The sequence below is a fragment of the Panthera leo genome, chromosome A2 (assembly GCF_018350215.1).
Source record: "Panthera leo isolate Ple1 chromosome A2, P.leo_Ple1_pat1.1, whole genome shotgun sequence".
In the NCBI taxonomy this organism is placed as follows: Eukaryota; Metazoa; Chordata; class Mammalia; order Carnivora; family Felidae; genus Panthera; species Panthera leo.
Window position 1 is genome coordinate 83396951 of NC_056680.1, and position 144179 is coordinate 83541129.

At 37.3% G+C, this 144179-nt stretch overlaps 2 protein-coding genes and 1 non-coding gene across 4 annotated transcripts; 2 read left to right on the plus strand and 1 right to left on the minus strand.

The window, feature by feature from the left end:
- Positions 1–17320: 17320 nt before the first annotated feature.
- Positions 17321–17405, plus strand: TRNAR-UCG. Its single transcript has one exon. It is a non-coding gene; the product is annotated as a tRNA-Arg (tRNA).
- A 744-nt stretch (positions 17406–18149) lies between these two features.
- On the minus strand, positions 18150–19371 carry LOC122213156 (uncharacterized protein DKFZp434B061-like). The gene is made up of 3 exons (XM_042927333.1): positions 19306–19371; positions 18398–19258; positions 18150–18190 (listed from the first exon to the last, which is right to left on the minus strand). Exons 1-2 carry the CDS (start codon positions 19369–19371, stop codon positions 18548–18550), a joined length of 777 nt encoding a protein of 258 aa, XP_042783267.1. The 3' UTR covers positions 18150–18190; positions 18398–18547.
- GNAI1 (G protein subunit alpha i1) lies at positions 19183–104304 on the plus strand. Of its 2 annotated transcripts, XM_042916476.1 has the most exons (9): positions 59014–59041; positions 60151–60217; positions 74714–74756; positions 74857–74998; positions 84165–84322; positions 88110–88238; positions 94621–94750; positions 96162–96315; positions 102241–104304. In XM_042916476.1, the coding sequence occupies exons 2-9, from the start codon at positions 60205–60207 to the stop codon at positions 102429–102431; spliced, it is 960 nt and encodes a 319-aa protein (XP_042772410.1). In that variant the 5' UTR covers positions 59014–59041; positions 60151–60204; the 3' UTR covers positions 102432–104304. The 2 variants fall into 2 exon arrangements, with proteins under 2 accessions (XP_042772403.1, XP_042772410.1); XM_042916469.1 differs by lacking the exons at positions 59014–59041; positions 60151–60217 and adding an exon at positions 19183–19630.
- Positions 104305–144179: the final 39875 nt, after the last annotated feature.

Here is a 144179-nt window from a genome sequence, read left to right on the forward strand (position 1 = left end):
ACTGTTAAATCTATCCATAGGCCACCGGCCTAGGTAAGCCAAGGGGTGGGGAAGTAGACTCTAATCAGAATGACAAGGCTATGCATAGAAAAAATCAATCTGCAAACCCGTTTGGAAGCAATGAGCTCAAAAAGAGATATATTTGAAATTGGTTGTGGTCACAGGTAATTAAGTGAATAAAAGTGCAATGCCCTATAGGCAAAATAGAGGATGCAGATGTCAAATTTCATGCCTTTTAAAGTATGTTCACAGAGTAAACTACAAAATTTGGGAAATAAAGCTGATGTTAAACACATGTAAACATATTTCAGCCTTGAAGGATGTGTGTGTGTGTGTGTGTGTGTGTGTGGTGCTTATCAGCAGTACGATTTTAAGAAATTTTTGATACTTGAAAGAGAATTTGTAAAACAGCTTGAAAGACCTGCAGTGGAATTAAAGTTCCATAAAAACAAGTACATTTTTAAATGTGCTTGTATTTTGTTCAAAATTAAAGTTGAAGATATTTAATGCCAACGTAACAATAAAGAGCTTCAGCTTTTCAAGGTTACATAAAAATAAAATTGAAAACTGTTAAAATCAGGAAGGCATGAAAATGTATTTGTACAAAAGCAAGAGAGAGATTGAATAAGTTAAGGATGAGAGCTCAGACAGGGTCATGATTTATTTTTTTAATTCTACAGTTGCACTTTGGACTACCTCAATTTGTGGGATGAATATTTTGATAAAAGTTTTCATTTTAATGGATAAATTTATAATTTCTATCAAAATTGAATGAAAGTCCTACAATTTCAAAGATGGTGAAATAACCAAAAAATAAATAAATAAATAAATAAATAAATAAAAATAAGAAGAAGAAAGAGATAACTTATCTGACAAGTTTTTTCATATAAAATACACATCAAAGAAAGTTTTTTCTAATTGGAGACAAAAAATCAAACCTGTCCAAATATTTAGGTTAAACATTTGCACATTTCAATTGTAAAAATACAAAAAGAATTAACAGTATCCTCCATGTAGCAAAAGATGCTCAAGTCTTACCAAGGAGCTTAACATCTATAAAGAGATTATTTGTTTAATTAAAAATATGTTCTACAGAGAAATAGTAATCTAAATTATTGACAATTTCAAATTTAGTAACTACAAAATACAACATTGAAGAACATTGCAGATAATTATAGGAAAACTGAAAATAATTAAGATATTCTTAAGAAAAAAATGCTGAAAAATACATTCCTAAGAAAAACATCAATGGCATTATATAACAAGCTGATTAAAGAACATGAGTATATTCCAAGAATAATGATTCTGATATTTGTAATATTTGCATAATCAATATAAATAAATGTTAAAATTTTTGCTTTAATGAATGCAGATAGAGGCTACTTTTATTTTTAGAAACCATTGTATGGTTTCAGCATTACAATAAAATAATTTGGGGGGCAGAGAGATAAGCAGTTCAAGAAACTCTGTAATTATTTTGGTACCCTCTTTCATTCTCAAAAGTATCCCAGACTGAGATCTAAAAGAAATGGTCAAACCTCTATTTCAGAGATAGGGACATGACACGATAGTCATCTGAACTAGGTAGATAGATGGTAATTGTCAGAGAGAAATACGGAACTTAATTACATTTAAGAACAGTCAATAGGAGGTGAAATAGATATTTCTAGTTTTCATATTTTGATTAATGGAACTAGTTGATTCGTGGAACTCCTCAGTTAATAGATGGTGTCGGCTTTCATGGGATTTACAAAACAGAAAAGGCAAAAAGGCATACCATTTGGCAGGAGATCAGTTTTCAAGTGAGAGCATCAAAGACATTGAGGTTCTTGAGAATGGTCTGAAGCCTCAGAGATGAAGTTTTTTTATTTTTTTTAATTTTTTTAAATGTTTATTTTTGAGAGAGAGTGCATGTGCATGAGAAGGGAAGGGGTAGAAAGACAGGGAGGGAGAGAATCCCAAGCAGGGTCCACACTGAGATGAGGTTTTGATACAGACTGATGGAACAACTTCTTCCTTAAATGACCATCTCAAAGGCATCTCTCCTTTCAAATGCACAGAGGTTTGCTCATTTGAAACCTCTGAATGTACTTATTTTAGGTGTTTTGAAATAAGACAAGGAAAAAGAGAACATTTTCTGTGTTTATGTTGGTATGACAGATTAGTTACAAGGTAATAAAAAAGAAAACACATACTCTTCTACATACTAATCTTCTGTGAGACCTAGGCCAATCAATTAAGAATCCAGTGAGATAACATAAAGATAATTTTATAATTCCATTTACCCAGTAAACATAATGCATAATTCAACTAAGTAATACATCCATTGGAATTCAGTGCACTAAGGAAATTAAAAATTAATATATTTGCACTCTATTGATTTATTTTTTTACTCATGAAAAAAAACTTTGTCATGTACAAACATTCGTGCACATACATATACTGAAATCACAGCCGGCATAATATCCCAGTTGAAAATGCACAGCTACAACCTGTAAAGCTGAGTCCAATCTGGCATTTTAGATGTATTTTTAAAAGGGTTTTACATTTTAACCTGGTTAACTTTATTTATTTAGTATATTTAGTAAGACGGTAGAAATTGCTTTAGCACACATTAGGCTTTTTATGTAATCTCATTTTGATTTTCTAAAATCCATATTTTTGTGAGTTATATCCTTTAAGATCTTAAATTACAGTTTATTTTATTCATTTATTTGGATTTTTTGAAAAGACATTTTCATGCGTATGCCTAAGTGTACATTTTGGAAAAGCCTTGTGGAAAATATGATGCAGACCCTTCAGTAACATAATGCCTGAATTTACAGGACAGTAAGTGATAGTTCTCAGACTTCTCATTATATCTGAGGAATCCTATTTAAATATCACTCTTCACTGAAGATATTTAGACATTGAGTCTAACCATGTGTCAGTATGTATACATAATCAAGGGCTTCCCAGAGTACTAAAGATGGAACAGAAAATAAGTGAGCTAAGCGGAAACAGAATCAGATTCTAACAATTATGAGAAAGCTAATTCTAAAATTAACACTGGGGTTTATTTTTCTGAACCCTTAGAAATATGTCATTCGTATGACTTGATGCACTCCTGTTTCGTGTCTGGAAAAGTAACTTATTCATAATGACATTAAAATATAACAGAACTTTCCTTTCCAGGGCCTGGTGAGAATATCCCCTCCTCCACCCGAGGTCATTACTTATTTCATACTTGCCTCCCCTCTCCCACAGGCGTTAATTCTTAGCTGATGCACTTCTCACCTCATGGTTCACTGAGAAAAGTTACTATAGGGCAACTCCCTCACATTCCCAGCAGCAAATCTATTCATTCTCTCTGCACTTTTCTATTGATACAGAGGAAATGTCCTTTCTAATCTATTCTTATATGTGCTGGATTCCAACTCTTGCCTTTTCAAGGACTTCACTGCCTCAGTCATGCCTCCTCTTTTCTACCTCCTCAATCTCTTCATCTTTTTATCACCCATCCCTTCCTCTCTACTGGAGTAATTTCATCAGCCCGTAGATATTCCATACTATTTCTATTTTCAAATCTCTACCCTAACCCCTCATTTCCCTTAGTTACAGTCTATTTCCCTGCTTCTCTTCCTCGCAAACATTCTCTCTTTAGTTTAGCCTTATCCTCTCCAACGTTTTATTTCTCCAATTCATCCATCAGACTACACATATTTGACTTGTTTCCCCTTTCCACTGACTCTGTTCTTTTCAAGGTCACCAACTACCTCCAGAGTTGCCGATTCCAATAGTAATTTCTCTGTGTTTAACCCACTTGACCTCTTGACAGCATTCAACACATTCGTTAGCAATGTTGTCCTGGAAACCCTCCCTCCTGAATTCCCTGACCTAACAGTTCTGGGCTTTTCCTCTTACTTCACTATTACCTCAAAGTCAGTCTCTCATTTATGTCCTTTCTTTTCCTTCTGACCCAAGATTCAGTTTGCCTCCTCCTCTTTATTATCCACATCTTCCTAGGTTATTTTTTTTCTTTCTCATAGCTCTAGATAGCATTTCTGGGCTTCCACATCCCAAATTTATTTGTCAGGTCCGACCTATCCCCCAGGTCTGAATTCTAGATCACGCATTCTAGATGCATGTGTTCAACTGCCTATCTGACATCTTCAATCAGGTTCAAAAGGTAGATGAATAATTCTTGTCACTGACCCACATCACTTCCTATTTTCCCACCTTATGCAAGGACTCTGCCACATAATGAAGGGAAAAAATCTAAAAATTATGCTTGATTTCTGTCTGTTCCACACCATCAGCCGTTGTTTACCAGGTCCTGTTAATCTAACTCTAAAATATGTCTTGAATTTATCTAAAAGTTGTCAGTTGTAATTCTGAACTGCACCTGCCCTGTTCTAAGTTATCTTCCTGTGTTTGCTAAGATGATGCAAAAGCTTTCTAATTCTTCTCCTTGCTGTTTTTGACAATTCTCCCATTCTCCAAAATGTGGCAACCACGATCTTTGAAAAGAAATAAGGTCACATCACCTCTCTGTTTTCTTCTAATTGTTCCCTCGTTTGTCTTTCCATGATCCAGCTCCTATTTCCTTCTGCAAACAGAACCTGTCAGCCACTTAGCCTCCCTACTGCTCTTGCACTGCCCATGTTCCTGTTCTCTGCTTGACATGGTCTTCCTCCCACCCTTACCCTTCACCTGGATCCCCCTCATCCATCATATTTCAGCTTAAAGTTCTCATTTTTGAAGAATCCTGCCCTCCCCCATACCATTTAAAGCAGCCTCTGCCTACCACTCTTTATCTTCTCTGTTTCTTTTGTCCTACACTTATCACTACCTAAAAACATTCTATTTGGTTTCTTGGTCACTATCTATCTATTTGAATGTCCATGTAAATGGGAGCTAACAGAGAACAGGGACACGATTTCATTATTTCTCTGGATCAGTGTTCTACTTTTTAGGCCCAGGCCAGTGTCTGCCCTGTACAGCACTTGATAGATAATTATTGAATAAATGTGTGACTAAATGAATAGATAATTTATAAAGCATGTTTGCTATATGATAAAAGGCCAAGGAATGTGAAACTGAATGGCATCCCAGTCTAACTCAAACTAAGTGGCCCAATACCCTCACTTGTCTAGAAAATTCAGAAAAGAAAAATAATCCAAGAAGACATGGAACAACAGCAGAGCTGAGAAAAATAAAAATAAAACAAATGGGGCACCTGGGTGGCTCTGTCAGCTAAGCATTTGACTCTTGATTTGGCTCAGGCCATGATCTTACAGTTGTGAGATTGAGGCCCAGCATGGGGCTCTACACTGAGTGTAGAGCCTGCTTGGGATTCATTCATTCAATCTCTCTCTCTCTCTCTCTCTCTCTCTCTCTCTCTCTCTCCCCCCCACTCACTTGCACTCTTTCTCTCTCGAAATAAATTAATAAACTTCAAAAGATTCTATTTCAGACAGTTCCAGTTGAGAAAATATGTTATATGATGAGTTCACCTGAGAGCACTTTTAGTATAATTTTAGATAAATACTGCTATTTTGAAAAACAGAATATGAGTTCATGGATTTAAGGGGCTAAAGGCTCTGGCCTATACCTATCATTGTTGCCTGTCTCTAAGAAGATGCCCTGGGTACAATTTCAGAAGATAAAGAGCCTGGTACCCTGGTCCTGCCCTCCTGAGAAAGTATGTATTATCTCTATTCTGATGTTTAGCCTCCTATCTAGGATAGTCCTAGGGGTTTGTGGAGGGATGGGGAATGGAATTGTTCTCAGACCATTTCAGGGAGGACTTTACTCTCTGTGTTCCATTCTATTATATCAACTCCAGATAGCCAGAATAATAGTGGTACCTCCAGAGAACTTACAGTGCACTCCACATTAGCCGAAATAAACAGAGTAGGACTATCCGGATTTTCCAAGTATTTTTAGTACACTCTGTGCTTAGTGTTTCTGTATTGTGCGAATTATATAACCCCAGTGTTCCAAGGCCATTCTTTGGTTCCTAGACAGCAAAAGATTCAAGTTTAATACAGAGAAAATTATAGATGCAGGAGAGGAAATATTGTATGGTATTACATAAATTACATATGGTATTACATAAATACTGCAGTTAACATTGCTAGGAAAAAGCCTTTTAAAACTTGAACGAGTTATGCTACATGCGTATAAATGAAATCATGTGATTTTTTTGGATAGGAGCAGTACAGTAGTCTTTTTCATTTGTCTCATCAATAAGGGTTTTGCCTTCTATGTCCTACACTGGAATTTTACTACAGTTTCCTTCAATTTAATGTGTAGTAAGTGGGATTTAAGAATTGTTAGATTTCTAACAGTTACAACTTTTATATCAATGTATTATAAATTCAGTTAAAAGCCACTCCTCCCTGCATCATCTCTGGGATGTCATAGAAGTACTCAGAAGCCCTATCCTCTCTTTCTGGCTTGGCTAATTACTATTTTCTTAAGGGTATGCCACTTGATCTCTCTGAAAGTCAATTTCCTCATTTATAATCTGGGACATTAAATCTTATGCTGCCTACATCACAGGGTTGTCATGAGAATCAAATGAGGTAAAACATATAAATACATTTAGAAATCAAGAAGATACTATTCCTGGAAGCTTAGAAAAAAATTAATAGTAATTACAAGTTCTCATTTTGTAAATATTTCTTTTATTAGGAATCGTACCATTGCAGGCAACAGAAATCAACTCAAAGTTGCTTAAGGGGAGCAAAAGATAAACAAAGAGTTGTATTATAAGGATACAAAAGCATCTCCTGGTATCTGAAACCAGGAGCATATCAAGGTCTCAGGAAAGAACTGGAAACAGCGACCTCTCCTTCTCTCTTCTACTTGTACTGTTGCTTTGAAGCATTAAAACAAAACAAAACAAAACAAAAAAAAAACACCTAAAGATTTCTTCTTCTCCTTGAATGAAAATGTGGCTACCCACACAGCCAGAACATATATTTTATAGATATAGCCACCTAAAGATGTTGATCTCCCATTTCCAACTATAAATTGACAGGGAATCTCCTTATGTTGGGATTATGTGCCAACCCATAATCCTAAATTGTGATAAACGATGAGAGCAAGTTAGAATGCCTGATGAGAACTGCTATTCTCCAATAGATTGGAAATATAGACCCTTATTTCCTCCCAAGAAAATGGATTGTCAAACATAAAATCCCTAAAGTATCCATTACTATCCTAAACTTCCAAAGCACTTTTTCATGTGAATGAAATGAAAAAAAAAGTATTAATGGATAGAAACAATTTCTCTATGGGATAGAACTATTTTTGTTGGGGGAAAATAGCTTGGCAAGCTATTTGAAAGAGACATGAGATCCTGAGGGTGTGGGTGCCAGCTGAGTTCTAAGAACAAAAGAGTGCTTGAGGGTCCTCTGCTTCACAAAATGAAAGGTGTTAGATTTTTCTCCTAGGAGGATTGGAGAGGAAAAAGAGAGGAGAAGGCAGAGGAACCAAGATACGCTGGAAAACAAAGCTGCATGGAATAAAGAACTTGTAAAAATCTCCCTTATGGTGGAATACTCCAGCATTCCCATCCCGCCCCCCAAAAAATACTTTTAAGAAAAGAAATAACCAATATGTGATTTTTAGTGGTTCCTGAGTAAGCTGGGCTATATGTCTGCTCTGTGGACATTATAGGAATGAGGTGTGTGTGTGTGTGTGTGTGTGCGCGCGTGTGTGTGTAAGTTAAGCATGTCTGGACCCAAACAGTAGGAAACAGAGGAAACATGTACAAAAGCAGAAGCAGAGACAGAGCATACACCACCCAGGATTTCAAGGGCAGAGAAGCAGCAGCTGACTCAGGGTTATAAATGTATTATTTCCTATGATCCACCCAACAACTTGTCAAGTAATTACAACAGATATCATTACCTCTTGACAGATGAGGAAATTGAAGATAAACATTTTACCTAATTGCTTAGAGCAAATTAGTTTCAGAGCAGAACTAAAGCCTACATGTCTCCTCACTCCTGGGCTCATGTTACTGCACTGGACTTATTTTGCTTCCTTCAAATGTTAGGACAACAAAACAGTGGGAGCATACTTTATTGGCAAGAAAAGAAGATATTTCTTTTAATAAGATGCCTTTAATGCTTTCAGTGAAACCACTAAGATTACCTCTTACCCAGTCATCCATTCATCTAATAGATCTTTGCTGAATTCCTGCTCTGTGACCAGCACCATGATATGTGATAATTCTTATGAGTAAAAAATCGTTTGACCATTGTGAAAGAAAATGACCAAACAGTAATAGAGGATCACGCAATTCATGTTTCAGGTATTCAAACAAATACTTGCACATGAAGGTACTTATCATCCCATTTTGCAATAGTCCCAAAGTGGAAATAACCCAAATATTCACCAACTGATGAATGATAAAACAAAAGGTGGCATATCTAGACAACAGAATAATATTATTTAGCAATTAAAAAGAAATGGAGTGGGGCACCTGGGCGGCTGAGTCGGTTAAGCATCTGACTTCGGCTCAGGTCATGATCTGGTGGTTCACGGGTTCAAGCCCTGCATCAGGCTCTGCGCTGACCGCTCAGAGCCTGGAGACTGCTTCTGATTCTGTGTCTCTCTCTCTCTCTCGGCCCCTCCCCTGCTCTCTCTCTCTCTCTCTCTCTCTCACACACACACACACACACAATCTCTCAAAAATAAATACACTTTAAAAAATTTAAAGAAAAATGGAGTACTGATACATGCAACATCATGGATAAGACTCGAACTGTTATGCTAAGTGAAAGAGGCCAGATACAAAATACACATTGTATGATTCCATTTATATGAAATGTCGACAATAGGCAAATCCATAAAGACAGAATGCAAATTAATGGTTGCCAAGAGCTGGAGTGAGTAGGGGATTGGGAATAACTGCTAAAGGGTACAGGGTTTCCTTTCTGGATTGATGAAAATGTCTTGGAATTAGGGGTAATGATTGCATAATCCTGTGAATATATTAAAAACCACTGAATTTTCTACTTTAACATGCTGAATTCCATACATGGATTATATCTCAATTAAGAAAAGCTAATCACATCACATGCCTTTATGTGTACAAACTCAAGACAATAAAATTACTATCAAAATGAACACTAAACCACACTGCAATCACAAGTACTTCTGCTACATTTTTCTTTCCACTGTTTTCCTGTGCTATCCAAAATGCCCTTCAGTGAGTTGCTTCCTGCTAAAGAAAAGTCTCAATTTTATGGAAGGTGGACTTCTAAAAGGAGCTGATTGCCTTTCTTTACCTTTCTCCATATTCCGGCTCTGTCTCAGAATAAACTTTTTGTTGTTGAAAAACCAATTTTTAGTGGCTCAACATAGTATAGGTCAGTTGTCCATTTCTGCCTTGAGAAACTGCTGGAGACTAGGGTAAAGCTTTGAAATTATTTTAAATTTTACTTTCTAGGCGCAAGAAATTCTTGAAAGTGCCTTGCTGGTATAAACTCTCTTCCTCATCTAGGAGTTCCCAAAGAGCTGTTTTCAAAAGGAATTAGAGTACTTTGTGAATCAAAATCCCACACTGTCAGTAGCTGTGCAACCCTGGATATCCCAAGTAGAGCTTTGTAAGAGGATAGGGGACTGAAGTTTGAGGGCTGAGCAGTACCTCTCAGGCAACACATATTAAAAATTCTTGGGCTGATATGCTCAGGCTTCCTTGTGAAAAAACAGTGTACTCTGGGCAGGCCTTGAGCCAGTACGTGTATTTTACTCCCATCTTTTCACAGGACATTTAGAATTTGATCTTCAGTGTCTGACTATTTAACTCTCCATTTTGCATGCTGCTATAATTGGATACATGGAAAAATCTGGAGAGTTCATGCCTTAAGTACCTCATGTGTGATTTGTCCCCCCCATTCAGTGACCCTGAACTCTCACAAAGAGCTCATTTCTTAATAAAATAAAACTTGTTTTGTCCCATTTAGTCCCTAATCCATACATAACCTCATAAGGTGCTGATATTGAACAAATTTGTGCACAACTATTTACTACCATTATTTGGAATAATATTGCCAGATAACCGTAATTAGGACAAAAAAGGCAGTCAGTGCTTCCCTGAATCCCATTGGCCTGGCTCCTACTCCTAGTCCCTATCAACCCTTCTGTTGCATTTCCTGCTGAGCTGAACAAGAGACACACATGTCAGTTTCACAGCTTAAACAGAGCTAGAGTGAAAGGGAAACAGCTGAGCCAGCAGGAAGCATAAACTGAGGGGGAAGTGTCAATATAGCTCTTTTTTAATCCAATGTAGTAAATAAACACTTAGACTTTAATAAAGCCAGGTAGGTCTCTCCTTGAGACGCTAGCCTTCGCTTCAAGCTTGGCCCAAGGCCTGGTTGATTCTTTATTAGAACAGCATTTTAGGAATTTTGTAAAGTCAAATAAACATGGGAGAAAGAAAAAGCCACTCTTAGGCTTATTCTCAAAAGGAAGAGTAGGAAGCTTGATAACCATGAAAATACAAGGCAGATAGGAATCACAAAACTAGATTATCCAAAATGTAGCATTTTCCATCAAGATACAAATGTGTCATGAATTTGACTATGACCTAATCTCTCCTCTTTGGATTTTATGCAAATCCCGGTGTTTTGGCCCTCAAAGACCTGGATTGTCTTCTCTACCTTAATCTCCTCTCTTTCCTATTCTGCTAAAGAGTGAAATAGTTAAACTCTTGGATCTGACAAAGCAGAAAGAAAAGTACTGTAACTCTGAGCGCATGATGTGCCAGGAATTATGTTATACATTATGTTATTTAATCATCACAGCACTTCTGCTTATATATTCAGTTTTGAAGAAAAATTTTGAAGCTTACAAATTCTAATTTAGAATAAAATTAAAATAAATTCTGTCCTCCTTTGAATGGTCTACTCAGCTCTATAGGATCTGGCCCCTGCCTGCCTCAGCTCTATTGGATCCCGCCCCTGCCTACCTTGTAGCCCTATCTGTCTCATCTCCTACCCCCTTATCTTCACTTTTACATTTCAGTTAAACTGCTTTTTGAGTTCCTTGCGTGGGCCAACCTCAGTCTACCCCAGGGATTTTGCACTTGCACTTTGCCATTGAGAGAGCTTAGAATCCCCTTTCTTCAATCTGGTTTCTTCTTATCATCCACTTCTTAGCTCAAAGGTGTCACCTCCTAAGAATGATCTCTCTAAACAGTTGATTGAAAGTACCTACCTCTTCTCTCAGAGTAACTTCCTGTTGTGGCCATGGAATTGTATCACTCAGATAACCCTTTAGGGGAGTGCCTCCAAGTGCCCCACCTTGAGACCCACCGGAGTGTTCACAGGTATGTCTGAGGCTTTACTCTTTTTGAGGGTAAAGTCACTCCATGACTAAGCAAGGTCAGGGTACGAGACCCAGGCCATTTCTGCCCAAGGCAGGCCTCCTCCCGCGAGCAATATTTCCTAGGGGGTGGGAGAAGGTATCCCCACTGGCCTGCTCAAGATTTTCTCAGAGTTGCACCATAGTCTGAGGCTATTCCTACCCAGTCCTTCCTCTTTTCTTTGCTCCATCTCCAAGTGTCAGAGCTGCATCCCACTTGAAGGAGCATTTCCTGTTCCCCTCTCTCCTTTATTCTCCTCCTACACTTCCCCCCGCCCCATAAATCTCTTGCATATTTAATTCAGTCTTGGTGCCTTCTTCTCAAAAGACCCAAACTAGTGTGCTCTCTCGTAAAACACTTGGTTCCATTATCTTTGTAGCACTTACAACTACTTTTGATTGCATCCAGTTTAATTGATTAGCTTACCTATGTATTTAACATCTCTCTGTGACCACTGTCCCCATTCACAACCCGGTATAATATATTTTATGCACCACCTTATTCCCAGTGCTAAGAACACTGTCTGGCTCATGATGGGCCTGCAATGAATTTTGTTGAATGAATTACTGAATAGCTTAGAAGACTAGATTTATGCTCTAAATCCAGCTTCTCCCCTTTATTCACTTACTATGGGTATTTACTGTTCTAGCTATTGGAGATGAAACAGTAAACAAAAGAGGACAAAGTCTCTGCTTTTTTGAATTTATATTCAAGTGAGGGAAGACAGGCAATAAACAAATAATCACGAAAATAGGTGTGTCGTGTGCAAAGTGGTAGTGCATAGTAAGGGAAAAGGAGAGTGACAGGTGGGCAGTGAGGGATTCTATTTCCCTGATAAGGTGACATTTGAACAGAGATTTGAAGAAAGAAGGGAGTGAGACAAGCAGAAATCTAGCAGAAGTGTGTTCCATTCAGGGAGAACATTAAGTGCAAAGGCCTAATGATGAAGTGTGTTTGGCAAGTTCAAGGAATAGCCTAGAGGTAATGAGGCTGAACCACAGAAAGCAAGAAGGAATGTGGCAGGAAATAATATCAGGGTGAAAGAGCTGAACTTGATAAATCAGGTGAGTCCTATGTCATCATAAGAATTTTAGATGGGATTTTCCTCTAAGTAAGATGGAAAGTGAATGGATGGTTCTCAGTACAGGAGTGGCAATATCTGATTGACATTTTTAAAGGATGGTTCTGGTTGCCAGCTAAAGAATAGCAGGAGATAGTGGTGGACACAGAGGAAGTAGGAGAGGGCTATTGCAATACTCCATAGATAATTTGAACTAGGGTGTATCAGTTGACGTTGATATTTGGCCATGTCCTGGATTCACTTGGAAGCAGAGTGATATAGGATTTCCTGATAGGCTGGGTATGTTGTGGTTGGAGGAAAGGGAGGAATCAATGTTGACTTCTGATTTTTGGCATGAACAAATGGATGGTTGGAGTTGCTGACTACAGCCTTTTCCTCCAGTCAAGCCCAGTTGTACACATATAGGCAAAGACCTGATTTAACAAAATTTGAGGTTTTCTTCATTGAACACAATGTTCAAGGTGTTTTGAAGGTATGTGGCAAAAGACTGATGATCCTGGTGGAGGATGGAATATAAGTCGCGTAATGAGAGAACTTAGCACATGACGAGTCATGAGGGACAGGGGAAAGGTAAATAGTCTGTGGATGGGAGGCCTCTATGGCATTAAAGAATTGGTGGCACTAAGGTATCACAGGTAATGAGATGGAAAAATCAGAGGCTGAGGTCAACAAGTGGACCAGCTATGTTCTTTCCTTTGCACCATAACCGTTTCCTTTCCCACACCTGCATAACGCTTGAGAAGAGGAGTCATGGCCAAAATGAAACAATACATCTCAAACCTACTTCTCCATCCACCATCTCATGTGTCTACCATTCTTCATGATTAAGATTCTTAAAGGTTTCCTCACTAAGGTCTGCATTGTCAGCATTTATTTAACCCTTAATTTTACACACTATGGATTCCACTCATAACAGTACATCAGAGTGTTTTGTATCTTTGGCAACCAGCTTCTGTTGAAATGATAGACTCATAGGTCCTCAGGATTATTGGGACCTTGCAGATGATCTAATTCAACAAACTCACTTTTATAGATAGGGATACTGCAGTTTACAAAGCTTAAGGGACTGCCAAATGTGCGAAAACAGAGCTCTGAACTGCTCTAAAGTTATCTGATCACCTGCCTAGAGCTTCTTCTACCATACCACTATTGCCAATTCTTTTCTTTTTTTTTTTAATTTTTTTTTTTAACGTTTATTTATTTTTGAGACAGAGAGAGACAGAGAATGAATGGGGGAGGGTCAGAGAGAGAGGGAGACACAGAATTGAAACAGGCTCCGGGCTCTGAGCTGTCAGCACAGGGGCCCGATGCGGGGCTCGAACTCACGGACCGCGAGATCGTGACCTGAGCCGAAGTCGGCGCTCAACCGACTGAGCCACCCAGGCGCCCCGCCAATTCTTTTCTTTACACTCGTCCCTGGGGATTTTTTCTGATGTATTTGAAATCACATTTTACCCTTTTTCCTGAACCTCTCCCTCCTTCACTTATGTCCTATTACATTCCTCAATGTCCCTTGGCCTCATCAAAAATAACTTCAAGACTTACCTGCTTTAGCAGGAAATCAAGCCTCCTAAAAATGTTCCCCAAATATTTCGCTCTGCTCCTCCCCCACTCACACTGTCTCTCTCTCAAAAATAAATAAGCAGTAAAAAAATATTGGGGTCACCTGGGTGGCTCAGTTGGTTGGGTGTCTGACTTCGGTTCAGGTCATGATCTCACAGTTCATGGGTTCGAGCTCTGCATTGGGCTCTGTGCTGACAGCTCAGAGTCTGGAGCCTGCTTTGGATTCTGTGTCTCCCTCTAGCCCTGGTCCTCCCCCACTCATGCTCTGTCTCTCTCTCAAAAATAAATAGGGGCGCCTGGGTGGCTTGGTCGGTTGAGCGGCCGACTTCGGCTCAGGTCATGATCTCACAGTCTGTGAGTTCAAGCCCCGCGTCGGGCTCTGTGCTGACAGCTCAGAGCCTGGAGCCTGTTTCAGATTCTGTGTCTCCCTCTCTCTCTGCCCCTCCCCTGTTCATGCTCTGTCTCTCTCTGTCTCAAAAATAAATAAATGTTAAAAAAATTAAAATAAATAAATAAGTAAATAAACATAAAAAAAATTTAGAAATGGTTTTGGTTTGGGCCTTTATAACTCTGGCTAAAGAGGGCTACAGATGCCATGCTAGCCCTTCTGTTTTTCTAAATTTTTTTAGCCTCTCCCCAAACCAAACTCTTTCCTTCTCACATAGAAGGCAAAAATCTCAATGTAGGCAATGGAAAAGTGTCTATGTGTCATGTCTGTTCTCAGTGAGCCAAAGATACACACTGCCCTTCTGATCTCCTTCTCTCTCCCTTTGTGTGTGTGTGTGTGTGTGTGTGTGTACACATGTCAGGTTGTCCTGACTCTTCTTTGGTTCCTCCTTACCCCTACACTAATCCATCAATGTACCAAGCAAACACATCTCAGATACACTCCCTTTCCCTACTTTTACACATCTCCCATATAGCAGGATAAGTAGGGAAAAGGTTGGAGGCCAGAAGGAATTTCTGAATTTTAATCTCATTTCTGACACTAATCCCATCTGACTTCTGAATAATATAAAATCTCAAAGTTGGAAGGGATCCTAAGAGTTTATCTATTTCTAGATCTTTCCCAATATGCAGTCACCCAGTCTAGATGTTTCTATCTTCATCAAGAATGAATATGTTTCAGGGAACCTGGATGGCTCAGTCCATTCTCAGTCCAACTCTTGATTTGGCTCAGGTCAGGACCCCAGGATGGTAGCATTGAGCCCTGGGATGGGCTCTGTGCTGAGCATCAAACCATCAAACCTGCTTGGGATTCTCTCTCTCTCTCTCTCTCTCTCTCTCCCTCTCAAAAAAAGTGAATGAATGAATATGTTTCTAAGGTTGCCTATTCTCTTTGTGGGGGATTGTGCATCATTTTTCCTCACATCAAATTCTTCCAATACTTTCTTCCAATACTTCTAAATGTACCACCTTATAGCCAGACAGTTTTGAGTTATAACACAGTTTTGAGACACTTTAAGACCTAAATACTCTCAGCTGAATGTGTCCCAGTTGGTCTTAATAGGTCTCTTTTTAAATTTAATTCTAATATAGGTAACATACAATGTTATATTAGTTTCAGGTGTATAATTAACTCTCTTAACATATGATGCTTATTAGTACTCAGCAGTAAACAGAAATGTAGTCCTGATACATGCTACAACATGGACGAACCTTGAAAACCTTATGCTAAATGAAAAGAAGCCAGTTGCAAGAGACCATATACTATATAGCTTCTTTTATATAAAATGTCCAGAATGGGCAAATCTATAGAGAAAGAAAATATATTAGTGGTTGCCTAGGACTTGGGGTCAGGGATAGAAAAATTGGGGATAATGGCTATGGTTTATGGGATTTATTTGGGGGGTAATTAAAATATAATTGATTGCCATAATGGTTGTGCAACTCTGTTTATATGCTAAAAGCCCTTCGATTGTATACTTTAAATGGATAAATTATATGTACATGAATTATATCTCAATATAGTTGTTTAAAAATATGACGTCCAGAAGGGAAAACAGTATTCTGAAGTAGATTGCTTTAACCTATGTATTTCAATTTCATTCTATAAAATAGATGAGTTAATAATATCTGCTCCACCTCCTTGACAAGGTTATTGAATCACACTTTGCAACCTCATAATTATGTAAGTTATTAGTCTGAGTGACTCTCACCACTTCATATCTGGATTACTAACACTATCCACTTACTGGAAACTCGTGTGTTTTGTAGGGTAAGAGATTATTTTTCTTTTAAACACGTGTTACCCAACTCAGGAGAATGTAAGGAACATTTAGTACCCATTGCATAAAGTCTAACACTTCACCTTAATATTTAAAGGTTTCTTCCAACTTTGTCCCACACTTCCTATCATTCTTCACAGCCAAACTACATTTCAATTATAAAACAATTGGCCTTCTCCAACATGTATTTTACCTATTAACCCTTTTAGCTGGTTATTCATGGCAAACAAAATACATTGTTTTATAGATTGTCTTCCCTTCCCCCTTTCCTCCAAATTCATTTGTTGAAGCCCTGACTCCAATATGATGGTATTTGGAGATGGGCCTTTGGGAGGTGATTAGATTTGGAAGAGGTAATAAGGGTAAGACCTTATGGGATTAGTATCCTTATAAGAAGAGAAAGGAGAGACTACAGCTCTACATGGAGGGCACCCATGTGGAAGAAGGTGACCACCTGCAAGCCAGGAAGAGAGTCCTCTTGGGAGACCTAAATTGGCTGGTGCTTTGATCTTGGACTTCTCAGCCTCCATAATGGTGAGAAATAAAGTCCTGTTGTTTAAGCCACTCATTTGTCCTATTCTGTTATGGCAGCCTGAGGTGACCAATACTTACCCCTTGAACCCTTCACTAATTCCAGAAATGGTCTCCTTCAATTTTTTTTTTTTTTTTTTTTTTTTTTTGCAGCTTTGTTTTCTTGGACTTTCCCTCCTTACTGATCACTCTGAATCCTCTAGGAAGTTTAGCTTCATATAAAGCTAATTTTCAATTCTTATTCGCCTGTGTATTTTAACTCATCATCTACTTGACAAGATTGTCAAATGAGAGAAGGAATGTATATAATTCTGTTGCACCCTCTATTCTCTAAAATATGAGATTTATAGTCATTATCCCCACCATGGTTGCTTCCTCTTTTCCTGCAGTTGTTGGCCCTTCACTTGATATGGCCTGAAGCTTATAGAAAAGACCTAATAACCAATAATCCAAGATGGCTAATACACAAATACTATGTTGAAAGTTCATTCTGTCAAGTTTAGTTCCAGAGTTTCTGATGAACATCACCATTTAAAGTGCCAAGAAAGGGGCGCCTGGGTGGCTCAGTCGGTTAAGCGTCTGACTTCGGCTCAGGTCACGATCTCGCGGTCCGCGGGTTCGAGCCCCGCGTCAGGCTCTGGGCTGATGGCTCAGAGCCTGGAGCCTGCTTCCGATTCTGTGTTTCCCTCTCTCTCTGCCCCTCCCCCGTTCATGCTGTGTCTCTCTCTGTCTGAAAAATAAAAATAAATAAACGTTAAAAAAAAAAATAAAAAAAAAAATAAAGTTCCAAGAAAGGGGCACCTGGGTGGCTGAGTTAGTTAAGGGTCCAACTGTTGGTTCCATGCTCAGGCATGATCTCACAGTTCGTGGGTTCAAGCCCTGCTTCTGGCTCTGCGCTGACAGTGCAAAGACTGCTTGGGATTCTGTCTCCCTCCCTTTCTCTCAAAATAAATAAGACTTAAAAAGATAAATTACCGAGAAAAACAAAGGGCATACAAGGTGATTAAGTACAATTTAAAGCTTGCTCCCTTTTGTTATGTTGCGAAACATCATAGGAAAAGTTGAGGCAGTTCTTGAAATTGCATCTCTTGAGCAGAGCAAGTTTGACTATTGTAGAACAGGAGAGGATATGTCCAATAAGAAGGAGACTGATGATCTCTGCCAGCCAACAAGCCTGGCTTCAGTGACCCACTCTACAGCTGTTCTGCCTACAGCATCCGCTCAGCCTTACCTTCATGGAAAACTAAAGCCAGTTTGTTTGTTTATTTGTTTGTCTAGTTTATTTTTTACAAATACTTTTTAGAAAGGAAGACTTCCAGATGGAAAACAAAGAGCAATTTTCTAATTTTTACTACATCAAAGAAGATATTTTACTTTTTGCTACCAGCCCATCTTCTAATCAACCAACATTTCCGGCGATGTCTGTAAGGGAAAAGTGTAGTGTAACTGACATAAGCCCAGACCTTAAACCTGTGCTCACTCACTCCTGGACGAAATAAATCCCCCGGAGAACCCGAGAGTAGTTAGCACTAGAAGCATGGAGTCATAATATGGATCAATTTCAACTCATTTTGGGGGCAAGTAAGGCCTTTAAAAAAGGAATGATATGCTTAGTGGCTTAATACTTACTAAATTGGTCAAAATTTGGCGTGGAAGCTTACATGCTGCCCCAGAGGAGGTAAGTTATGGTGCAGAGCAGATGTATCTGTGTAGGTGTGTTTTATTGCTCTTGTCATTTTAAAATATACTCTGAATATTGTCTCACATTTCCTCAATCCATTAAAATGTTCCGTGAAAAGAAACGAAAGAATGGATGGGAGGGAAGAGAAGGAAGGAAAGAAAAACCGGAAGGAAGAAAGTTAATCTCTTCACCCCCTCCCAGTCTTGTTCCCCCACTGTCTCCATCTCTGCTTTCGCTGTGGCTCCGTTCCCTTCCCAGCTCCCTCTATTTCCCACAACCCTGAAGGCCAGCCGACAGGGGTTTACATTTTGAACACCCGTGCGTGGCTGCCGGAGCTGGGCATGCTCAAACGCCCAGGACTGGCTTTTTTCAGCTTCCAACTTTGGCAGCTCTCCCACCCGCACCCCGAAGGGGCAGGTCCGCACAGATCCCTTGGTGTGAGTAAGCGGGAAGAAATTATCCCACTCTCGCGGAGGAAGCGAGGTAGGGGAGCCAGCTGGGCAGCTCAACGTTCCGGGGGCGCTTCCAAGGGCCGCGCGCGAGGGCGCCGGGCCCTGGGGGCTGCGCAGAGCCGGGGTCCGCGGATGCGCGGGCGCGCGCGCCCGTCCGAGGGGGCGCTGTCCGAGGGCACGTGCGCGGGAGCGCGCCCGGGGAGTGGTCGCGGAGTGGCTGGCTGGCTGGCTGGCTGGCTGGCGGGCGGGGCTGGTAGGGGCGGGGCCGCGGCGGCGCGCGGACGCCGAGCTCCGCCGGGCTTCTTGAGGCTGCGGCGCGGCCACCAGCTGGAGGGCGGCGGACGTTGTACCCAGAGCCTGAAAACCTGGGACTTGGGGGGCGCTGAGGGACGCAGGAGTGGAACCTGGCCGCGAGGAAGATCCGCGCGGTGCAGCTCGCTGCTTAGCAGACGGCGCTTTCCTCGCTCCATTTAGGAAGCGGGTGGGGGTGGTTCGTGGCCAGCGTCGGGAGGTATTCGAACGCCCGCGTCCGGAAAGAAAGAATTCACCTGTGTTTGAAGGCAGCGCGCCGGACGTGGAGGGAGCAGCGGCGAGCTCTCGCTTCTGGCACAATGGGCTGTACGCTGAGCGCCGAGGACAAGGCGGCGGTGGAGCGGAGTAAGATGATCGACCGGAACCTCCGCGAGGATGGCGAGAAGGCGGCGCGCGAGGTCAAGCTGCTGCTGCTCGGTGAGGGCGGCCGGGCGCGTCCCGGGGGGCCCTAGGGTCGGGCGGGTTGCTGGGCGCGGCGCCCCGCGGTGGCCGCTGCGGGCCCCTTGCGTTTGGAAACCCAGAGGGGACGTGTCTGAGCGGCCAAGAACGCGACTTGGAGCGGTGGGGATGGTTTCCGGGCGAGAGCGGGGCTGGTGCGGTGCAGAGCCGAGGCGGGTGCTCCTTTCCCTGGTCTCCTGCTTCCCTCCTCCCTTCTCCCTCTTCCCTGTCCAGTGAGAACCCGCCGGCCCTGGGCTGGCGCTTTACCTCACTCACAGGCGTTGGTGTGGACCCCGCGAGGAGCCGAGGAACGGGTCGCGAGTAAATGCTGTTTCTTTGAAGTTAGCTCAGCCTTCTGAAGATGAAGGGGTATTCGCGGCGCACACACACACACACACCGCCACCTCCACCCCTCCCCCCCCCGCCGAAAACCCTTCCTATGGGATGTCGTATCGCGGTTGTGGTTTTCCCGTGTCAAGCGTGTCACGTTTTGTGATATTAGTGCATCTTTTGTGGGGTTCCGTGGGATTGAAATGTGTCTTTCCTGTTAACTTCCTGTGGCGACACAGTAAGTGTTAAAGGAGCGCAGATTATATTTACCTTGCCTAAGGAAGTAGGCTATGTTGGATGCTTGATTTTTTTTTATTACTGTGGAGACATGGAAACCATCAAAGTTGGGTAACGTTTGCTCTGGTAGTAGGTAAGACAGATACTCGAGCGGAGAAAACCTATGTGAAAGGTGCGAGAGGGTCACGCGGAAAACAGTTCTCTCCCAGCTGCCACGGTTTCTGATGAATGAGCTTTGCCAGGTACACGCCAGGCTTTTATTTGTTCTTAGTATTGTTCTCATGGTGAAACGCTTTGTGGAAGTCTTTTCCAGGTTTTTGAAAGGAGAGACCAAAAAAGGAGTAAGCCAGGGTTTTGACTGAAGGATACCTTATGAAAATACTAACAGCATAAGACTTGTACATCTATGAGTTAAGATTTTCTTTTGTTTGCTGCCCCCCCCCCCCCCCCCCCCCGCGTCCACCACACATACACACACTATAGCTATTTATTAGGTAGGTGAAAGATTTCTTAGAATCTTCATCTGCAATTCCAACGATTGCTTTTGTTTTATAACAGTTATAATAAAAGAGAAATATTGCACAGACCTGTTTTCAGTAAGCTTCTGTTTCATTGGTTTAATGACTGCAGGAAAAATGGTGGGTTTTTTTTCTCCATTACTAGTAGGCTTAGAAGCAGCAAACTTGGCATGACTAAAAGTAATAATGATCTGAGTCATTTTGCTAACAAACTGTGAAATAACTTTGCATTTTAAAGACCTGGGTGGCTTTCTTCACCCTTGCCACCAACACAAATCTTTCTCAGTTAATACTCTCCCTAAGTTTTTACGTTAATAAGAAATAATGTATTTTGCCTAGGTCAGTGTATTTTTAGCGTATTGAGCATAGAAGAGATGCACCTTGATGTGGAAACATGTAGATACTCCTCTTAGGAAGTGGATGTGTTTGAGACAAACATGAAACAAAAGGAAGATTACAAAGTTCTTGGAGTTTCTGTACTCCTGCTCTGATGTATTCTTTTAGTGTAATTTCGGTGTGACTCTAGTTTGAGCCAGCCATCCACCATGTTTAAAGCAGCTGAAAAAAATGAGTCCTCTGGTGGTGTTTTAGGCTTTAATTAGATGTCTATTAGAGAGCGATGGACTAGGATAAAAGGTCAGAGGAGTTGGTTTTTGCTTATTTTGAGAAGACATCAGTGTTTCTTAACTTTAGCACCATTGGCATTTGAGGCAGGATAATTCTTTGTTGTGCAGGCTGTCTTCTTCATCGTAGGATGTTTAGCATTGTAGGGTGTTCTTTGGCCTTTACCCATTAGATGCCAGTAACAGCTCCCTCAGCCTTTGATCCTTGAAAAATGTCTCCAGATAGTCCCCAAAGTCCCCAACCTCCAATGAGAGCCTAGATTAACAGAGTTGAATGTATAATATAAAAGTCAAAGTTGTATCTCTACAACCAGCTATAGTGAGAGTTATGAGAAAAGTGTAGCAGAGTCATGATTTTTGGAAGAAACTGAGATTTTTGTTTTTCTATACCAGTAACATTAGAAAGATTTCAAAATGATTTTTTAAAAATCTTTAGGTAACTGAGTTCCTTCAGCTGTCTTTTCTAGCTTTGGTGTTTTGCTTTTCCCTACATCTCTCTCTGTAGAAATCCTTTAGCACCCCTGCCTTATTGGCCCAGCTGTCCCTCCCCTTCCTCCTTAGGTCTTACTCCTACTCTACCCTTTTGCCGCAGGGTCCCGGCACTCTAGTTCCTATAAACAAAATGCTGGCTTATTTCATAAATGTTATTCTTGGAATGTTTCAAAACATTTTTCTTTCCCAATTTGCCTTTAGCAGTGAAGTTCTGACCTTTGGTTCGTTTTTGAATGTTTAAAGTCATATGTGTAAACAGCTCGATGAAATAATTCCATATAAAACAACTGAATCAACTAGAAATAGAAAATGATTTCTAGGTAATCTGTAACCACTGTCACTCCATTTATAAAAGGTCATCTTCTTCAATTATTTTGTTTTTTTTCATCAAATGAATTTTTTCCATTTAAGACAAAAGCCTCCAAAGATAAATAGTTCATTATATTGCATTTTTTCTTAAGGCATTTATGCATTGTCTTTTAGACATCTGGGTTGAGAGATTCAGGTATGAGATGAACATCATTAGTAAAAAAAATTTGGTACTGTTACAATTAAAACAATTTTTTTTTTTTTAATCAGACATATTTCACTGTCCTTAGTAGGAGCAGTGATCAGGCTTTAAAAAGAGAGGACCTAATCTAATCATTGACCTAAAGAAAATTAGGACAGGGTTTGGGTGATTCAGGTCTTTAGGTTAGTTTTCAGGCATTGGTATTAGAATAATAATACTAAATAGTGGAACTTGTTTTTATAATCAAAGTTTTCTTTCCATCATAGATGGCTCATTGTCTCAGGGGAAACATTTTTTTGTTGTCAAACCTTTGAGGAGGTTGCAATTTATCATTTTTTAAATGGCAGCATGATTAGGCTTTGCTGTTTTTTCAGTGAGACTATATTGTACATATGAGCATTTACTGAATATTATTTTATTATAATTTTCAAAGATGTAAAGGGTTAGATTATATGAAAGTAAAATTTTCATTTACATAAGTTAGTCTAAAGGTGAGTTTTAATTCTTTACTCTGCCTCATTATCCTCTCCACTCATCCTCACAGACAAAAATCCACACCCTCTTTCTTTCGCTTGTTTTAAATATTATAGGTTGAGTGAAAATGAGGCGAGGGAATAAGATCTCTACTACTTAGTGAGTTTTTTCCATTGCTACCAGCAAGCAGCTATTTGAGAAGCTACATCATTAATCTTTTTTGTTCCCTGTGAACTTGCTGTGTGACTTCCTTAGTTGAGAAATTCTGGCGTTGCAGGATTTTGGATTTTGCATTGCTTTCACTATTTCTTTAGCATTGGCTCAGGATCCTAAGTGTCAGAAAACCCATTTCCTTGAATAAATGGACCTGATATTTCAACATGGGTTATGTGCTTCTCTCTCCCTCAGCTGCCTTAAGAACAGTTACTTTGATAGACACTGCAGATGACATTAACGAGTGTTTTGAAAAGACTGATTTTTCTGTATCTTACGTTTTTCATTCTTAAAATTTATAGTTCAAGTTCTCTGATGCCTCTGGCAGCTTAATTCCAGAAGGCTTCTGATCTTTTGTTTCTAGGCTGCTCTTCTATCATGCAAATTACTGGCTCTGAAACTTTGTTGATTTCTCCATTGCCTGCGCAATAAAAACTTTCTTCTGGACCTTGCTTCCCTCTATCCTTGTGCTCTTTTCCTCAGGGCACCCTCCTCCTCCAGACAGAACAGTGGGCATATGGCGAAGCATATTGCACTCTGGTTTCTAGTGTTGTTTAGGCTTGTGCCCTGTTTTGCTACTAGTGTGAGCACTTCAGGGGCAGAATCATTGTAAGTTGTACTTGTATCCATCCCTAACAACCTTTAACTTTTTCATGTGCTTAATTAGTTCCTAATTATGTTAATATCTTGTGTAGAATTAGGACTTCCCTAGAATACAAGCCACATACTTTGCCATTCTCAGTGTTAATGGGAATAAATGACTACCTAGCCAAACAGAGTCAACAAAAAAGGAATAATAACAGTATATGATGACCAAAATAAGCACATGGTATCTAAAAGCAGATTGTTTGGTTTAAGAATACTTTTCCATTTTTGTGAGAACTTTTCACAGTCCTTATATTATTTGGTAAAATAGAGAAAATGACAGCAAATATTCATTGGAGGAAGGTCTGCTATGTTGCAGTTGTAGTGTTCTTAATTTTTTTTTCTTTTTTCAAGATCTCATTTTCTAATCTTTATTACTGGCCTATTTTAACCATAAATAAAGACCATGAGTCTTGTTAGATTTGTCAATGATAGGAAATACAATGCCTGTGTTAGAGAATTTAATAGAAGATATTAGGAAATATAATGCCTATCTTACAGAGTTTAGTGGGAGATGCTATTGAAACCTGAGAAAGATTCCTATAATTTTTTAAACAAAAAGTGAACATCCAACCATAATCTTAATGTTTTTGTTATGCATGTGTTGGCCTTGGAAAGTTCAAGCTACCACACATTCACATGGGAGGACCTGAATGTATTTGTTGCACTTCTAGGTCACATATTTCTTGGTCACATGTTTTGGCATGCAGTTACCCAATGTGTGACTTCCCGTAGTGTGACATTGGTGAAGCTCAGATCCCAGATGGCATTTGAGCTGTATGAACTAAGGTCAACAGCACCTAATCTTGTAGTGCTGAGGCTGCCTCTGTCATGACTTGTTAAATACTAATTAAAAGCGTTAGCAGAAATAGCGCAAAATAATTTTAAAGTGAACGTTCATTGCCATAAACTTAGTGGTTTAAAACAATGTAAAATTATTAACTTTACATTCCTGGGGGTCAGAAATTCAGAATGGGTTTCACCAGGCTAGAATCAGGAGGTCAGCAGGGCTAATTTTCCTTTAGAGTTTCCAGTGGAGAATCCATTTATTTGTCTTTTCCAGCTTCCATCTAGAGGCTACCTGCTTTCATTGGCTCATGGGACCTTTTTTCATCTTCACAACCCCAGTGGCTGGTAGTCTTTCCATGTAGCATTGCTCTCGGAAGCCTCCTTTCACTTAAAGGACCCTGTGATTACATTGGCCCCACCTGGATAATTCAGGGAACAGCCTCATCTCAAGATCCTTGTCTTAACCACATCTACACAGTTTCTCTTGCCATGTAGGATGGCGTGTTCACAGGTGCCAGGGATTGGGACGTGGGCATCTTTGGGAGCTATTATTCCACCTCCCATAGTCTTCCCTTTGGCTGCTGAAGATGCACGTGCATCTTACCTGCAAAATGCATTTACCAAATTCCACCATCTGCCAAAGTCTCAACCCATTGCCCTATCAACACAATGTCCAAAATCTCACCCACATCTCATAATCTAACTCAGGTATGGGTGAGATTCTCTGTGTAAGTCATCCTGGGACAAAATTCCTCTCTACCTGTGATCCTGTACAACTTGGAAACATGTCATGTGCTCCTCTAATACGGCAGTGGAGCAAGCACAGGGTATCAGTTATAGACAAACCTGTTCGAAAAGAAAGTGGAATGAAAAAAGGAGTCATCGGTCCCTTGAGCTTCTCAAACTACATTAGGTTTCAGAGCCTGGGAGTAATCCTCTGTGATCCTGTTCCACCTTCTGGGAGCCGGACTCCGCCCTTCCTTTTTAATGAAAGGTAACACAGGTCTGCCGCTGAGTCATTTTATCAGCCCGTTTCTTGCCTGTGGAATTATTGTGACCTGACAGCATTCTTCCATTTCGGACTCCCTTAATTTATCTTTCTTCTTTCCCATTTTACTGTAACCACAAGAAAGAAAACAGCTTGCACCTTGAACAAAACCAGTTTACTTAGAAATCTCCTTATCTAAATATTCAAGTTTATGGCTTGTAAGTTCTGTTTTCCACATAACCACAGGACATAATTCGCTTAAGCTTTCTGCTGTGAGGTGACAGGGATCCCCTTTCTGCTCGTTTATAATAACATGTTCCTCCTTTCCATCCAAGTCCTCGCCAGCAGCACATTTAATGTCCATATGTCTATTAGCAGACTGTTCATGACAGTGAAAATATTTTCTGAGATCACGTATGTTTCCTCCAACATATACTCACGTAGGTGTTAAATTTTGTATTTCTACTGTGTCAGGCAATTTAGGCTTTTTCTGTCTTATTCCTCAGAATTTTAGCCTCTGCCCATTGCCTGATTCCAAAGCCATTTCTACAGTTTTAGTATTTTTTTGCAGCAGCACCCCACTTCTAGATATCCTTAACATCTCATGTATAACTTTAGGGCATACAGAATGATTGTAATTTTATTTTCTCAGTCCTTTGCAATTTATGTGACTATTATCATAACAGCAAAATCACCAGTTTCTAGTGCTCCATATGAACCCATGGTTAGTATTTCACTGCAGTAAGTTAAAGAATAAGACTTTTTTTTTTTTTTTTTTTGGTATGCCTCCTCATCAGTGAAGTTTTTCTTGACCATCTAGTCTAAATTTATCTTCCTTTTCCTCCCTGCCTAATTACACCATTTTGAAATCATCTTGTGCATTTACTTTTTTTTATTGTCTGTTGTGCCTCTCTGTGGGATTGGTTTCCTCTGAGCATGAATCCCGTCTGACTTGTTTATCAGCTAATAGCGCAGAGTAGTCCTTCCATAAATGTTGATTAAATGAATGACTGGTTACATTATTGAACATTAATTTTGACTAGTAATCTTTTAAAGTGAAAAAGTTGATATATTTTCTTGTGCATTGGGCAATTTTTTTTAAGTTTTTTTTTTTTTTTTTTTTTTTATTTTTGAGAGAGAGAGTACAAGTGGGGGAAGGGCAGAGAGTGAGGGAGAGAAAGAATCTGAAGCAGGGTCTAGGCTCCTAGCTGTCAGCACAGAGCCTGATGTGGGGCTCGAACTCACAGACTGCGAGATTATGACCTGAGCTGAAGTCAGACGCTTAACCAGCTGAACCACCTAGGTGCCCCTGCATTGGGCAATTTTGGTGAGTTTGGGCCCAATGTATGCTCTTTTATTTTTTTAATATCTTGCTGGTTAGAGTAACTAAAACCTACTGTATTATTACTCACTTCTAAAACCTGGAATTAATTTGAGGTACCTAATTCTTGTTGCAGGATCAGGAAAATATTATAACTCTTGGTAAATTAGGTGTAGAGTGAAATGTGATTTTTATATTTGTGTATTTTGGACAGTATTTTCAGCAGGATTGTTGCATTGCTGTTTCACATGTTATTCAAATACTTTCTTAAAATGCATGCAGTCATTCAACAAGGCATCAAATGTGTTCTCTGAGTCCTATCTACCACTGCAGGACAATGTGATTGTAACTTTGGCTTTCTGGAGCCAGCAGGTGCTCAGAAATGGACCACAGTCTGTTCTTTATGTCTGGCCTGTCCTCATGTGGCAAGAATCATCATTGGTGACATTTTGCAAAGTGCATTCTATATTTTTGGTGTTGAGTTATGCCTTGGGTTTACCAAATCCTTAAGAAAATTTACAGTTCTTCAGAATGGCAAATAGGGAAGAAAGAAATGGTATAATAATAGATACTGGGGAAGGTGAGCTTTAATGGGGTCTTCATTGTTGACGTTGTGGGATGCGGGGTGGAGGTCACATATCTGTCAGAAATTACTGTGGTTATAAATCTGTTCATTTCTATGCATTTCTGAGGTTATTTTTTTTAAATCATGATTGGCTGTAAGCAGTTTATTGTATAGAAACCTGCATTCTGGAAGAGCCTTTGCTGCCTATAAGTTTTCTTACATTCCCCCACATAGAAGGACTTCTGGTCTTCTGAGGTTTATTTAGCTCTGTCCAGAGACTCTCTACATGGGGAAAGGCAGTTGACCTAGGACTCTGGCAGTAAAATGTTCTCCTTGAGATCTTGGACATGTTATCCCAATTCTTTAAGGTTTAGTTTTCTTTTCCATAAATTCCAGATGACAAATGTACCTACCTCATAGGGGTTGAGGGCACAATAAACTAAAGCATCCAGAGTTCTCAGACTTGTACATGGTGCAGAAATTCTCAATATAAGCTGTTATGATAAATACTTTAGAGCCTCTTTGGGGTCAGCCCTCCCTCTCTGCCTCCTTGCAGTTTGATCCACTTATGGTCATAGACATTAAATCCTTTTGTTGGCTCCTCTTAGCAAGGGGTATGTATATAGGGAAGACATAAGGAAGTATAAAATCAATCTTTTTTAAAAAGTTTATTTTGAGAGAGCACACACTCACAGGGGGAGCAGAGAGAGAGAATCCCAAGCAGGCTTCACGCTGTCAGCCCAGAGCCCAGGGGCTCCACCCCACAAACATGATCATGACCTGAGCCAGAATGAAGAGTTGGACACCCAATCCGCTAAGCCACCCAGCTGCCCCTAAAATCAATTTTCGTATCTAGTTTTTGATCCTACTATGGCTCCCTTGTGGGACTTGGCTTTATGTTAATAGTTTCCCCATTGGGAATAGACCAGGTAAATACATGTGTTATGTTAGGAATTCTAGAGAGAGTGGATTTTAAGTAATGGGAAAACTTTATAAATGATTTAAAAGTAATTTTGTTCTCCTTTTTATTACCCATTTTTAGAACACATGGAGTAATTTCCTGCAAACTTTCCTTTTATCTTTCTTGAAAATAAAACAAGGCTGTTAGTATAAGTTATGAAACATTATTTGAGTTGACTCAAATGAATGTGCCATTTCTCAGGGGAATTTACGATTACTTCCCACAAATTTAAAAACCTTTTGAAACTTTCTGCACTGATGACTCAAATTCCTAATAAAACTCCAAAATTATCATGAATTTACTTTTAAGAAAAGCATCTCTCGAAAAGTGGTAGTAACCCTGATAAACAATGAAGCATTGAATCTGTGGTAGTATTTATCTCTTTTAATAATATTTCAAAGGAGTCTTCTTAAGACTTAGCTTTGAATTAACTTGGTGACATTTGCCTTTCTGTTTACTTTGCCTTTGGAAGGCACAGTCTAAAATTTTTTCTAGTAATTTATTTACCTAATCTTTATTGTATTTTTGTTTGTTTGGGCACATGTCTTTTATTTGACAGCCTTTCATGATACTTAAGAAGCATGGGACCTGTGAGTAAACTGCATTTAAGATCAGTGTAATAGGAATTAGAAGATAACTGTCTTCTTATTGGTAGTTCTGAAGTTAACCTAATTTCATGAGTTACATTTATTTCTAGTGCAATTAAAAATTGATCTACTGAGTTTTCACAAACTGAGCAGTCAGTGTTATCAGCAACAAGATGAAGAATTATATGCAAGAGATGTTCTGTGACTGTAATAAGTCATCAGTCTGGTCATTTAAGTTGCTGGAACCAATGAGATGATTCTCCTTGGAACCAGTGCTGTGCACCTGCTTCCACTCGTTCGTCCTCTCTTGCTTCCCAGAACCTTCTTCCATCCACCCTGGTTCTCTCTGCTATCTTCACATTTCTCCAAAGACTCCTGCATCCTCGTCCATAAACACTGTCAGATCATGCCCAGCATTAAAAGTAATGAAATCTAAGCAGAAGTATCCACACTCTCCTTAAATCATTTTTAATTCCTCATTTTTCACCTAAACATTTTAAAATGTTAGGCTGCATTCCCATTTTTACTTTTTCACTTTCCTTCTGCTATTTAAATTGCTTTTTATTTTAAAATTGTGGACTCTTTCAATTATATAGAAGTATTGAGAAATAAAACGGGCACTCACATAACTCACACAAATATATATATTTTTACAGAGAGCTTATGGTTGATCTCTGTCTTCCGGATTTTCTTCTATAATTAGGTCAGGCTTCTCATTGTAACTTCCTATCTCTTACTTTGTCTCCGTTTTTTTTTTTCTTTTATCTCCTTATCTTTTTATGTTACTTATATATCATTTTACTTCACTTTTATCCATTTAGCCATAACCTCATCTGACTTTTAACATACTGAATTTTTAATTTTATTAGTAATATTTGTATTTCTAGAAACCATTTTTAATCTTTTGGAAATAGTTTATTCTTATATTTTCCACCTTTTTTAAGAAGCCACTTTCATCATTCTGTACTTTTATAGTCTCTTTGTGAAAAATTTATTATTTAAAATTCTTAAGGTTCAGATACTTGTAGTGTCTTGACTATTTCACAGTAGGTAGATTGTATCTTCTAGTAATTTTTTTATTGTGAGCGTATATTAATGAGCACATTGTCTCCATGAATCCTGTGCACCCTGGTATCGTGGCTTGAGAGTAGAGGGCAGGTTTACTTCAAATATACCTTATTAACACAATATTCCAAAGCTGAAGGTGTCATCTCTCACCCACTTAATCACTTTCTTCTTCTCCCTGTTTCCTTTATTTTAGTTGGTGGCAAGAAATCAAGAGATCCTTGATTCCTTATTTGCTTTCACACCCAGGTAGTCCAAAGCTCCATTGAGTTTGTTTTCTAAATATTCCACTTATTTTCCTGTCTTGGTTTTTATCATCCGGCAACAGTGAACTTATGGTTTCGCTTCATTCCTGTGCAGTTTTGTTTGTGTGTTTGTTTTTGCCTCCCTCTACCCTTTACTCATGTGGTCTCTGCTTAGGATGAGAGGTATGTGATTATGTGATTGTGTGTGCATGTGTGCGTGTGCATGTATGGTGGGTTGCATCTCCCAGTACTGTTGTGGAGATCCTCATTAATTCCCATTGTGTCCCTGTCCCTGGCAGTCAGATTTTTTCTTGCCTGCTAGCATCCACTGCTTATTGGTTTATTATGTCTCATTTTGTTCACAGCCAGGGTCATCTCCTCTTCTGTCTTGGCCCTCCTTTGTGTCTCATGGGTATGGTTTTTCCTGGGCAACCCTTTGCTGCAGCCAGTATTGGTAGCCAGACTCTTGGCTACCTTGAGTGCTCTGCCTTCTCTGGTCACACCCAGCACGAGGAAAATCATGTCCTATCAGTGTTGCCGATATGCTGCAGAAAGATGAGCTCAGGTGTTCCCTCTGCTCAGCCGCACTTCTCCACTAGGCTGCTTGGATGTGTTCCTGCCTAGGTGACTTTCTTCTCTTAGGATCCCAAATAGGCCCCTCTGCTGTTAGCAGTCTCTTCATCTTCTCTGACATACTGCTCATCTCTGAAACTATGGCTCAAAGAGGGATATCAAGATACAAGTGACTCTCTGCCTTTCTTATCTGTAGTTGCCTTCAGCAGTTGCCACTGTGCCACTGATTGCCCTGTGGCTGCCAGGCTTACAGTCTCTGCCATGTGATGCCTGCAAAGTAAGCCACTTGTACTCCTCCGTTTTCATCTGATGGCTTTAATACAACCTGTCTGCCTCCTCTCCCATTATTCACGTAAATGCAGAGGAGAAAAAAGGAAACACATCAGTAATTTTCAAAATATTTCTCACATTACTTTCTCCATTGTTCTTTACATTCATGCTCTGAAGTTAGGTTTTTATCACACTTGTCTTTATTGTATGCTCTTGCTGGACCACGTATGTTCACCTTATTTTCATAAAGCAACTCTTCTTAGATTTAAACTTTAATATGCATAAAAAAATAAGTTGGAATCTTTTAAAATGTGGATTTCATTCTAGGTGTGGGATGGGGCCTGAGATTCTACATTTCTCACAGGCCCTTGGGGGCTGCCTTTGCCAATCCCCAGTCCAGTCCATGCCTCGGGAAGCAGAGTCCTAGAGTGGGTGATTCTCCTGGATGATTCCGTTTATCCATTGCATAAGCATTTTTCACGATTTATCCCATCTTTGCCACCTTCATGAAATCTCCCTTAACCTCACCTGTAAAGTTTCTAGAACAGTGTTTTGCACAAAGTAAGTGCTCACTGTAATTTATACACTTGCATGTCTGTACATGTGCATATGTTAAGCCTATCACACTTAGTAGTTAAGCTTTTATGTTACTCTGGAATGGTTTTTTAATAGAGCATTTTGAGAAAAACTATTTGATATTATCTTGCATGGAAACATGCACTTCCTGGAGAGTGATCATAAAGTATAATTAGTCATAATGAATCTTCTGTGTATTTAGCCATATTTTTTAAAGTGAATTTCTTCTTTTAATGATAGGATTTTTCAGGTCAGGTTGAATGTGACCTTACAAATATGTTTTTATGAACACTCTCATCTGGTAATGTCCATGATGAAATTCCTTTCTCAGAAGTAAATAAAGGATGATTGCAAACTCTGGGAAAGTTTATAGGCATTGGTCTTGAAATAATCATACTATTTTTACATAACCTCAACTAATCTAATCTAAACCTAATCTAGCCGCATATACAACATGATGTCCATTCCCTTTAAAAGGCAATTCTGATCTTAGACAGTATTCTTTACATTAATATTTACTGGCAAGTATTACAAAATATGTAACATTTTGTGATTAAATATAGCATAAATGATTTACACTTTTTTCATTTGCTGGTTAGGCTCCGCTGTTAGGTAAGTTATGACACCTGGTTCTTATGAAACATGTAAATTCATTCAACAGATGTTTATAGGATGCCAGCTCTGTGGCCTGCATTGTCTAAGTATCTGGAAATGGAACAATGTTTGGGAAGCCGATATTAACTCAAGTAGAGAAAACATTCTTTAAGTGTTTTAACCATAAGATGAAAGCAATACGCTTACTTTGACTTGTTTACTTACAATTTTAAGTATTTAAAACATGGGTTCTGGATTTCTTTTCTCTCTCATTTGTCATACTGTGCCTTTGTAGTAGATCCTTTTAACTTTTTTTTGGATGATTGCATTTATACATCAGGTTGAATTTTACTGCTTTTTGCACAGAGCAAAGAATAAGTAAGAAACTCCAAAGTAATTTACATTGTAAACCTGGTGATGATGCTTAGAATTTTAGAACTAACTTCTTAAAAAGTTATCAACCAACAGTGTGGCCCATGGTACACATCTGAGATAACTTAAACTCTAGTATCAAATGTAAGCAGTATAAAAAGTTCTGAAAAATAGAACACTCTTAACAGACTCTTAACAGTGGCTATCTTTGGAGAACCAGTCAGCAGAACCTTTGCTTTATAATTCATAGACTGTGTAGATTTTTGAATTATATTTGGGTGCATGTGGATGTTTTTGTTCATCAGTAAGAAAATGTTATTTTTTTAAAAAAGGTAGAAACTATAAGCATCAGACTGAGTCTTTCAGATAAAAGACTCATTTTTATATTTTTCTGAATAAAAGTAGAAAATGCTTTATAGTTTTTGTAGAATGAATCCATATACATGGGGGACTCAGTTGAGATCTCAACTTTAATATTTTCAGAATTGCATGATATTCTAGAGATCATTTGGCATAATGGTTTGTGTGGATTTTTGAAAGTTAAGATTAGTTATTTAGATTTATGATAGTTTTAACCATTAAATATTATGTGGATAAGTTTGCAACAGGGTATTCAGTGCATTTGATAGAACATTTTGAGTAAGAATATAGAGATGTCACTTGTCATGTATTTCCTATGTATATAGTCTGATTTAAGAAAGGTTGGTTTTTAATAATGTATCATTTCCGTTTGGGGCATTTTCCAAGTTTAATTTACTGCTATTAAGATTCTAAAGCTTGATATGTGAGTGCCTTAAATTGAAGCATTCAACCAGAGCATTTCTGTTGTTATAGTAAAATTCTGAATGTGTTTCTTCTAATAATGGATTATGTGGTATAGATCCAAGATTGTTTCATACTTTAATGCAATAGTAGTGTGATAACCTCAGTATAGAGCCTTCATGAAAGATGCGTTCTGCAACTTTCTTGGGCATAAAATATTCATAAAGTGTTTTTCTTCCTAATTATCTTTGTTTCTCTTATATTTAATATTCATATATTATTCTCATAAAAATGGCATCTGTGCTGGTAGATAAAGTAAACATTGGCATGGTGAGTGTGTGAAGAGTACTTCTGTTTATAGGCAAGGCTTTTTATGTGCTAGGAAGAGGTACTCCTCAGGCTAGCTCCAGCAAAGAACATATTATGACACAGACAGCTCAGAGGAAACCCAAGGCTGAAACTTTAAAGCTGGTGGGTTGGGAACCAAGACTGTGCCTTTGGCTTTGGAGCTGCGTGGCATTGCAATGGTGTCCTTCCAGCCTCCTAGTTTCCACACTCTGTAAGCTTTATGCTTAGTTTATACCACTCACTGCCTCAAACTCTCATTTAGTTTTCCAAAATCAGACAGCTTTTGATCTGCCCATCTCACCTTTTATCCCCACCTATGGAGCGCTTGGACTACCTTTTGGTCAAATACTCAATCCTCTCTGGTCCAGGGACCTGTGGTAGGGGAACAGTTCAGAATCATGGAGCCTGCTCCTCAGAAAGCCAAGGAAAGGACTGTTAGGTTCTGTTTAAACAAACAAACAAACAAGTTTGGTGCTCCTTCCTTTGTACATCTAGTATCAAAAAATTATTTATTACCTTCTAAACAACAAAGAAGTGGCTTTTTCACCAGGCTGTTCATCACCAATGGCACATATGTTCACTGTCTCACATGTTTTGTGTTGTTTAGTTTTGAGACTTATGTGAGATGTTACTAGTATCTCTGAGTTGAAAATCTGCAGTTATATACAGCATTATTTTATTATAGGAAGAAAATACAGGCATTGTTCTCTTGTGTTCTCGTTTCTAATTATTTTTGAAGGCTGACTCTAAGTATTGCATGTGTTTTTTGAACATTTGGGAAAATAAACATTTGAGTAAGCTTCTTTTCTGTATGCATTTTGACATGATAGTGTATATGTATATAGCTGTATATTTTTTTGGCTCGTACAGTTACCTATCATTAAGTAGCACCTGTGTATTCTCATGTTTAGTGTCTACATAGTAATCCGTCTTATAGATGTGCCATAATTTATTGAGTCACACTAATGTTGAAAATTGAGGTCTTCCAGCTTTATAATCAGATATGCTGTGATGACCATCTTTTGTGCATATATCTTTGCCTATATTCCTGATTATTTCCTAAGATTAGTGGCTTAGAATGTTTGAACTGTTTTTAGACTTACAATATGTACAGCTAGATTGCTTTCCCCACATGTTCCATTTTCCACCCCTGCAGGTGGCATGTGAGGCTGCTGTTTCGTCTTACCCTCATTAGCATTGAGGGTTCTTGTAATTATCTGTACTAAACTGGTGAGTAAAAATGCTTCACATTGTTACTTTAATCTGCAATCTGGAATTTGCTGAGGGGTGGTGGAAGGACTGTCTGTTCTAAAGAAGTGAGTCTGGTCCATTTTGAGATTCATCAGAACCTGTCCTGTGATACTTTGCATATTTGTTGCATATTATTTCCCCAGTTGTGTGCTTCTTGATTTTGTAACTTTTGGACATACATTCCTTGTTTTACTTCAAGTTCAGTAAGAAGATTTAGAATTGCTTGAATTGTTGGCTCTGTATCTGTGCCTTGAGTGATTTTGACAAACGACATTTTTGTGTTCGTTATATATGCCTTTTGAATATAAAACCTGTGAACTTTTCTCATCAGTAGAAGAGAAGACCTTCTTAAACAAGAAGGGAAAAATGCAAACTGTAGTAGACAAAATTGATTCATCCATGGTAACTTTGATGAAATAGGTACTATAAACAAAATGGAGCAAAAGCATACTAGGTACCACCTATTATGATGGAAATGCAAATTAAAAGGACATGCATTTTACACCTGTCAGAATCAGACAACACCAAATGCCGACTGGGATAACTTTAATATACTATTGGGTGGGAACAGCGGTTGCTAGAACCATTTTGGGTAAAGATACATATCCCTTGGATGTAATAATCCCACTCACAGGTATAGACTCCAGAGAATGTGTTGTATTTTACCAAGAAAAATGTTTCCTGCAATATTGCTAGTAGTAGCAAAATTTTGAAATACCTAAATTATTTACCATCAGGTGTGATTAAATGAGAATGAATAAATACATGTTGAACATTAAATACTATATACAATTACACAAATATTAGAGAAAATGAATGTGTGATAAATCTCATTGACATTGTTAAATACGCAGTTTGCAAGAATAGTATGTTCTGTGACACGTTCACATAAAGTTAAAAAATCTTCAAAACTGTTTCATGGTTATGTTTGTAGGTAGAGCAAATATAGCAAAAGTATAAGGAAATGCCTGGTGAGGCTACACGTCAAATTGAGTGAGAGTGTTGGTTATATTGAAGAAGGGAAAAAGGGAGGTAGAAGAGGGAGAGGTATCCAGGGTGTTGTAATGTTTTAATTCTTAATTTTTTTAATGTTTGTTTATTTTTGAGACCGACAGAAAAAGAGTGCCAGTGGGGAGTGGCAGAAAGAGAGGGAGAGACAGAATTAAGAGTAGGCTCCAGGCTCTGGACTGATAGCACAGAGCCCATGTGGGGCTTGAACCCATGAACTGTGATATCATGGCCTGAGCCGAAGTTGGACACTTAACCTACTAAGCCACCCAGGAGCCCCCTGTAATATTTTAATTCTTAAGCAGGGTGCTGAATGCACACGTTTGTTCTCTTATTTTCTGGATACTTTTGTATGATTGAAGTATTTCATAAGTAAACAGAAGTTTTGTTATTGTAGGCTAAATCATGTCAATTTTGGAATCTTCTTTTTCTGTGCTCCCACATCTGGTTATTTCCCATCCCTGTTTACTCTCATTTCCATTGCCTTGTTCATCATCCCCTGCCTTCCATTTTCACATAAATTAATCTGCTGTAATACCCTCCTACCTGGTCATCCTACCTCCACACTTTCCGCCCTTCATTCTAAATTAGTCCTCCTGAATGACGGTTTTGATCTTATCAGTAATTTCTCAGAAGTCTTTAGTAGTTGTGATTATTTACAGAGTATCACCTTGTTTATTAGTATGGTATTCAAGAGCTTCTTTGTTTCGGCTTCCACCGTGCCTTTCCATATTTCCTGTGACTGTCCCTTGGCAATTTCTGAGTATGTCTCATGCTTTCCCATCTTGATACCCTTGCTCCTGCTGTTCTTTCTAGGAATACCTTTCCATCCTTACCAGTGTCCAGTCCTGCCCAGTTATGAGCAGAGTTTGGGACAGCGTTTATCAAAGTTGAATAATATCTGGGTCTTTAATAAAGAGGAAGCACTTCTTACAGATTCCTAATATTGATTTACGTTTATTGCAGTATCACTTAAATAGATACAATTATGCAATATATATAAAAATCATACATATCTAACTTTTAAGCACTCACAAAGCCAAAAATATTACAAACAAAAGTACAAACTATACAGTTCTTATGAACTTTACTTTTTCTGTGCTGATTGTGATATGAATGAAGTATTGACTGCTTTTGCATTTGGCATGCCTATACTACCAAATCCCACACGATGTCTCAATTCTCTCCTCCACTTTCTGTAATTGAGCTGTTGCAAAACCCTCATTCCTGTGGTGCTCCCACCTTCCTTGGAATAAATGCCTCATTGAAAAATCATCTGTGAGTATCATGAATCATAAGGCTCAGTAGTGTTCCTACCATGTAGCCTGATTTTATACATGAGGAAAATATCTCTGGACCTTAATGCAGATATCATTCAGTAAATATTACTATGGGCTATGTCAGGTGTGTGGATCCAAACATGACTCAAACGTGGGTCCTGTCCTCAAGGAGTTTAGTGGCAAAATAAAACAAAAGGAAGCATTATTCATGGGAGGAATAAATTCCGGGGGTGGGCTTTGAACTTATAAGGGGAGGCACAGTTTCAAGGTCAGAGCTGTTAACTATTCAGCCCTTTAGCTATTCAAGGGCACAAATAAGAATATTAAGTTGAAATGTTTGTATTGAGTTGATTACTTTTATATTTATGTTCTTCATTCTCCTTTCATTGCTCTCCTCATTTCTTTTTTCATGGACCCTGTTTCTTCGGTTTTTTAGAAGGAGATAGGGAATATTAATGTCATATTGCAAGGTAGGAAATTGTGGCTTAGATAGATAGTAATTTGCCCAAGGTAATGTGACTGGTAAGTGGCCAGGCTAGGTCTTGTCTGTCTCATCTCCTCATCAAATTCCAGGTTCTTAACTCTCTTGGTATTTGTCAAGTACTTTCTTAGGCTTATATCTAAAGTAAGCCCCCATCCTTATGTTATTAAGTGGGCTTTTGCATCTGTGAAAGTAAATGGATTTTTTTAAGGGAAGAATAACTCCTACCTATACATTAAAATAGTGTCACTGTTTCATTTTTTAAAAATGAGAGAAACCAATTTCAGGGTACAATCTGGGCTTAGTATAGATTCAATCTTCTCTCTTACATCTTCTTTATCTAGGGTGGAAGTATTTCAAGTGAAAAATATGTATATTTTAAAAATACATGTACAATGAAATATCCTGAATCTTTGAAGAAAGAGTTAATTGTACTTACCAACTATATTCACCAAAGAGTAAATGTGGATCATTATATTTTAGAAAGACCTTTTTTGTGTCAATTACTTGCCCATTAACCAAAGTAGCTAAAATATTATATGCTACAATGTGAAAATAACCCTGTCATTGACAAGCTGGCCCCACCAAGCATGATGATGACAGAGACTCTACGTGGGAAGATTACATTAGACATGACAAGCTTGATTAATTTATCTGTTCATTTTAATTTTGCATCCTTTTTTCTTTGATATAGGCATAATATACAGTTTTAAATCCCTGGTTTAAGTTTTTTATTTTTTAATTTTATTTTTACAGTTTATTTATTTTGATAGAGAGCGCATGTGCACACATGAGCAGGGGAGAAGCATAAAGAAAATCCCAGGCGGGCTTCACACTGTCAGTGTGGAGCCTGATGAGGGGCTTAAACCCACAAACGTTGAGATGATGGCCTGAGCCGAAATCAAGAGTTGGCCGTGTAACCAACTGAGCCACCCAGGTGTCCCGCTGGTTTAAGGTTTTGATTATAATATCTGTATCTTAAAAATTGGGAAGCTGTAGTTAATGCTTGTATAGTATTTTTCTAATAACTTTGGAAGTATATTTGAACACTGATATGTCTAATTATCAAATTGAAGTTAAGACGATTTCCCTTTCTACAGGTTAACCAGGAATATGTTGGGAGTAGTTTTGCTCTGATATAATTGAAGAAAAAGAGTGAGATGGTTAATAACTCAAAGATGCCTGGGATAGATTGTTCCACCCAAACTGCTAAAATATAATAAATGTACAAAGGAGTGCTTCTGGTCAGCTTATTTTGAGGGTTCATATTAGATAATGGTCTTGTCCTGAAACAGAACCCTGGGTACTTTACTTAGAAACTACAAAAAAAAAACAAAACCAAAAACAAAAAACAAAAGAAAAAGAGTTTTTGTGCCATGGGCAAGAAGAAGAAAGAAAAATTAGTGAAATGAAAATAATACTTTCCTTGCATTTAGAAAATTGTTTAGTTTTATTAATCTTCTTTTGTGATATCTGTTCTGTTTCCTGTACTGTAATTCCTAGGAAGATTTCATGCAGCCAAACTACATAAGTTTTTATGGAAATCTGGTTTATATACTCATTAAACTGATTTTTTTTTTTTTTAGGAAAGCAATAAAGAGGTATACCTTTATTTGATATTTTTATTATTATAATGTCTTGTGTTTATTTGAGTTTGGGATTGTAAATATTTTGTTAAGGGTGTGTTTTTAAGCACCTGTAAAAATATGGCAAATTTTATATTTGGTACAGTTATGGTAAACTAGGATTGAACTCAGTGCATAGGGACTTCAGAAATAAAGCTTTAATCTTTCCCAAACTCTCAGGAGTTTGCCCTGGAAAGAATGGCAGAGTTGGGGTAATAGAGCTTGATTCTGTTAACTCTAATGTATGTTATTTTCCAGACTGATATTATCTGGGGCATTCATTTTCATTTATTTAGGGTTTTTTTTTTTTTTAACGTGTGTGTGTGTGTGTGTGTGTGTGTGTGTGTGTGTGAGAGAGAGAGAGAGAGAGAGAGCACGCGCGAGCGAGCGAGCAGGGGAGAGGCAGAGAGTGGGAGACACAGAATCGAAGCAGGCTCTAGACTCTGAGCTGTTAGCATACAGAGCTCGAACTCATGAGCCATGAGATCATGACCTGAGCTGAAGTCTGATGCTTAACCAAATGAGCCACCCAGGTGCCCCTAGGGCATTAATTTTTTATTTGGATAAATACGCTTCTACCATAGTTTATATTCTTTACTAGAGTAGCTTTATTTAGGTTTATGGTTCAATTGCTACATAATTGTTTAGGATTGTTTTCTTTACAGTAAAGCAAATGATGGGTATGTTTTACAGTTGAGAGAAGACTATTAAAACCTCTTGAAAATGGTATTTTCTCTGAGTTGAAGAACTTAGAAAGATTTCAGTTATTGAAACTAGAGCTTTGACCTCAGCATTAGCTTTCTGGGCTGTGCTCCAGAATTATATGTAGGGTCTAATTATGAAAGACTTGGATTTATAGTTTATTAGGCCACAGATACAGTATTTTTAAAAATAAGTTATCTTTATAAAATATAGTTTTATCTTTAGTGAGAAATATTACTGCAGCAAAAATACGTGTCACATATAAAAAATGAAGTCATAGGTCAGTTATTCTTTATAACATTGTAATAAGCTTTTGAAAATTTATTTTTGTATGGATTATCTATAAATGTATTTCTACCCAAAGCGCAGAGATTTTTCAAAATTATTGACTCAATAAGTAGGATTATGAAACTTTTCAACTATTAAGATTTCTTTGGTAAAAAGAAAATTTAATGCTTTGAGTCTCCTTGCATGAATAAGAACAAACCATTCAGGGTTGCTATTAATCAAATAAATTGTTTTGATTTTTTGGATATTTAAGTCATAACTGAATTGTTTTTTCTTACATAGAAATGGAAACAAAATTTCCTTTGATAGTGTTGCCAATTTAAGTTTCGAATTCTGTATTTCTACCAGACAATACATGTATAAAGTGTAAAAATGAATTTTGGGCGGGGTGTGTGTGTGTGCCAAGTCTATGATAAAGGTTTTCATGATTTCAGAATTTGGTTGTTGGAAGTACTGTTTTTGTTTTGAAATCACATGATTTCATCAAGGTTAGACAAAAACTACATGCTTATCTTCTTTGAATATATTTTATGTAGTCTAGTTTTCAAGACTTTGCACTCTTAGTCATTAAGGTGTCAAAGTCAGTGAGTAGGCTGGTGTCTTTATTACTAAAGATCAGTGATTATAATTGAGGTTTTGAAATTTTAAGTAGCAATGGCATTCCAGAAGGAATGATAACAGAGCTATGTAGTTAGATGTTTAAGAAAAAAAATTTCACCGTGTCACTGAGTAGACTATTAGAAAGCTAATGTATGTATGAGCAGGCAATTCTGTTGGAGCTTATCCTTAGCCATCTTTTAACAAATACTGTTGGAGCAGGCCTTAGGTGTTGAGAATGCCATGTTGATTTGCATAATTCTCCCAAACACTTTTCCCCTGTCTTAAATACATATGTTATATTCTGTAAGCACATATTGCATGCTTATCACATGCCATGTATCCTGTTGGAAGAAGTGAAAGCAAGGAAAGAGAAAGTTCTTGTACCCTGGATCTAGTGGTGAGTGAGGGATTTAAGATATCCTCTGTAAGGTGAAATAAATACCCAAGCATATATTATAAGTACACTTATTCCATATCAACATAATAAAGGCCGTTTACACAGCTAACACCATACTTAGTGCTGAAAAGCTGAAATGAAAGCTTTTTTTCCTAAGATCATAAATAAGACAAGGGTGCCCACTCTTCCCACTTTTATTCAACATTGTATTGAAGTCCTAGCCAGAGCAATGAGGCAGGAAAAAGAAATAAAAGGCATCAGATTAGAAAGGAAGAAATAAAACTCACTATTGTAGATGACCTGATATTATATATAGGAAACTCCATTAAATAAGTATTACAACTAATAAACAAATTCAGTAAAGTTGCAGGATAAAAAATCAACTTAAAAATAATCTTTTACATTTATCTATACTAATGATGAACTATCAAGAGAGATAATTTAATAGAACAATCCCTTTTACAATTGCATCAAAAAGGATAAAATACCTAGGAATAACTTTAACCAAGGAAATGAAAGACCTATATATTGGAAAGTATTGGACGTTAATGAAAGAAATTGAAAGGATACAAATAGGTTTTCTGTCCTCATGGAATTGTAAGACTTGATAAAGTATCCATATGACCCAAGGCAATCTAAAAATTCAGTGCAATTCCTATCAAATTTCCAATGGCATTTTTCACAGAACTAGAACAAATAATCTTAAAATTTGTATGGAAGCGCAAAAGACCCCAAATAGCCAGTGATGCTGAGAAAGGAGGACAAAGCTAGAGATACCATGTTGCCTGATTTCCAACTATTTGCAAAGCCATAGTCATCAAAACAATATGGTATCTGCATAAAAACAGACATGTAAATCAGTTGGAACAGGATAGAGAGCCCAGAGATAAACCCACACATAATGATTTATGATAAAAGGAACTGAAAACATACAATGAAAAAAGGCCAGTCTCTTCAATAAATGGTGCTGGGAATATTGGGCAGTCACATACAAAACAAACTGGAGAACTGTCTTATATATAAAAATTAATTCAAAATGGATTAACGACTTGAACCTAACACATAAAACCCCCAGAAGAAAATTTAGGTGAAAGGTCTTGGTGCTAATTATAAGTTTATTTTTGAGAGAGACACAGACAGCATGAGCAGGGGAGTGGCAGAGAGGGAGAGAGAGAAAATCCCAGGCGGGCTCTGCACATCAGGCTTGAATTCATGAAATTTTGAGATCATAACCTGAGCCAAGCCAAAACCAAGAGTCGGACATTCAACCGACTGAGCCACCCATGAACCTTGGTGATATTTTTTTGAATTTGACACCAAAAGCAAAAGTAAACAAATAAGACTACATCAAACTAAAAAGCCTCTGCACAGCAAAGGAAACCATCAACGAAATGAAAAGGCAGCTTAATGAATGGGAGAAAATATATGCAAACCAAATATCTAATAAGGTGCTGATATGCCAAATCCATAAAGAACTCCTACAACTCAGTAGCAGAAAACAAACAAGCTGATTAAAAAATGGGCAAAGGATTTGAACATTTTTCCAAAGAAGACATACAGATCTTTAACAGGTAGTTGAAAAGACACTGTGCATCACTAGTCATTAGGAGAATACAAATTACAACCACAACAATATGTCACCTCACACGAGTCAGAATGGCTAGTATCAAAAAGATTAGAAATAACAACTGTTGGCAAGTATGTGGAGGAAAAGGGCCCTTTGTGTATTTTTGGTAGGAATGTAAATTGATGCAGCCTCTACAGAAAATAGTATGGGGGTTCCTCAAAAAATAAAAATAGAACTACCATATGATCCAACAATTCTACTTTTGAGTATTTATCCAAGTAAAATGAAAATACTCAGATATATGCACACCCCCATATTCATTGCAGCATTATTTACAATAGCCAAAATATGGAAACAATTTAAATGTCCATCAGCGGATGAAGAAAGAAACTATGATATACACACACGCACTGGAATATTATTAATGCATAAAAAAAATGAAATTTTGCCATTTGGGCAACATGGATGGACTTTGAGGGTATTATGCTAAGAGGTAAATCAGAGAAAGACAAATGCCATATGATTTCTCTTATTTGTAGAACCTAAAAATCAATCAGCCAACCAATCAACTTACCAAGCAACTAAACTCTTAGATACAGATGACAGATTGGTGGTTGTCAGTGTGGGGAGGGGAGAGATGGGTAAACCATTTTTCTTTTTTTTAATTTAAGTAAATTGAATTAAAAACACAAGAGAATGGGTAAATTTTTTAAAAAAGCTGAGAAAGGGTAAAAAGACAATCAAGTTACATAAATTAAACATTGTGTTATATGCTGTTAGATTATGTGGAGAAAAATGAAGCAGGAATGGCAGATAAGTTATTGGGGCCAGGGGTTGAAGTATTAAATATATTGTTGAGTGAGAAGGTAACATTGGAACAAATACCTTAAAAGAGATGATGGAGTAAATTACACAAGTCACTGGGATAAAAGTTCCAAGGATTAGAAACCACGAGTGTCAAGGCCCTAATGTGGAAATATGCCAGGTGTGTTTAGGAATAGTGAGGAGACCGTTATGGTTTGAATGGATCCAACCAGGGGGAAATAGGGCATTGGATGTAAGTGAAAGCCGACATTAGAAGAAAAAGGTTTCTTTTTAAATAAAGATTAAAACTCTTCACCTGAATTACCTGTGAAGCCCTGAAAAGCATTAAAATTCTAAGTTTCCTTATATTACATAATCACTAAACCTTCGCTCAGTGCTATTGATTTCTCCCCCACCCAAATATTTTTATTTTTAAAAAAATTTTTTGGCTAATTAATACTCAGGGATTAGATGTTTAGAAACTCAACTCTCTTACTTATTTTAGGTGGAAATAGATTGGATAATCTAAGTATAGTATTGAATTAATTTGGCTTTCTGGAAGTCCATTAAATCCATTGTGGTTTGTTTTAGAAAATCAAATATACATTGTTTTCATATTTCCATAGCCCTGCTGTATGTCCACCTCAAATTCCTTTATGAAATTATCATAGATTATAAAGGCTAGTAGGTAAAGGACAGAGAAAATAAAGATAACTCTGGAGAACTTCTTGAGAATCAAGTTGAAATTTCTTTTAAGGTATCAAACATTTGAATAACCACCACCCACTGGGGAACTTTCTCCTTACTCAGAACTGAAAGAGGTGTTTATTTCAGTTGAAAACCTATAGAGTTCCCTGAAGAGAAACTCAAGTTGTAGGGTAAACCTAGACTGTTAAACTTTTTGGGTAACTTTTATGCACCGACTAAAATCACTAAAAAAACCCAAAAACCGCTTAACTCTGAAGGAGAGCATTGAGTACTGATATTAAATAATTTCTGTCTAATTTGAAACTCTTAATGGTGGGTTTACATGCTTATCAGTCTGCTAATATTTAACAGTGTTTCTAAATACTAAATTTTTTCTTTGCCAGAGAATGACCTTTAAATAACATGTCACATTGCCAGTGGTGAAATCTATTTTGTCAATATGCACCAAGCTAATCTTGCCAGCCTCAGAAATCCATCCCTTTCAGATTCTTCCCAATCCGTCCTGGAGACTCTTTTAGCCTTGCCTTTGCTCTTGGCTTCCTCACTGACTCTGTCATTTTCTTCCCCTCTTGCTGTGACTCCCCTTAGGGAGGTCTTAGCAAGCCATTGAGATCGGAGGTGGCCTGGCTTCTGCCACTCTATACTACCCACCTCAGACATGCTGGGACTGTTGGTGCCCAGGCTTGAGTTTGCCCTGTCTATCTTGTGACTTCACCATGTCTCTTGTGGGTCAAGTTGAGAGTACTGTCCTGGGCCACAGCTGCTCGTGCCTTGTGCTGTCACAGTCCCATAGACACATTTATGAAAACCCTTTTAGGTTTTACTTGCTCATTTATTGCAGTGCCCTTGTGCTCTTTTCTGGCTCAGATCCAGATGGCTTGGGTTAGTGACACCATAGTTCTGAGTCTGGTCTCCTTTGTGTTTGAGCCAGACTGTGTGACTTGATTTCTCCTCACTTCTCTGTGGTTTTGAAATAGTGTCTTGTAGTGTCTAGAAAAGTCAAAATCTTAGAGGACAGCAGCTTAAGTTCAATTAATACATTCAGTGGGTAGTTCGTTGCAGACACCTGAGACATTTCTATTTGTTGTTTTCATTTCCGGCAAACTGTTGGTATTTTGAAATGTGTTTGTTTCCTTCTTGGATGGCCAAGAATCTTTAGTTGTGGTTGTATCCAGGTAGGTTTTCTCCATTTTAGTTTTCTATACTAAAATATCCCAGTCTTCAAACAGGCAGAATTCAGTTTGAATCTTGACTTAAACAATTTAACTTGGGGGTGGGGGGTGATGACCATGGCACCTTTCTAAATTTCTGAGGAACTCAATCTCCTCATCTGTGAAATTGGCAGAAAACATCTGTCTCATAGGAATTGTTATGAGGATTAGATATGTGTCAAGTGCTGGGCACACGCTAGATGCTCATTACCTGCTAGTTAATGTTGACCTCCCTGAGTTGGTTGGCTCACTCATTAACCATCAGTAAAGAAGTAAATCCCTCCTGTTACTTTGCCTCATAGATCTGTGCTTAGAGACATCCCTGTTGCATGTCTGTTCCCTGCAAGCCTCTCTGGAAGATGGCAGTTTCTCAAATGATCCTACCATTATTCCACAAGTGACTTTTGTATATTATAGGTAGCCTCTCTTTTAGGTTAGCTCACTGGAGACAGTTTTCCTTGAAAATGTGGGGAATGATATTAGAGCTGTTTGCACGTGATGTGAGAGCATGTGATAGTCAGCGGAGTGTAGATTAAAACACGAACTCAGAGAGCCCAGTTTCTCTGTAGCTCTCTGGACCTCAATTTAGTTATACGAAAAATGGGAGGAATGAACCAGGTGATTTTTTTTAAGAACTTTTATTTGTTGAAAAAAATATGTTGTTTTATAAGATCTACTGTGCTCAACTTTGTATTTTAGGAAGGTGGTTTGCATTTAAGGAGGATGTATTCCGGTATTCTCATCATGGAATAATTAAGTGTCCAGGAGCAACTCAGTGGAAGTCAGAGTTTGGAAATTGATCAGACAGCTTCAAACCTCTTTTGGTTGTGGCCTTCAAAGTTTTTTATTTTAAAATGTATACTTGTGATATTCATTTACAAATCAGAGGCTTCATTTCAAGTTATTTGTCAATGTGTTATATGGAGTGATTTTACCAGTTAATACTTTTAAGATGAAGAATATTACCTTGAATTGTTATAACACATTATATTCTTGAGAGCATTGTGAAAATCTATTAAAGAGGATATTGGTAAAACAACTTCATGTTTCCTAAGAAAGGCAGGGAGTACATTTTTAATATTCTTTACATTTAGTAATATTTTTTTCAGAAAAAATATTTTGATAGCTAATAGTCGATGTTGTATTGTGTGGTATCTTCCAGTTTTCTCCAGAACACTGAATTTCCATAAATCAAGTAAACTGGCTTATCATGTCTAAACAGTACTGAGTTAAAGTTAACAGACTTTTGGGGCACCTGGGTGGCTCAGTGTGTTAAGTGTCCAGCTCTTGGTTTCAGCTCAGGTCATAATCTCAGGGTTTGTGAGTTCGAGCCCTGCATTGGGCTCTACGCTGACAGTGCAGAACCTGCCAGGGATTCTCTCTGTCCTTCTCTCTCTGCCTGTGTGTGTGTGTGTGTGTGTGTGTGTGTGTGTGTGTGTGTCTGTGTCTGTCTCTCTCAAAATAAACTTAAAAAATAAGAATATTTTTTTAAAAAGGTTAACAGATTTTTAAATGTAGGACATTTTTGAATGTTCACTATGCTAATGTGCATTGTGAATTCTCAGAAAGTATAGTGCACACTTTATTGTAATATGTAGCCTGGTATTCACAGAACACCTCTGGCTATTCTTCATAGTATTAGTACTCCAAAGATGCAGTTTGTGAGAAGCTCATTCATATATAGTATTTGGCAGTTTGTAAAGTACTGTTACATTATTACCTCATTTGATTCTCTCAAACCTGTTAGGTATTGTTTTTACTGGTGCAAGTAAATGAGCGTTGGAGAAACTGGCTACATCGTGAAGGCACATATTTATGTATTTGGAGACTGTTTTATGCCGAGAAGGAAACTAGATCTCAAAATAACATGCTATTGCTGATTTAAGAAGTATTTGAGAAGTTAATTGAGTATAGCTTTGGTGATTAAAGAGAAATCTGTTAGAAGACGTTGATTTAGAGAATGAGAGCTTGAGAATGGCAACTATTTATCATTGGCATGCTAGTGAAATTTTCCACTCCTTAATCATGTTTGTGTCAATAAGAAAGAATTTTTAGGGGCGCCTGGGTGGCTCAGTCGGTTAAGCGTCTTGACTTCAACTCAGGTCATGATCTCACGGTTCATTAGTTCAAGCCCCATGTCAGGCTCTGTGCTGACAACTAGGAGCCTGGAGCCTGCTTCTGATTCTGTGTCTGTCTGTCTGTCTGTGTCTCTCTCTCTCTCTCTCTCTCTCTCTGCCCCTCCCCTGCTCACACTCTCTCTGCCCCTCCCCTGCTCACACTCTCTCTGCCCCTCCCCTGCTCACACTCTCTCTGCCCCTCCCCTGCTCACACACTCTCTCTCTGTCTCTCAAAAATAAGTAAATGTAAAAAAAAACAAAAATAAGGAAGAATTTCTTTAAATGTCACATGTTTTTAGAAATTCATTAAATGACTCTACAATATAACCTCTCTGGGTTCTTAGTAAATTAGATTTAAAAATGTAAGTTAGTCTGTAGTGTTTGTTAAGGCAGGCTGTGTTTGTTTATAAAATGTGAGCTGCACTATCCCAAATACACTGAATCATAGCCTGATAGGAATTTTAGTCCAGAGAGATTTTTGTTGTCTCTTAGTCTGTCCTCTTTTCCAGAGAACTGAAATTGTCCCTGCAACATTGCTTGTGGATTGTGGGATTGTATAGCATGAGCACTGGAAAGGTGCTCAGTTGTTTTATTTATTAACAGGTACTTACACAGTGCTTCCCATTTTACCGTCTCCTATGGGATCTGTAAAAATATCAGTGTATTTCATTAACAGTCATTGAATGTCTGCTGATGTGCCAGATAGTTTGCCTGAATCTTTAAGATATTTTATTAAATTCTACAGCAACTTGCTGAGGAAGCGTGTAGTAGTATACTCATTTTATAGATCAGGAAACTGATACTGTTCTCATGGTGAGATAGGTCAGGAAATACATTCTTCTCAAACTGAGGATACACACCTGCATGCTAAGATTAATCTAAACAGCAGGAAGAGAACTATGCTACATCTTCCAGAATTGGCTTTGTTGATGCACAAGCAAAATCAGAATTCTCTTCAGTTTCATGTTTTCAAAGAGATTTTGCTCTTGGAACTACCATTTCAGTAGCAATGGGAAATCTGTCCACCTAGCAGGAAACTTCTTGGATTGAATGAATACTTTGAAAAGCTCCCCAAGGTAGGTGGAGAGGGGTTTTAAAAAGAAATAGTAAGTGGTCATTATTCAGCCACTGACTAGGATTTGGTGTGGCTGAGCGTTGTGGATGGTTTTTGAGACACTGTGAGAAGAAATGGAAGAGAGCTGGAGTGACTTTCGGTGAATAAAAGCAGGGGAAGGAAGAACGGATATCTGTGGGTAATATTGTTAGGTTTCTGGTATGCATGGTGTGATACAAATCTTATTCCTTATCTTTCCACAAAAATCTTTGTTAAGCTTAAAAAAATTGTGAAGCTGGGCTTCTTTTAATTTTTTAAAAATATGCTATTTATTTTTGAGAGAGAGAGAGAGAGAGACAACAGGAGAGGGGTAGTGAGAGAGGGAGACACAGAATCCGATGGAGGCTCCAGACTGTGAGCTGTCAGCACATAGCCCTACGTGGGGCTTGAACTCACGAACTGTGAGATCATGACCTTAGCCAAAGTCGGATGTTTAACCGACTGAGCCACCCAGGCACCCCAAGCTGTACTTCTTTTCGAGAATGTGGCCAAGTACTGGCTGCAGCTTCAAGGCAGGCTCAGGGCTGACTTGAGACTACCCAGGGGAGGCTTACACATCTAAGTGTCCTTGTCTTTGTGGTCCTTGTATTCACTTCCCTCTGGCATCTGAAAGGGTTTTAGATGAAGTACAAAATGGTCTCTACCCTAGAACCCATCAATTTTTTATTTAACATAAGAAATTTTAGCTCAGTAATTATCTTTATACATTACCCCCCGATACCTTAGTGTCCTAGTAGCCCTTCTGTGGGTGGGCCCATACCGTTTGTAAACCCAGGTATACTTGAATGATAGTAGGTACTTAGACCGTGCTTGATCTCCAGATGTCCTCTAGTAGATTCTTCATCATTCTGCTTTGTGTTTAGGAAACTCTTCACCACTGGCACTTTAATACCACTGAAATTCATGATGTAACTTTTTCTCAAACCAGTAACACATTTGAGAAACGAGACATTTTGCATCTAACTTCTATATCTTACATCCATTTTAACATGTGAAAATATTTCTGAATTTTAAGATATTTAGAGATAGAAGTTTTCCTTCTGTTTTTTTGCCCACCTCATGATTAAAGTGTGGGTTTTGTAGCACATGATTAACACACTGATAGTAATTAATTAACATTTTTTAAACAGATTCTAGATTCAAACCCACCTAAGTGAACTAGAGTCTAACTCTGTATTCTTGCTTGTATTGAGCACAAGTATATTAAGAGATACATTGTTAAAGCTTTGCTGAAATTAAGTTATTTTAGCTCTCAGGTTTGGCCATGCCTTTTTCTCTAGTAATCTTAACAAAACAGGACTGGCTTTTTTTTAGTGAACCTATGCCACTTCCTCATGCCCGCGACTTTTCTGAGTGCTCACAATTTACCTTTTAATAATTTATTTTTATTTTTTATTTATTTTGAGAGAGGGAGAGAGGGGGACAGAGAATCTGAAGCAGGCTGTGTGCTGACAGCATAGAGCTGGACACAGGGCTCGAACCATGAACCTTGAGGTCATGACCTGACCCAAAGTCAGATGCTTAACTGAGCCACCCAGGTGCCCTCAGTGTTTACCTTTTAATGAGTTGCCTTCAGAGTTGTCAGAAATTGATTCCAGACTCGTTTTCCCACCCCTCCTTGCCCATCTCTTCTCTTAACATTCTCCATAGTGTCTCAGCTTTCATCTTATGATCTTACAAAGATACCAGCAATTAGAGAAGCAAGAATGATGGAGTAGTAATAGCTGATTGACGTTTCAGAGCATGAGAGTACCACCTGCTTGTTCATTTGGCCTCTTAAGAGTAATGGAAAAGCATCAGAGAAAAGGATTTGTAAGAGGTTAGAAAATAAAGCCTATGAGAAAAAGCTTAAGATGGCATATTTGTCCCCCAAAAAGAGAAAGCCGAAGACTTTACACGTGAAGATGTATTCTAACAGCCAACTGCTGTGCACTTTCCACAAAGACTGTACAAAAGGTGATGGGTTTAAGCTGGACTGTTCAAGGATTTATATTGAGTATAAGTAGGAATTTTATGATTCTAAATATTGTTGATATTTAGACTTTTTAGGGGGAAGTTGGATTTCTGTCTCTATGGTCTCCAAAAATGGCAGCTTTTTCATTTCTCAGTAATGGTGTAGTCTTATTGTGCTCCCAAAGGCTCACAGAGATGCTGGATGACCTTTCCCAGTCTTTTCTTGCTCAGTGATTTTTGTCTTTTCATAATCTCACTTCACATCTAGAGATCTGTTGTGTTAGAGGCACTTTTATTCTTTTCTTTCTGTCATTTAAAGTGCTGTTAACATTCCATCATGCATCTGCTAATGGAGAAGTGACTGTGCAGTTCAGCATGCTATTCTCAGTATAAAAAGCAAACTATGTTTATATAAAAGAAATACCTCATGTAATTCACTAGTTTAAATGGTACAAGATACTTATTTTTAGTGACAGTTTTTATTTTCAGTTTATCTTTAGAGACTTGGCACAGTATTTTGTGTGTGTGTTTGTTATGAAATTGAATATGCCATGCATTTATTTTCTCCTTCAAATATTTCATTACTAGTTTGCTTTCTTAGCTAAATTGTTCTATAACTGGAGGTATTTCTTACTATAGTACTTTTTGGAAACTGGATTAGTCTTAGGCATGTCATATTATGTATCCCAAAAGAACAGATGCTATTTGGGAATAGCCTCCCAGGTTTTTTGTTTGTTTGTTTGTTTTTGATTTAGAAATAACACAAGGCATGGATATAACCAAAATATTAAAGTAAATGTGGAAAATATTCTCATAACAGTTACTGTGCCATTAAGACAGTGTCACCTGACTTAACCTTTATTATATTTTATTTCATTGAGAATTAAAGACAGAGAAGGTAAATTAATAAGAAATCTCTGGCTTCTGATTTCTGCTTACAAGTGATATAACCTTGGGCAATTTGATTTTTATTAAGCCTCAGTTTTACCATTTATGATAGACATGGTGATGTCACAGTACTTTTTAAGATTGGTGTTAAAAATGAATGCAAAATGCTTAGCATAGTGCCTGTCACACAGTAAGAACTATAAAGATAGCCATTTTTATGCATTGGCATAAACCGATATGGTTTGCTTACCACTAGGCATTATATTGGACACTGAGTATGTAAGAATGAGAAAATCCATCCTTCCTCTGGGGGAGCTCTCATTCTTAGATGGGAAACATAGGAAGAAACTTGTAATTGTGATAGGAGAGTGATCACAGAAATGGAGTCTTTCAGAAAGTGTAGTTGGATAAATGTCTTAACTGGCTTATTGGGAATAGCAGAGGTTCCAAAGTGTTAAAAAAAAAAAAAAACGGGGGGGGGGGGGCTGCTATTTAAATTGTTTTCCTTTGTGCAAAGTAGATTGATAAATTGTTCTTGTAAATGTAAATAATCATAAGGTTAGTAAGAAAGATACATTTTGCATTTGCTTGACTGTACATGATTATGTGCAGAACACTATTGGAAATGAGGCGTCTCACAGGTAATAACATTGTGAATATTTGCATATTGATAATTTTAGTATTCTAGGTTGACTTTATGATTACTTCCATTCAGTTTTCATTCTAATTTCGTTTCTCTGACTCTACATATTATAATTTAACTTTAGTGCTTTCAAACTATATGGGAGTTTGGCAATAATATATATTTATAAAGTTATTTCAATTTCATTTTCCCCCATTATTACTAATGTCATTGGTTGGTGATGGGTATGGATCCTCTTTTACATGTAATGCTCTATAAAAATGTATACCTGTGATTCTTAAATGATTTGCTACGGTTGCCCAAACAGGCTTCAGATGTTCCTTTTAGTTGACATGCTCTATAGAGGTTTCATGACAAGTTTGTCATCATTGGTGTTTATCACCTTGGGCATCGTGTTGCATGTGAGAACTGATGAGGTAGATGGCATCATTATAAACAGTAATCAGTGGGAATGAGTGGGTTAATGCATGTGAGTGGGTTAATGGATTGCTTTTTTTCTGGTAGTGTTCCTTAATCTAAAATCACCTGAGAACCATTGATAGTTTCATAGACCTTTTGGAGTTGATCCTTGTCCAGCCTTACATTGAATGTAAGAATGACTTCTAAAAAATAATAATAATAATAATGGTTTTTTTTTTGAGAGAGAGAGAGAGAGAGAGAGAAAATGTGAGTGGGGGAGGGGCAGAGAGAGAGGGAGACACAGAATCCGAAGCAGGCTCTAGGCTTTGAGCTGTAAGCACAGAGACTGATGCAGGGCTCGAACCCACGAACCGCCTGAGTGGCTCAGTCAGCTAAGTACTTGATTCGGCTCAGGTCATGGTCTCCTTGTTCGTGGGTTTCAGCCCCACATCAGGCTCTGTGCTGACAACTCAGAGCCTGAAGCCTGCTTTGGATTCTCTCTCTCCCTCCCTCTCCCTCCCTCTCCCTCCCTCCCTCTCCCTCCCTCTCCCTCCCTCTCCCTCCCCCTCCCTCCCTCTCCCTCCCTCTCCCTCCCCCTCCCTCCCTCTCCCTCCCCCTCCCTCCCCCTCCCTCCCCCTCCCCCTCTCTCTCCCTCCCTCTCCCCCTCTCTCCCTCCCTCTCCCCCCCCCTCCCTCCCTCTGCTCACATTCTCTGTCTTTCTCAAAAATAAACATTAAAAAATTTTTTTCAAGTGACCTTTGTCATTCTACATCTTATCTTGACTCTGGGCACTGCCTACAGGTTAGACGAAAGGAAGAGAAGAAAGTTCTTCCTTGCATTGCTTCACATTCTGTGGACAACAGACATTTACAATATCTGTAACATACATCCATTTTGTAGCAAATAGTTTTAATGTTACCCATAATATCCTGAAATAAAATGTATAGATACTAGTAACCTATCTTTATATACTTATTAAAAACAATCAATATAATACCTACTGTAATGTATAGAGAAATAATTTGTCATAGGGTATGCCATATGTGGTTGCTCAGCACCACATTATAAAACTCAAATACATTTTTTTTAATATGTAGAATCATTTGTAGTTTGCTACACATGGAAACTGCAATAGCTGTGCTTCTGAGAATGTCATTGTCAGAAATGGGGCTCCACTTCTGTGAAATTTCTGAGTGATAAGGATATAGTCTTCAGTATATATTTAAGCCATGCCAAAAAAAAAAGTCTTTGTGTTTGTATGGAAAGTGGGTATTTAGACTCAGATTATGAACCTTTCTTTTTTTTTTTTTTTTTTAACCAACAGGGAGGTCCCTAGGGTCATTTGGAAATTGTGCAGAGGAGAGGACAATGTTTCATTGATAGGTTTTGTTTGTATGTTGCATACAGTCACTCTAACAACAAAAATGTTCTCATAAATTGCATTACACTGCCCACGGAGGTACTGTCCTTTTTGAGAATCACTGCCCTACACTGACTCCAGTAGGACATCACATAGCAACTTGAAGCCCTAAGAGCTACATTCAGTCAGAAAACGTAACATGAATCTATACGTGTGAAAGGTGCTCTAGAAATTTCTAATTATCTATTTAACTCCTTTCCACCAATTTACTAGATTTTAAGATTACTGTGAAATTTATTAGAAATAAGAAAAAAAAAAAAACAAAAAACGCCTGGGTGGCGCAGTCAGTTAAGCGTCCGACTTCAGCCAGGTCACGATCTCGCGGTCCGTGAGTTCGAGCCCCGCGTCAGGCTCTGGGCTGATGGCTCGGAGCCTGGAGCCTGTTTCCGATTCTGTGTCTCCCTCTCTCTCTGCCCCTCCCCCGTTCATGCTTTGTCTCTCTCTGTCCCAAAAATAAATAGAAAAAAAAAATAAAAAAAAAAAAAAAAAAAGAAATAAGCCCTCATGCATACAAAGGCCATGCATACCTACAGCACTAGATACACTCGAAAATTTTTTTCTATTACGATAAAATGTACATAACATAAAATTCACGATTTTAACCATTTTTAAATGTACAGTTCAGTGGCATTAAGAATAGTCACACTGTTGTTCAACTATAACCACTGTCCATCTTTAGAACTTTTACATCATCCCAGACTGAAACTCTGTACCTATTAAAATTAACTCTCCCCATTTCCTCCTCCTCCCAGTCCTTGGCAACTACCATTCTACTTTTTATTTGTATGAATTTGTTCTGTGTATCTCCTAGAAGTGGAATCAAACGGTAATTGACCTTTTGTGTCTGACTTATTTTGCTTAGCATAATGTCTTCAGAGTTCGTCCATGTGGCATGGATGTGTCAGAATTTCCTTCCTTTTTTAAAAAATTTTATTTATTTTGTAAGAGAGAGCATGCATGCACAGGCATGAGCGAGGGAGGGGCAGAGGGAGAGGAAGAGAGAGAATCCCAAGCAGGCTCCACACTGCCAGCACTGAGCTCAGTGCGGAGCTCGGTCTAAGGAAGCATGAGATCGTGACCTGAGCCGAAATTAAGAGTCAGACGCTTAACTGACTGAGCTACCCAGGCATCCCAGAATTTCCTTCCTTTTTAAGGTTAATATTCCATTGTATGTGTTTATCATATTTTTATATGATATGTAAGTATATAAATATTTAATATACATGATACATATATATCAGTATAAACACATACAATGGAATATTATCCACTAATATATTATCCATTTGGCCATTGATACACATTTTAATTCTTTCCACCTTTTGGCTTTTGTGATTAACGCTGCGGTAAACGTAGGTATACAGATATCTCTTTAAGACTCTGTTTTCAATTCTTGTGGGTATGTATCCAGAAATGGAGTTGCTAGATCACACAGTAGTTTTATTTTTTATTTTTATTGTTTAGAATAAAAAATTCTATTTCTTTAAATTTTAAACTGCCGGATTGTTTTCTGTAGTGGCTGTACTATTTCACATTCCCACCAACAGAACACAAGGGTCCTCCTTTCCCCACATCCTTCCCAACATTTGTTATTTTTTCCATTCTTATGATAGCAGCTATCCTAATGAGTGTGAAGTGTATCTCAGGATAGTTTTGACTTGTATTTTCTAGTAATTAGCGATGTAGAGCATCTTTTCATGTGCTGATGGGCCATTTGTATATCTTCTTTGCAGAAGATCCTTAATCAAGTTCTTTGTCCATTTTTTAGTTGGGTTATTTGTCTTTTTGTGTTGAGATGTAGGTTAATATATGTGTGTGTGCCTATTTTTTATATATATATATATGTATATATAGTCTATATATATATATAGTCTATATATATATATATATATATATATAGTCTATATATATATATATATATATATATAGTCTGAATATTAATCCCTTACCAGGTATATAATTTGAAAACATTTTCTCCATTTGGTGGGCAGCTTTCTCATTTTCCTTTTCGTATTTTTTGATGCACAAGTTTTTAATTTTATGAAATCCTATTTAATTCATTTTATCTTCTGTTATCCTTTTGGTGACATATCCAAGAAATCATTGCCAAATACAAAGTCAAGAAGCTTCCCCCTCTGTTTTCTTCTAAGAGTTTTTTATCCCCTACATTTAGACCTTTGATTCATTTTGAGTTAATTTTAGTATGTGGTGTAAGGTAATGGTCCAGCTTCATTGTTTTGTGTGTGGTTATCTAACTTACTAGGTTTTTAACTTCTAATTTTCAAAATTTTTGTTTATACTCTTACCATTTTAATCTCTTAATATCTTTTCACATGTAACTTTTTTCTACTTAATTTTTAAAATATTCTACTAATTTTTCTTATTATGAGGTTATTTTTATTCATAAAGATGTGCACATTTTTGTGTGTTTATGAAATTATTTTAGCTCTCTTTTTCTACCTTTCTCTTTAGCCATCATATTTATTTTTTTTTTAATTTATTTTGAGAGAGAGAGAGAATCCCAAACATGCTTTGCGTTGTCAGCGTGGAGCCTGACATGGGCTCGAAGTCTAACTGTGAGATCGTGGATGAGCCAAAGTCAAGAGTCAAACACTTAAACAATAGAGCCACCCAGGCACTCTTAGCCATCATATTTCTTCTCTCTTATCTTTTTGTCTTGCCACTAGATTCTTATTTACTTCATTTCAGTATGTTCCATTGTAAGATTATTACTATTATTAATATTAATGTTTATTTATTATTCAGAGACAGAGACAGAGCATGAGCAGGGGAGGGAGGCTGGGCAGAGAGAGGAGGAGACACAGAATCTGAAGCAGTCTCCAGGCTCTGAGCTGTCAGCACAGAGCCTGATGCAGGGCTCGAACTCACGAACTGCGAGATCATGACCTGAGCCAAAGTCAGACACTTAACCAACTGAGCCATCCAGGCGCTCCTAAGATTATTATTTTTATTACAAGATGATATTTGATTATTATCAAAATAATTTACAATAAGAAATATTAATCAGAAAATTAAAAGCACTTATAATCTTAGCATCAGAAGGTAACAGGTTAGTGTATATCTTTTCAGATATTGATTATATATGTACATATCCATATATATTTGATCTATTCATATACTTTTGTAGCCTGCTTTTTCCCCTGCATAATGTATTCTGTACATTTTTCTGTGTTGATCCATGTTAAAAACATCACATTAAAATTTAATTTTTTAATTTATTTCTTTTTTGAAAGAGTGGTCAGGTGAGTGAGGGGCAGAGAGAAAGATAATCCCATGAGGGGCACAGAAGGAAAGAGAGAGGGAGGGAGGGAAAGAGAGAGAAGCGGGGTTCACCCGGGCTTGTGTTTTTACCCAAAGTGGGGCTTATCCTCACCTGATGTGGGACTAAAACTCACCAACTGTGAGATCATGACTTGAGCCGAAGTCAGATGCTTAACAACTGAGCCACCCAGGTGCCCCAAAAATATCACATTTCTAATGCTTATATAAAAATATATTCATATGGCTCTATCATCTTATTTAATAAAATCCCTATTCCTGGACATTTAGGTTGACAGTATTCTTCTTTGTATTGTTAAAATGTGTAGTTGTGTTTAGGACAAATATCTAGAAAAGAGCATAATGTTTAGATTTAGGCTATGTTTAAAAGTTTTAAAAAATGCATTGTTTATTGCCTTCTGAAAGCTTGTAACAGTTCTATTCTCAGTAATAGTATGTGAACTTACTCAAACTCCCACACCATTTCCTAAAATTTACTATACTGGTTTGGCTAAAAATATTTTATCACTGTTTTGGATGATCATTGAGATTATTTTTTTATGTTTACAGAGTTTGTATATTTCCTTTGGCCAGTTGTTCTTTGTTTTTTGTTTCTTCACTGTTACTTGTTCTATCCTTATTCTGTGCTTATTGGTTTCATCTTATCTGTTTTAAATAATAATTTTCTCATTATCCTTTTTCCTGCTGCTTTCCCTGATTATTTTTATTTTCATTACTTATTTGTCAGAATTTTAAAAAGTATATTCTTTTTTCTTGGATTTAAACTAGGGAGCAAGAATTGTGAGTTGAGAAATGACAATTGTAGGAAAATTCTGTGTCCTACGTTTGGCAGTTGGGTGACTTTCTAGTCACTTCCTTCTTTGTGAGCCCTTCTGGTTCTTTTTATTAAAAGCTTTATTAAGCTTTAAAATTACTATGTGTAAAATGATTGTCTTAAAAGCTTTTAACTTTTTCAAGTCCACAGGCTCAAATTTCCTCCTTCATGAATGTTTTGCTACTACTAGAATAATACTAAAGTATAGAACTTACATCATTCTCTCATATCAAGCACCACCTGTCTGCTTCGGTATAAAATCTTTGTACTTAACGCTTTAGATAAAATCACTAGTCTTCCAGCAAACTGTGCTGTCAGAAATGCTACACCATAGCAGAGGAAGGGGTGTAGAATGAAGGTTCCCTTTAGAAAAATTTTAATCATACTGAGCAAGAAACCAAGTGTTCTTGAAGGTTTGGGGAAGATTTTGTGGAAAGGAGGTAAATGGAATATGTATAATCAGGTTTTTAAAATATTATTCTTAAATTAGTTGTTGATTATTTTACAAAGTTTTTATTTTTTATTAATATTTTTTTGATTTTAATTATTTATTTTGAGAGAGAGAGAGAGAGAGAGAGAGTAGGAGCCAGCCCAAGTAGGGGAGGTACAGAGAGAGAGGGAGAGAAAGAATCCCAGGGAGGCTCTGTGCTTGATGTCACAGTTCATGAGATTATGACCTGAGCTTGAAGTCAACAGTAGGGCACTTAACCAGCTGAACACCGAGACACCCCTTATTAACTTTTAAAAACATCTTCATTGAGGTATGATTCACCAAACACAAAATTTGCCAATTTAAAGTATATGAGTCAGCGATTTTTAGTATATTCACAATGTAGTGCAGCCATTACCGTAGTCCGTTTTAGAACATTTTTATTGGGGTGCCTGGGTGGCTCAGTCAGTTGAGCATCCAGCTGTGGCTCAAGATCATGTTCTTGTCGTTCATGGGTCTGAGCCCAGTGTCAGGCTCTGTGTGGACAGCTCAGAGCCTGGAGCCTATTTCAGATTCTGTGTCTCCCTCTCTGCCCTCTCCTGCTTGTGCTCAGTCTCTCTCAAAAATAAACAAACGTTTAAGAAAAGTAAAAAATAAACATTTTTTATTACCTCAAAAGAAACCTCATATCCTTTGTCAATAACCTTCCATTTCCCCTGAACCCCGCCTTACCCCCAGTTTTAAGCAACCACTAATCGTTTTGTCTCCAGATTTGACATCTTTGAACATTTCATGTAAATGGAATCCTATAATGTGGTCTCTGTGTTTGACCTCTTTCACCTCTTTCACTCAGAATAATGTTTATAAAGTTCATCCATGTTATAACATCTATTGGTACTTTATTTCTTTTTATGGTGGAGTGATATCTATTGTTTGCATATATGGATTGGCCACATTTTACTTATTTGTTCATCAATTGATGGTAATGCTAAGAATAATGGTGCTAGGGGGCACCTGGGTGGCTTAGTCATTTAAGGGTCTAACTCTTGATTTAGGCTCAGGTTAGATTCAGGCTTCAGGCTTACTCACTGTTAAGAGATTGGGCCCTATGTTGGGCTCTGCTCTGGGTGTAGAGCCTGCTTAAAATTCTCTCTCTCTAGCTCTATCCTGGCCTCTCTCTCTCAAAAAAAAAAAAAAAAAAAGCTGCTATGAACATTCAAGTATGATTTTTCCTGGTTTTATGTTTCATTTCTCTTGGGTATATATTTAGTAATAGAAATATTGGATCCAATGACAACTCTTTGTTTAACATTTTGAAGAACTGTCAGAATATTTTCCAAAGTGGCTGTCCCATTTTTACATTCCACTAGTGTATGACGAGGGTTCCAATTTCTCCACATCCTCCCCAATACTTATTATGATCTTACTCTTTGATTCTAGCCATTCTAGCAAGTGAGATAGCATCTTAGTGTGATTTTGATTTGCATTTCCCAGATGACTGTTGATGGTGAGTAGTTTTTCATGTTTATTAACTCTTCATGCTTAAGTATACTAAGTCCCTAGCAGAAGCCCTAACCTGGTATTTAGATCCACTAGTGAGGATGAAACAGGGGACAATCATATCTCTCCTTCATTCGAAGAGACACATTTTTCACATTTAACACCATGGTATCAGTGCATCTTATGCCAAGTGTTAATTAATATGGTTTTAGTGAAAACAGCTTGAAAAAAAAAATCCAGTTTTCATTTAAGAAGTTTACTAATCATGATTCCGTAGCCCTAGAGCAACTAGTTCAACTGGACACTAAAGTAGTCTCAAGTTGGGATCATATAAATTTTTCTCCTGCACTTCATCAGACAACACTTAAATAACTCATGATGTGAAGCCGTTTTGTTTTTATAAACCTTTCTGATTAGTGTGCCACTGCTTGTGAACCTGTTTTGTCATGTCAAAGGCAGTGATTGGGTGCATTATTTATCCTCATTTTTTGAATAAAAAATAGTTCCCTGTTTCCTGGTAAAAAATTAATATTGGGAAGGGGATATTTATGTGAGAATTTTTGCCTTTTTTCTTCTTTATAAGTTTGAGGTCTGTGTGTGTCAACGTGCATGAAGAAGGGCAGGGATTTAGTTAGAGCTGCCCCATCATTTATCATGGTTAGACTTGCTCTTGTTTGGTAGAGACAGCTGATGAGAAAAAACAGTAGAGCCTTGTCTTGTATTGATCTCCATGGAACTTTGACCCTGTATAGAAACTGGGAATGGCCAGAATGTATGAACTCAACCAAGTCTTTTATTAATGTTGTTTATATGAAGCCTACATTTTAACACAACTGCATGAGTCAGGATGGTACAAATAATTTTAATGATTTCCAGCAATGTAATACAGGGTTCTGTTGTGCCCCATTTCCTTCCTTCCTCCCTTCCTCCCTCCACCCCCTCCTTTAATTGTGATAAGAACACCTAACATGAGATTGACCCTCTTAACAAAATATTTAATGTACAATACAGTATTGTTAAGTATGTGGGAAATGTGGGGTTGGCCCATTTCTTCTTAATTTATATCTGCTGTAAAATGACATCTAGCAAAGCCGTGTATATGCCTTCTGTGATAGAGAACTGGGAGAATAACAATCCTATTGACAGATGATATTGTTTTATAGATTCTGACATCACATTATTAATAGATTATTACTTTTACTGAGCCAGATTTGCTTCTTTGTGATTTCTGTTATTGATCTTAATTCAGCCTTCTCTTCAGCCTTCTCTTTCTGCGTGACGGCTCCTCAGCTGTTTATCAGACATCTTCTTTTCCCTGATGTTTTTCTTCTTTTAACTTTTGCCTTTCTTGGAATGAAGTAGTTATAGACCTGTATGCCACCTCTCTGGACATCGTCGCATTTATCAATGTCCTTTCTAGAAGAGTGGTTAAAAAGAGTATTTCAGATGTTAATGGAGCAATGGGAAAGTAGAATAGGTTATATAGTTCTTATATTTTGGAATTATATGTACTTGTATATATCTTGTTTGTATTAACTTTTCTGTAACTTTCTACTGTCTTTTTATTAATTTAGTTCTTCTAGTGAATTACTAGATATATTCATTTAAGATACCTTTGTAGCAGGTGTTGATAAGTGAACACCTTATAAGGTTTTAAGTGGACTGTGTGTATTAATCATTTCCTACTAAGTAGCCTTTCCTTATCACACAATCTGCAGTGTTTCTGCCACCTGTTTCTCCCCCCTCATGAAACCAGGGACCACAACTCTCATTTCCACTCACTCTGTCCTGAGTGTCTAGCATCAAGCCTTCTGTATAGAGGGTACTTCATATATGAAAGAAAAAAAATACTGTGATTGTTCATTTCCTTGACTGTCTACTTACATTCTGGATACAACTTCCTAGAATCAGAACCTTTGTCTTACTTAACTGACTTGATTGCCTAACAGTGTTGTTGACATCAAGATGCAAGAATTCTGGTGGTGTGGATTAGATAGATTATTTTGAAGATTTACAAGGCTAGAAAATGGTTGCAGGCATGTACAGAGGTAAGAATAAAAGGCATTTGGGTTCAAATCCTTTGCCAAGAATGCCGCACTGAGAAATTTGCATTGGGAGATTGAGGTAATTAAGTTTTGAATATGTTGATATGCAGGGGGAAATTTCCTCTGCACTGATGGGATTAGAATTTATCTGTCAAAAACTACCTGTCTTAAGAGGAGATCCTTAAAAAAACTGCAAACATACCTTGAGCATTTACTTTTAGTTAAAAATATGTAAGTATATTTTTATACCACAATTTTTTGATGTGGGATTGTATGAAAAACCCACAGCTAACATCATAGTGGTGAAAAATTGAGGGATTATGGCCTTTTTTGAGTGTGATTACAGTTCAGAGTTGTCTCTTTTGCATATCCAAAATGGACCCCTTATTTTCAATTTCTGTTTCTTTCATGTGAGAATTTAAAGATAACTGCAAAGGAATCTGAATGAAAAATTCTACTAGATTTAAAAAATGTTTTCCTCTCTCTATTTAACAGTGTCTCACACTGTTAAGGTAGAACAATAAAGTAAAAGGCACTTGGATCCCTAACATTATCACACTGATCCTGAGCTCCGAACTGCTTACACTTGGACTGCTGTGTGAGAGGTGGTATTCTTTCTTGTTTAAATCATTTCTTTTGCCTAAACCAAAATTTTTTGAAAACTTTAAATGTTTATATGCCAAAAGTATGGTGTCACATAGAAATGATTTACTTATTTACTTTATTTTTTCATAATGGTAAGTGTAGTCTTCAGTTCCCGTCTCCTATATCCCCATCTCCCCACCCACCTTCCTCTGGTAACTATCATTTTGTTCTCTATAATTAAGAGTATGTGTGTGTGTGTGTGTCTTTTTCTTTGCTCATTTCTTTTGTTTTTTAAATTCTGCATATGAATGAAATAATCCTATGGTATTTGTCTCTCTCTCACAGATTTATTTATTTCACTTAGTATTATACTCTCTAGCTCCATCAGTGATGTTGCAAATAGGAAGATTTCATTCTTTTCTATGGCTGAATAATACTCCATTCTATGCTATTCCATTCCAGTATACCACTTCTTTATCCATTCATCTATTCTTGGACACTTGGGCTGCTGCCATAGTTTGGCTATTTTACACAATGCTGCATAAACATAGGGGTGCATGTATCCCTTTGAATTAGTGTTTTTGTGTTTTTTGTGTAAATACTTAGTAGTGTGTTTCATGGATAATAGGGTAGTTCTGTTCTTATTTTTTGAGGGAACCTCCATACTGTTTTCTACAATGGCTGTACCAGTTTACATTCCTACCAACAGTGTACTCAGGTTCCTTGTTATCCATATCCATGCCAACACTTGTTGTTTTTTGTGTTTTTTATTTTGGCCATTCTGACAGATGTGAGGTGATATCTCATTGTAGTTTCGATTTGCATTTCCGTGATGGTGATTGATGTTGAGCATCTTTTCACGTGTTTGGCCATCTGGATGTCAGCTTTGGAGAAATATCTGTTCGTGTCTTCTGCCCCTTTTTTAAATTGGATTATTTGTTTTTGGGGTATTGAGCTGTATAAGTTCTTTATATATTTTGCATACTAACCTTTTTTCAAATATGTCATTTGCAAATATCTTCTCTTATTCAGTAGATTGCCTTTTAGTTTAGTTGCTGTTTTTCTTTGCTGTGTAGAAATTTTATCTTGGTGTAGTCCCAGTAGTTTATTTTCGCTTTTATTTCCTTTGCCTTATGAGACCTATGTAGAAAGATGTTGCTATGGCCTATGTCAGAGATTAATGCCTGTGTTGTCTTCGAGGATTTTTATGTTTCCAGGTCTCACACTTAGGTCTTCAGTCCATTTTGTGTTTATTTTTGTGTGTGGTGAAAGAAAGTGGTCTAGTTTCATTCTTTGGCGTATGGTTGTCCAATTTCCCCAGTACCATTTGATGAAGAGATCGTCTTTTTCCCATTGTGTATTCATTCATTTCTCCTTTGTCGGAGATTAAATGACCATATAATTGTGGGTGTATTTCTGGGTGTTTCTGTTCTATTCCATACTACCAAAAGCATGGTGTCACAGAAATGATTTCATTTGAGTTGGTGAAAATACAAAAGTAGAATGGTAGTATATGCATCGGATTACTTTCTAGAGGAAAACTTTTAAAGTGGTGTTATACATCACGTGTATAACAACACATGCTCCTCTGTGTCCCTTTTGATAATTTGTCAGAGCAGGCTGTGGTGGTGTTTGGGATACCATTTTTATTTTAGTTTAGCCTAAAATCAACCTACCTCCTGCTAAACCCCTACCTGCTAATTATAATTAGTAGAGAAAGTTACAAAATGTTCAATGTTGCTTAAGCCTTAGTCCAATATGATTAAACAGCCCATTTATTTTTTTATTGAAGTATTATTAACATCCAGTGTTGTATTAGCTTGAGATGTACAACATTGATTTCACAATTCTATACATTACTCAATGCTAATCACAAAAGTGTGGTCACCATCTGTCATCATACAGTGCGATTACAATATTATTGACTACATCCCTTATGCTGTACTTTTTATTTCCGTGACTTACTAATTTAGAAACTGGAGGATTATACTGCTTAATCCCCTTCACCTGTTTTGTGCATCATTCCCTGCCCTCCATACAAATACACACACCTCTCCTCTGGAAACCATCACCTTGTTCTCTGTATTTATGAGTCTATTTGTTTTTGTTGTTGTTTGGTTTTTTGTTTTTTAGGTTTCACATATAAGTGAAATCATAGGGTATTTGATTAGCATAATACTCTCTAGGTCCATCCATGTTGCATATGGCAAGATTTCATTCTTTTTAATGGCTGAGTAAACAGTCTGTATGGTTTTCAGATGAAAATGTTTTATCACTTGCCATCCTCCCTTCCTGGCTGTTATCCATAATTGGTGTGAGGGTCAGTGTGTGAGTGGGAAGAAAGGGCAGAGTGACTTACTACAACTCATTGTAACGGGGACAAAGTAGTCCCTTAGATGTATTGTGCTCTGTCTCTTCTAGTCATGAACATGATAGCTCTTACCTAGGTGGCCCTGGTATCACAATCAAAGTGTCTGGTGCAATCAGTGATGGTTGCATAGAGCCTTCCTGCTTGAGCTGCCTCTAACTGCGGGCCTCATAATCTCTCACCTAAGTCTGTGTAGGGCTGTGGTCATCCCACCTGCTATAATGGGCCATATAGTAAACCCAGTGTCTGTCAACTTAGTTTCCACATTTCCTGAAAATAGGATGTGCCTTGGTTGGTAAGGAACAACCTCAGATGCTCCCCCACCTAAACATAGTGTGGTCCTTTTTAGTGTCCATGTTGATAAAGGGCTCCATTTAGGATAAAGTAGGGGGCGGTAGGGATGATCATGAAAGTTTGGGTAGTAAAAGTAATTTGCTGTGATTAGAATGTGAGATTTATATACATGAGTGATGATATGGGGATATGAGTTGAAGCAAATGAGATTTTAAAAGATAATTTTATTCATATTCAATCGAGAGATATGACCCAAGTTTTTCTAAATAAAGTGCATAATTTTGAGTCAGTATTATTATGTACAATGTAAAAATTTAGAAATTACAGAAATATTTGCAGAATAAAATTGTCTTACTCAGATATAAGCATTTTTTGATGTATTTATTTTAATGTAATTTTTTGCATGAATATATATTTATAGCTTAATACTATATATGTTTCTTTTTATCTACAAATTATTTTTTTCTTGGTCAGTTAATGTTAATTCATTATACATTAAGTCTATACTCATTAATTACTGATTTCTTTGCCTTTCACTTTATTTATGGTGATGTTTTTAAAAAAATGTTCATAGGTTTGGGGACTTCTTTATATGGTTATATATTTGCTTATATATTTAAACTAGACAGCTCTTAAAAAATTTGTCAGCATAGTGGTGCCTAGGTAGCTCAGTTGGTTGAGTGTCCAACTCTTGATTTTAGCTCAGATAATGATCCCAGGGTCATGGGATTGAACCCTGTGCCCTGCACTGTGCTGAGCATGGAGCCTGGCTGATATTCTCTCTCCCCCTCTGCCCTCTCCCCCTCTGCCCTCTCCCCCTCTGCCCTCTCCCCCTCTGCCCTCTCCCCAGCTCATGTGCTCTCTCTCTAAAATTAACTAACTAAATAAATAAGTAAACTCATCAGCCTAAAGGGGGGGAGCCAAGTTTCTGCCTTCTCATTGCCCCAGCATCCCCTGAGCATTGTCTTAATATACATGCTTAGAAGAAGACCATAGGCACACCTAATTTCTGGCTCATACAAAGGATGAGGAGAGAGAATCCAAGTTTACATTTTTCTTTTACACAAATCATTTCCTTTGATGAGAAATGTGTTGATGTGGTTTACACCTAGCAGCAAGTGAGGACGGAAAATATAGTCTTTAGTTGCCATGTTCCCAGCCACTACTCCTGTTACAATAGGTGAGAACCCGTTTTAATGGGCAATCACAAGCTTCCACCACACTTTTCCTTTATTTTTTCCGGTTTTTAACAGAATTCTCCCTTTCCACAGTTCATGGAAATATTGTTACATTTTCTAATACTTTCTTCATGGTGTATTTCCTGCCTGCCTGCCAGCCAGCGAATATGTTTACTTCACTCCTGCCATGTGCTAAGTGTAGGAGAAAACTTGGAGGACATCATGGTGAAAAACATCAGGGCTCCCTTCCTTCATAGCTTATAGTCCAGGGCGTGAGAAAGACATTAAACCAGCAATTCTAGGAGTGACCCATGGGCCTAGGGGTCTCTGGACCGTTTTCATAATTGTACTAAGATGGTATTTGCCTTTTTAATTGTGTTGTTATTTGTTGTGATAGAACCAAGATAATAATAGGTCAAAATACTGAATCATGTCAAAAGCACTAAATTGTACTAATAGTCATTGTATTCTTCACTACTGTGCACTTGTGATAAAAAATGCTCAAGTTGTAAAAATCATTGTTAAATCTTGACCATTAGGTACATACCTCTTCAATATGCTGTGTAACCAAATATGAAATATACCAAAGTATGCTGCCATATTCCAAACCATGTTTGTTATCTTGAGGAAAGATAGTTGTAGGATTAAGTTGTGAATTGAACTAGTTGCTTTTTTCCTGGAATACCATTTATACTTGAAAGAAATTGTGGTATAGTCCTACTTGGGGATTTGGCAGAGTTAGTCTGTCATTGCAAGGAAAATAGCTAACAGTGTTTGTTGCCAATAATAAAATTAAAGGTTTTAAGCAAAAAAAAATTTTTTTTGAAAATTTAAAAAACTTATCCATAGCACTGAGAGCTTGATATCTTTCCAAGACTTAAAGTCTTTTCTGATGATTATGGGTAATATTAATAAGATGATTATATACATATAATATAGATAATATATATTGTTATTATTTGGTATTAAAAATACATCAACATTCAATTCTGCACAGCTCAGTGAACTAATTTTCAAATCAAACATGGGTAAAATACCCATCCAAGTACAAGATAGACCAATGAGCTGTAATGTATCAAAGTACGAAAAGTTTATAGAAATGCGTTATGACCAGTCTTTAAACTACCCTTTTTTATTTATTTTTTAAATCTTTTTTAAAAATGTTTTATTTATTTATTTTTGAGAGAGAAAGAACACAAGCAGGGGAGGGGCAGAGAGAGAGGGAGACACAGAATCTGAAGCAAGCTTCAGGCTCCAAGTTTTCAGTTCAGAGCCTGATGCAGGGCTTGAACCCATGAACTGTGTGTGAGATCATGACCTGAGTCAAAGACCATTAACCAACTGAGCCACTGAGGTACCCCAAAGCTACCCTTTTTAAAATTTTGGTATAGAATCAAAGAAGGCTATCTACAGTTATCTGTAAGTGCTGTTAAATTGCTGTTCCCTTTTCTAATAATTACATAATTATGTGAAAATAGTTTTTTTATGTACCTCAACCAAAGTAAAAAGTAATTGCACTATATTAAATGCAGGGAATTGAGAACCCAGCTGCCTTTTAATAACCTATTTGCAGAAATGTAAAGCAATATTACTTATCTCACTTTTTGGAACAGGGGAGACCTAGTCAACAACTAAATGATTACAGTTACTCTGATCACTAATCCAGAAAAAAAAAGGAGGTGACCTTTCTTCTACCTCTTTCATCTACCTGGTTCTTTGTCTTTAGCTTCCATCAGAATCACTCTGAGGGTTTGTTAAAATACAGATTGTTGGGCCCCCTCCCAGAGTGTCTGATTCAGTAAGTTCTGGGTGGGTTCTAGGAATGTATATTTCTTAAGTGTTGGTGATAGTGTTAGTCTTGAAATCATACTTTGAGAACCATTGTTCTGTTCCTTTGGATTTACTGAACAAATGTGTATGAGTTTACCATCTGTGGGAAGAAAAAAAATTAAGTTTATTTTAAGAGTGTGTGTGCAAGTGGGGGAGGAGCAGAGATAGAGGGAGAGAGAGAATCCCAAGCAGGCTCCACACTCGGCATGGAGCCTGATGCAGGGCTCAGTCTCATGACCTTGAGATCATGACCTAAGCCGAAATCAAGAGTCAGATACTCAACCAACTGAGCCACCTAGGTAACCCAAAAGATCAGAGCTTTTAAAAGGTAAGTAGTACAGATATAGAAACAATGACTGGAAGTGTTTGTAGTTGCCAGACTTGGGGAGTTAATTAAAAATTAAACAATAGGATGTCAAGAACTATTCAATATTTGAGGCTTTACCTTACTTACAAGCTAACACATTAGCTTACTGCAGTTGTATGCTAACTTCTGTCTTCAGAAGACAGGAGTTGCCTGGTTCAGAGATAAAAAGGACTTTATTACAACAATTGTAGTTGCCAGAAGATCTGTATTTATGGCCATTTACCAAACCCCAGTACCTTAAGAGCAACATGAAGAGAGCCACCTGATGACCGCACAAGCATTGGGATATGTTGGGGTAGAGGAAACCTGAATTGACATGGTCTGCCAGGAAAAAGCTTCCTGTGCTGCCCACAGTTGTCTCCTTTTGTCCTACCTTTCTAGAGTAGTCTTGAGTGTGCAGTCATTCTTGCTCAGTGTAGTAGTATGGGACCTATTTCAGGCATGAATGGCTTAGGGATTAGTTTTATGGAGAGTTGACATTGAGAAAGTCCAGGGACTCCTGGCTCATTTGGTTAAACATCTGACTTCAGCTCAGGTCATGATTTCCTGGTTCACATGTTTGAGCCCTGTGTCGGGCTCTCTGCTGACAGCTCAGAGCCTGGAGCCTGCTTCAGATTCTGTATCTCCCTCTTTCTCTGCCCCTCACCTGCTGGTGCTGTCTCTGTCTCTCTGTCTGTCTCTCTTAAAAAAATTGAGAAAGTTGGTCATTTGGGCAATCTAGATTCTGGTGTTTATAGTCATTATCAAATTGTTATATCTTAGAATGCCAGATATATTCCATAAATATGTATATATTTATTTAAATAGTTCATAGCTTCTTATAGCCAACTTAGAAAGATTTTTAGGTTATGATTCCTGTTGAGGAATGATAATTAGAAACAAAATCTTCTCCCAACCCAGACATCCTCCTTACAAAGGTAGCAGAGAAAGAAAACATTTTTATCAATTTTTGAATAAGCATTGAACCAGAGTTTGGTGTATGTTAGAGGCAGTCAACTAAGAGATTGCAAAGATGGAAAGGAATCTCATTCCATATATAGCCAAATGAATACAATTTAACTACATACATGTTTTCAAGTTAGATTTAACTAGTTTTTAAGTAAGAGGCTTGACAGCCTTATACACATACTTCATCTTAACTTTGTTAGTTGGATAGACCATTTGTGTTAGCTAATTGGCCTTACCCAAAGGAGAAACACATCTCATATCTTTATGACAGGAGGTAGCTTTGCATCTTGGAGCAAGGTACCCACCCAAGTTAGGCTCCTACCCTTCCACAGAAAATGGAAGATAGGGTTGCTATCTCTCTTGATGTTTACATTTCAAAGAAATGGCTGCCAGTCTCTTGAGAAAGACATTCTGGGTCATAAAGCTGACCAAAACAAGGCCTATTTGTTTTTCTTTTCGTTTTTTTTTTTTTTTTTTAATGTTTATTTGTTTTTGAGAGAGAGACACACACAGAGCATGAATGGGGGAGAGTCAAAGAAAGATGGAGACATAGAATCCGAAGCAGGCTCCAGGCTCCAAGCTGTCAGCACAGAGCCTGATGCGAGGCTCGAACCCTGAGCCAAAGTTGGACACTTAACCGACTGAGCCACCCAGGCTCCCTGGCCTGTTGTTTTTCTGAAGTGTGTGTGTGTGTGTGTGTGTGTGTGTGTGTGTGTGTGTGTATCACACACACAAATTTGAAAGAGGAAAAAAGGTACTTACAATTCTAATTTTTCTGAAGTAAATGTTCTAAGGATAAGGAGGGGACCATTATCTCTACCCGTACTTTCAGAGGGTTTAATAAAGCCTCATATCTTTATTTTTATTTTTGTTTTTATTTGATTTATTATCATTTTTTATTTTAGAACATGTGAGTGGAAGAGAGGGGCAGAAGGAGAGAGAGATGCTCAACCGACTGGGTCACCCTTGTGTAGCACCATGATAAACAGAAGTGACTTTAAATGCAACTTGTAATTTGGTTTTATTCTCATTTAAACTAAACTGTAATGTAGTTTTATTCAGTGTAAAATTTTGAAATTGTTAAATTCTACATGAAATTTGCATTTCTTAAAAGTGGAATGTCAGGAATTCAGAATAAAATAACTAAATCACCATTTTAATAGCTGAATCGCATGTGATACTGGGCAGCTTGAATCCTGAACCAAGAAATAAATGTTATAAATGTGACCACCCTAAGCAGAGAATTGGACAAAGAATATTCTTGGGGGCAGGGGGGAATAATGAGTGTTTGGAAGAGGTTAGAGGTTCTTTGTCTTTAAATTACTTGCAGTTAAAACTTCAGATTTACTGTACTGCCCTTTAACAAAATCAGGGGCAGATACTATTTGATTGTTATTTTATAATGGTAAATTATATAATCCTAGTGAAAGAATTAGAATCTAGGCAAGGGTTACTTTACTTAGATCTTGATTTGGTTTTTGGTTCCATCCTCCTGCTTGTCCTAAGTGAATGTGTTTCCCTTTCCCAAATCTCATTGTTAATAGGTGGCTATGCACATGTGACCCCAGACTGCGATGAATTTCCTTCCTCTCAGTGTTACTGTGGTGGTGCTCTTTGCTACCATCTGAATGATGCGTTATCATCAGATGCTGAGCTCCATTTCATACACCTGCTGGGTTTATTACTGTTTGCTCTCAGAGATGCAATTTTCTTTCTTTTTTTTTTAAGTTTATTTTGAGATAGAGCAAAAGCAAGGGAGGGGGTAGAGAAAGAGGCAGAGAGAAAACCCCAAGCAGGCTCCGTACCATCAGTGCAGAACCTGATGTGGGGCTTGAACTCATGAACTGTGAGATCATGACCTGAGCTGAAACCAAGAGTTGGATGCTTAACCAGCTGAGCCACCCAGGTGCCCCAGAGATGCAATTTTCTATTAGCCACTTCCTCCTTAAAGAGAGGCCCGAGGGACCCTCTCAGTGATCCCAACTTTGACTTTATAACTATTGGCTTACTGGCCTACCATGATCATATTGCACACCTCCGTGGCCCTTTGCGAGTTAAAATCTCCCTTCCTAGAACTCTGAAGTCTCTCATTTCACAGTGACCAGCTTGTTCACAGTTACTTCATAAAGTCTCTTAGTCACCTTGACCGGCCTGACCTTGCGACCACAGTGGTCACACACTTTGATCTTTCCATACGTACATAGTGTATATTCCTTGTTTCTCCTTGAAAGAAGGGTGCTCCCAACTCTTTATAATCTGCCTCTGGATTTAAAGGGAAAAGCAATAGCTGCCTAGTTAGGTATTGCTAGGAAAATTGATCCTTTCCTCCTTTCCCCTGCCTTTCCACTACTTCGGAGATTTTTTTTTTTTTTTTTCCAGTATCGCTTCATGTCAGTCTCTCAAACACTATTGTGCTAAGATTTGTAAAGAACAACTTTTAACTCTTTCCTGTGTGCTGTGTGGGAAGAATACCAGTATTTAGAATGTTGGAACCCTAAGCAGGCAGCATTTGTAATTTTCCTATTAGGAGAATGTCTGCATGAAAATGAGAACTGAAAACTAATTACATAAATTGCTAAGCTTTGAAAGACTCTTTTCAGCATTTTTGCCTCTAGGATATCTATTCCTCAAAGAGCACCTTGTGACTAACGAAGAAATTAGGTGGATATCCAATTAATAACACTCCCATCCTCAATCTTTAATGGTAAACAGATTTCAGGATATTTTGAACCACAAGCCATTGACCAAGATGCTCCTTGCAAAGTAATCTAAGTGTCCCATGTTATTATTTTAAAAGATATGAAATGAATCAGAAGTTAATATTAGGAAAATTTTTTTTCTTGTTAAGATTATAAAATTCTCATGTTAACTCATAATTTTTTTTTTCTATTTCTGATTTTACCCCACTTGGCTCTCAGACCTCACTGGCTTGTATAATGTGAGCCTTTCTCTGGGCCTTTCAGTTGTTGAGTTTGACTAAGAATGGTCTGTGGTTCATCAAAGCTCACTATGCCAGTGGAATCACCACTTCTGTAGGTGGTTATGGGGATCTGGAAGGTCTCATCTTCACAGCATGGCTGCTACTGACTAGCTTGGCAGTGCTCTAGAAACCCAGAGGGCCGTCTTGAAGACAGCCCTGCCGGGAACTGCCTAGGGTATGTTAGGTGGGTGGATCTCTCTTGAATGAGAGAAATGTGTGAGCCATAATGCCTACAATGGTGCTTTTCACAGAGCCAAGTACACTGTTGCTGATTAATAAATAATGGATTGTTTATCTTGGAATTGTTTTTATTGGCAGATGCCCTGAAAGAATCAAAGGCTGTCTATAAATGAAGAATGCCCTCATTATTTATTCAGCTCCCGCTTTTCTACTTAATGTGCTGGTATCTTGAGAAAATTTCTTAAATATTAAATCACAAGTAAAGTTTAAGCAGCTTTTTTCCCCTAGATTTTCAAATACACCGTTTAACTATGATCTGTTCTCAGATGTCTCTGATTGGGGGTGGGTGTGTGTGTGTGTGTGTGTGTGTGTAGCTGGAGAGGGATGGGAGCAAAAGGAACAGCGCCCAGAAGTTTGACATCTAATTATAATAGGCACAAATAGCTTAAGTAAATGCAAGTACATTTTGAGGTTGATTGTGTGTCTAGCACAAGTTAGGGGCTGAGACTTCAAGAAATATTCACGGAAACGTGCAGAGTGAGGGGCAGCAGGGATCACAGGGGTAGTGGCTCAGGAAAGGTTGATAAAGGAGGTGAATTTATGGTTGGTGGAGGATAACCAGGGTGGTAATAAGAAGCAGAGTAAATTAAATTTCGGCAGGGGAAACAGTATGTTTGAAGACTTGTGGTGTGGTCACAGTAGGTATTCTCGGAACTGTAAGTTGTTCAGTAATGCTGGATCAGAAAACACTGTAGGAATGGCCGTAGGAAAATGGGGCCCAGATAATAAAAATCCTAGCTGTGTCTCTCAAACCGTGATAAATAGCTCTATGATATGTAGCCCTGGCCAAAGACAACATGAAGGGAAATGATAGACTTGTCTTATCTTCTTTGGTGTCCTTTGCTCAGATGTTCTCTGTATCTAGCAATCAGAACGATCCTGACAAATAGTTGATATGATGTGATGTAAAGGTATCAGCTACTGTTAAGTGTGAAGGATAAAAGGGCTCTACTTTTATGAAGGGCTGTTTCCTTAGTAATATTTTTATGTTATGATGGCATAATGCTAGGAACCCAGATTGTGAAGAGACCTTGCGTATATGTAGAAAGTGAAGGAGCATTTTGAAAATGGATTTTTGACTTGGGTGACAGGAAAGCTGGAAGAACATGGGGGAGAGACATTTCTGTCCTCCATACCATTGGATCACCATGCTAGCACATTATGTTGGCCTTGTGTCAGATGTTTAATAACGGTGGTTGAACATGCATTGCATAGACATAACTTTTAATAATATTTTTAAATTATTTGTTGTATGGTTTGGACACCACTGCCATCTACTTCATATCTGTGATGAAGCAAAGGTTAAAATTAGAATAACTGACCAAACAGAACATCTTCCAAGAAGAAGCAAAATTTTAAATAAAACTAATTTATAGTGCTTAAGTTTAAGTTATAGAATTGAATATTTTTATTGCTTTAGTGAATATACACAGACAGCAATAAAAATATTTTTTAGTTGAGTTTATTGAATTTAAGTATTATGAAGTAATAAACAAAAGGGACTTATTCTTGATAATTTTTCTATATGTTTGGAAACCATTAAAGATTGTTTTGATATCGAATAAAACTCAGCTGTTCAGAGACAGAGAAGGTGTGTATGTGTGCCTGTTTTGGATTGGATATAGCACAAGGATGCAGTTAGAAATCCTTTATTTTACTTTTTTTTAGGTGCTGGTGAATCTGGGAAAAGCACAATTGTGAAGCAAATGAAGTAAGTAGACTTAAAATATTAAATTTGTTTTTTTATGTTTAAGTGTACCCTTCCATCAAAGGAAGTAAGTTGTTTTGTGTTTTTCTTTTTGTCTCATTAGAATTATCCATGAAGCTGGTTATTCGGAGGAGGAATGTAAACAGTACAAAGCGGTGGTCTACAGCAACACCATCCAATCAATTATTGCTATCATTAGGGCCATGGGGAGGTTGAAGATAGACTTCGGTGACTCAGCTCGGGCGGTGAGTTGTTAAATTCATTAGAAGAGGCCTGTTGGAGTACAAAGAATAACTTTTACATGATAATACCATACTACATAACGTAGATTTATCCACGGTCTCGGGACCCTTTTATAAAAGGACAGTGGTGAATGAAGTGAGTCAGAAGCTTTAGAAGTGAGGACCTAAGAATACACAAGATTGTGTAATCTTCTTTTTATAACTAGAATTTTTTCCTTATCCATCAGGTGATTTTGACAACTCCATAACCATGCAATATTTTCTGTATAACATGAGATACTGGGTACTCATGTATTTCCATGATGATTTTTAGTAGTTACTGTGGAGTTTAGTAAACTTCCTGTGCTGATTCTCTTCAGAATTTTTTTTTTTCATAATTTGGAATGCTGATATAATCTAATTATTTTATTTATGCCCAGCCTAAAAAGCAGTCTAATCTCATATAGTGGAAATGGTATAAAATCTTGCCTGTCTTTGAATAGGAAAATATTGGCTGTTAGAAAACATGCATCAGAATTTCAGAGCTAAAGGGATTGAGGACCTTAGGAGACCTGCAAGTTCCACCCCTTTATTTTATCGGTAAAGAAACTGGAAGCCAAGACTTGACAAGATAGGAAGACTGGTAACCAAGGTGAAGATGGTAACCAAGGCACTGGGCCCACACTTACTTCTTTGGCCTGATAACACATTTTGCATTTGATGGCAGCAACCCTGGCCTAATCCATATGACACTTTATTTTTCATTTCACTGCACCCGTTTGCTTGCTTAATCTGTTTATTTAGAGTTTATTATTTGTGTGTTTTTTTAAAACTGATTTGTTTTTAATAACTGATAATAAAAGTTGACCTTCCCATAAAACTTTAACTGAAACTCTAGCTTAAATTTTAACATTTTTTTTTGTGCAGAGTAGGTGTACTATTACTACTACGGCTGCTTTTTATAGTGCTTTGTGTGTGTGTGCGCGCGCGTGCGCGCGCATGCCATCTACCTATACTAATACCATGAGGATTTTTTATATTGAGACTTTTTCTTTTTGTCTTCTTAGTGTCTGGTCAATTTTTTTTTAACATTGAGGCTTTGTTCATGCTTATAGAAAAAAATGAAAGAAAACAATATTAGAAAATATGTATTGGGGAAATCTAAAATAAACCTGGTTTATTATTTATAAATTATACTAACATATCTTTGTAAGTTTTTGGTCCATATTAATCTACTAACCATTTCCTTTTAAACAAGAATTTAAAAACTTAGTGTTAATGAACTAAAATGTTCAAGTAGATTACAAGATTATTTTTAATAGTAATTCATTACATTTTCCTGAATCCTTTTTTTATGGAACAAGATTTGATCATATCCAGACATTTATGCCTTATCTACTATTCATTTAATCATTTTTATCTTTATTCATTTATCATTGATTCATTCAACAAATGCTTTTGTTTGTCTTTAACAGTGGGGAACCATCCTTAAAGGAGAAAGAATTGATGTAGATTGTAGTTTACATCAGTTCCACTGACAGTGATTTAAATTGTTTATCGTATCACATATAGGGTATTCTGCATTTAGATGTTATATGTGATAATTTAGAAAGATTTTGTAGCCTCCATTTTAGGAGGTGATTGAAGAGTCAGTGCAAGCAGTTTTTTATGAAGTCTTTTTATTTCATATTTTTCTTTCAAGGACTTAGTGACAGGTCTGACTTGAAGTAACTGCTCTGTCACTACAAACTTTTTTTTTTTTTTTAAGTTTCCCTGCCTGCCTCTCCCCCTCACTCCGATCCATCCTTCCTTCCTTCCTTCCTTCCTTCCTCCCTCCCTCCCTCCCTCCCTCCCTCCCTCCCTCCCTTCCTTCCTTCCTTAGTTCTGATGCTTTGAAAATCTACGTGTGGGACTTTTTTTCCTCCTCTTTGTTTCACTTAGTGCTAGTTTGAGTCACTCTTCTTAGACTGTCTAGCTGTAGCCTAGTAACTGTTTCCCTCCTACCTTCAGACTATTCCTTCTGTTTGCTTTAGCCATTATTACTAACTCCTTCACACATATGTCTTCATGTTCTCAGGCTGGTTTTGATTGGTTTTGTGTTCTACTTAAGCTTTAAAATATTTGGAGGCTTTTGGAATTGTGCTAAGAAATACAAAGGTGAACTAAACATGTACATAAGGGACATTGGAACTTGAAACGTGTAAGAGTTTTCTAGACAAAAGCCAGGAAAAAGCATTCTGTGAATAAGAATATATTCAAAGGCTGAATATATTTCTATTTCTCAAATACCAGTTCTTGGACATATTATCCCTGAGTCGAAGGGTAACCAGATATTTAGTTTTGATAGGAACAACAGATGAGCTCTCAGAAAGTGATGTGAATAATGTTTTCTAACAACTGTGTATCAGTGTTTACCAGAGTCTTGCAAACTTAGATATTATCAACATTTTGATTTTTAATGTCTCATGCCTGAAAAATATTGTCTTCCTTTTTTTTTTCTTTTTTAGTTTTTATTTTCCTGTTAGTGAGGTGGGAAATCTTTGTCTTTTAGTATTTCTTCCGTGAATTCCTCTGAGTATTCGTCATTCAGTTCTGTTAAATTACTTGTTCTTTTCACATTGATTCTCTTTAAATATAAGGTATATTAACCTTTCTTTAAGTTTTCCAGATAATTTTGCTCAATATGTTTCTTTCAATTTTTTGAAATAGCAGTAACTTTGTTTTAGAACTCTTAAATTTTTTTGCATTAATTCTGACTTTGCTGTATCTTATTAGAGAGATCTTTCTCAAACTTACAATTACTTAAATACTCTTATTTTTCTAGAATGTTTATAGTTTTATTTTTTAGACTGATCACTTCACCCACCTGGAAAAGTTATTTGTGTCTCTTGGTGGGTGGGATCTAAATATATTTTATAATCTGATCATCCTTTGCCCCTACAGCCATTCCTTAGTGACTTGAAAATTCCTCCTGTAGCAGCAAAATGGATGTTTTTCTGAACCCCATTTTTTTCCATTGATGTATTCTTTCTTTTTTTTTCCAGATCAGTCACTTGTTAAATTACTTAGCCCTTATAAGTGTCTTTTATTACAATAAGATGGAAATAATAACATCTACCTGGGAGGGTTGTGAGAGATAATGACATAATGAACATCAAGCTTTTACCATGTCTTGTTCATAATAGATGCTCACTAAATGTTTATTGCTCCTATTGTTGCCATTTATAATTATTATATTACTGTCATCCTTCTCAGAATCAATGTATTTTAGTTCCTCTTGCCTCATAGGGTTAATTGGTATTTGGTAGGGTAAGAGCACTCATTCCATTGTTTTTTTTGTTGTTGTTACCAAAATATGAAGTTGGTTTTGCGTTTCTCTCCAGGTGAACTTGAGAATCAACTTAATGCCCCACATCCCTGTTGAAACAAAACAAAAACAGTCTGTTGGTATCTTGATTGGAATTACATCTTAATATGTAGGTTAATTTGATGAGAATTGACTAAAAAGATGTAAAACTTACAGAAATGGTACTAATTTGCTGTGGTATGCTTCATATTTGGCAGTTACCAGATTTGCAAAGCAGATTACACATTAGTTATTTAAAATCAGAGGAAACAAAATTGTTTTCAAGGATTGCATAGAGCAATCAGATTTTGTGCTGACTATCCTTTCAAAACTCTCTCAGAATGAGTTACTCAATCTGTGGATGATAAATTATTGTTTTTAATAATGGGGAGTTAGGGAAGCATTATGTAGGAGCCTATTAACATGTCTCAGGCATTGCATCATTTAAAATAGTGCTCTCTTCAAAATGTGGTTCATGAATCTGTGTCTGTCCACAAGCATGCACATGAGTACAGGAATTAAGGAGAATTTACATTTAATGCAATTGGCAGAGTAATTTATATGGTAACTTTGATAGTTTAAGAAAATAGGTTTATATTTTGAGCGATTTAAATTTTATTTTGAAACAGATTGGAAATAAAAGAGAACAAAACATAGGACTGGTCCTTTGTCATGGATAGTTTAAGAAGCACTTACTTGGAATAATTTAGGAAACTGATTTGAATTGACTGAAAAGACCTCCCTTTCTCCCCCCAGCCTCAGCATGCACCTGCATAATGGCTACTTTTCGGTTTTTCTAATTTTGTAGTGTATTTCATTAGTTAGTTTCAGTCTGTCTGCCTAAATTGCCAGATTGTGTCTGAGAAAGGTTGTAACAATTTACCTTCCAGTCCTGTTTCCTAGAGTGCCTTTTCTTAGCACTCTGGGTAGCCAAAATTTAGAAATCTTAACATTTTAAAAATACTGGCTAATTTATTAGTACCTGTTATCTCATTTTAATGTGCATTTTTAATTTTTAGTGTAATTGCAGTTTTCCATATCTCTACTGACTATATTTTTCTTTCTCTTTGTCAGTGACCTGTTTTATGCCTTAGTCATTTACCACTTGGATTCTTGGTGTGTTGATTATGTATGAAACCTTTGTCCACTAATGTTCTTTCACATGTTGCTTATTGCCTTTAAATCTTAGGGTTTTGTTTTCTTACATCTTCCTCTGTTATTTCTTCCATTATGTTTAAATTTAGAAAATCTCTCCAAGATTTACTAAGTATTCATACTATTTTAAATGTTTTTTTTTTAGGGAAGTGAATTTTAACATTATTTCATGTGTTTGTTCTTTAATTACTCTAAAATTTACTCTGTGGTATGCATGAAGTTGAGATCTACATTATTTTTTTCCTCTTCAGGCGGCTATCTAATTATCAAGTAGAGTTGTGTTTTTTTCCTTAATCATATCCTATCTACTAATTTACCTAGCCACCTTTATCATGTAATAAGTTCAGATTTGATCTTTTTCTATTGATCTGCGTTAATACAAGAGTGTTCTACATGTTGTAAGCTTTTAATATCTGATAATTTTAGCCCTCCTTCCCCAGTGTTCTTGCTCAAAATGTTCCTAGTCATTTCTACTTGTTATTTCTCCAGGTGAATGTTTGAATTGGTTTTATATTCTGGCTTATGTTTGAGAACTAAGAGGTTGTTATAGGATTATATTATTTTTGATTCTGAGGAAAATTGATTTTTGTATGTGGCTAAGTGGTATTAATCTTCCTTTGAAATGTAATATGTACCTCGAGCACTGTTTTTCTTTTTTCCTCAATTCACATATCAGCACATATTTTTATAGCTCTTGACAACAAGTTTTATTGTCCATCCAGAAAACATTTAAGTATTTTTTTTATTTTATGAACTTGAAAATAAAAAATACACGTATTTATAAGCTTCATAAGTATACGTATACAGGCTAATTTTATGTAGCATATTTATTATAATCTCTTATCTTGATGTAGAGAAGCTCATGTTCACTGCAATTTAATGAGAAATTTTGCTCTCTGCAATTTATTTAAAATTAGATTATTTTATTTTTAGCATTCCCCCATCGTGTTAAGCAGTACTATCGGAAAAAAGAAAAATGACTTCCTATTTCCTTGCCTCAGTCATTTTTACTTTGATTATATGTGTGTTTTGAGAGAAAAAAAATTTAACGCCTATGTATTCTTAAAGCAATTCTTGAAATGTCTGGGATTGGCACCATGGGCCATGGAGTGGTGACTTCCCTATTCTCAGGATTTCTTTAAAGGTATACTAACTTTGATAAAAGCAGTATAGTGGACTTAAATTTATAGGAATGATTATATCCTGTAGAAATTTGGCAGATTAAATATATGAGTAGTTCTCATATGTGGTATTCACTAATGTTATTAATGAAATAACTGAGTTAAGCCATTGGAACAAAAGATTTCCATACTTGTATCAATCATGACATCAATATATTATCATTGGGGCCAAAAATTTAGAGTTGTCACTATTTTTAAGACTATTTTATCATATTATTTAATCTCTATTATAGAAGGGCTTTCTGATTTTTTCTGTTTAAACTCTTAATCTCATTTATGATTGTCTGCTATATTAAAATAATCATCTAGCCTTTGCTTAAAAAACTTAGTCTCTCATTTCCCCTCCCTTTTTTTTTTTTTTTTTTTTTTTTGGCATGGCTTTGATTGTTAAAAAGTGTTCTTTGTATGGAATTGAAATCTGGTATGTTTTGCCCTAAGAATTCTCTTTTTTATGCTTTATATCTAAATATGAAGTCTACTCTTACCTTTAATAATCCTTACTTCAAATGTCAGAAGACACCTGTCCTGGTCCCTCAGAGTCTTCTCTTCCCCATCCCAAAAGGACTCTTCTGAATTCCCATAAAGTAGGTGACAGCCTCAGATGAAATGTGCTGTCACTAAATAAATACAGCATGCCAAGTTCCTGACCCTCAGTGGGAAAAGCGACCCTGTTCCATGTCCCTTCACACGAAAGCCTTGCGTAACTTCTTCCTGAGTTCCCAGAGCACACAGTTGTATAAAGAGGCACTTACATTCTCTCCGCCATCTTATTTTCATTTAAGTCTTAGCAGCTTGAAAACATATTAAACGTGGCTACATCCAAGGATTTTTCCTTGCTACTCACAAATAATTGCCTGGCAAATAACATTTCTTTCAACACACACAGAAGAATGCCTGTGCTGCTTTACTCACCTGTATCCTTTCTGACTAAACTTCACTCTTTAGCAATCCCAATCTTTTTTCGACCCTATGTCACACGGTTTTGGTACACCCATGTTTAGCGTTCTAAATGTTCTTAGGTAACATTATGTTACATACATTTTGAAAAGACTTCATTCCATGGCCAGGTAGGATTGTTGTTATCATTCTGTAGTTTTAACATTTATCTTGTCTTGGACAATGGCTGTTGACTGATATGTGTGATTGGATGACCGGTTAGCTGTGAAACATCAAATGAGTTGCTTAACCACTCTGTGTTCAGAGTCTTTTTATACAAAACAAAAGTTTAGGTAGAATGATTTCTAAAGTACTTTTAGAATAAGTTTAAGAATAAGATAAGTTTAAGAATAAGAATAAATTTAAATAAGTTTAAATGTATTACCAGAAGGTGTAATTGATAGACCTCTGAATGTCCTCCTAATGACACGGTAGTGAATATTCTAGTTAGTTTTTCAAGGAAAAGAGACTATTTTACATTTTGTGAAGAAGAGACATTTTTGAATGTAACAGTACAGTTTATAAGTACACTTCCAAAGTTTCTCATGTCTTTTTCTTCAGGCTTCTTCCTAGACAGTTTGAAGAGAATGTGATCTTAAGACCCATACCAGAAGGCATTAGTGTTTTCTGTCAAGAAATTTTAATGAAATTGAATAAATATATCATAATGAAAGCTCATTAAAAACTACTTAAGTGAAAAGTGCTTTTCTGAAATGGAGAAAATTCTGTGTGATGTTAATAACAATGGCCAAATTTAGAAATTTCTCATATATAGACAGTTATTTGGAAAACTGAATGTTTACTGTAATTAGGTAAATGGTGCTACGAATGAACTTGAAACCATGTTATATTGGGTTTTATTAAGGTTATTGTACATGTGTTACTTGCTTGCATGCATTTCTCTTGTGATTTACTAAAAAGGGAAACATATGCTTGAATAATATGTTCCCATGCTGAGATACTTAATTATTTTTCAGTATGGGTTCTATCTGGAAAAAAAAAAAAAAAAAAGAAAAGGTTCACAAATTGGCAGCAGAATGAATTTTACTGTCAGCTAATACGTTTGCTGTCCTGTGTCACCAAATGGCTTCTCTACTGTATACCTTATGTGTGTCATCACTTCATAAACATTTACTGTAGTACTTTGGGAAAATGCCCCTTGTTTAGAAAAACTAGGGATTGTCCACTGACTTAATGTAAAGCTGTAAGTCTTAGGCTACAGAGAATCTCTATGAAGATAGCAATTTCATATCTCCCCTATTTTTAGATTAACTATGTTCTTACCTGAAAACTATAGTTAATCCAGTTTTATACTCTTTTGCTGTTATCCAGCAGTGTAGCCCCCACCCACATATGGTTATTGAGTATTAGAAATGTCTCATCTGAATTGAGATATGCTGTTTGTAAAAATAAATGTCAGATTCTGAACACTAAATATGTATAAAAATGTGAAATATCCCAATAATTTTATTTTGATTTCATGTAGAAATGTCATCTTAGGTAGAGGTTAAACAAAACATCTTATTATATTAATTTCACCTTTCTTTTGCTTTTACAAATATGGCTATTAGAAAATTTAGAAGTACATCAGTGTCTCATGTTGTATTTCCTTTGGACAGCACTAAACTAGTGTGGTTGATTACCTGTGGATCATAATACTAAATATTTGTAGCCTCAAAACGTAAGGAAAATTTAATTAACTTTATACACAGCATTCCTTCACTTAAAATATTTTGCATGCTGTCTTCAGTATGCATTGTATTTCTACTTCATAGCTGTGTTTATTTTGTTTTTTTCTATGCCTGCGTGAGCAAACACCTGCCCCCCACCCCTGGCCCATTGATTTAATACATATATATATATGTATACACACACACACACACACACACATACATATACATACATATATATATGTATATACATACATACGTATATATATATATGTCACAAAATATATATATACACACACACACACACACACACACACACACACACACACACACATATAAGGTCTCCTGAAAATCTGAGAAAATAGTTCTATGTGAAACTGCCTATTCCACATTGATTTCTCCCTTCTCTGAATTAAATCTGTTCCTTGTGTAAAGAAGATCAGAAAGCTAACATTTAATTAGATTCTATCTTAAAATAATCTTTAATGGTGTTAGTGTGTTTCTTAGAAACATTTTGGGAGGGAGGGGTGACACGTATATTATTTCTCTGTTTTCAAAACTGATCATTATCAGTGCACAAAAAAACTGTGAGAGATCATGAATAGTCACTTAATGGATCCCCTCTTGAGTTGTAAGTGTAGTGTGTCATTCTTCCAGTTTTCCTAGTGCCTTGATAGCTGTTACTGATATTATAAAACATAGACTCATGATTGAAGATTACTCTTTTAGTTAAGCCAGTTTTTTAAGTGGTGCTATTGAGAATTAAGTTCTGACCCCAATGAAAAACAAAGGAAGTTCACTGTTGCACTTTTCTTGTAATCTGCAATGCCTCCCTTTGTAATTTTACCCTGTAATGTGTCTCCCTTCACTTAAAAAAAAAAACATGGTCTTCGAATGTTCAGGATGATGCCCGCCAACTGTTTGTGCTTGCTGGAGCCGCTGAAGAAGGCTTTATGACTGCAGAACTTGCCGGAGTTATAAAGAGACTGTGGAAAGATAGTGGTGTACAAGCCTGTTTCAACAGATCCCGAGAGTACCAGCTTAATGATTCCGCAGCATAGTAAGTAATCGTAACTTTAGAACTAAACTATCATGAATAATTACTTGGAAGTCAAATATACCTCCAAGTCAATGCTATTGCAGAATTGGCTGACACATTCTTGTAAAACTCAGGATACTCAGGATGACAGTATTTGAAAACTTTATTTTTTATGTGTAGATAGCATTGCAGTTATTTTCTCTGCCTTCAGAAGTGTCTCAAGAGACTCATGCTTATGTAACTCTAATTGAAACATGCAGAATGGACTTTTTCCAGTGAATTTCCAAGAAAGTAATTGGAACTTCACAAAGTTCACTCTGAATTTGGGTATATCTCTAGTTTTCCCGGGACTAGCCCAAGGGGAGGGTAACTTATTTTGTTCTTTTTATTATTTTTTAAGTTTCATTTATTTATTTTTAGAGAGACAAAGACGGCATGAGTGGGGGAGGGGCAGAGAGAGAGGGAGACAGAGAATCCCACGTAGGCTCCTCATTGTCAGTGTGGAGCCAGACACGGGGCTCAAACTCAACGAAATTGTGAGATGATGACCTGAGCTGAAACCAAGAGTCAGAAAGTTAAATGACTGAGTCACCCAGGCAACCCTGATTTTGTTCTTTTCATTATACTAATAGTGCCTGAGAAGAGTTACTCATCCAGTGACAGGCACTTTGTGTATGGTGAAGGGGTGTATGGTGATCCCAAGATATCTTCTGTAGCTGTACACTTGAAAATTATCAACTGTATGTTCCCTGTTGCACTAGACATCAGTATTTTGTAAGAAAAATCTACCCTGATTTTTTTGGATGGTGGCCACAGAAAGTTCATAAAGCAAGTTGTGATAAAACCTGGTCAGGGAGCTTTCTGCTTGGTGATCTAGCAGATCACTTGATAAAAAAATCAAGTATTTGTTTCCATTATTTGGCACACATACTCAGCAGAAATGTCAGATATGAATGGCCTTGATTGGTCTTCAGACATGTGCTCTGCTGCACTCATTTTGCTTCCCAAGGTTGTTCCATTTTCTTGAAAGAGCTATTGGCTTTTAGGGACACAAGTGAGAATAAGATAGAAGATGATGGGTATTAGTAAGATTTAAGTAAATACACATACTTCACAGTGAAAAACAAACTGGGTATGGCTCTTCCTGATTACCACGTCGCATGTCATTAGTTACACATCAGAGTACTCAGTATGTGTCACATGAGTGGTTTAGTGCAGATGAGTAAATAACAGACATTTTTGTGGAACCCATGCCCATTTTTGTCATGCTCTATTTTCTGGTCTGTGTTTTAATGCTTTGCCACTCTATACACCATACATGTTAGTATGTACGTATTTTATACACGTATAAGTCACATGTTACTGAATATGTAGTTCCACTGGTGTCATCTTTGCCTTTGTCATCTTTTCATCAGTGAGTTTGACTCACTGATTAGGTCTTTGCCTCCCTGTTTTATATACTTACAGTACACAAAATTTTTTTTCAGAACGCTGACAGATTTACATTTACTTTGAATAATTTGATTTGTATTTTTGTTGAAATTATTTACTTCCTGCCTCTGCCACTACACTGTAAATTCAGTAAGGTCTGCTTTTACCGTATGTTCTTTCTTCATTGCCTGACACATAATTGTCATTCACTGTGCCTTTGTTTAGTAATGAATGAACTAACAAACCATACTTTACAGAAGGTAGAAGAGAAATTAGAAAAAAAATTATTTACAGAAGAACATAACTGTTACACCATATTATTTGCTTTAGCACCACGAGCACCTGCAGAAAGATCTAAATGGGAATCCCTGTCATGTTGAGAAGAGTGCTCTTAGCCGAGCCCACCAAGGGGAGCTTTTTCAGTAGTAAAGGGGTGCTTCTCGGGGACAATCGACTGAAGTGTGTTTCCCCATATGGTGGTACTTCCTGGACCCCTGCAGTCTAATGGCCAAGGCTTGTCTCCTGTGTACAGTGCACTGAGAAGAATAAGCCATTTTGTCTCCCCAGTAGTTCATTACTAGTGGTTCTGACCTTAAGATGGCAATAATGGAACCATTTTCCAAGAATGAAGGAAGTCACAGAAATTTTCTCCTCCACAGTGGTTACAGTACATCTTGATTTCCGAGTTTTTGACTGGGGGGGGGCGGGGCAGGGGGGGGGGGGATGGGCTGCCAAGTTGCCCATTACGACTGCCCAAGCACCAGTTTACTTTAAATTTGTGATCATTTAAAACAATTGGAGTTTTTCATAGTGCCAGTTTTTCTTATTTGTCACGTTGAAATATAAATGTGCGTTATCTTTAGAGGCAATTCTGAAGCAGTTTTAAGCAAAGAAATGAATCTGAGTAATCAAAGCCCATTTTGAGAGTAACACTACTTAAAAGGGACAATGAGTAAAATCTTGCCATGGCCTGTTTATTAAGTTAGATTTTCTTACAATAATACATAACGTTATATATGTGGAATTAAAAACACAGATAAGTACTGGGGGATTATTACCAGTGCAGTTAGATAATAAGATTCTTTTAAGTTCAGCAAATAATACAGATAACTCAAGGTGTCCTCTCTCGTTGTATTCTAGTATCACATACATATACTTAACTGTCTTTAAAACATTTTTGATTACTCAGTGTTTGGATAGCTTTTGACCTCCATGTCTACAAATCAAATATTTATTAAGCTCCTTTTGTTTGCAAGACCTGTTGTAAATGGCTAAGGAACAGTTTCAGAGGATAACCTCAATTAACATTGCAGTAGTTAGTGCCTCTCTGTAATAAACATAGATGTGTCTTCTAAATCGTCATTGACTGATTACTCTCAGCTATTAGAAGACACTGTAGGGATGGTCCCCACGATCAGCTGACCTTAAGATTAAGTCCAGACTTCTCTTTTGAATTTCTGCATCACCCTTCCTAGGGGCCTTGCTTTCTGAGAAACGAGATGTGACTGTTCCTGTCTCCATACTGTTTTACTAATTCTCCTCATGTGGATGGCATTCTCTTTTTTTTCTGTCCCATCATTCAGATTTCTGTTTAAACCCCTCACCACCCATGAATGCTTCTTTAACCACCGAGGTTCACATTAATCTCTCTATTTGGACATTCTACAACATTATTTACTATATAAAATGGCATGAGATAATTTACACAGAATAATTTCGTGGTATGACACCGCTACATTTGAATAGCACAACATATTTGGCATCATTGGCAGAGAGTTTTGAATGGGTGGGTGACTAAAATCAGTGAGAAGTAAAATACGAATATTGATTTAGAGAGCCAGTAAAATGCAGAGTAAAAGAGCATGTGTGCTGTTTTCCTATGTGTAACTTAAGGCTGGTTGAAAAGGAACAGTGTTGAATTCAGCCTTCGACTAGAGGTTACTCAGTTTCTTTAAAGTGTAAGATTCTCAGAATCCTCAAGAGTAATGTCTGGAAAATAAACACAGTGCTATATAAAAAATGTGTAGTAAAGAATTTTAAGAAACAAACTTGTAGTGTACAGTTGGTTTTGTGTGGTTTTTAAGAAGTTGTTACTCTGTTTTGTTTCCAACAAGGAGAATGACTAGTGTCCTTAGGAAACAAAGAACACAACACTTGAAAAGTGTTAAAAGAGCTTTGTGGCTGGAGACTTATATAAACGTTTTCATTTCAGTGGGAGTTAATAGAACATATAAACTTAAATTGTTTTATTACCGAGAAATGTAACGATTTCCAGTAATTTGAATATTGCATGCATCAAAATGTTTTACTACCTTGATTGAGGAGATCTTTAATGGCTGTATTAACGATTAACTTATTGTCTTGTTTATTTTTTCAGCTATTTGAATGACTTGGACAGAATAGCACAACCAAACTACATTCCAACTCAACAAGATGTTCTCAGAACTAGAGTGAAAACTACAGGAATTGTTGAAACCCATTTTACTTTCAAAGATCTTCATTTTAAGTGAGTAGCTGCAAAGCATAGAATTTACAAATTTAGATATAAAACACCTTGTTTAGTAAAAAAGTGGTAAAAGTATTTAAAAACTGAGCTAAAAATTACAAAAGAAAACTTTTCTTAGGTTATTGGACAAAGCATTTTTGGGTAAAAGAGGGTAACAAACATTCTCAGAAGGAATATTTGTATTTTTATTTGAGAAAAAATGGCCATGCAGTCTCTTTTGCCTAGATTTTTCAAAGTCATTTAAATAAAAATAGTTTTTGACTTTTATTTCTGAATAGAAAATATTACTCTGATATTATAAAGTGTTGTCCTACATTCTTCACAAAAAATTACTGATTGAATAAATGCTTATTTATGGAAATACTAAAAGTGAAGGGTACCTTTTTAAAAGTTTTCATGAAAATTCTTCTTCATGCAAACGTGTGTACTTTTTTAGGTTGAAAAATGTTCGTTTAATGTAGAATGTAATGAATATTGACTTACTGAGGTTTGAGTAGAGAAGCACAGACTTGGAGCCATTGGAAATGCTCACTTTGTCCAGTCCACTCGGGTCGTGACAGACCAGACCCAGGGACTCTCAGTGAAACATTACATTCAGATTTACAGACCTGTGTTCCTCTTTTTTAAAGCATGAAAAAACCACTTGGACTTTGCTTCAGTTAACTCTAGTGCTCTGAAATAGTAAATAATAAAGCAGAATTTCTGAGAGCATCTAAAAAAGATTTATAGTCAAAGATAAAAAACAAATATATTGGTGAGCTTCTTTATAAATAAGTGTGGAAAGTAGTTACCTATATGCAACTGTACTTCTGACTCCTTCCCTGAATATCTTAAATACATTTTTTCTATTACCGCTTGTCACTGATTTATTCTACATTCATTGGTTCATGTAATTGAGTTTTCCAGCAAACTAAAATTGAATTTTAATTTTCCATGGCAGCTTCCCTCCAAAAAGAAAAAAACCCAAATCCAAACATCGCCCTGCCTTTTTTAAAGAGAATTACAGATCATAATTAGTCTATCTGACCATGTAACTTTGTACTTTAATACTTGGTAAAGTTTTGTTGAAGCGGTCACTGGACTTTTTTCCTTGCTGGCAATAGCTCTTATCAAAATCATTTACTTTCTTTTCATCTGTTTACTACTTTTAGGATATTAAATGACCAGTCAGGAATAGTAAAACATGAATATTTAAATAGTCTGATATGTCTGATCTGAGAACTATTGTCATATTTATCTTAAAGTTATAAAATAAGGAAGCTCACTGTCAGAATGAGGCTCCAAAGGTTTGTTGTTTTGTTTTTTGTTTACTTTGTTTTAAAGACCATATTTTAAAAGCAAACTTAAATCATTATGTTCAGATAATGGCTTTGTTCTAACAAATGTAGTTTGAGGAGAAAATGCATGGAGTTGGCGGTTAGCAAGTAAGAATACTTGAATTAAGTTTCCCTATTAGGTAAAGAGGATGATTGGTTAAGAGTCTTACCAGAAGGTATTACACTCTGGCCCACTGTTGGAGGTATAAACATAAATGGGGTGATTGCCTCTCAGGGGAATGTTGTAGAGGGAAGAGCTCTGTCAGTGGGAAGGCACAGTGCTAAATGTGCAGTCTGTCATGTGGCACTTGATGGAATCTGTACAAAATTCACTTTCAGTGTTGGTTAGATTAATCGTAAACATTCGCTTTCCCGACCATGCTCTTCATTCTACCCTCAATTTCTCGAAGTTGTCATTTCATCCTCAAGCAAGTGCTGAGATTCTGTAAATTCTCTCTCACCATGATACCCCCAGGAAGTCCCTTTATCTTTAGTCTCCTTGGGTGAGGTAGAATTTCACAGGATGTGTTTCATTACTGTTTTCACTTGCTGCCTTAAGCATAGGTTTGTCAGGAACTTCAGATAAACTTTGTCTTATTTTGGATTTGGGTTCTGTTAAATTACTATCATTGTAAACATATGGTTCCAACTTTGCTTTTTATATGTTGAGTCTCAGAAGAAGGAGAGCAGAAATATACTTAGAATAATTCTACAGGGAACTCTTGAATTTTGTGTGCTTTGTATTATAATTCATTGCCTCATTTTAATGAATGGCTGATGTAAAATTTCAGTTTCATTTAATTTTGGCATGATTGGAATTAAATTCAAAATGAGGCAATAAAGCACAATAATTTTAGAATATATTTATCACCTCTGTGAGTGTTTGTGGAAAGTGTCTCTGTGGACTACTATATTGCTTTTAAGGAATCAGCAATTTTACTATAATATTTTTGCCAAATACAGAATTAAAGCATCCCTTCTATTATAAAATTATAAGACAAATTTATGTTACTTTCATATAGTACTGTAAATGTAAAGTGGGTTTTGGAGTGTATTTACAGGGTTGACGTGCACATACGGTCAGCGCTTTGTACCAGTGAGTCTTGATCACTGTGCTATCAGATGACAGTCTGAGAATGTCAGAACATCTCAGGATCTTCTTGGGGGTACCTGGGTAGCTCAGTTGATGAAGTGTCCAATTCTTCATTTCAGCTCAGGTCATGATCTCAGGATTATGGGATTGAGCCCTGCTTTGGGCTCTGTGCTGGGAGTGGAACTTGCTTAAGATTTTCCCTTTCCCTCTGCCCCTCTCCCTGACTTGCACTCTTTCTTAAAAAAAAAAAAAAAAAAAAAAAAAGTGGGGGGGATGCGTGGGTAGCTTAGTAGGTTAAGCATCTGACTTCAGCTCAGATCATGATCTCATGGTTTGTGAGTTTGAGCCCCACATCGGGCTCTGTGCTGACAGCTCAGAGCCTGAATGCTGCTTAGGATTCTGTGTCTCCCTCTCTTTCTGCCCTTCCCCACTCACATTCTATCTGTCTCTCCTTCAAAAATAAACAAACATTAAAAAATTAAAAAAAAAAAAAATCTCATGATCTTCAATATCCCCTTGTACTTTCCCCTCTCTCCCTAAAAGAAACCTGAGAAAAATCAAATCCACTTCCTATTTGATGCTAGAAAAAAGTTTCATCTGTTCATATGAAGGAGAACATATTTTTGTTTTTGATGACTTTTTAAAAAGTTCAGAATTTGGAGATAATTCTAAAGTATGTGTGAAAAAGGAATAATGCCTTATGCACAGTCATTTGTTACATTAGATTTTAGTCATTTTTGTTCCTTGGCTAATGAATTAGACTAGTGATTCTCAAAGTATGGTCCCCGGACCAGCAGAATCAACTTTATGCACCTGGTGAGTCTGATTTATACTGAAGTTTGAGAAGTATCAGTTTATTCATTTCTAAACTGAATAAATTTAGGAGATTTCTTCTGTAAATTACTTGATTATAAGTTAAAAAGCCTTTTTATATGTAACATTCCCACAGCATAACTGGAAGACCTAGATCTTTCTTTTTTTTTTTTTTAATGTTTGTTTATTTTTGAGAGAAACAGAGATAGAGACAGATCATGAGTTGGGGAGGGGCAGAGAGAGAGAGAGGGAGACACAGAATCCAAAGCAGGCTCCAGGCTCTGAGCTGTCAGCACAGAGCCCGACATGGAGTTTGAATCCATGAACCATGCAATCATGAGCTGAAGTCAGAAGCGTAGCTGACTGAGCCACCCAGGTGCCTTGCAAGACGTGGATCTTTAACGTAGTAAAGCTAGTCTATTATTGCTTGAAGGTGTTTTAAAATATTCTGTAGACATAGTTCATGCATTCATTCAACAAATTTGTGAAGTATGACAAAGTCTTTGTCTTTACATTGTTGGGGGAAGGGAGATAAATGTTCAGATGTTCAGGAGGTGATAATCACTATAACGAAGAATAAAACGAGGTAGGGGGGATATATTACTTTCCTAGGGCTGCTATAACAAATTACCACAAGCTCGGTGGCGTAAAACAACAAATATATTCTTTCATAATTCTGGGGGCTAGAAGTGTAAAATCAACATGTCTGCACAACTGTGCTCCTTCTGAAGGCTCTTGGGAAGAATCCTCTCTTGCCTCCTCCTGCTTCTTGTAGTGGTTGGAAATCCTTGGTGTTCCTTGGCCTTTGACACATGGGCTTCTTCCCTGGTTCCCGCCTCAGTTTCTCTTTCCTTTTATATTTTACTATAGCCACAAGGTGAACCAAAGCCATACCCTGCACATTTTGCTTGGAAATTTCCTCAGCCAACATTCAAATTAATTTCTTAACAGCCAGCCCTAGTTTTTGCGACTTTACAACAAGAATTGCCTTTGCTCCAGTGTCCAGTAACACATTTCTCATTTCCTTCTGGAACCTCATCAAAAAATCTCCTAACATCATGTTCATGAATGATATATGTATATCGTCTAAGATCGAAGCTTTTCTGCCATCCTTTCACTCCCAAGCATCTCCAGAATTATTACCTTAGATGTCTGTTTCGAACCAGCCATCTTTTCAAAACAATCTGGGCTTTTATTGTGTAGTAACTCAAGGTTGTTCCAGTCTCTACATAGTATCCAATTCCATAACCACTTCCCCCATTTTAGGTGTTGGTTACAGTAGCACCCCACTCTGAGCACTAACGTCAGGGTTGTCCATTTCAAGGAATTGACTTACGTGACCACGGGGCCTGGCAAGTGTCAAGTTTGTAGGGCAGGACAGCAGGCTCAGACAGGAACTGATGTTTCAGTCTTGAGGTAGAATTTATTTTCCTTGGGGGAAACCTCAGTTTTTGTTCTTAAGGCCCTCCAACTGATAGGATAAGGTCTCTCCCCTTATCAGGGATAATCTTTGCTGAGAGACTACTGATTTTAGATGTTAAGCACAGCAGTAAAATACCTTCACAGAAGCACCTAGGTTAGTGTTTGACTAAATAACTGCGTATGATGGCCTAGCCAAATTGACACACAAAACCATCACAGAAGGAAAATGTCGGATGGGATGGAAAGGGTTTGCTTGTTATTTTATATTGAGTGGTCAAGATACATGTAACATTGGATCAGAGAAGTTACCTAAAGTAAATAAAGCCTTTTTGGTAAGGTTATTTTCAAATTCTGTTAATGGGTAATCATTTTAATTTCTTTTATTTTGTTCTTATTTAATCTTTATTACCAGCTCTCCTTTTTGTGTGTTAAACCCATTTTAATTTACTGTGTGGTAGAATCATTTTGTTATATATCATACTTAAGGAACAAATCACTAGCTAACCCAATAGAATGAACGGCATTGAAATAATGATAAAAGTAACAATATTAGTTGATGTACTCCGATTTGCTTTATAGGCCAATACTATTCTGCAGGGAAATTCTTTTTGCCTGAGAATTAAATAGGGACTATTTTAATTAGTGCACCATCTAGATGAATGGAGCCTTTTAAAATGCACCAGTTTGCATAGTGTTTCCATTATATAAGTGGTTATTTCTAGGTTGCATAACAATCTATGTGCATTTCAACCTTTGCTTAACTTCATAAATTCTTTTTTTTTAAAGAAATTTTTTTTTTCAACATTTATTTTTGGGACAGAGAGAGACAGAGCATGAACGGGGGAGGGGCAGAGAGAGAGGGAGACACAGAATCGGAAACAGGCTCCAGGCTCTGAGCCATCAGCCCAGAGCCTGACGCGGGGCTCGAACCCACGGACCGCGAGATCGTGACCTGGCTGAAGTTGGACGCCCAACCGACTGCGCCACCCAGGCGCCCCCATAAATTCTTATAAGAAAAAAATGAAAAGATCATTTTCTGTATGCTGCTTGTGTTATTACCTTGTACACCAGGCTACAATAGTCTGCAGTTAAACATTGTATAAAAATTGGGTTTTTTCCTCTAACTTTTAAGACTATTCAGTAAGGAAACCCATTTGTCTCCTATTTCTTATTTTTGTTCCTATACCTTGGCTTTGCTTTTTAATTTAGGCCACCTGTTGGCCCCAGCTAAGTGTCACTTGCTCACTCAGCATTTTCTTACCTGGAAATGAGGTTTCCCCTTTATGTCAGAGTCCTACTTTTAGCCTCTGAAAGAATTAAAACATTTTGTGGTGGGAAGAAGGGACCATGTCCTCTGCCTCTAATGTTCTGTGACTCTGGCAAATTGAATTTAATCTCTGCGTTCCCTAGTTGCTTCCTGTGACTTCTCAGTGTTTACTCATAGTGCAGTCCACTCATTTGTATCTGCTTTCATGTTCTGATCTAAGTGTTCTCGTATGTTAATGAATGTGTTGTTTTTTGAGGGTATTTTGAGCTTTGTTTTCAATCAAAAATTTTAAAAACCAGACTTTTTTTTCCCTTTGCGAAAACCAATTTGTGACATCATTTTCCTCCCGTGTAATGTCCTTTTCTTTTCTCCCATCCCACATTCCCCCTGCAATTTGGAGCTTTTTTGATGATATTCTAGAACCCCTTTCTAACATTTAAGGTGATGTCCAACTCCTTTTTTCTCTTATAGAATGTTTGATGTGGGAGGACAGAGATCTGAGCGGAAGAAGTGGATTCATTGCTTCGAAGGAGTGACCGCCATCATCTTCTGTGTGGCTCTGAGTGACTATGACCTGGTTCTAGCCGAAGATGAGGAAATGGCAAGTAGAACCACTGTGAAAGATGAAGGGCTGGAGATACTGCCAAGGATTTTTCTGAGAATAATTCTTGAGTAATTCTCGCTAATGGCGTGAGTTATTTGAAAGTTCAGGCTCTTTCCTCTGGCTCTTCTTTGTATATACTGAAAGGGAAGTACACTAAAGAAGCACAGAGGGACCCCAAGAATAAGAAAAGACTGAGAGTTAATCTCCCTTCAACCCGATATGCTTAATTATGCATTTCCTGTATCTGCTATCTAGGAAGTGACTAAAAGTAAACTCCTGTAATAGTCCAAGGCTCATTTTTCTTCACTTGTTACTTCTGCCAGCTCTGTAATCTTTAATCCATGTTATACTTTGCTATTGCCGTGTAATTTTCAGAGGTGTTGCAATGTACCATTAATCTAGGGAAAATATTTTTATATAGAAATTTAAAGTTCTGTCATTTTATTTTTTATCCTTAACATGTTTGTTTATTATTTTTGAGGGAGAGGGGGCAAGAGAGAATCCCAAGCAAGCTCTGCGGGGCCTGAACTCAAACTCATGACCTGCAAGATCAAGACCTGAGCCAAAATCAAGATTCACATGCTCAACCGACTGAGCCACTCAGGCGCTCCTAAAGTGCTGTCATTAAAAAAAAAATGTTTTAAGTCTTTATTTTTGAGAGAGGGAGGGAGACACAGAATCCGAAGCAGGCTCCAGGCCCTGAACTATTATCCCAGAGCCCGACGCGGGGCTTGAACCCACAAACTGTGAGATCATGACCTGAGCTGAAGTCAGACACTTGACCAGCTGAGTCACCCAGGCGCCTCAGAGCACTGTCATTCTAAATTAACTTTAGTACAGACTGGGGAAAAAGAGATCAAAATGTCACTTTTGTATTTTTAAAATCAGGCACGTGCAATTATAGTGCAGTTCACCATCACATATTCCTTTCTGTCAGTGTCCTTTTGATACCACGTATACTAGAAGAACAGGAAACTGGGGTGGAGGATTCCGTCCCTCACACACCATTATATTTAGAGGGTTGGGCTAATTGCTCAATTTATTAATTTTTAAAAATCTTTACTTATCTTTTAATGGAGAAGCTTCCATTAACTTTGTAACAGTGAGATCTCTTTTTGAATGTTCACACTTGGTGTCTCTAGATTGCAGGGTCCTGCAGCAGGGTGTTCCCAGGTACAGTGACACATAGTGGGCACTGTGCGAGTACGGGTTGAATGCAAAAAGTGATGAGTAGTGTACACATTCATCTCACCTGCAATCAATACTTGTTCTTAAATGGCGGGAATGTATTTCTGTGCTACATTATTTTTCAGCTGACCGAGCTCTCTCTTCTGATAACACTATTTTTTAAAAGTAATACTTTCAAAACCCTTCGTGTTGTGACAAACTGTATTCTTTCCTGTTACAGAATCGAATGCATGAAAGCATGAAGTTGTTTGACAGCATATGTAACAACAAATGGTTTACAGACACGTCTATTATACTTTTTCTAAACAAGAAGGATCTCTTTGAAGAAAAAATCAAAAAGAGCCCTCTCACTATATGCTATCCAGAATACGCAGGTATTTTACTTGTGGATAACTTGTCAAGTCATGTATTTCTAACTGAAGTTCCCCTAAGGCAAGATTTCAGTTGTAGATCACCTTTAATTAAAATTATTAAACTACATTCAAGTACAAGTAGTTCCTTGAGGTGTAGCTAAGATTATTGGAAATAACATATTCAAATGGAAAAGCTGTTAGGTAATTTTTTTATGATGATCTTCTGTCAGGTATGTGTGATGCACAGTAAATAAGACCAGTCTGTGTTCACGGTCTAATCTCAAAGACGGATGTACTCTTACACACAAAAAAAGCTGCATGTTACTATAAGAGAACATGAACCGTAGTTATAAGGGTTATAAATGAAGAAGGAATCCGCGAACCACTTATTTTTCAGGGGAGTCACACAGTTTCACAAGTAATCCCAACACTGGTAAGGAGACTGTTAATGGTCTTGTAATTTGCCTGCTGTGGACAATGGCCTGAACTTAGAAAAGGAGACCTGAGATGCGGTCCTGGCATTTCCATAACTAGCTCTTTGATCTTGAACAAGGCAGGTAATTTATCTGGGTCTCAGTACCCCATTTGTAAAATCAGAAGTTGAGCTAAAACTTGGTTTTAGTTTAGCTCCTTAGAGCACCTCCTGGGCTGCTACTGAAAAGTAGGTACAGGGACTAACGATACTTCCCTCCCTCCCCTATCCATGCACACAGCATCTCTCTTATTAAAGCAGGGTGACTTTGTTTCTCTGTTTTACATATTAGGTTTCTGAATAAGATTTTATTTTAATGAGGAAGAAAGATTCTGTGCCTCAAAGAGAGTTTGACTACCACTGGTTTATATGGTCTCTAAACCCAAATATTCTGAAGAGTCTGGTTAATTTAGCTAATTGAAAACAAGTTGCCCTGACCATATCCTTTATTTTTTTTAAAGTCTCAAGAATTTATTTCATTATAAACACAAAGGTAGTCTTGTATTGAGTATATTAATAGTACACTGAGTATTTACTGCCTTTTCACAGGCCTAAGATAAAACAGCCCTATGATTTCAGTGCTCTTACATCCCACTCATGCAGGTGAGAACACTGGGGCTCAAGGACAGTCTAAATCCAACCCCAGGTCTATGGGCGTGCCTGCACCCAGCCCGTTAACAACCAGACTGCCAGAGTTAAATTCTCATTAGAACCAAAGGGGAAGATTCTTGGATAAATATAATCACACTACTCATTATTGCAGGTCATTTTGTGTACTTCCATACGTTGATTCAAAAAAAATTTCACACAGTTGCTTATTTTTAAACTTCCGTGTTCTTTTTGAAAGTCCTCGTATCCTGTCACCTTGTTCAGAAACATTTTAGTGCTCATTAAGAATAAAACTATTTGTAGGCCTGAGTTTGAAGTTATCCAGAGTCAAGGTGGCTCAGTTTTGCCTTTACTTTCATCTGTCTTTCAGTTTATTTTTGTCATTTTCTATTATGAAGTAGCCATTTTTTCTAATATTACCAGAGTTGCCCAAATGAATCCATAAATATCACATACCTACAGGGATTTCAGAGCAGCCAAGAAAGGATATTTCTTATGTTGTCAAGTTACTAAGAATCCGTGATCTCACAATCTTTGAACACAGAGAGTATTGCATAATGTTTTCACAATGCCAATATCAGGATTAGAATGTAAAGTCCTCACTACATGCTCTAAGTCATGATTCCATTGCTTCTTGCTGCAACCTCCACTTTTAATTCCTGCCTGTGTAGCCTCTAAACTAGGAGCAGGCAGAGGTGGGTATTTATCTCCACCTCTGCCTGCTCCTATTGCACCTCTTCTGTTAAAATATCAATATGTTGGCATTTCACCACATTCCATCTGCAACCTGCAATCTTTTAGCGCTCCCTGCTTTCATGGTCATGTTTTTCCTCACCACGTTGAACTCCATTGTCAACTCTAATTTCTCCCTAGAGCCTCAGGCTTGAGTTTCCAGCTGCTTATTGAACATATACGTGTTTTTTTAACACCAGAAACTCCTGTTACTGTTTTCTCAAATATCCTCCATCTCCCTTTCAATTATATTACCAATCCTTCCCAGTTCTTCATTCTTGAACCAGATCATACTTGCCTTTATACATGACGGTTCTATCACATCTAGAAAATACCTATTACCTTCTCACCACATCTTTGCCATTCTTAAGAATTAAAGTCAGATTGAGAAATATGCTCATGAGTTTATTCATGTATCTTAGTTCTTGGCATTTTGCAGTCTAGCTACCCATAATATATACAGCAAGTTAAGCTCTGCACTCTGTTCAAGAAGCTTTTTTCTCAAAAACATATTTTTAACTGACAGGTTGCATTAACATCTGTCAATAAGACACAGTTTATTGCTTTAGAATTTCAGAGTACCAATAAACTCAATTTTGATTTGTAAAGTATATGGTTGTCTGCTAGCCACCTAAAGAGTTAAAATATAAACTTATTTGACAGCCTAGAAAAAGTAGAAAAATTCCTAGAAACTTAGAACCTACTAAGACTGAATCATGAAGAAGCAGAAAATCTAAACAGACCAATTGCTTCATGATCAAAATCTCTCAATAAATATGTCCATGACCAGATGGCTTTACTGATGAATTCTACCCGCATTTACAGAATAATTAATACCAGTCCTTCTAAAGCTCTTGCAAAAGAAAAATAGAGAAAGGAACACTTCCAAAATCATTTTATGAGGACAGCATTTTACCCTAATACCAAAACTAGACAAGGATGGCATAAGAAAATTACAAGCCAGTACCCCTGGTGAACTTAAATGCAGAAATCCTCAACAAAATGTTACCAAACCAAATTCAACAATATTTTAAAATAATTATACACCGTGATATAGTGGGATTTATTCCAGGGATACAAGGGTAGTTCAATTTTGTTAAAGTGGTATATCATATTGATTTGCAAATGTTAAAGATAAAAATCTTGATCTTCTCAAATGATACAGAAAAACCACTTGACAAAACTCAACATTCATTTATGCTAAAAACTCAAAATATTGTACCTCAAAACAGAAAGGCCATTTATTAGCTCACAGTTAACATCATACTTCAACAAAACAAGGAAACCCATCAGAAATAAAACAAGGACTCCCTTTCTTGCCACTTTTATTCAACATAGTATTATTTGATTATAGTATTATATAAACATATTATTCAACATCTTTATATATGTATACATATATAAAGACTCCACTAAACTACTGTTAAACTAATCAATGCATTTAGTAGATTTGCAGGATACATGGTATATATGCAAAAATATTTTTCATTTCCATACACTAGTGATGAATGATCAGAAAGAAATTAAGAAAACAATACCATTTACAATTGCATCAAAAAGAAAAAAAATAACTAGGAATAAATGTAAGAAGGGGAGAAAAAAATATCTCTACACTGAAAATTCCAAGACATTGGTGAAATAGAAGAAGAAAAAGTAAGGGTAAGATATTTCATGTTCACGGATTAGAAAAATATTGTTAAAATGACCATACTACCCCAGAGCAACCTACAGATACAGTGCAATCCCTCTCAAAATACTAGCGGCATTCTTTTTCACAGAAATAGCATAAACAATCCTAAAATTTGTTTGGAACCACAAAAGAACCTGAATAGCCAAAGCAATCTTGAGAAAGAACAGAGCTGGGGGCAGCAGGGTCCCTGATTTTCAGCTGTGTTGCAAAGCTATAGTAATCAAAACATTATGGCATTGACACAAAAATAGACACACAGATGTGAGAAATAGCCCAGAAAATAAACCTACACATATGTGATCAAAAAATTACAACATATGAGCAAAGAACATACAATGAAGAAAAGATAGTCTCGTCAATAAATTGTTCTGGGAAAACTGGACCACTATATTAAACCATGCAAACAATTAACTTAAAATGGATCAAAGACCTCAAACCATAAAACTGCTGAAAGAATATAAGCAGTAGCTCCTTCATGTTAGTCTTGGTGATGATTTTTTGGATCGGACATCAAAAGTGAAGACAACAAAAGCAAAAATAAACAAGTAGTACCACATCCAACTATAAAGTTTTTTGCACAGCCAAGAAAACCAACAACATGAAAAGGCAACCTATGGAATGGAAGATGATACTTGCAAATGATGTATCTGATAAGGGGTTAGTATTGAAAATATATAAAGAAGTCCTACAACTCAATAGCAAAAAACACAATCCACTAAAAAATGGGCTGAGGATCTGAAGAGCCATTTTTCCAAAAGAAGACCTACAAAGGCCAGCAGGTCCATGAAGAGGTGCTCAGAATCTCTATAATCATCAGGGAAATGCACATCAAAACCACAGAGAACTACCACCTCACCGATTAGAATAGGTATTAGCAAAAAAACAAGTGTGGTGAGGTTATAGAGATAAGGGAACTCTCTTGCCCTGTTGGTGAAAATGTAATTTGGTGTGCAGCCCCTGTGGGAACTGTAAGGAGATTCCAAAAAAATTAGAAATATCCAGCAATTCTACTTCAGGAAATTTCTCCAAAGAAAATGAAAACACTGACTTAAAAAAGATAGGTGCTACCTGCATGTTTATTGCAGCATCATTTGCAGTAGCTGGTGAAGCAGCTGGTAGAGTTCTGTGAGCAGGGTCCCAGGTGGGAGTTGGTTATATAGAGTTCTGCTGACACAGAGTAAGCTACAGGTGTGGACCACAGGATCTCAGAATAGCTTTATGAAGCAGGCTGGGTAACCGAGGACCTTGAAAGCCCAGCAAATACTTTTGTGTTACTACTGCAAGAGAGAGATCTAATAATTTTTTTTAAATGGAACAGTTTTTGAAGTATCATGTGTGTACACATATAAAATCTATACATACGTGCACATTTACGATAAATGTGAAGCTCACTGAAATTTTAAAAAGGGAAAACACAGGTATATGCACTCAGATCAAGAGACAGCATTATTTCCAGGTTCCCAGAAACTCCATCATGCCTCCCAGTCTAAACAAATGCCCCCACCCTCAACACACCGAGTGATTAGGACTTTTGTCTTCATTGATTAATTTGTATTGTTTTCCAACTTCTTTTTCCCAACATCAGTTGAGTCCTACAGTATATACTCTTCTTGTGTCTGGCTTCATTTGTTCAACAGTGTATTTATGGAACACATTCATGTTGTATGTGGCAATAGTCCTTTTATTCTTTCTCATTCCTGTATGGCAGCTCGTTGTATAGATATACCAAAACTTTTGGGTTGTTTCCTAACAAGTTAGTTCTGTTATTAACAGTCTTTATGTGTCTAATGATGAACATAGGTAGGTAGGTCTGTCAAGGGCTTGCCTAGAGACTATTGCTGCATGTGCATGTGATTATCATTAGCTACGGACCATTTCTGGAGTGTTTACTCAGAAGTTTTTAACCTCATGGCCGTAAACCACATTGTAGACCCGTCTACAATTTTTGAATAAAGAAGAGTGACAAATGCTAATTAATGTGTATAGAGGAAAGGGAATAAAAAATACCGATTACCATTCAACCAGGTAATTTCTAGATCATCCACTAGACTGGAAATGAAATAGCATACCACCATCAGGGAAGGGAGTTGGTTTGGTGTTGGGATGTTGAGTATAAAGGGGAAGAAAAAGGAAGATCTGGCATTTGGATTGGGAAGGAACAAAGACCCCGGGGAGCCAAGAATACCATGCTTTTGGTGTGTTGTGTTTTTTTTGTTTTTTTTTTTTTTTTAAGGGTAACTTAACAGTCATTGAAAGGTAATTAACATTGGGTATTTTTCATTTAGAGGAACGCCTTCCTCTTGTTCTAGAAGGAAAAATACAGTGACATAATCCACATATTTTATATGTATGGAACTGATTTCAATATTTTCAGGTCCATTTTGCTTAGATGTGTACTCATTTTAACTTTTCGCCTTATGGTTCTTGCCTTCTCCCATCTCAGGCTCAAACACATATGAAGAGGCAGCTGCGTATATTCAGTGTCAGTTTGAAGACCTCAATAAAAGAAAGGACACAAAGGAAATATACACCCACTTCACATGTGCCACAGATACGAAGAATGTGCAGTTTGTTTTTGATGCTGTAACAGATGTCATCATAAAAAATAATCTAAAAGATTGTGGTCTCTTCTAAATTTTGCAGTTAATGGTAAAATGCATTTTCAAACCAAATGAGTACTTCTGTGTGGATCTCTCTAAATTAGAGTCTTGCAGCAACACAATGTAGTATACAGCAGATGTATCTGGGACCTGACCAAAGTTGTTCTGTTGTGTTTTTTTAACTGAAAGTAATAGAAGGACCTTTCTTAAATGTGAGAGGTGGTCCTGCACTGGGAAACTAAGGGCAGTGTTAATGCTCGACTCTAGTGTATTGATGATTTCTGCCTACGTGTAAATATGCAAATGTATGTATACATGTATTTATAACTTTTGTTTTCCACATTACTTTTAGGCTTTAAGAGTGGCAACTTATTCTAGCGTGATGGCTTTGGTAATAAACAGAAATACTAAGTACTTTGTACTGAATGACAGACTATTACCGTGTTTGCCAGTTTTAAACAGCTTTATTTATGTTCATGTCTTGTAAATTTTTAAGTACAGTTATTAATATTAGGAAACATTGCAGCCCTTATCTTGATTATATGTATACTTGTAATCTTAAAGTTATTTGTACAAACATTGCACAGACTATTTTAATAACATGATTTGTTCTTTAAATTTAATGTGTTTTATTGAAATGTTCTTAGGATGAATATACCTGCCTTTGGATCAGTTATATAAACATTGTATGCATTTTAATTTTTCTTCTAAAAGTGCATGCTGATCTAATTCTACATTAGATTTGGTTTGAAAAACTGAAATTTCAGATTTTTGAGGCTATACTCTCAGACTTACTATAAACACTTAATTTTTATTCAGTTGGTTTGTTTTCACTTTGGATTTTAATATTTGGATGGTATTCATGCATTTCCTTAAAGGTGATGCCAGATTAATTTTTATACACTTTAAATAACTACATTCTTATTTATAACTAAGTTTAGGTGGATTATTGAGAGCATTTTGTGGGTAAAAATATGTCAGCATAATGAATTTTGAGACATTCATTTGTGTATTTCCTTTGGGAAATCCCTTGTACCTAGCATACATGATAGTTCCTTATTTGGAAGATAACAAGAAAGATCTTTGAATATTCAGCTGCTGATCTAATGCAAGCTTTAGATTCCTATATGTAACTACTTTCAAATTTAATTGTCACACTATATATTAAAATTACTTTTTTCTCGTACTCAAATTTCCACCACTTGCTTGAGTTAATATTTCTTTTTAAATTGTGCTATTATTTCTGACAATTAAATGGGCAATTACACTTAGAAAATGAGTAATAGTACTTAATAAAGTCAGTGATTTTATGTATGCTCAAATAAGTGTTACATATCAGCTAGATATTGGACTTTGATAGTCATTTCTTTTCATGATTCATGATGTGTCTCTGTGACTTCATTTCAACAAAATGAACAGCATTCCCTACCCTACTTCTGTTGTTTTACTCATCTTGAAAAAGGTCCTTCAATAAGCTTTGTGGATAAGTAGTTTCTTAGTTACGTGCTGTCATTTTGTTGAAGTATATTTCTTGAAGTGTGTGTGGGTGTGGGTAACCACAGACTACATTTTCATCTGTTATATTTTGGGGATTTGTTTTTCTTCTTTGTGATGTAAAGAAATTCAAAGTTATCACAGTTTCTTAAATGTGTTAGTTTAGATTCTTTACGTGCCTTTCATGAAAGATGTTTTCATTAATTTTACTGATGGAAGACCTGTAACATCCTTATTGTGAAGCTATGTATGAAATTCACCTATACTATGAATAAATATGAATCCTGAGAAATACTGTTTAAAAAGCCACAAAGAAGCACATCTTGGTGACCATAATTGGTGAATTCCTGAACTTTATTCTGTGTAATTGTGTTACTAATAAATCCTAATAAATTTAAATTTTTAAAATTTTACAAACCTGTTGACTAAACACATGTTTTACATTAGGATTTACTAAGTATCAGTCTATGGAATGCCCATTTATTCTTTATCTTTTTGCAATTTCATCTCCACAAACTTGAGTTTTTCCTGCCTCAAGTTTCTTCAGGAGATATGGTGCCACATTTAGAACTGCCTGGTTGATATCCCCTTCTGAGAATTTACTGCCTGCCCTTAAGTCCATATGTCCCAAACCACGTTCATCACCATTCTCCCAGTTCTTACCAGTTCATTAAACCAGTTCTTACCCCCTAATTTTGCCAGTGTAACCACTCAGTACCATCATTCTTCAGTGCCTCAACAGGCAACTTTTTAGCCACTTATAACTCTCTTTAGCCCTCATCTCCATCTCTGATAAGCCACCATTTTGCTCACAACTCTAGTCTTCCAATGCGTTGCCAGTTTTTATTTTTCCTTTCCATTCCTACTACCACCTACCAAATGCAGGTTTTTGCTTCACTTCTGCGTGAAATGGCTTAATTAAATTCTCCACTTCCCATTTTTCCTTTCTCTCATACAGGCTAGTTATCCTGATTGTGTTATCTTGTGTTATCAGGGCATTGGCTCTGACTTTTCAATAAAACCAAGTTTAACTTTGCCTCCTATTCAGAGCTCATCCACTATCTGATCCCACTTCATTATGTCTCCACTCCTCTTCTACACTACATCCTAAAAGTACTTTGTGCATAGCCTGGGCCTTCCTCCAAGTATTTGTCTACATACTGTGTGAGATATGCTTAAAACAATCCATGGAACATGGGAAGTGTTCATTCATATCTAGTAATGTTACTTTTATTAGGACTTTTGTTTGTGTTACCTTTTTTAGATTCACCTGTCATCTCTTTAGTCTGCTTTTTGGGGAACTACATGGTTCCAGTAGGGCTGCTAATCCTCCCTGGCATAGGATCAAACCTGACCAGTCCTGGTCTCTCATCACTAGGCATGTGACCCAAAATGAACCAGTCATAGTCCCAGTTATCATCCCTAAATTTATGAAAGCTGTTCTGGTTTCTAAAATTCCCTTCATTTCAGTATCCTTTTAAAGGACTCTATATGCTTCATTAAATTCAGTTTCAATCACTTTGAAAAAGTCTCAAAATGTGTATGTTCTTACTGAATGTCAAAGGATCTGTAAGATCAGAAAAGGCTCAGAGAGGTTAATTAACTTGACCAAGACCAAATCAAGGTGTCAAACCTATCACTTCAATTTCATGTCTATTGTAGAACTCTTGAGAATGCTACCTTATTTCTAGAAAATATGTAAGTTGTTTATCCCCACTCTTAACCATCTGAGTTTATCTAAACACTTTTTTAGATTATAAATACATAAGACAGAGCAAAGCTGGAGGCATCATGCTGCCTGATTCCAAACTATATGACAGAGTAATTAAAATAGTATGTTATTGACACAAAAATAGATACATGCATCTGATGAACAGACTAGAGAGCTCAGAAACATGCTCATTTATGCTCCACTGGTTTACAACAAAGGAACCAAGAATATACAATGAGGAAAGGACATTCTATGATAAATGGTGTTGGGAGAACTAGACTGCCATATGTGGTCTAGAATGAAATGACCACTATTATAAAACATCCACAAAAAATAACTAGGTGGATTGAAGACTTGAATACAAGACATGAAACCCTAAAAGTCCTAGAAGAAACCATAGCTCCTTAACATGGGGCTTGGCAATAGATTTGGATGTGATACCAAACATTAAAGGCAATAAAAACATACAACTAGAACTACAAACATTTAAAAAGCTACTTACTACAAAGGAAACCATCAACAAAATGAAAAGGCAGCCTATGGAATGAGAGAATACATTCACAAATCTGATGAGGGGTTTATATTGAAAATATATAAAGAAGTCCTAAAACTCCATAGCATAAGCCACACAATCTGATTTTTAAAAAGGGCAGAGTATCTAAACAGACATTTTTCCAAAGAAGACCTACAGATGGCCAAGTCCATGAATGTGTTCAAAATTGCTAATCAGAAAAAAATGCAAATCGAAACCACAATGAGCTATTGCCTCACACCTGTTAGAATAGCTATCATAAAGGCAAGAAATAATGAGTTGGTGAGAATGTGGAGAAAAAAATGATTATGTGCAGATGGTAAGAATGTAAATTGGTACAAGCCACTATTGAAAACAGTATCAAAGTTCCTGAAAAAATTACAGAGCTATAATATGATCCAGCGATTTCACCTCTGGGTATTTATCTGAAGAAAACAACAGTAATTCAAAAAGATAATATGCATCCCATGTTCAATGCAGCATTATTTACAGTAGCTAAGATATGGAAACAATCTGTGTCTGAACAGATGAATGGATAAAGAAAATATGCTGTATATACATGCAATTGATTATTTTTCAGCCATAAAAAAAGAAATCTTGCCATTTGCAGCAACATGGATGGACCTTGAAGCCACTGTGCTAAGTAAAATAAGACACAAAGATAAATACTTCATGCTCTCACTTATATGTGGATTTTTTTTTTTTTAAAAAGGAAGAAAGCAGCTCATATATACAGAGAACAGATTGGTGATTGCCAGTAGCAAGGTGGTAGGCTAAATGGGTGAAAGAAGTTGTTAGGTACAAACTTCCAGTTATAAAATAAGTCATGGGAGGGACAGCTGGGTGGCTCAGTTTGTTAAGCGTGCAACTTCGACTCAGGTCATGATCTCACAGTTCATGAGTTCGAGGCCCACATTGGACTCTGTGCTGAGAGCTTAGAGCCTGGAGCCTCCTTTGGATTCTGTGTCTCTCTCTGCCCCTCCCTGCTCATTCTCTCTCTCTCTCAAAATAATAAAAAAAACATGAAAAAATAAAACAAAAATAAAAAAAAGTCATGGGAATATAATGTACAGCATGGTGATAATAGTTAATACTGTGTTGCATACTTGAAAGTCTGAGTAAATCCTAAAAGTTCTCAGCACAAGAAAAAAAAATTTGCAATTATGTAAGGTGGTAGATGTCAACTAAACTTAGTGTGGAGATCATTTTGCAATATGTACAAATATCTAATTATGTTGTACACCCAAAACTAATATAATGTTTTATGTTACATATCTCAATAAAAATGAACTAAAAACTTAAAAAGTATGATACCTATTATATCTTATACCAAAGCTATTTATGCTATCTTAACATCCATTTGATTTGAAGCTACTTAAAACAATTTTTTTTAATGATTATTTACTTTTGAGAGAGAGAGACAGATCATGAGTGGAGGAGGGGCAGAGAGAGACACACACACATACACAGAAACCGAAACAGGCTCCAGGCTCTTAGCTGTCATCACAGAGACTGACCAGGGGCTTGAACGCACAAACCATGAGATCATGGCCTGAGCCAAAGTTAAGATGCTTAGCCAACTAAGCCACCCAGGCACCCCAAAGCTACTTAAGAGTATGAACAGTTTTAGATGTTTTAACCCTAACCTGAACACTAACTCTAACCCCTAACCCCTAACCCTGTCTGTAGAACCAACCCTGGTACCTTGTGTAAATGAATTTCATTAATAATGTAATGAATGTTACAGGTGTTACTATTTTCACTGCCTAGTCTTCTATTGTAGAGACAAGTAGAGAGTGGTGGTGGTGGCCTGGACCCTCCCATCCAGTATAGATTCAAATCTGGGCTCTATTTCTTATTCATTGGGTAACTCTGGGCAATTTATTTAACCTTTCTTTGCTTCCTTTTTATCAACCTGAAAACATAAGGATTAACTAACCAAACCACTAATTTGGTTGTCATCATTTAATAAGTTCATCATGCATGTTAAGCACTCAGAAGTGAGCCTAGCACTTGGTAAATAAATTTACTGTTGATTACAAAGACTATTTAATTTGGGGGCAACTTTGGGGTGCCTGGGTGGCTCAGTCGGTTAAGCGGCCGACTTCGGCTCAGGTCATGATCTCACGGTCCGTGAGTTCGAGCCCTGCGTCGGGCTCTGTGCTGACAGCTCAGAGCCTGGATCCTGTTTCAGATTCTGTGTCTCCCTCTCTCTGACCCTCCCCCGTTCATGCTCTGTCTCTTTCTGTCTCAAAAATAAATAAACGTTAAAAAAAATTTTAATTTGGGGGCAACTTTAAAATCCTAATCAGTGCTTGACCAATGGTTGTTCCTATGAGCCTTTGATGAAATGCCTCAAAAACAAAATAAACATCATGCTTCATCTTTATAGTTAAAACTTCTGAGTATCTCATGTCGCTATTGATATAATGGAAAATGTGAAGGAGGAGAAAAATTCATCTTTTTTATTTTATATTCTTTATGTTATTCAACTTCAGGATACTTCTCTTGTTTTCATGTAACCAAAGATATGGGATATTTCTGTTATTTTAAAGTTAACTTGGAAAGTTTTTTTTTGTACTTGCTTTTTGAAACTGTACCACGATAGTTAAAATGCCTTTCTATCAAAGTTTTTTTTCTTTTTTTTTTTTAGTTTACTTTTTTTGAGAGCAAGAGAGAGTACAGCAGGGGAGGGGCAAAGAGGTCAGAATCCCAAGCAGGGTCCATCCTGTCAGCACAGAGCCTGATGCAGGGCTTGAACTCATGAACCTTGAGATCATGACCTGAGCTGAGAGCAAGAGTCAGTCACTTAACCAAGTGAGCCACCCAGGCACCCCAACTATTGTGAGTTTTCTATGTCACAAACTCCATTGACCTGTTTCCCAGGCATTTTTCCTTTAACCAATAACTATTGCTTTGGCGTCTGTTGTGATTTCTATTATTTACTTGGATTTTTTAGCTACTTTAAAAGTTGTGAGACACATTTCATCAAGTCCAGGAACACCCAAATGTGCATCGGCAGGAATCTGCTGCAGTCATGCAGACCAGGGCCCTGGGACAGTCCTACTGTGTGAATAAGCTTCTCAAGCACCATATAGAAAGGCAAATATTTCCAGCTTCCTTGACTTACTGGCCATCCTCCTGAGCTCCCATACCAACAAAGTGGGTGGAAACACTGCCATTGCCAAGAGACAGTTGTTCAAATTAAGAATGTGTTATTCTACTGATTAAAATTAAGGCAACAGTGTTGAGGAAAGCATGTATAGAAGATCAAGGTAGGGGCGCCTGGGTGGCTCAGTTGGTTAAGCAGCCGACTTTGGCTCAGGTCATGATCTCGCGGTCCGTGAGTTCAAGCCCCGCGTCGGGCTCTGTGCTGACAGCTCAGAGCCTGGAGCCTGCTTCAGATTCTGTGTCTCCCTCTCCCTGACCCTCCCCTGTTCATGCTCTGTCTCTCCCTGTCTCAAAAATAAATAAAAAAACGTTAAAAAAAATAAAAAAAGAAGATCAAGGTAGATTTTAACTACTACTTTAGCAGGTGATAGAGTGTCGCTTTTAATAAAAGGATGAGCACTGAGTGTTATATCTAAGTGATGAATCACTAAATTCTACTCCTGAAACCAGTATTACAACATATGTTAACTAACTTGGATTTAAATGAAACTTAATAATAACAATAGTAATAATAATCACAAAGGAGGTGTTGTTTTCTCCTGAATTGCACAGGGCCTCACCTGAAAGAGAGTAGGATAGAGAGTAGGAATGATGATAAGCTAAGAATAAAATCCAAAGAAGTTACTTCTCCAAGTGCAGTATCTATGAAAAGATTCTTAAAATTAATTTTATTCCTGCCCAAACTACGCGTGTATTTCCTATCTTACCAGGATTTTCTTTTATTATTATTATTATTATTATTATTATTATTAATTTAGATCTGAAATTTTGGAGCCCATTTATACTAAATTGAGAGACGTTTATACAAATTCAGTGTAAAGCGAGTCTTGAAAATAAGTCATTGTGAAATAAGTCCTTTTATATTAGGTGCTCTTTAATTTTAATTATTTTCTGTGCAACTTCACAGTACAGCTTCAATCCTTCCCTTGGAAATCAAAAAGGAATGAAGTCAAAGCTATTCCCAGACAACTCTGTCCTTCATTTTTATTAAATGGTTCTGGTTCAAGATGGCAAATTAGGAAGATCCCAAACTCCTCTCCTTTCACAGACACACTGAATTTATAGCTACAAAAGAAATAATTTCTTCTGAAAAAAATACAAAAACAAAACAAACTAAACAAAAAGCCCCAAACCAGCTGAGCAACTCCTAAACATTGGGTGACTGAGGGTTAAAAACCCAAACTGCAGTACCTAGGAGAGATGAAGTCACAATCTCACCATACAACCCACTCCGAGCATGGTTCCCCACAATTGGGAAAAATATCAAACCCCTCAAAACCTCTGTTTGAACCTGGCATTGGTCACCACAACTTTTAACCCCTGCACCTGAGAGATGAGCCCCCTAAACATCCAGCTCTGAAAGCCAAAGGGCCTTGCATCCATGAAACCCACAAGACTACAGTGAACTGAGAAAACACTTCTTAAAGGGCTCAAGTGGACAAACTCCTTCACCCCAGTGCCCAGTGCAGAGGCAGCTGACTGAAAAAGTGCCCAGACTTTTATAAAAGAAGCTTATTTGCTTATCTTCAAGGTTCAGCCTAAGGGCAGGTATTTAATTCAAAACACACCTGGCCTACTGAAATACTCTGTGGGATGGAGGTCAGCAGGCACCATCTTGGCATTCTTCCTCTGGCTCACTCCAGCTTGCTGTTATCTCCTCCCAAGGAGTCCGTGCCCTCATCTGGCGCCCTGACTTTTATGGCTGTGCCCAGGAAACACCTCCAGAACTCTTGGCTGTGGTGGCCAGCAGGGATTATGCTCACACAGTCACAGGACTGTACCAGAGACAGTGTTCTTAACTGCTACTGCCCCCAGGGCACAGCACGAGGCAACAGACTGAGGCTCCCAGTACTTCAGGGAAAGAAGTTTTTCATCCCTACAGATATTCGTACCTGCAGCTTGAGCATCAGGCTAATTAAACACCCATCTAAGGGCGAAATGTAATCTTCTCCAGAGACCTAAGAAGGTTGGCCCGGTCTTTGTGCTATCCTGCTGTGCTCTTGAGTGGCGGTCTTCCAGATGGGAGCTTGTACATGTGTCTGGTGGCCCAGTTTCTGTGACTGTCACCCAGGGATGCCCCTTGATTACTTGTCTCTGGTAGCTCAGCAGAGGTTGCTTTCATGGGTTCCATGGGACTGGAACAAATGAGGAAACAGTTCTTGGCTCGTTTCCACCCTCAGGGCACAGCACCTACAACAGACTGAGACCTACCCCAAGTCTTTCTTTGAAAGTGGCCTCTTTGCTTGTTGTGGAGCTTCAACCTAAGGGACAGGCTTCCCATGTGGCACACATCTAAGGGTCTACTGAACTGTTCTGTAGGGAGAGGGGCCGGTGGACCATCTTTGCCTTCTACTGCCTCACTGCAGGTCATCAGTATCTCCTGGAAAGGAGCTACTACACTCATCTGGCACCCTAATTTTTGCCACTGCCACCCAGAGGACACCTCCGGGATACCTGGATGTGGTGGCCAATGAGACTTAGGCTTGAAGTATATATCTTCATATTTTAAAAGCTGCTCCCTGTTAGAACTAACAAATTCTGTTAGGTAGCAGGATGTAAACCCCATGTATACAGAAATCTATTTCTATACACTAACAATAAACTATAAGAAATTAAGCAAACAACCCCATTTACAATTGCATCGAAAAGGATAAAATACCTAAGGAATAAACCAAATAATACCAAAGGAATTCCAAAGGAATAACCAAAGAGGGAAAAGACTGTACTCTGAACACCAGGATACTGATGAGAGATATTGAAGAAGACACAAACAAAAGACAATAGTACCCAAAGTAGAAATTGAAGAAGACACAAATAAATGGAAAGACTACCCAATGCAATCTCTAACAAAATGCCAAAAGCATTTTTCACATAATATAATGAACAATCCTAAAATTTGTGTGGAACCAAAAAAGACTCTAAATAGCCAAAGCAATCTTAAGAAAGAAGAACAAAGATGGAGGCATCATGCACCCTAATTTCTAACTATATTATAAAGCTATATACAAAACATATGATGTTGACATGAAAATAGACACAAAGATCAGAGGGACAGAATAGGGAGCCCAGAAATAAACCCAGGCATATATGGCCAATTAATCAACAACAAAAGAGGCAATAATATACAATGGAGAAACGACAGTCTTTTTAATAGATGATGTTGGGAAAACTGGATAGCTACATGCAAAAAGAATAAAACTGAACAACCATCTTACCCTATACACACACACACACATACATACACACACACACAAAACAAACAAAAAAACCCTCAAGATGAATTAAAGACTTGAATGTAAGATTGAAATTATACAACTCCTAGAAGAAAACATAGCCAGTAAGTAACTTGACTTTGGCCTTGATGACTTTTTAGATTTGGCATCAAAAGTAAAGGCAATAAAAGCAAATGTGGACAAGGACTACATTAAACTAAAAAGCTCTGCACAGCAAAGGAAACCATCAATAAAATGAAAAGGCAATCTATAGAATGGAAAAAAAATTGCAAGCCATATATTTGATGAGTTAGTATCCAAAATATATAAAGAACTCCTAGAACTCAAGAGCAAAAAAAAAAAAAAAAAAAAGCCACACAATTCAATTAAACAATGGGAAGAGGATCTGAATAGACACTTTCCCAAAGAAGACACACAAATGGACAAAAGGTCCATGAAAAGGTGTTCAAAGTCATTAATCATCAGGGAAATGCAAATCAAAACCACAATGGCTATTTTCAAAAAGGTAAGAAATAACAAGTGTTGGCAGAAGCAACCTAAGCTTCCACCATGGATGAATGGATAAAAGAAATGTGAATGGTCAGTTCTTAAGCCTGTGGAATGTGAACCATCCTGGCCGCAAACTCATTCATCTGATTTGTTCTGGAATCCTTTTGCAGCACTCTACTAGAGAATCACATATGTTTCCTTCTGTTGTTGTTTTAACAAAATTAAGTACCTGTCAATATAAGTGATCATTTCTCAAGCAATTATTTTACAAACCAGTTAACCTCTAATTGAACAGAACATTTTTGCAGGCTTGGACATACATTTTACTCCATTCTTAAACTCTCTATTACAGTAGAGTACCGATTAATGTTAGCTGTTTATCTTTTCTTCAAAAGGAAGCTCATCTAAGTCTAGTAATTAATGACTGAAGGTGGGAGGGAAAACTTGGAGCCAGTATAAAGTACCCTTTCTACTCTCTAAGATGACCACCTGTAATCTCCTAAGGCTTCTCGGTGCAGACTCAAAACAACATAGTTCCAAATGGAGTCCCTTGAAAAATTTTACTAGTGTGATAAGATTCACTGAAAATCATAAACCTGTACATAGTTTCAAATATATTACAGATAATCTGCCTCCCCTAACATCATAAATATATTAAAAAATACATACATGAGGTATCTCCTCAGTGCCTGTAGTACCAGACCCATCAGGTGCACCACCAATGTTCTCTTTTAGTCATTAGAATAGTCCCGCAAAGTTAATGATGAAAGTTCCATTTTTCAGATAAGGAGACAAACTAAGAAAGGTTAAGTATGTGGTATAATGCTGACTACCTAGTAAAGTGGCAGAAGCAGGCTAAAATCCAGGGCTATAGGTCATTTGTTAGACATGTTTTCAATATCCAGGAGCATAAGGATGTTTTTCCTAAGACTGCCACAAGGTATAGAGTAGCATATCCCAAAAGCTGTTGCCTAAGCAAATGTTAATAAGTGTGCATGGTGCTGCACACCAGCATGCTGATGGCTATGAGAAGTCCTGCAGGAAAGAAGCCTGGTGTGTTATCCGCTGTTTCACAAACAGAGCGGTGCTAACACAGCAACTACAACCCATATGTGACTATAGAGCATTTGAAATACGGCTAGTCCAAACTGAGATGGGCAGCCAGGGAAACATGCACACAGGAATTCAAAGATGTGAACAAAAAAGAATGTACATGTTACACTGATATTGTGGATATAGTGGGTTAAATTAAATGTATCATTAAAATGCCTCCTTCTTTCTTCTTACATCGTTAATGTGGCTACTGGAATATATAAAATATTCAAGCATCTAGGATTATATTTCTACTTGAAAAGTAAAACACTTTTTTTCTTCCACAACTCAACTTGCATTCCATGGAACAGTTCCCAAATTTCTAGAGAAGCAGATACCATAGATGAAAAGCTAAGATGTGAAGACTATTCCAGTTCTGAAATGCTACAGTTTGATGTAATATAGCCTTTTACTGTGGGCGTAAGGGGGACTATCTCATTCTCACTTCAAATATGTCAGCTGTAATAAAAAAGAGTAATACACATTTTAAAATCCATACTCTCAAACTGAATTTTTAAATTAGCTTCTGTCTTTATTTTTAGTTCCAATACATGGAGTGGATATAGACCCATCAGGGTACCAGAAAATTACTAAGCCCTGGTTTACAAACCCATCTCTTCAGTGTTCTTTAGCCAAATCACAAGATTAGCTGTTGTTGTTGTTTTTTTTAATGTTGTTATTGTATTGTGTTTTGTTTTTTATTATGTTTCAATTCCCTTAGCCAAATTCCTTCTTCCTCCACACCTCCCACAGGACTGGGCTTAGCATAGTCACGCATTAAAAAAGCTTCTGAACTTTTTTCGGAAAGAGTAGCTCCCTGGAGCTGTGGAGGAGGACAGGAATTTCATATTCTGCAGGACTTAAATCATGATAGCATATCAAATATTCCAATGCCTTAGATGTGTATCTTGCTCTCTGATAAAGACAGAAGACAACAATAAAATCACATCTGTTCTTAAAGTTTCAATAAGATCACATCTGTTTATCTATATAATTGAAGTTTTCTAGATTCTCAAACTTCCCTCGGGATTTGAGCTCATTCATTTAATAGTATTAATCTAAGAAAGATTGTTATATATATGTGCATTGTTTAGTTATACTCCTTTTAAAAATACACATATATAAATCACTCCATGAGAAATATCACCATGTTCTATTTGGCACAATATGCACAAAGAAAGTTAATTATATTGGAATATGTGAAGAATTTCATTTGCAATTAGTTGAAATTATCAAGACACTAGACATTTTAGGAATGTGTATGTGTGTGTGTATTTTTTTTTTTAAGTTTGTAAGAGCTTACATGATTAAAGCTTATTTAAGTTGCTCTGGCAGTTATGAAGAAGAAAAAAAAGTTTTATATCAACTTAATTATAATTTGATTAAATGATTATGTAATCTAATAAAGGCATTAAGATTAAAGTAAATTTATATCCACATTTTTATATCAAGCAATATAATGTTTGAAAGAATAAATTTATTTATTTACTTAAGAATACTTTTTTTTTTCAATATATGAAGTTTATTGTCAAATTGGTTTCCATACAACACCCAGTGCTCATCCCAAAAGTGCCCTCCTCAATACCCATCACCCACCCTCCCCTCCCTCCCACCCCCCATCAACCTTCAGTTTGTTCTCAGTTTTTAACAGTCTCTTATGCTTTGGCTCTCTCCCACTCTAACCTCTTTTTTTTTTTTTTTCCCTTCCCCTCCCCCATGGGTTTCTGTTAAGTTTCTCAGAATCCACCTAAGAGTGAAAACATATGGTATCTGTCTTTCTCTGTATGGCTTATTTCACTTAGCACAACACTCTCTACTTCCATCCATGTCGCTACAAAGGGCCAGATTTCATTCTTTCTCATTGCCACGTAGTACTCCATTGTGTATATAAACCACAATTTCTTTATCCATTCATCAGTTGATGGACATTTAGGCTCTTTCCATAATTTGGCTATTGTTGAGAGTGCTGCTATAAACATTGGGGTACAAGTGCCCCTGTGCATCAGTACTCCTGTATCCCTTGGGTAAATTCCTAGCAGTGCTATTGCTGGCTCATAGGGTAGGTCCAGTTTTAATTTTTTGAGGAACCTCCACACTGTTTTCCAGAGTGGCTGCACCAGTTTGCATTCCCACCAACAGTGCAAGAGGGTTCCCATTTCTCCACATCCTCTCCAGCATCTATAGTCTCCTTATTTGTTCATTTTGACCACTCTGACTGGCGTGAGGTGACATCTGAGTGTGGTTTTGATTTGTATTTCCCTGATGAGGAGCGATGTTGAGCATCTTTTCATGTGCCTGTTGTCCATCTAGATGTCTTCTTTAGAGAAGTGTCTATTCATGTTTTCTGCCCATTTCTTCACTGGGTTATTTGTTTTTTGGGTGTGGAGTTTGGTGAGCTCTTTATAGATTTTGGATACTAGCCCTTTGTCTGATATGTCATTTGCAAATATCTTTTCCTATTCCGTTGGTTGCCTTTTAGTTTTGTTGGTTGTTTCCTTTGCTGTGCAGAAGCTTTTTATCTTCATAAGGTCCCAGTAGTTCATTTTTGCTTTTAATTCCCTTGCCTTTGGGGATGTGTCAAGTAAGAGATTGCTACGGCTGAGGTCAGAGAGGTCTTTTCCTGCTTTCTCCTCTAGGGTTTTGATGGTTTCCTGTCTCACATTCAGGTCCTTTATCCATTTTGAGTTTATTTTTGTGAATGGTGTAAGAAGGTGGTCTAGCTTCAATCTTCTGCATGTTGCTGTCCAGTTCTCCCAGCACCATTTGTTAAAGAGACTGTCTTTTTTTCCATTGGATATTCTTTCCTGCTTTGTGAAAGATTAGTTGGCCATACGTTTGTGGGTCTAGTTCTGGGGTTTCTATTCTATTCCATTGGTCTATGTGTCAGTTTTTGTGCCAATACCATGCTGTCTTGATGATGACAGCTTTGTAGTAGAGGCTAAAGTCTGGGATTGTGATGCCTCCTGCTTTGGTCTTCTTCTTCAATATTACTTTGGCTATTCGGGGCCTTTTGTGGTTCCATATGAATTTTAGATTGCTTGTCCTAGTTTCGAGAAGAATGCTGGTGCCATTTTGATTGGGACTGCATTGAATGTGTAAATAGCTTTGGGTAGTATTGACATTTTGACAATATTTATTCTTCCAATCCATGAGCACGGAATGTGTTTCCATTCTTTGTATCTTCTTCAATTACCTTCATAAGCTTTCTATAGTTTTCAGCATACAGATCTTTTACATCTTTGGTTAGATTTATTCCTAGGTATTTTATGCTTCTTGGTGCAATTGTGAATGGGATCAGTTTCTTTATTTGTCTTTCTGTTGCTTCATTATTAGTGTATAAGAAAGCAACTGATTTCTGTACATTGATTTTGTATCCTGCAACTTTGCTAAATTCATGTATCAGTTCTAGCAGACTTCTGGTGGAGTCTACTGGATTTTCCATGTATAATATCATGTCATCTGCAAAAAGTGAAAGCTTAACTTCATCTTTGCCAATTTTGATGACTTTGATTTCCTTTTGTTGTCAGATTGCCGATGCTAGCACTTCCAAACAACAGCGGTGAGAGTGGACATCCCTGTCGTGTTCCTGATCTCAGGAAAAAGCTCTCAGTTTTTCCCCATTGAGGATGATGTTAGCTGTGGGCTTTTCATAAATGGCTTTTATGATCTTTAAGTATGTTCCTTCTATCCTGACTTTCTCGAGGGTTTTTATTAAGATTGCTGAATTTTGTCAAAGGCCTTTTCTGCATCGATTGACAGGATCATATGGTTCTTATTCTTATTTGCGAATGCTGAACCAGCCCTGCATCCCAGGAATGAATCCCACTTGATCATGGTGAATAATTCTTTTTTATGCTGTTGAATTCGATTTGCTAGTATCTTATTGAGAATTATTGCATCTATATTCATCAGGGATATTGGCCTGTAGTTCTCTTTTTTTACTGGGTCTCTGGTTTAGGAATCAAAGTAACACTGGCTTCATAGAATGAGTCTGGAAGTTTTCCTTACCTTTCTATTTTTTTTGGAATAGCTTGAGAAGGATAGGTATTATCTCTGCTTTAAACGTCTGGTAGAACTCCCCTGGGAAGCCATCTGGTCCTGGACTCTTATTTGTTGGGAGATTTTTGATAACTGATTCAATTTCTTCGCTGGTTATGGGTCTGTTCAAGCTTTCTATTTCCTCCTGATTGAGTTTGGGAAGCGTGTGGGTGTTTAGGAATTTGTCCATTTCTTCCAGGTTGTCCAATTTGTTGGCATATAATTTTTCATAGTATTCCCTGATAATTGCTTGTATCTCTGAGGGATTGGTTGTAATAATTCCATTTTCATTCATGATTTTAACTATTTGGGTCATCTCCCTTTTCTTTTTGAGAAGCCTGGCTAGAGGTTTATCAATGTTGTTTATTTTTTCAAAGAACCAACTCTTGGTTTCGTTGATCTGCTCTACAGCTTTTTTAGATTCTATATTGTTTATTTCTGCTCTGATCTTTATTATTTCTCTTCTGCTAGATTTAGGCTGTCTTTGCTGTTCTGCTTCTATTTCCTTTAGGTGTGCTGTTAGATTTTGTATTTGGGATTTTTCTTGTTTCTTGAGATAGGCCTGGATTGCAATGTATTTTCTTCTCAGGACTGCCTTTGCTGCATCCCAAAGGGTTTGGATTGTTGTATTTTCATTTTCATTTGTTTCCATATATTTTTTAATTTCTTCTCTAATTGCCTGGTTGACCCATTCATTCGTTAGTAGGGTGTTCTTTAACCTCCATGCTTTTGGAGGTTTTCCAGACTTTTTCCTGTGGTTGATTTCAAGCTTCATAGCATTGTGGTCTGAAAGTATGCATGGTATGATTTCAATTCTTGTATACTTATGAAGGGCTGTTTTGTGACCCAGTATGTAATCTATCTTGGAGAATGTTCCATGTGCACTCGAGAAGAAAGTATATTCTGTTGCTTTGGGATGCAGAGTTCTAAATATATCTGTCAAGTCCATCTGATCCATTGTATCATTCAGGGCCCTTGTTTCTCTATTGACCGTGTGTCTAGATGATCTATCCATTTCAGTAGGTGGAGTGTTAAAGTCCCCTGCAATCACCACATTCTTATCAATAAGGTTGCTTATGTTTGTGAGTAATTGTTTTATATATTTGGGGGCTCCCATATTCAGCACATAGACATTTGTAATTGTTAGCTCTTCCTGATGGATAGACCCTGTGATTATTATATAAATGCCCTTCTTCATCTCTTATTACAGCCTTTAATTTAAAGTCTAGTTTGTCTGATATAAGTATGGCTACTCCAGCTTTCTTTTGACTTCCAGTAGTATGATAAAAGTTCACCATCCCCTCACTCTCAATCTGAAGGTGTCCTCAGGTCTAAAATGAGTCTCTTGTAGACAGCAAATAGATGGGTCTTGTTTTTTTATCCATTCTGATACCCTGTGTCTTTTCGTTGGCGCATTTAGTCCATTTACATTCAGTGTTATTATAGAAAGATATGGGTTTAGAGTCATTGTGATGTCTATAGGTTTCATGCTTGTAGCGATGTCTCTGGTACTTTGTCTCACAGGATCCCCCTTAGGATCTCTTGTAGGGCTGGTTTAGTGGTGACGAATTCCTTCAGTTTTTGTTTGTTTGGGAAGACCTTTATCTCTCCTTCTATTCTAAATGACAGACTTGCTGGATAAAGGATTCTCGACTGCATATTTTTTCTGTTCATCACATTGAAGATCTCCTGCCATTCCTTTCTGGCCTGCCAAGTTTCAGTAGAGAGATTGGTCACGAGTCTTATAGGTCTCCCTTTATATGTTAGAGCACGTTTATCTGTAGCTTCTTTCAGAATTTTCTCTTTATCCTTGTATTTTGCCAGTTTCACTATGATATGTCGTGCAGAAGATTGATTCAAGTTACATCTGAAGGGAGTTCTCTGTGCCTCTTGGATTTCAATGCCTTTTTCCTTCCCCAGATCTGGGAAGTTCTCAGCTATTATTTCTTCAAGTACACCTTCAGCACATTTCCCTCTCTCTTCCTCCTCTGGAATACCAATTATGCATATATTTTTTCTCTTTAGTGCATCACTTAGTTCTCTAATTTTCCCCTCATATTCCTGAATTTTTTTCTCTCTCTTTTTCTCAGCTTCTTCTTTTTCCATAATTTTATCTTCTAGTTCACCTAGTCTCTCCTCTGCCTCTTCAATCCGAGCCGTAGTTGTCTCCATTTTATTTTGCAACTTGTTGATAGCATTTTTTAGCTCCTCCTGTCTGTTCCTTAGTCCCTTGATCTCTGTAGCAAGAGATTCTCTGCTGTCCTTTATACTGTTTTCAAGCCCAGCGATTAATTTTATGACTATTATTCTAAATTCACTTTCTGTTATATTGTTTAAATCATTTTTGATCAGTTCGTTAGCTGTTGTTATTTCCTGGACATTTTTTCTGAGGGGAATTCTTCCGTTTCCTCATTTTGGATAGTCCCTGGAGTGGTGCGGGACTGTGGGGCCCTTCCCCTGTGCTGTCTTAAATAACTTGCGTTGGTGGGCAGGGCCGCAGTCAGACCTGATGTCTGCCCCCAGCCCACCGCTGGGGCCACAGTCAGACTGGTGTGTGCCTTCTCTTCCCCTCTCCTAGGGGCAGGATTCACTGTGGGGTGGTGTGGCCCATCTGGGCTACTTGCACACTGCCAGGCTTGTGGTGCTGGGGATCTGGCTTATTAGCTGGGGTGGATCAGCAAGGTGCACGGAGGGGCAGGCTCAGCTCGCTTCTCCTTTGGTGATCCCCTTCGGGAGGGGCCCTGTGGCACCGGGAGGGAGTCAGACCGCAGGAGGGATGGATCCGCAGAAGCACAGCTTTGGGTGTTTGCGCGGTGCAAGCAAGTTCCCTGGCAGGAACCGGTTCCCTTTGGGATTTTGGCTGGGGAATGGGTGAGGGAGATGTCGCTGGCGAGTGCCTTTGTTTCCCGCCAAGCTGAGCTCTTTCATCCGGGGCTCAACAACTCTCCCTCCCGTTGTCCTCCAGCCTTCCGCTCTCTGAGCAGAGTTGTTAGCTTATAACCTTCCAGATGTCAAGGCCCGCTTGCTGTCGGAACACACTCCATTCGGTCCCTCCGCTTTTGCCAGCCAGACTTGGGGGCTTTACTTGGCCAGCGGGCCGCCCCTCTGCCCGGCTCCCTCCCACCAGTCCGTGGAGCGCGCACCACCTCTCTGCCCTTCCTACCCTCCCTACCCTCTTCCGTGGACCTCTCGTCTGCGCTTGGCTCCGGAGACTCCGTTCTGCTAGTCTTCTGGATGTTTTCTGGGTTATTTAGGCAGGTGTAGATTGAATCTAAGTGATCAGCAGGACGTGCGGTGAGCCCAGCGTCCTATGCCACCATCTTCCCAGGATCCCCAAGAATACATTTTTAAGGACGCCTGGGTGGCTCAGTTGGTGAGCGTCCAACTTCGGCTCAGGTCATGATCTCATGGTCTGTGCGTTTGAGTGCCACATTGGGCTCTGTGCTGACAGCTAAGAGCCTGGAGCCTGCTTCAGATTCTGTGTCTCCCTCTCTCTCTGCCCCTCCCTTGCTCATACTCTCTCTATCTCTCTCTCTCTCTCTCTCTCTCTCTCTCTAAGAATAAATAAACATTTACAAAATTAAAAAAAAAAAAGAATACATTTTTAAAAAATCAAATCACTATGCTCATCTGCATTCTGGTAATTCCAAGTGTTTCTACCCTTTGTATCCCTAAAGCAATAAGATGAGCTCACCTTTACTTAAACACACCAGGGTTCACATTGGAAGCAATACTTTTCCATAGAGACGAGCTATCAGTCCTGCAATGTAATTTCTCAGAATCGAACTTCATCTTTTAGGCTTTTCTGTTGTTGTTGTTATTACTGGTCTTTTTTTTTTTTTTTTTAATAAGTATGTGGATAATCAATATCATGGTTATTCTGTTTACTAAGCAGAAGACTTCACACACTTGGCTGGTAGTCTCAGCCCGGGACTCTTTCTCAACATGATTTTTTCAAATGTGGCAAGAGTTTATCTAATAAGCCATATAAATGTTCCATATTTTCTAAATAAATGCTATCCTTCTTTTTCCTGAAGCTTTGGCAAAAAGGCCTTTTGTTTAGTTATTGGTAAGGGCAATTGGAAAGCATTTTACCTTTTAAGGAAAATATAGCTGCCAGTTCCACTTACAGATACTGTGGTTAATCTCTAATCAAAAAGCAACTTAAAAATACAGAAGTGAGGTCACCAAAATGACAACATAGGTCATCCATCTCTTTGCTCCTCCTCACAAGAAGGACTAATATCTATTCATGTACAAGACAACGTTGAGAGAATCCTAGAACACAGGGCTGAGACTAAAGGACCCACTCTACAACAGAGACCAACAGAGACCAATAGAGACCATGCACAGAGGTCACCCCTGAGCCTATCATCTTTCCAGTGGCGAAAGAGAACCCAGGGTAGACGTCCAGCTCCCCCAGCCTTGGGGGTCATTTCTTGAGAACTCCCACTCCAGTCCCATCCCACAGAGACTGTGGTGGGATCTTTGGGGTTTGACCACTGGGAATCTGGTTGGGATGGAGAAGGGAGGGAGGAGGTTGCACTAACCAGCATTTAGATCTTGAATGACTGAGTTTATACTTGCAGGACCCAAGTTGCAGTCCCAACCAGCAGCTGTACTAATCTGCAGAGCCAAGACAGTGGTGCAATCTGATCAGGGAGAGGTCTGCCTGATTTGGGTCTTCAAATAAAGACCTTGCTGGCCCTAGCACTGAGTCATAGCCCAGCCCTATGCTAAGTGTAGCTCCTGAAACTGTTTTACCAGAATGCCTGGCCAAAAACATCTGGAATGTTGTATAGCCCAGCAATCATTGAGCAGAGTCCAGCAGGCGGACCCAATTATCCACAGAACAAATGCATTGGCCCTGTTCAACCAGAGAATTTAGTGTGTGGGTCAACTTGAGTCAAGACCACAAAGTGCCCTTCTGGCCTTCAAGCCAGTTTTCCCACCCTGCCCAGGCAGGAAAATTAACTTGTAGCCCCCCCCATAGCCAAATACAGCCTCATCCCACTTAACCACTGAATGTCAATATTGCACACAGAAGCTGCATAGTTCATCCCACATCCATGCTTACACTGGTACTGGAACAAAAAGCATAGACTGGGGCTTTTTCCCCATGTGCAGAACAAAACTGATGGCCCCAATACCAGGGAATTCAGTGATAGTCTTACCTGACTCAGGTTCCCAAACAATGAACCATTCAGACCCTGGGGTCTTTTTGGCTGCCCCACCAGGGCAGGAAAGCTAATTCATATTCCTACTTATTATGCAATATAGTTCCTAATCCTGACCATCTAGTAGGCTCAACTACAGAACCCAGGAAATTGTAGACCCCACCCTACAGCCTCTGCTTGGGCAGCAAACAAAGCCAGGACTTTTATCCAACTATTCTCAGCCAGCAATACCATCCCCACTTCTCCTCAGAGCTTGGGCAGTGGCCTCACTCATAAATAGACCCTGATAAAGCAAGCTCCATCTCACAAAGCACATTATAAGTGGACACATGCAGAAGCCCAAACTGAGCTGACTGGTAAAGAACTGTTTCTGCCATAGTGAATCTTTAAAGTCTGGAAGAGGAGATGGCTTACTCAAATGCACTGATACCAACAGAAGGAATCAAGGATCATGAAAAATCACTTAAACATGAAAACACAAAAGAAACTAATAAAGCTTTAATTGCTCCAACCCTAAAGTAATAGAGATCTATGAACTGTCAGATAAGGAATTCAAAATAATCTTAAAGACGTTTAGTGAACTATAAGAACACAGAGACAACTAAATGAAATTACGAAAATCGTGTATGACAAGTTCAACAAAATAGAAACTATCAAAAGAGATAAAAGAAGCCAAACAGAAATCCTAGAGCTAAAAAAATACAATGACTTAACTGAAGAACATAATAGAGAACTTCAAAAGGAGACTTGATTGTGAAGAAGAATCAGTGACCTCAAAAGTAGAACATTTGAAAATCTCCAGTTAGAAGGGCAAAAAGGAAACAGAATGAAACAAAGCAAAGAGAGCCTACAGGACTTACAATACACAGTCAAAAGAAACAATATCTGCATTATGGGAATTCCAGAAAAAAGATCAAGAGAAAGAGACAGAAAGTATATTCAAAGTAACCTGGGAAAGAACCTGGGAAAGAAATGGACATCCAGATTCATGAGGCCCTAAGAACCCCTAATAGGTTGAACCTTAATATGGCTACACCAAGACACAGTGTAACTCAATTGTCAAAAGTCAAAGACAAAGAAAGAATTTTGAAAACAGCAAGAAGAGAAAAGTTACATATAAGGGAACTCCCATAAATGTACTGATGGCTTTCTCAACAGAAACTATTAGGTCAGGAGAGAATGAGATGATATATTTAAAATATTGAAGGGAAAGAAACTGTCAGCCAAGAATTCTATCCCTGGCAAAGCTGTTCTTCAGAAATGGAGAGATAAAGACTCGCCAGAATAAACAAAAGCTAAAGGAATTCATCACCATTCTCGCCTTACAAGAAATGCTAAAGGGAGTTCTTTGAGTGGAAAGAACTTATACTAATTAACATCATAAAAATATAATAAGGGAGTGTAAATTCATTGGCATTAATAAGTATATAGAGTTCGATTCTGCAATATGGTAAATGGTGGTGCATAGTTTACTTACAACTGTTTTTTAAAAGTTTAAAAACAAATGGAAAAATAATCACAGCTACAATAATCTGTTATTAGATTCACAATATCAAATATGAATGCAGTAATATCAATAAATTAAAATAAAAGGGAGAGGAGAAGTAAAGTGTAAACTTTAAGACTTCTACCAAATTAAATTATCTGTTTAAAATAGAGTATTATAATTTTAAGGTATTTTATATAAGGTTCATAAAAACCACAAGGCAAAAACCTATAATAAATACACAAAAGAATATGATAAAGTAGTTAAAGCATATTGAAACCCAAGAGACATGAAAACACACACAAAAAAAGGCAGGACAAGAAATAAAAAAAAAACAAAAAAACTCTACAACAGATCTAGAAAAGCTGGAAAACTATTAATAAAATGGCAACAGCAAGTCCTTAACCATCAACATTTACTTAATACCTGAATGGATTAAATTCTCTAGTCAAAAGACACAGAATGTCTGATCTAAGACAAAAGATCCAATGATATGCTGTCTACAAGAGACCACTTTAGCTTTAAAAGACACAGGGACTTAGAGTGAAGGATAGAAAAAGACATTTCAAGCAAATGGTAAACCAAAAGAAAAGTGGCTATATTTATATCACACAAAATAGATTTTAAACTAAAAATGGTAAAAATAAACAAAGAAGGTCATTATATAATGATAAAGGAGTCAAAACTTCTAGAAGATATAACAATTATAATATTTATGTGCCCAACATTGAAGTACCCGTGGATATAAAGCAAAAACTAACAGAGGTATAAGGGAAAAATAACTAACAATATGACAGTTGGAAACATTAAAACCTGATTCTTAACAATGGGCAGATCATCCAGAGAATCAACAAGAAAACAGTGAATATTAACAACACTGTAGGCCAAACGGACCTTCCAGACATATACAGAACATTCTACCTGGGAATAGGAGAAAACATTCTTTTGAAGAGCAGAAGAAATGTTTTCTATGACAGACCATTTTTTAGGTCACACAACAAGTCTTAGTAAATTCAAGAAGACAAAAATTATACCAAGTATCTTCTCTTGCTCTAATGGTATGCAACTAGAAATCAATAACAGGAGGAAAACAGAAAAACTCAAGAACACATGGGAATTAAACAACACTCTCCTAAATGACCAATTGATAAAAGAAGAGATTAAAGGGAAAATAAGAAACCTTATTGATAACAATGAAAATAGAAAAACATCATACCAAGACTTATGGAATGCAGTGAATATAATTCTAAGAGGGAAGTTCATAACAATAAATGGCTACATTAAGAAATTAGAAAGATTTCAAATTGACACCCTAAATCTATGCCTCAAGGAACTAGTAAAAGTAGAACAAATGGAGCATAAAAGTTAGCAGAATGAAGGAAATAAAGATTGTAAGAAAAATAAATATAATAGAAAGGAAGAAAACCAAAGAAAATATTAACAACACTTGGAGTTATTTCTTTTAAAAAGATAAAATTGGCAAACTTTAGCTAAACTAACCAAAGAGAAAAGAGAAAAGGCTCAAATCAACAAAATATAAAAGATGATGAGGACACTCTAATGACATCATAAGAATACAAAGAGTCATAAGAGGCTTTGATGAACAACGATATGTCAACAAACTGGACAACCTAAAAAAAAAAATGGAAAAATTCCTAGAAGCATACCATGTACCAAGACTGAACCAGAAAGAGATAGAAAATCTCTACAGACCAATTACTAGTAAGGATATTGAATCAGCAATAAAAAATCTGCCAACTAAGAAGAACCAAGGAGCAGATGGCTTCCTTAGTGAATTTCACCAAACATTTAAGGAAGAATCAATAATAATCCTTCTCAAACTTTTCCAGAAAATCAAAGAGAAGGGAATAGTCTCAAATGCATTTTATGACGCTAGCCCTATCCTGATACTAACGCCAGAAAATGACACCACTAGGAAGAAAAAAATACACTACAGTCCAGTATCTCTGATGAATACAGATATAAAAATTATCAGTGAAATACTAGCAAATCTTATTCAGTAGTACATTTAAAGAATTATTCACCATGATCAGGTGAAATTTATCCTTGGCATGTAAGGATTGTTCAAAATACACACATCAGTCAGTGTGGTACATCCCATTAATAGAATAAAAGAATCATGTGATCATTTCAGATGCAGAAAAGGCTTGTGATAAAATTCAACATCCATTCAGGATAAAAACTTTTAACAAGTTAGGTGTAAAAGAAATGTGCCTCAACATAATAAAAACCATACATGACAAGCCCACAGCTAACATAATGGTCAAAGGCTGAAAGCTTTTCTCTAAGATTAGGAATAAGGCAAGAATACCCACTCTCCACACCCATCTAACACAGTACTGAAAATCCTAGCCAGGAAACTAGGCAAGAAAAATAAATAAGAGGCATCAGAAATGGAAAGGTAGAAGTAAAATTGTCTTTATTTGCACATGACATGATTTTATATATAGGAAATCTTAGAAGACAGCACCAAAAAGCTGTTAGATTTAATCAACAAGTTCTATAAAGTTTTAGGATACAAATTAACAAGCAAAACAAGCATTTTTATATACTAACAAATTATTTGAAAAGTAAGTAAAGATAATCATCCCATTTATGTTAGCATGAGAAACAATAAAATGCCTAGGAATAAATTTAACTGCAGGGATAAAAGTTCACTATATTGAAAACTACAAGGCATTGATGAAAGAAATCAAAGAAGACACAAATAAATGGAAAGGATCCTTTGTTCATGGATCAAAAGAATTAATATTGTTAAAATGTCCATATTGCCCAAAGCCATCTATAGATTTAAATCAATCTGTCTTAAGATTCCAATGGCATTTGTTACAGAAGTAGAAAAAGCAACCCTAAAATTTTTCTGGAATCCCAAGGACCCCAAATAGCCAAAGCAATCCTGGTAAGAAGGAGGAAGCATCACACTTCCTGATTTCAAGCTATATTGTAAAGCTATAGTAATCAAAATTATATGTACTGGCATAAAAACAGACATACGGATCTGAGGCACAGAATGGGGAGCCTAGAAATAAACACATTCATATAAAGACAACTAATATTTGAAAGGGAGCCAAGAATACTCCATAAAGAAAAGACAGTCCTGTCAATAAATGGTGCTAGGAATATTAGTATTCATGTGTAAAAGAGTGAAACTAGACAGCCCATCTTACACTACTCACAAAAATTAACTAAAATGGATTGAAGATTTAAATATAAGACCTGAAACCATAAAACTGTTAGAAAAAATCATAGGCAGTAAGCTCCTTGACATCAGCGTTAGCAATGATTTTTTTTTTTAATATGACACCTAAAACACAAATAACAAAATTAAAAAAAATAACAAGTGGGACTACAAACAAACTAAAAAGTTGATGGAAAGCAAAAAAAAATGCATCAACAAAATGAAAGTACACACTACATAATGGGAAACATATTTGCAAGCCATATAACTTATAAAGGCATGATATCCAAAATATATCAAGAACTCAGACAACTCAATAACAACAACAACAACAAAAAAACCCCAAATAACCCAATTAATGGGCAAAGGACCTGAAAAGACATTTTTCCAAAGAAGATATGAATGACCCACATGAACAAGGAAAAGTGTTCAACATTACTAATCACAAGGGAAAGGCAAATTAAAACCACGATGAGAAATCTGTCATCAAGAAGAGATACCTGCTGGCAAGGATGTTGCAGAAAGGTAACCTTTGTGCACTGTTGGTGGGACTGTACATTTTTACAAACACTATGGAAAACAGTATGGGGTTTCCTCAACAATTAAATATTGAACTACCATATGATCCCACAATTCCATTTCTGGAAATTTATATAAAGGAAATTAAAACACTGTGTGAAAGAAATGTCTGTGCCCCATGTTACCAGCAGTATTATTTACAATAATAAAGACATGGAAGCAAACTTAACCACTGATGGATGAATGGACAAAGACAATGTGGTGCATGTGTGCAGACACACACACTCACACACACACACACACACACACACACACACACACACACACACACACACGATGGCCTATTATTCACCCATAAAAAAGAAAGAAATCCTGCCATTTGTGATATAACCTTCAGGTTATGATTAGTGAAACAGGTTAGAGAAAGGCAAATACTACATGATCTCACTTAGATCGAGAATCTAAAAAAAAAAAAAAAAAAGAAGAGAAAAATAAAAACAACCAACCAAACTTTTTGAAAAAGAGATCAGACTTGTGGTTACTAGACATGAGTGGTGTGGGGAAGGGCAATTGGATGTAGGTGGTCAAAAGGTATAAACTTCCAGTTATAAATAAATACCACGGATATGATGTGCAACATAATGAACATAGTTAACGCTGCTGTCTGGTATATTTGACAGTTGTTAAGGGAGTGGATTCTACTCATCACAAGACTTCTCACACAAAGAAAACAACTTTTTAATTAAAGAAACATGAAATGATGGATGTTAACTAAACCTACCGTGTTAATCATTTCACAATATATTTAAGTCGAATCATTATGCTGTACACTTACACAGTGCTGTATGTCATATGTAGATCTTAACAAAACTGGAAAATAAAATAAAGATGCATCTGATTCTCCCAGTAACTCTTATTTCCCCAAGCTAATTCTAATAATTTTAATTTACTTCTTAAAACATCAGGGACAGCATTTTGTGTGGATATCTGTTTTGCTTCAAATAATTTTTTTAATGTTTATTTATTGATTTTAAGAGAGACCGAGACAGCGCAAGCAGGGGAGGGAGAGAGAGAATCCTAAGCAGGCTCTGCACGGTCAGCACAGAGCTCGACGTGGTGCCTGGTCCCATAAACTGTGAGATCATGACCCGAGCTGAAACCAAGAGACAGGCACTTAACCAACTGAACCGCCCAGGTGCCCCACCACACAAAGTATTATATTGAAATTTTTTGCTTCCTAAATGCCTTTTTCCATTAACATGTACAATTAGGGCTGTACATGTGCAGCTTTTACTTTTCAAATGACTACACACACTGTGTCAGTGAAAAGTTCTACTTGGGAAGGCAATAGTGATTAAGAAGCCAGACTCTCTGAAATGGAATCCTGGTTCTACCACCTTCCATTGTGTGATCTTGAGCATATAACTTAGCCTTGATAACCTCTCTATCAACTGAGGATAGCATTAATGCCATCCTCTATAGTTGTTGTAAGGATTGAGTTATTACACGAGATGTGGACAATCTGCCCGACACGTAATAAGTATGATGGGAGTTTTAGTGATTATAAGGATCATGATACTGATGGTAGTGATGATGCTAATGGCAATGATGATGCTAAATATATTATGGAGAATAGAGATGAAGAGGAATTCTTCCCTTATCTTTGGCAGAAGGAGAAAGGAGATGGGAGGGACAGACAAGTAAGTGTTTAATTGTAATTCAAAGAAAACTGATGAGCACTGTGGTGGAAATATAAGTAGGGTGACCATCTGTCCCAGGAAAGTTCTAGTTTATCCCTGTTTTCCCAGCAGGGCTATTAATGTCACTTACTGCACCTTCATAACTGTCCTATGGCCTCTGCAAATAAAAGCACACTGATATAAGAGGCCAGGGGATGGATGTAAGACCTCATGGAGGAAAGACATTTGAACTGATCCATAAAAGGAACAGTTAGAAAAGAAAAACCATTTCTTTGTTCCTTGCCAAGCTCCTCCTAAAAGGGACCTGAATAGGGGAAAGCTAAGTTTTCTTTGCATTTTCAGCAGAGCAGAAAACAGAAAAAATTGAAACAAGACTGTATTGGTTTCCTCTTGCTGCAGCAAATTACCACCAAATTAGTGGCTTAAAACAATAAAAACATTCTACAATTTTGGAGTCAGAAGTCTAAAATGGGTCCATGGGACTGCATGTCACCTGGATGCTCTAGGGGGGAATCTATTTCCTTGCTTTTTCAAGCCTCTGGAGGTTGCCTGCATTTCTTGCCTCACAGGCCCCTTTCTTCCTACAGCCTAACCTCTCTTCTCTGACCTCAGCTTCCATCCTTATATTTTCCATAAATATTTCGACCCTCCTGCCTCCCTCTGATAGGGACTCTTGTGATTACATTGGGCCCACCTGGATAAGCCAGGCTACTCTCCCCCGCACTCAATTTCCCTATGCTATATAATGTATCCACTGGTTCCAGGGATTAGATCATAGACATCTTTGGGGAGCCATTATTCTGTCTACCACAGAGACTTATTGTATTCATTGCTTTGGTGTCAAGAACGTAGTCCTTGGAGCTAAATACCATCCTATTAAAAATGAAAGGTTCAATATTTTAGCCACCTCAGACACATGGCTAAGTCAGCTAACTGCAATTTCCAAAAGTGGAATTAGGAAGTCATTTACTGAGAAAATGGGGCTCTATACTTTAGTGTGACTTTCAAGTATATGTTTAAACTAGGAGGATACCCAGTGTAGGAAATCTTCCTTATATGAGAATAACTGACAATGGAAAAGCCTTTTAAAGTGAATCCTTTTAAAACAGAGAGAAAAATGTATAATATATAATGATAAAGTTGCCTGGGTATTTTCCTGACAGATGAAACGTAAGATTCTGAAAAATACACATAACTTATATTAAACAGCATTTAGATTACATTTTAATTGTGCTCTAATTTGGTGAACAGAGAGTAAAGCAATATATACTTCTGGTATAGTATTTTCCAAATAAATAAATAGATAAATAAATAAATAAATAAATAAATAAATAAATAAATAAATGTGATAGAGTATGACTGCCTTCACATTTTGTTTTTACAGAATGATCTTAAAGAGATATTTTGAAAATACATTACAGGCTTACCAAATTTCTCAAGCATCTATCTTAATAATTCATCCCTGAGTAATTCATGTTGTTATCATTCTTATAAGTATTTTTCTTTATTTTTTTTAATCATGACTTATTCTGCCAGGTCATTATTTCTATCTCAGATTTGATTACAGTATTTTTCCATCATTATTTTCATCAATTATGTTAAATCTTATATTCTCAATGGCATTGATAATTTGACTCCTCAATTGATTTGACTTATATTTACATAAAATTTCAGGTAATAAAAGGCAAATACAATAATTAAAAGCCTAGAGGGATAACAGTGTTTCTGTCCTGGGATGCAATGTACTGCTATTAATAGAAGAGGGATGTTTGAGCAGGGACTAACTAAATCCAAAACTCTAAATAAATGTTTTTCTCATATGATGACTTTTTCTTCCCTGAGCACTATTTTTTACTTTTATTATTTTTTTAATTTTTTAAATGTTTCTTTATTTTTGAGAGAGATTGACAGATTGTGAGCAGGGGAGGGGCAGAGAGAGAAAGGGAGACACAGAATCTGAAGCAGGCTCCAGGCTCTGAGATGTCAGCACAGAGCTGTATGCAGGGCTTGAACTCACAAACCGCGAGATCATAACCTGAGTGGAAGTCAGATGCTCGACCAATTGAGCCACGCAGGTGCCCCAATATTTTTTACTTTTAATTTTTTTCAAATAATGAAATCCAGTAACTAATTCAGGCTATTACTTGAATAGAGTTATAATAAGTTGAAAAAAATATTTGGGGCTAAAAATCACCTTAAATTGGCCTTAAAATTTTATTCCTTATTTTACTATTAGGTGCACTTGATAGAGAGGGGATTAATTTCTAATAATTTATTTTTCTTACATATAAGCTCCATTAGAACAGTAATTATGTCTATACTTTTCACTACTGTGTCCCCAGCACTAACATAGTACCTAATACAGGGCAGACCCTCATTCAGTATTGGGAGAGAAAGCATGAGGTAAGTTTTTTTTTTTTTTTTTTTAAGGTGATTATGTCGAGAAAATATTCACTAAACTGCAGTATTTACCATAGAGAATTGGCTGCACACATATCAACAAAGAATCCATTATAGAAAGTAGGAGAATTCAATTAAAATATTTTAGTGCTAATATTTCATGTAGAAAAAGTGTAATAGATAACTTATTTTCCTTTTATTATGAAAACATTATTGGTCATAATTCAAACTCAGGATTCCCATAATTTCTCCACAGAACATAGTATTATTCAAGAAAGATATGTGGAAAAGGACTTTTTTCAATTTGAAAATAAATAGTGTACTGGCTCCTCCTCTTAGAGTTTTAAAGATTCTGGTAAGTCCTGATGCAAAACAAAACTTGTTTTTACATTTGCTATACTTATTGAGTAAGGGGGGCTCTATCCCTCTCGAACACCTACGGGGACACAATGAGTATATTTAGAACAGTATTTTTGAAGTATTTCCTTTTCTCTTTGTCTTTTTCTCACCCCATTTCTTCTCTATTACCATGTGCCTTAAGAGAGAAAAGAAGCAAGAAGTGAACAAATGTTGAACAAATGTAGAGTAGATGGGTACACAGGTGGACACTCTTGAGCCACGGGCACCTGAAAGGGAGACACCTGGAGGTAAAACTTCTGCAAGAAGATGTGAGTGGTCATTGTCCACAGGAAGGCTTTTGTATAAGGAGGCTCTCCCAGTATCTCATGGTCTGGTCACAAGTATCTGTGGTTGCTTGCAGAGAAGTGCTAGGGAGGAGTTGCTATTTTGGCCCTTCCACTCTCAGAAAGTCCCTGAGACTCTCATGCTAATGATTCTTCACCTCCATAGAGTTTTGCAAACCAGGGAGTCAAGACAGAGCCAAGATTTTTGGACTGGACTTGTACTTAGAGAGCTACAGAGCTCACTTAAATGATCAAGAATTGTTTATTTTAATTATGAAATCCTATATGTGTTTTTATGTAGATAGGTGTGTGCAAAACACAGAGTTTATCTGCATGGTTTAAAGAATAAAACAGACACTGTGTTTTATTCTATGAAGTTAATATCTTTGGAGCCCCCACATGCCTAACCCCGAGCATAGCTCTCTCCATCCTCTCCGGAACTAATCTGGATCCTGAAGTTTGTCTTTATCAATCCTTGTGTTACTTTATTGATTTATCACACATGTACATAGTTTTAAACTATATTTTGCTTAGTTTTTCATATTTTTTGAAACGATATATGATATACGGCCTCAAATTTCATGTGCTGTTACAAATTGCTTCTTTTGTTGTTGCTCAACATTGTGAGATTTATCCATGTTGACGTGTAATTCTTGTTTATTGTCACTGAACTCTAATCCATTGTAAAACCATATCATAATTTATGTAGTCATTCTTCGTTGTTGAACATTTTGAAGTCCCCTTCTTTCATCAATACTGCCATGAACATGCTCAACTTGAGCTTATATTTAGGAAGCAGAATTATGGAGCACAAGCATAGTCACAGCTTGAACTTTGCTAAATGTGAAATTGTTTTTCAAGATGAGTGTAGCAATTTGTACTCCTACCAGCATTGTATAAAACTTGCAGTTTATTCACAATCCCAAGAACACTTGGTATTGTTCAAGTTGTAGCCAATTTGCAGCAGGGCAGCAAAAATGTACTCCATGATCAGTGCTGGGAGGCAGAACTTGTGGAATTTTGAGTTTACCCTCAAAGAACATTCCTCTGCTCTAGCATCCTTGTGAGGCAGCGTGAGTTGAGACCCAGTCCTTGCAGTATATGGTGTCCTGATTTTGGAAATAACATCTGGGAAAATAAATATTTACCTAAGTTCTATACCCTCGAAGCTGAAAACTGGTCACCAGTCCATCCTGTGCAGGTATCTGGACCAGCAAGGGCATTTCCGAAGGACAGGAGCATCATTCAACTGTGTGAGATGCCTGTGACCCAACCAATGGTGGATGTGGGCCTGTCTGACCTTACAGTCGTCTCTCCCTGTGTGGTGTTTGAAGCAGAACTAATCTCCTTTGCACTGAGTAAGCCCTTTAATTCTTCGACAATTCAGTGTGGGGTTGGGGTGGGAGTGCAGCAGGACATCTTAAAAAAGGAAATAAAGTAACTTCTAGAATGAAGCTTGAAAACTCAAACAACTAACTAGAACAGAAAAAGTGTGATTGTATTTATATTGCAAGCAAGTTAAACCGGTGTTGCTGAATTTATACCACTTGGTGATATAAGAACCCTTCTCTTATCCCCTATTATATACTAAATGTGACTTAAACTTCTCTGACAAGCTGCACCATAACACATCCTTCTTATAATTAGCCAGCCTTATTTCTCACAACCTCCTCCAAAATTTTCACCTTGTCTTGTCAGTCTGATGTTCTCATAGTCTTATGAATATGTCAAGATTTCACTGTCAGTATTTCCTTCTCTTTAGAAGGACCTCTCCTAATTTCTTTCTCTATATAAGTAGTCTGAAGTTATACTTAAAACTGTATCTTAAATCATAATTGCTACAAGCCTCCACCAATCTTGATTACAGAAATTCCAGTATTTGTAAGGACTTCCATTTTTTTAGGAATTTCTAACGTTTGTTTGTGATGAATTATCAAATATTTGTCCCTGGACTTACCCTTCAGACTCCAAGGAAGCACTACTTCAGGTCAGGTTCCTAGAGGTCAAACTTCATTTCCAAACCCCTTTCTTTCATTAGTTGAGCATGGCGCATGTGACATCACCAGTGACTGATGGCTGTTCTTCCTAATGGTGAAGCTGGACATAAAACATCACTGCTAACTTTGCTGGAAGCCCTAAGCAATTCTTCAAGTCTGTGGCTCACCTAAACATCAAATATCTCTTCCTGAATCCCTAAAGCCATGCTCCCCAAGATCCTAGTGAAAACTTCTGCCAGTGACCTCATCCATTTCCTGCCTCCTTCTTGTAAAAATGTCTATCCATTAGTAAAAGCCTCTTTCTAAAAGGAACCAAAAGAAAATTCAAGATCCCTTAAATAAGCAAATAAGTAAATAAACATTGATTCATACACCTGGGAAGTGAAAGCATGAGGTAGACTTTGAGTGCACTTCAATCCAGGGTCTCTAACAAAGCTATCTGACTCAGTTTCTTTGTCTCTGGGCTCTGCCTCCCTCTACAAGACAAATTTATTCTTATTTAAGCTTTTCCACATGATAGGAAAGAATAGCTGTCAGCCTCAGGCCATTATCTCCATAGTTTATGAACTGATAGAAAGAGAGCCTCTCTGTTTCCCAATATTTGTCTAATCTCACGAAGGACTCAGATATGTCCTGCTAGGATTACAAGTCTACCCCTTGGAGTATCAAAGTCATTGACTAGATAAGTTATCCTGATGAACTAGGCCAAACTTTGTGGTTAGGAGAGGGTGAGACTATGTGATTGACAGGCCCTCTCAGAACCACGATGAAAGGAAGAGGAACATTTCCTCAGTGTAAAGAGTAATGAATTATGAACACATGTGTGCATGTACATGCACACACACGAGCGCACACACACACACACACACACACACACACACACAGAGTCCACTAGGCCCTCTAAAATATGCCCAGTTACAGATACTACACTAAAGACTTCCATGTCTCCACGTATAACAGAAACCTGAAATGGTTCTTATGGCACAAACCTTCAAATTATCAGTCTCTAAGTTTTCCTTCAGTGCCAGAACGGCCACTCAGAAAAGTTACACAATTAGTAGCACAAGGGGCCTGAAAAGACACTTTCCTCTGATCACTTAGACCTTGGCACACTGAAGCGTTGCTCAATGGCCAAGCTTCCCTTACTGAGAGGAATTTCTTTCTGAGGAATTCAAGCCTGAGGAAAGCAAGACTCATTCAGCCAGTTCCATTCTAGACAGTCAGTTAGGGTTTCATGCCTTCAAATCCCAGTCATCAGGTGTCAGTACCTTTTCTCCTGGGAGGATTTTAAGTATAAATGTTGCACACAGGGTAGAGGTACCCACTAAAGCTACCCAGTGACACTCAAAGCCTAACTTTGGAAATGAATGGTGCCTTCCACTGTGTTCAATATAAATTGAACCCTAAGTTCCAAGACTCCCAAAAGGTGTCATACTATTTTCCCTCAGGGCCAATTACATCTTTATGTTTTCCTTGTCTATTTCACCTGACATGTTGTTCCTCATCTTTCTCTGAACTGTTATATATTTATAGTCTTTACAATTCAGAACATCTATACACTACAGTGAACTGTATGTCCCACAAGAGTGTAGTTATAGAAAGATGAATATCTTTTATGTATCATATTGTATACTGTATGCACTTAATGCACACTTTTAAATAGCCTTGATAATGTATAAATTTATATATGTAGGCTTTTTTTTTAATCCCACAAAGTTTACATAGTTCAGAACATAACTCTGATGAATTAGTTTCCTGTGGGATGGAAGAAATCTCTCTGCAACACCCCTCTTTTTTCCCCCCAACTTTCTTGGCATAAAAAATCTACTAATACTTTTAAACTAATATTACTCAAGCTGTTTCAATATATTGACAATTAATATTGCAAGATGGCTCTCAAAAAAGATTTTTGGAGATTTACAAAGTAGGTTAGCATAATAGAAATTATGAATGTGCCTGCACTAAAGAAAATTGCTTAATTTAACCTAGTACATTACAAACTTATTTGACCAGAGAACAGTTTTATATGACATGTTTATTACAATTTTGTAAAGCTAAGTGCTTGAGGAACAAAGTATGTAGAATGCTGACAAATGAAGAGATACTAACTTCCTTTAAAAGCATTGCCATCTCTGACATGTTTTTCATGCAAGATGAAAAGAAAAGGATTAAAGTGTCAGGCTGGTGTAGGAAAAAGGCCATTTACCTGGGAGATCAGCCATCTGGGCCTGTTGTCTATCACAGTACAGTTAATGCACAACTTTAACTTCTGAATCTATATCACCTTTTTGGTTTTTTCTTTGGTAAATTTATTGCTTATTTTTATTTATTTTAAAGTTAATTAATTTATTTAGAGAGAGAGAAAGAACACAAGCAGTGGAGGAGCAGAGAAAGAGAAATAAAGACAGAATTCCAAGCAGGCTCTACACTGTGAGCGCAAAGCCCGACATGGGGCTTGAACTCATGAACCACGAGATCATGACCTGAGCCAAAATCAAGAATCAGAGGCTTAGCTGACTGAACCATCCAGGTGTCCCTCTGTTTATTTTTAATTTGCTATTTAGTTGTGCTACCTGTCCTTAGGTTGTTTTACATTCATTTTTTTTCAAATACTTACTAAAATTTTACTGAAAACTTTATGTATAGGGTCTGTGCTAGACGTAGGAATAAAAATTTAATAGTAACTATATGAACAACACCTTCTTTAATTTTTCAGCCCACCAGGAATTTGAGATAAGTAAGCAAGCTATATAACAAAGTATCACATGGCAGATTCTAAGGAAACTCCAAGTGTTATCACAAGTTTGATGATCAGTTAAAGTTTCTTGGAAGGAACCATATCAAAGATTTTGATGAATGAGTGATGCAGTGGCCACGTATCAGGGAGCAGCATTCCAAGTAGGGAGAATAGCATGTGATCTGTTGATAGGAGGAGAGAGAAAACGTGCTGGGTTCAAAGTAACATACTAAACATTTAGCATGGCTGAAGCATAGAAGGAGTTTGGGGAGGAGAATAGAGGGAGCAAGAACTTTGGCACCGCCTTGCAAGCCATTTTTAAGAGTTTGGACATGATCTGCCTCTGGAGAGGAAGAAGAAATCTTGTTGAAATGTCTAGACTACCTAAAGCCATCTACACATTTAATGCAATCCCATCAAAATACCAACAAGATTTTTCATAGAACTTGAGCAAATAATTCTAAAATTAGTATGTAACAACAACAGTCCCTGAATAGCCAAAGTAATCTTAAAGAAGAAAAGCAAAACTGGAAGTATCACAATTCCAGACTTCAAGTTACATTACAAAGCTGTAGAAATCAAAACAATATGGCATAAAAAGAGAGACACAGGTCAAAAGAAAAGAACAGAAAACCCAGAAATAAACCCACCCTTATATGGTCAATTAATCTTCAACTAAGGAGGAAAGAATATACAATGGGAAAAAGACTGTCTCTTCAGCAAATGGTGTCAGGAAATCTGGACAGACACATGTAGAAGAATAATACTGGACCGCTTCCTTATACCATACACAAAAATAAACTCAAAATGGATTAAAGACCTAAATGTGAGACCTGAAATCATGAACATCCTAGAAGAGAGCACAGGCAGAAATTTCTCTGACATCAACCCTAGCAACATTTTTCTAGATAGGTCTGCAAAGGCAAGGGGAACAAAAGCAAAAATAAACGACTGGGACTACCTCAAAATAAAAAGCTTCTGCACAGTGAAGTAAATAATCAACAAAACTAAAAGGCAACCTACAGAATGGGATAAAATATTTTCAGCTGACATATCTGATAAAGGTCTAGTATTCAAAATATATAAAGAACAAATAATCTAATTAAAGCAAAACAAAAAAACCCAAAAAACAAATAATCTAATTAAAAATAGGCCGAAGACATGAACAGATACTTCTCCAAAGAAGACATAGATGGCCAACAGACACATTAGAAGAAGTTCAACACCATTCATAATCAGGGAAATGCAGATCAAAACTATATTGAGATTATCACCTCACAACTATCAAAATGGCTAAAACCAAAAACATAAGAAACAAGTGTTGGCAAGGATGTGGAGAAAAAGGAACCCCCTTGCACTGCTGATGAGAATGCAAACTGCTGCAGCCATGGTGGGAAACAGTATAGTGGCTCCTCATAAAGTTAAAAATATAAGTACCCTACAATTCAGGAATTGAGCTACTGGGTATTTACCCAAAAATACAAAAACACTAATTCAAAGGGATACATGCACCTTTATGTTTTTAGCAGCATTATTTGCAATAGCCAAATTATGGAAGCAGCCCAAGTGTCCATTGATAGATGAATGGATAAATGTTACTTACACACACACACACACACACACACACACACACACACACACACACACATTGGAATATTACTCGGCCATCAGAAAGAATGAAATCTTGCCATTTGCAACAACATGGATAGAGCTAGAGTGTATATTGTGAAGCAAAGTAAGAACGATAAATACCATATTACTTCATTAATAAGTGGAATTTAAAAAACAAAACAAATAAACAAAGGGAAAAAAGAGAGAGACAAACCAAGAAACGGACTCTTAACTGCAGAGAACAAACTGATGGTTACCAGAGGGGAGGTGGGTGGGGAAATAGGTTTAATAGGTGATGGGGTTTTAAGAGGACACTTTTCATGATGAGCACTGAGTAATGTGTAGAATTGATGAATCACTGTACTGTATACCTGAAAGTAATATAATACTGTGTTAACTGTACTGGAATGAAAGTAAACAATAAAACAAGTTTGGTAATAATTGGATTTCTGTTTTAGAACGATAATGTTGACTATGCTGTGGAGAATGGATTGAAAAGGGTTAAGACTAAAAGCAAGGGTAGCTGGCTAAATTTTAAGTTAAACATGAAAGTTCCCCAAGTGGCAGCAACTCCTATAAGCCACTCTGGCAACTGATCCCTGCTGTCTTCCGCTTTCGGTGGCTTCAGTTAATGGGGTCATGAGGAAAAGACAGGAAGGAGGATCAGCAGAAAAGGGCAACAGGAATCACCCCACATTAGTCTGTGCAGCAGATGCAGCCAGTGGCTGGCGTATAGAATGCGTAGGCGTAACTCCTAACAGCGTCTCTTAGTCCTGCTGCTCTTTAGAACCACCAGAGAACTTTCTAAAATGCTGACACTAAGGCTGAGATTCTGATTCGTTTGATCTGGACTGGGGTCTTGGAAATATTCTAGAGTGGGACCAGTAGGTAGGACTGAGATTTAATGAGAACCAATGAGTCTACCCAGAAATTCAGACCTATCTATTTTAGTTTTGTTAACTTACATTCCATAGTCTAAGGCATCAGAATTACATGGGAGCTTGTCAAAACTCAGACAGATGAGTTCTACTCTCAGAGTGTCTGATTCAGTGGGTGTGGGTGGGACCGGAGAATCCGCATTTATAGCAAGTACAAAGGTGCTGCTGCTGCTGGTCCCGACACCACTTTGAGAACCACTCATCTTAGGCAATCATTTTGGAAATGAGATTTTTAAAAAACATTTTTTTTTGCTGGAGGAACTAAGTTTTATTATTTTGTTCCTTTATTAATTTATGTATGTGGAGTCTTGTTTCAGAATAATGTCTTCCACATAGTGAGGAATTTTCATATTGAATAGTTTATTAAAAAATACATGTTTTAAAATACGTTTGGCATGTTTTGTACAAACTGTATGTTTTATTGCATCAGTATTATTTTTGGCAGTAACAAAATGAAATCTACTCAAAGACCAAAAACATAATCATTAGAGACTTTTATTTCTAAAAATGTACTAACTTTAAACATCACTAAGTACGCATATAAAAGTGAAGCCATCAAAATAAAATGAAATGATGCAATTTTGAAATTAGGAACTGACTGGCTTCGCAATTGGGAAAAATCTGGTGAAACAGATGGCTTCTGAACTGAGCCCTGAAGGAGGATAAACTTGGCTTTATTGGACCATGACCATTAGCCAGGGTTTTGCCCTTTCCTTTAACTCCTGACACTTTACCGCTATTAAGACTGGAATATTCCAGAACTAAGGTGACTATTAAATTAGCTTTGGGGAACATCATAACTACTGACAAGAAGGGCCAACAAAACAACACTTTTTATTTATTTATCATTTCAGATTAAGTCACCAACACCATGAGAATTTTTAATCAATTTTGGCTGGTTGCTCAATTTCACCTTTACTCAAATTTTTCTTCATTCACCTTTCTTCAATAAGAAGGTCCCTACACACACCAAATTTCCATTACAAAAGAGATAATGTGGTTTTTCCACGCTCACAATCATCACTTTCACACCCTTAGGAACTCTTAATTTATCCAGAGCATCTTCTGCATTTCAGGGCAATGGGAAATTTTTTGAAAAAATTTTTTAACATTTACTCACTTTTGAGAGACAGAGAGACACAGAGTGCAAGCAGGGGAGGTGCAGAGAGAGAGAGGGAGACACAGAATCCAAAGTGGGCTCCAGGCTGCCTACAACTCAGGGCTCGAACCCATGAACCACGAGAACATGACATGAGCTGAAATCAGATGCATAACTGATTGAGCCACCCAGGCGCCCTGGAAATTATTTTAAAATACATTAAGATTACAGGCAAAGAAAACCGAAGCCTCTGCAAGCCCACAGAAAGACTTACTTCCATTTTTTCAAATCATGCAAAAGATGTTGTCAAAAATCATTTGTGTCAGAAATAATTTGTGGGCATACCTACTCACCATTCCAGAAACATTTGCTAAGCACCAATGTAAGACATGGTGCTAGATGCTTCTCAACACAAGGTTGGTTTCAGTAGAAACATAGAGTGTTTATTGTTACTTATTCACAGGGTGAAAAGACATGTTTTAACTCAATAATAAAAAGTCTACATGGTTAAACATTTACTCATATTAGTCATTAATAGAATATTAGGATAGATTATAGGGGTATTTTTTTTGGTTTCATTTTGTTTTTTAATTTTTTTATTTTTGAGAGAGAGAGAGAGAGATTGAGAGAGAGAACTCGAGTGGGGGATGGTCAGAGAGAGAGGGAGACAGAATCCGAAGCAGGCTTCAGGCTCTGAGCTGTCAGCACAGAGCCCGACAATCCGCAAACCACAAGATCGTGACCTGAGCCAAAGTCGGATGCTCAACCAACTGAGCCACCCAGGCGCCCCTAGATTATGTTTTTATAAAAATACTTACTACTAAAATTATGCATAGAAATATAATGCAATGTTTGGGAATTGCTGGTTTTCTGATGTTTAAGTAGATAATATTTTCATTTGGAAGTATAATTTAATCCAATCATTTTGTAAGATTGTCCAAGAATGTGATTAAATATTTTGATAAAAAAGAAAAACAAATTTGTAAGAACTGGATCAAAGTATGAACAAATATTTAGAGCACTTCTCTCTTTCCCCTTTGTTTTGTGCCAAAAAGGGCAATAAAATTTAAATATTTGCTTCTATGCAATACAATAAATGACATGTTCAAGCAGGAATCCCAAGGAAAACCATATAACATTATTTATAGTTCTTGGAAGTGGACATGTGTATAGGTTGATAATATACAATTTAATCATATCACCTTAGAAAAGGAGAAGAAATTAGAGATAATCTATTTCTATACCCTCATTTACCCATGAAGAAACTGAAACCCAGAGCTAATACCAGGACTCTTTGTAGATGTCTTTTTGTCATATTTGCCCTTGTAGTATAGATGGCACAGCTGGGGACACATTCCGGTGTGGTATATATCAACTACAGAAAAATTGGTTGGTGGCTCTCAAATTTTAGTGAGTCGGTGTATTTGTTAAACATGCCCCAGCTACAGACAAGCAGTGCACTGTGTCTGAACGGAGTCCAGGTATCTGCAATTTCAACAGTGATGGTGAGAAAATCACTACTGATTGTGATGTGGTACAGCTTTCCTTAATAATGAGAAATGCAGAACTGTAGAATGGAAAGTTTCACAAAAGGGCTTTATGTTCATTGAGCACATCTTTCCAAATAAGGGACAGCTTTTTCATCAAAACATAATGGCTGTTCCCTTTCTTTGCAACTGTAAGGTAAAAGGGAATGCTGGGGGTGCCTGGGTGGCTCAGTCAGTTAAGCGTCTGACTTCAGCTCAGGTCATGATCTCACAGTTCGTGAGTTCGAGCCCCATGTTGGGCTCTGTGGTAACAGCTCAGTGCCTGAAGCCTGCTTGGGATTCTGTGTCTCCTTCTGTCTGCCCCTCCCCCACCTTTCTCTCAAAGGGGAAAAAAAAAACATTAAAAAAAGGGAATGCTGTTTAAGAAACTGTGAAGACCACAGAGCAATACTTGATCAACTGCTCACACCTGACAATCAGAATCACCTGGGGTTACCTGTAAACATACAGATTCATAGGCCCCTTTTCTGGAAAGTCTTATGTATGGGAAGGTATGTAGTGGTACTCAGGAATCTGTACTTTTCAGAATCACTTCTGATAATTCCGATAACCAACCCAGTTTGAAAACTAGGTCATGACTTATTGTGTTAAAATCGACTTCAACAGTTCTCAACTTTGGTATGGGAAAGCGGAAATAAAATGGACTCCCTCATAGTAAGGGGTTTAAAAAATGAGCTGGGAGCCTATTAAGGAGCTGGGCCTCATGCATGCCATCACTTGGGGGGACCATGAACTTTTGAACTGGGCCAAACTGCAAATCCTCCAAGGACTGTGAACACCTGCAACTTTCTACAGGAAGGGACTTTGCCTAGCGATACCCTTAGCAACCAATTATATTAAGCTAAGGTCAGTTTTCTTTTCTTTCTTTCTTTTTTTTTTTTTTTTTTTTTTTTTTTGTGGCCAACACCAATCAAAATGCTTTGTAAACC

Coding starts and splice junctions, on each gene's coding strand:
- LOC122213156 (XM_042927333.1), bottom strand. CDS start 19,371: ATGGAGCGAGGAAAGCGCCGTCTGCTAAGCAGCGAGCTGCACCGCGCG. Junction 19,259..19,305: donor CGGATCTTCCTCGCGGCCAG/GTTCCACTCCTG, acceptor CCAGGTTTTCAG/GCTCTGGGTACAACGTCCGC.
- GNAI1 (XM_042916469.1), top strand. CDS start 19,513: ATGGGCTGTACGCTGAGCGCCGAGGACAAGGCGGCGGTGGAGCGGAGT. Junction 74,757..74,856: donor ACAATTGTGAAGCAAATGAA/GTAAGTAGACTT, acceptor TTGTCTCATTAG/AATTATCCATGAAGCTGGTT. Junction 94,751..96,161: donor TAGCCGAAGATGAGGAAATG/GCAAGTAGAACC, acceptor TTCCTGTTACAG/AATCGAATGCATGAAAGCAT.